Source organism: Hyla sarda, chromosome 5 (genome assembly GCF_029499605.1).
Source record: "Hyla sarda isolate aHylSar1 chromosome 5, aHylSar1.hap1, whole genome shotgun sequence".
Taxonomy (NCBI): domain Eukaryota; kingdom Metazoa; phylum Chordata; class Amphibia; order Anura; family Hylidae; genus Hyla; species Hyla sarda.
In genome coordinates, this window is record NC_079193.1 from 235932137 (window position 1) to 236076315 (window position 144179).

General features: G+C 43.3%; 1 protein-coding gene across 1 annotated transcript; it reads left to right on the top strand.

The window, feature by feature from the left end:
* Positions 1-14678: 14678 nt before the first annotated feature.
* On the top strand, positions 14679-76678 carry SCGN (secretagogin, EF-hand calcium binding protein). Its single transcript, XM_056521330.1, has 11 exons — positions 14679-14829; positions 15339-15406; positions 38106-38198; positions 40921-41010; positions 41571-41627; positions 51092-51169; positions 52679-52734; positions 63067-63112; positions 65026-65085; positions 67563-67631; positions 75881-76678. Exons 1-11 carry the CDS (start codon positions 14763-14765, stop codon positions 76007-76009), a joined length of 813 nt encoding a protein of 270 aa, XP_056377305.1. The 5' UTR covers positions 14679-14762; the 3' UTR covers positions 76010-76678.
* Positions 76679-144179: the final 67501 nt, after the last annotated feature.

The window sequence follows — 144179 nt, forward strand, 5'->3', positions numbered from 1 at the left end:
GACGCGTTCCGGAGCGGCGGGGACAGGTGAGTATAAAATGCACTTTTTACATTGCACGAATCCCTCAACATATGATGGATTCAACAAACGATGGGTCGTTTGGAACAAATTACCATCGTATGTTGAAGGACCACTGTATAGGATTAAGTTAGCTCAACTTGTATATATTTAACTTGTTTCAAAAGGTCAGTTGAGCCATCTTGTTTTTTATTCCCTTGCTCAATTACCTTAATCCAATTATTATGAATATTATTTTACACAAGGTAAATATGCAGGGTAATTTTAGCAGGGAAAGCGGGGGCCCTCACACTATGCGGCCGCTCACTCCGGCATCCAGGCCACACCCCAGGCAGATATAGAGTTTATTTATTCTCAGCACTCAAAAGTGGACAAGCACAGAGAGTCATTGTAGAGACCTTTTTGTTTTCAATGTGAATTTATATTGGTGTAGATTGGAGGTGATAAATGGTAAGATAACTATGTCGTATACATTAGCAACAAATGCTTCTATTATCTCCCCAGGAATTTCACACTGAACAATGTAAGGTAAATGATCTCTCATAATATAGACGAAGCACTGCATTCCTTTTCCACCGCTAATTACAGTTTATTCATCTAACTGCAATCTGCAATTTCTGAATTCTAATTAGTAATGTAATTAAAATTTAGAAAACAACTGTTCTTCAAAACATCCTAATTCTTGTATTACCTAGTTCTGCAATATGCTAGGCAATACAAATTATTTACAGTAGATTGTCATCCAAACTAGTGTTGCTCGCGAATATTCGCAATTCGAATTTTATTCGCGAATATCGCATATTCGCGAATTCGCGAATATTCGCGAATATAGCGCTATATATTCGTAATTACGAATATTTTTTTTTTTCACAGTACACATCACAGTGATCATCCCTCTCTGCTTCCAGCTTATGTGGTGTAAGAAGGCTCTAATACTACTGTGTGAGACTGGTGTGCAAATTTTCGCATATGTGAAAATTTGCATATGATATTTTTCGCATATGCGAAATTTAGCCTATGTTAATTTTTGTATATGCAAATTTTCGCATATGTTAATTTTCGCACGCGCGAATATTCGCATATGCGAAAATAAAACGAGAACATTACGAATATGCGAATATTCGCGAATATGACGAATATTCGTCCATATATTCGCGAATATTCGCGAATTCGAATATGGCCTATGCCGCTCAACACTAATCCAAACCCACTGTGCTGGACATACACATAAGATAACTGCTGGCTGAATGCTTTTCCATAGAAAATGCATGTCACTTAGTGTGCATGCTATGTTTACATCCTAAGGGGACAGGTCACTAAGAGCATTTTGCTCTGGAGGACCTATCATATCTTGTCCACAGTCCTTTTGGTGGTTTTGCAAGAAAACTGAACAATTACAGTGCATTTTCAAAGGTAAAAATACCATTTTCACTGTATTTTTACACTGCAACCTGCAAATGAAATTTGACAAATTTACAAATTGACAAATTAGTCCAAAAAGTGACAGTGGATGAAAAAATCTAGGATCACTAGTAAGCCATACACTCCACAGAATAGGGCTTTATGGAGAAAAAATTAATAAAAGGCAATTAGTTGAAGAAAACCAGAAGAAAACGTGTTTAGATGAATTTAAAATTGGTCTTTTCGGCCATCTTGAGAGTTGCTATGTGTCATACCAATAAAACACCATCACCCCAAGATCACCATTCCCACAATGACCCATGGTGATGGCAGCATCATGTGGTGGGAATACTCTTCATTGACAGGGACTAGAAACCCAGTCTGGATGGAAGGTAATACGGGACAGTTCTTGAGAAAAACCTGTTTTAGTGTGCTAGAGATATGAGACAGGAACGTAGGTTTACTTTCCAGTGACCCTAAACATACTGGTAAACTGGTAAAGCTACACTGAAGTGGTTTTACCCCTTAATTACACATGACGTAAATGTACGTCCTGGTGCGATGGTACTTAATGCACCAGGACATACATTTACGTCCTGTACATGACCGCGAGCAGCAGAGCGATGCTTGGGTCATTCGCGACAGGTCTCGGCTGCTGATAGCAGCTAGGGACCCGCCAGAAATGGCCGACTTCCGCATTCGCTCGGCTGTCCACCATTAAGCCCTCATATGCCGTGATCAATACAGATCACGGCATCTACGGCAGTGGGGTCACTAAAATGGATGATAGAATCCCTGCCGCAGCGCTGTAGGCAATCCAATCATCCATAATGGTGGACGGAGGTCCCCTCACCTGCCTCCGTCCCTCTCCCAGCGTCTTCTGCTCTGGTCTGAGATCGAGCAGACTAGAGCAGTTGATAGCCGATAATACTGATCAGTGCTATGCCCTATGCATAGCTTTGAACAGTGTTAGCAATCATATGAATGCTATAAATAATTAAAATATAAGTGTAAAAATAAAAGTAAATCTCCTCCCCCAATAAAACTGTAAATTGTCAATTTTTCCCCATTTTACCCCGAAAAAGTGTAAAAAAACATAATTTTTTTTATAAATAATTGTTTATTTTCACAATAATGATCCGGTACGGTGAACGTTGTGAACGTAAAAAAAAAATTTGATAAAAAATTGATCAAAAGTTTTACATATGCAAATGTGGTATCAATAAAAAGTACAGATCACAGCGCAAAAAATGAGCCCTCATACCGCCGCTTATACGGAAAAATAAAAAAGTTATAGGTCAGCAAATTAGAGAGATTTTAAATGTACTAATTTGGTTAAAAAGTTTGCGATTTTTTAAAAGCAGCAAATTGCGGTTTTCTTATCAATATCCCCACACAAATAGTATATTTTTGGTTGCTCCATACATTTTATGGTAAAATAAGTGATGTCATTATAAAAAAAACTGGTCGCACAAGCCCTCATACTAGTCAGCGGATGAAAATATAAAAGATGATTTTAGAAGGTGAGGAGGAAAAAACGCAAAGGTAAAAATAAAATTGTCTGAGTCCTTAAGGCCCAAATAGGCTGAGTCCTTAAGGGGTTAAGAAGAAACATGTCTAGGAGTAGCCTAGTCAAAGCCTTGAAATGTAAATCTGTGGAATGACTTGGGGACTGCTGTACACCAAAGCAACCCATCCAAGGATGAGTTCACACTGTATTTATTCAGTATGTCGCTGCAATCCATCAGAATCCTGTGAAAGGAAAAATGACATATACTGTTGCATTCTGAATTGGATCTCATTGAATTCAATGGGCCGAATGTAGTGACTATCTTTGGGCTACTTCTTGGTGGTATACGCTAATTTAATCAGAAACAAAAACTTGCAATGCTGCGAGAAGTGGCCAGAACTTAGTCACTAGGTGACTACGTTGGGGCCAATGAAATAAATGGGGCTCACTGTAGAATGCCACAGTATATGTCAGCATCCCTCTTGGATGTTCATAGATACTAGTGATGCATTGCATAAACCCAGTGATAACCAACCCTTATTTGATGGTGTTGGAGCATATGTTTTCCTAAAAGAATGGGCAAAAATCCCAGTGTCTAGATGTGCTAAGCTAATAAAATATCCTAAGTGACTTACACCTGTAATTGCTGCAAAATATGACTCCACAAATATGACTTCTTCCAAGCAGTAAATGCTTATGCATATAAAAGGCATGTTCTGTTCTGCATAAAGCCACAAAAAGCTGTCAAAATTTAAGATTGCAAAGCAACCAAACACCAAGCGAGTTAACACCTTTACAAGACACTGGATGGCCAGCTTTTCCCACAGATATTAACCCCTTAAGGACCAAGCCCCTTTTAACCTTAAAGGGGTACTCCGCCCCTAGACATCTTATCCCCTATCCTAAGGATAGGGGATAAGATGTCAGATCGCCGGGTTCCCGCTGCTGGGGACCCCCAGGATCTCCGCTGCGGCACTGCGCTATCATTACTGCACAGAGAGAGTTCGCACTGTGCGTAATGACAGGCGATACAGGGGACGGAGCAGCGTGATGTAATGGCTCCGCCCATTGTGACATCATGGCCCGCACCCTTAATGCAAGTCTATGGCAGGGGGCATGGTGACCGGCATGCCCCCTCTCATAGGCTTGTATTGAGGGGGAAGGCCATAATGTCACGAGGGGCGGAGCTGTGGCGTCACAATGCTCCGGCCCCTGTATTGCCCATCATTACACTCAGTGCGAACTCGCTCTGTGCAGTAATAATAGCGGGATGCGGCAGCGGAGATCCCAGGGGGTCCCCAGAAGCAGGACCCCAGCGATCTGACATCTTATCCCCTATCTAGGGGCGGAGTACCCCTTTAAGGACAGGCCAATTTTATTTTTGCTTTTCGTTTTTTCCTCCTTGCCTTCTAAAATCCTTTATATTTCCATCTACAGACCACCATAAGGGCTTGTTTTATGCATGACCAATTGTACTTTGTAATTAAACCTCTCATTTTACCATAAAATTTACGGTGAACCCTAAAAATCTTTTTTTAGGGAGAAAATGTAAATGAAAACCACAATTTTGCACATTTTGGAAGGTTTTGTTTTCACACTGTACACTTTAAGGTAAAAATGACATGTGTTCTTTTTTATGTGGGTCAATACGATTACAATGATACCCATGACTAGATACTTATATATTTTTGTACCGCTTAAATTTTTTTTTTACTTTTTGTACAAAATCAGTAATCTAAAATTGTAATCCTATAACTTTAAAATGTTTCCGTATATAGGGCGGTATGAGGGCTCATTTTTTGTGCCATCATCTGAACTTTTTATCGATACTACATTTGCATATATAAAACTTTTAGATAATTTTTAATTATTTTTTTTTTATTAAATGTGACAAAAAAGCAGCATTTGGGGACTTTTTTTTATTTTTTACGTTTACACCGTTCACCGTACAGGATCATTAACATTATATTTTGATAGTTCGGACATTTACGTATTTGGCGATACCAAATATGTTTTAAAAAAATTACACTTTTTGGGGGTAAAATGGGAAAAACTGACAATTTTTATTTTTATTGGGGGGGAGGGGATTTTTCACTTTTTTTTACTTTTTATTTTACATTTTTCAACTTTTTTTAACACTTTTTATGTCCCCATAGGGGACTATCTTTATCAATCATTTGCTTGCTAATACTGTTCAGTGCTATGCATAGGACATAGCACCAATCAGTATTACCGGCTATCTTCTGCTCTGGTCTGCTCGATCTCAGACCAGAGCAGAAGACCCGAGGAAACGGCCGTAGGCAGGTGAGGGGACCGAACTCCGGGGATGCGGCCTGTCTCGCCCCTTCCCATAGATTGGCATTGAGGGGGCGTGGCCGTGACTTCACGAGCCTCCGACCCTGCACGATCAGACATCTTATCCTCTATCCTTTGGATAAGGGATAAGATGTCTACGGGCGGAGTACCCCTTTAACTAATAGCAAGGGTCTTGGCAAGAGTACATTTTGTGATTTTCCAAGGAACCTTTATTATATTGTTGACATATGTATCTGTGTATTTCAGTAACTTCTTTCAAATATCCACACACAGTATCAATGTCTGCTAGATTGTTTAAGATTTTACTTTAAACATTGTAAAAGTACAAACAGGTCATCGTTATAAACTTCTTGGTGCTGTGGATTGTATGCTGTGATGAAAATAATATTTTCTGGTTTGTCACAAGGTCCAAATGAAGTTATGAACAGATGTTCATTGTTGAATGGCAACTCTGTAATTTCAATAGAAGTATAATATAAATAATGTATGCTTGTGGGATGTTGCTTCAAGCTGATGATGCATTTTTATCATCTTAAATATTTTATAAGAACACACCTACCAATATTTTACTGAAGAAAAAACTGCTGAAAAGTTTGATGCTTACATAACATGCTGTGCAGGTCCGCCTAATGCCACCACATAGATTATTTACACCATCTGGTAGGCAATAAAAGCACCTTTACTGCATACCTTTCGATTTGTGAACTTCTTCTTGTGAACCAAGCAATATGCTTCTCAATATATGTGTCACGGTTCGGCTGGCTGGAGGTGGATCCTCTGTGCCAGAGAGGGATTGGCGTGGACCGTGTTGGTGGACCGGTTCTAAGTTGCTACTGGTATTCACCAGAGCCCGCCGCAAAGCGGGATGGTCTTGCAGCGGCAGTAGCAACCAGGTCGTATCCACCAGCAATGGCTCAACCTCTCTGACTGCTGAAGATAGGCGCGGTACAAGGGAGTAGACAAGAGCAAGGTCGGACGTAGCAGAAGGTCAGGGCAGGCAGCAAGGATCGTAGTCAGGGGCAACGGCAGGAGGTCTGGAACACAGGCTAGGAACACACAAGGAAACGCTTTCACTGGCACAATGGCAACAAGATCCGGCAAGGGAGTGCAGGGGAAGTGATGTATAAATAGGGAGTGCACAGGTGAACACACTAATTAAGCCTGCTGCGCCAATCAGTGGCGCAGTGGCCCTTTAAATTGCAGAGACCCGGCGCGCGCGCGCCCTAAGGAGCGGGGCCGCGCGCGCCGGGACAAGACCAGGTACGGGAGCCGGGATGCGCATCGCGAGCGGGCGCCTCCCGCATCGCGAATCGCATCCCGGCTGAGAGAGACATTGCAGCGCACCCGGTCAGCAGGTCTGACCGGGGCGCTGCAAATGCGAGGAAGTTGCGAGCGCTCCGGGGAGGAGCGGGGACCCGGAGCGCTCGGCGTAACAGTACCCCCCCCCTTGGGTCTCCCCCTCTTCTTGGAGCCTGAGAACCTGAGAATAAAACTTTTGTCTAGGATGTTGTCCTCAGGTTCCCAGGATCTCTGTTCTGGACCACAACCTTCCCAATCCACCAAAAATTTTTTTTTTCCTCTGACCGTCTTGGAGGCCAGAATCTCCTTCACGGAGAAGACGTCAAAAGAACCGGATACAGGAGTGGGGGAAACAAGTTGGGGAGAGAAGCGGTTAATGATGAGTGGTTTAAGGAGAGAGACATGGAAGGCATTGGGAATACGAAGAGAAGGAGGAAGAAGGAGTTTGTAAGAGACAGGGTTGATCTGGCACAAGATTTTGAAAGGACCAAGATAGCGTGGTCCCAGTTTGTAACTGGGGACACGAAAGCGGACATATTTAGCAGAGAGCCATACCTTGTCTCCGGGAGCAAAAATGGGGGGAGTTCTTCTTTTCTTATCGGCAAATCTTTTCATCCGGGATGAAGCCTGTAAAAGAGAATTTTGGGTCTCTTTCCATATGGTGGAAAGATCACGAGTCACTTCATCCACAGCGGGCAAACCAGAGGGCAAGGGAGTAGGGAGGGGGGGAAGAGGGTGACGGCCGTACACCACGAAAAATGGGGACTTAGCAGAAGATTCGGAGACTCTGAAGTTGTATGAGAATTCGGCCCATGGTAGAAGATCTGCCCAGTCATCCTGGCGGGAGGAAACAAAATGCCGTAAATAGTCACCCAGGACCTGATTAATTCTTTCTACTTGCCCATTGGATTGGGGATGATAAGAAGAAGAGAAGTTTAATTTAATCTTGAGCTGTTTACAGAGGGCCCTCCAGAATTTAGACACGAATTGGACGCCTCTATCCGAGACGATATGTGTGGGCAATCCATGAAGGCGAAAAATGTGTACAAAAAATTGCTTTGCCAACTGAGGTGCTGAAGGAAGACCAGGAAGAGGAATAAAATGTGCCATCTTGGAAAATCGATCAATGACCACCCAAACAACTGTGTTGCCACGGGATGAGGGCAAGTCTGTAATAAAGTCCATACCAATCTGTGACCAAGGCTGTTCGGGAACGGGCAGAGGATGAAGGAGGCCAGCAGGCTTCTGGCGAGGAGTCTTATCCCGGGCACAGACAGTACAGGCCCGCACAAAATCAACAACATCCGTCTCCAGAGTCGGCCACCAATAAAAACGAGAGATGAGTTGCAAGGATTTTTTGATGCCCGCATGGCCTGCGAGATGGGAGGAGTGTCCCCATTTGAGAATCCCGAGACGCTGGCGTGGAGAAACGAAGGTCTTCCTTGGAGGAGTTTGCCTGATGGAGGCTGGAGAAGTGGAGATCAGACAGTCTGGAGGAATGATGTGTTGCGGAGAGACCTCTACTTCAGAGACATCAGAAGAACGAGAGAGGGCATCGGCCCTAATGTTCTTGTCAGCAGGGCGAAAATGAATTTCAAAGTTAAAACGGGCAAAGAACAACGACCACCTGGCCTGGCGAGGGTTCAGTCGTTGGGCAGACTGGAGATAGGAGAGATTCTTGTGATCAGTGTATATGATAACTGGAAATTTTGATCCCTCCAGCAGATGCCTCCATTCCTCAAGCGCCAATTTAATGGCCAGTAGTTCTCGATCCCCGATGGAGTAATTTCTCTCCGCTGGAGAGAAGGTCCTAGAAAAAAACCCACAAGTAACAGCATGCCCGGAAGAATTTTTTTGTAGAAGGACAGCTCCAGCTCCCACTGAGGAGGCATCTACCTCCAATAGGAAGGGTTTAGATGGGTCAGGTCTGGAGAGCACGGGAGCAGAAGAGAAGGCAGACTTGAGATGTTTAAATGCGTCTTCCGCTTGTGGAGACCAGGACTTGGGATTGGCATTTTTCTTGGTTAAAGCCACGATAGGAGCCACAATAGTGGAAAAGTGTGGAATAAATTGTCTGTAATAATTGGCAAACCCCAAAAAACGTTGGATAGCACGGAGTCCGGAGGGGCGTGGCCAATCTAAGACGGCAGAGAGTTTATCTGGGTCCATTTGTAGTCCCTGGCCAGAGACCAAGTATCCTAGGAAAGGAAGAGATTGACATTCAAAGAGACATTTCTCCATTTTGGCATAAAGTTGATTGTCCCGAAGTCTCTGAAGAACCATGCGGACATGCTGGCGGTGTTCCTCTAAGTTGGCAGAAAAAAATCAGAATATCGTCCAGATAAACCACAACACAGGAATATAAGAGATCACGAAAAATTTCATTAACAAAGTCTTGGAAGACGGCAGGGGCGTTGCACAGGCCAAAGGGCATGACCAGATACTCAAAGTGTCCATCTCTGGTGTTAAATGCAGTCTTCCATTTGTCCCCCTCCCTGATGCGGATGAGATTATAAGCCCCCCTTAAGTCCAGTTTGGTAAAGATGTGGGCACCTTGTAGGCGATCAAAGAGTTCCGAGATAAGAGGTAAGGGGTAGCGTTTTTTTACCGTGATTTTATTAAGTCCGCGGTAGTCAATGCAAGGGCGTAGGGAGCCATCTTTTTTGGACACAAAAAAAAATCCAGCTCCGGCAGGAGAGGAGGATTTGCGGATAAAGCCCTTTTTTAAATTTTCCTGGATGTACTCTGACATGGCAAGAATCTCTGGAGCAGACAGAGGATAGATTCTGCCCCGGGGTGGAGTAGTACCCGGGAGGAGGTCAATAGGACAGTCATAAGGCCTGTGAGGGGGTAAAGTCTCAGCTTGCTTCTTGCAAAAGACGTCAGCATAGTCCATATAAGCCTTAGGAAGACCGGATACAGGGGGAACCACAGGGTCACGGCAGGGAGTACTGGGAACCGGTTTAAGACAGTCCTTGAGACAAGAAGTACCCCAGTTCTTGATTTCTCCTGTGGACCAATCAAGGGTTGGTGAATGGCGTTGAAGCCACGGTAATCCAAGAAGAATTTCAGAAGTGCAGTTGGAGAGGACCAAAAATTCAATTTTTTCGTGATGAGGTCCAATGCACATTAGGAGAGGTTCCGTGCGGTAACGCACGGTACAGTACAATCTTTCATTGTTAACAGAATTGATGTAGAGGGGTCTGGCGAGACTGGTCACCGGGATGTTGAACCTGTTGATGAGAGAGGCCAAAATAAAATTTCCTGCAGATCCGGAATCCAGGAAGGCCATAGCAGAGAAGGAGAAGGTAGAGGAAGATATCCGCACAGGCACAGTAAGGCGTGGAGAAGCAGAGTTGACATCAAAAACTGTCTCACCTTTGTGCGGAATCAGCGGACGTCTTTCCAGGCGGGGAGGACGGATAGGACAATCCTTCAAGAAGTGTTCGGTACTGGCACAGTACAGGCACAGATTCTCCATGCGGCGTCGTGTCCTCTCTTGAGGTGTCAAGCAAGACCGGTCAACTTGCATAGCCTCCACGGCGGGAGGCACAGGAACGGATTGCAGAGGACCAGAGGAGAGAGGAGCCGGGGAGAGAAACCGCCTCGTGCGAACAAAGTCCATATCCTGGCGGAGCTCCTGACGCCTTTCGGAAAAACGCATGTCAATGCGGGTGGCCAGATGAATAAGTTCATGCAGGTTAGCAGGAATTTCTCGTGCGGCCAGCACATCTTTAATGTTGCTGGATAGGCCTTTTTTAAAGGTCGCGCAGAGGGCCTCATTATTCCAGGATAATTCGGAGGCAAGAGTACGGAATTGGATGGCGTACTCGCCAACAGAAGAATTACCCTGGACCAGGTTCAGCAGGGCAGTCTCAGCAGAAGAGGCTCGGGCAGGTTCCTCAAAGACACTTCGAATCTCCGTGAAGAAGGAGTGTACAGAGGCAGTGACAGGGTCATTGCGGTCCCAGAGCGGTGTGGCCCATGACAGAGCTTTCCCAGACAGAAGGCTGACTACGAAAGCCACCTTAGACCTTTCAGTAGGAAACTGGTCCGACATCATCTCCAAGTGCAGGGAACATTGTGAAAGAAAGCCACGGCAAAACTTAGAGTCCCCATCAAATTTATCCGGCAAGGATAATCGTAGGCCGGAAGCGGCCACTCGCTGCGGAGGAGGTGCAGGAGCTGGCGAAGGAGATTGTTGCTGGAGTTGTGGTAATAGCTGCTGTAGCATCACGGTCAGTTGAGACAGCTGGTGGCCTTGTTGCGCTATCTGTTGCGACTGCTGGGCGACCACCGTGGTGAGGTCGGCGACAACTGGCAGTGGGACTTCAGCGGGATCCATGGCCGGATCTACTGTCACGGTTCGGCTGGCTGGAGGTGGATCCTCTGTGCCAGAGAGGGATTGGCGTGGACCGTGTTGGTGGACCGGTTCTAAGTTGCTACTGGTATTCACCAGAGCCCGCCGCAAAGCGGGATGGTCTTGCAGCGGCGGTAGCAACCAGGTCGTATCCACCAGCAACGGCTCAACCTCTCTAACTGCTGAAGATAGGCGCGGTACAAGGGAGTAGACAAGAGCAAGGTCGGACGTAGCAGAAGGTCAGGGCAGGCAGCAAGGATCGTAGTCAGGGGCAACGGCAGGAGGTCTGGAACACAGGCTAGGAACACACAAGGAAACGCTTTCACTGGCACAATGGCAACAAGATCCGGCAAGGGAGTGCAGGGGAAGTGATGTATAAATAGGGAGTGCACAGGTGAACACACTAATTAAGCCTGCTGCGCCAATCAGTGGCGCAGTGGCCCTTTAAATTGCAGACACCCGGCGCGCGCGCGCCCTAAGGAGCGGGGCCGCGCGCGCCGGGACAAGACCGACGGGGAGCGAGTCAGGTACGGGAGCCGGGATGCGCATCGCGAGCGGGCGCCTCCCGCATCGCGAATCGCATCCCGGCTGAGAGAGACATTGCAGCGCACCCGGTCAGCAGGTCTGACCGGGGCGCTGCAAATGCGAGGAAGTTGTGAGCGCTCCGGGGAGGAGCGGGGACCCAGAGCGCTCGGCGTAACAATATGCAAATGAGCAGAAAGTGCCCACGGGGCGGGAATGATTACCTGAGACTTCCCAGCATATTCAGGCACTGCTTGCTTCCTCCAGAACATGGTTGGTAGCTTCTGTGCTGTAGGGATGGAAATTCTGTTTTATATCACGGAGGTCCAAGTGCTGTTGCCCCCCGCGATTGTCTGTATGGAGCCCCGGCTCTCCCACAGAGTGGCCCATCACAACCCTATGTTTTTCTGTACTGTCGGGCATGTGACTTCTTCTTTAAGTCATGACTAAATTAGGAAGTTTTCAACCAAAAGCCCCAATTCTCCACCATCTGATGTTCAACTTTCTTCAAAGTGGAAGGAACACCTTTATGACTTAAGCTTTCAGTTTTAGATCAACATATTTTTACTCTTTGGTATTTTTCCTGTCAGCTAGTGGATCGTTTAATTTATTAAAAACCCATTTTCAGGGACTGCACTTTTTTACTCCTTCCACTGTCTACTGGGCCCAGTCTACTGACTTTAGGAATGCCCCAAAAAGCTTTAATGGGTGTTTCTGACTTTTACTCCTAAAGCAGTTCCAGACCCTCCTGCTCAGCTGCTGCCTCATCCGTTGCTGTGACGACACCCAAGCCAATCAGGAGGAGTGGTCCACTGCCAAATTTTGTCTTACCTTAGTGTACACACCCTCCTGAGTTGGTCTGTTTAAGGTTGCAGTCTGCTTTCAGTCATTACCCGAGAAAAAGGATTCTTCCTTACCCTGGTTCTCATTTTGAGCTATCCTGTGTATTTATATCTTATCTTTGCTCATTCTCTGACTACTCTTCTGCTTATCGTATTTGTATTGCAATGCACTATTGTGCCTTGATCTTTTTTCAGACTTCTGTATTGTGTTTGCTTCTCTACCTTCGCTATACATTTCATCTTAGTAGCACAAGGACCAACACCATGGTTGAGTCCACCCTATAAGGGAGGTGGGGCCTCAATTTGCCTGGCCACTTTACATTTCTGAAAGGCAACCAAATCATATTGTAACTATCTATCACCCAGAACTAGGGATTCCCCTCAGCCACAAAATTGGCCCTAACTATAGTGCCCCTTGAGTTTAGGCACTCCAACACTTACTGGGCTAGCTTTAATTCCACTGCCTGTGCAGACTCCCCAGAGCTAGATTCTTATAGACTGACAATGCACTCAGACCACATTAGTTTAGTGGCAGCCAGCATGGAACTGCAAGACACCCTTTTCCATGGCTAAATGAACCTAGGCCCAGGATACATAGTCACTTCACTAGCTCTGCTTTAGGACATCCAGGAAAAGTGCTTCTCCTTAAACATCCCCCATCCTACAATCAGCTCTACACAGGCGTGCACCAAAGTCCTCAGCCTCCAGTTCACAAATACCTTAGGAACATCTATCCCCAGGCCTACGTAACGCACATAAGTAAATTTTGGATCCAACTGCACCTCTTCATTCCAATTGCATTCAAAATGCGTTGGTTTATCTGTTACTCCACTGCCTTAATACTTGTTTTGGGAACATGCTTTGTACCACTTCCATAGACTTTTAAAGAAGATACATTAAGGATTTAGAATTTCATGAAGAAATTTTGGGTGCTGGAGTGTCTGTATTAATTTCACTAAGAACCAAATGGTTCCTCCATCTTAATGTGAAGAAACAGCAAATTGCTTTAACATCGCTTTGCCCATTTCAGACCTTTCCAGTGCCTATGCTAAGAACTCTACCTGCCCCTGTGGCTGGCAGCCTAAAGTACCCACATGCCCTGTTTTTTTGCACCATGATCTGAAGTTTTTATCAGTACGATTTTTGTTTTTTTATTGGACTTTTTGATCACATTTTATTCCTTTTCTACGTGTACGCCATTGACCATGTGGTTTAATGATATATTTTTTATAGTTCAGACATTTACGTACGCGGCAATATCACATATGTTTAGATTTATTTTGATTTACACAGTTTTTTTCTATGAGAAAAAGGAGTGATTTAAACTTTTATTAGGAAAGGTGTTAAATCATCCTTATTAACTTTTATTTTTCACTTTTTTTTTGCAATGTTATAGCTCCCATATGGACTATAACATGCATTACACTGATTGCCCACACTGATCAAGGCCATGCCATAGCATAGCATTGATCAGTGTTTTCGGCACTCGGCTGCTTCTACCTGGATCTCAGGCACGCATCAGTCATTCGGCAATCGGACAATGAGGAAGCAGGTAGAGACCCTCCTCGTGTCCGTACAGCTGATCGGGACACCGTAATATGTTCTTCACTGGACAATCCTTTAAGAACTAAATATATATTTTTTTTATATAGAAACGTTAAGTCACGGTAAGTGTATAAACTACTGTTTTATATTGAATAATAGTAAAGTTTTGTGTATATCACCTGGCATTTAATTTAGATATAGGTTTTCCTTTCTAGTTTCAACAAATAAAGACAATTTTTGTACAATGAAAATTTACATATTTTCTCACAGCTTTCTAGAGTTCTCATTGTAGTATATTTAAAAGAACCTTTTATTCTTTACCTCCAGAGCATAAAAAACTGTCCTGGTCAAGTGATGCACAGTCCTGACAGATTTCTATCTCCTTATCTAAAAAATAAAAATAAATGACAGCAAGCAGACACCTTGAAAGTTGTTAGGGAATAGGGATTATGAAATTCTAACTATTATAAGTTATACTATTTTTATATACTATAAAAATATAACTATTAATAAAATGGACTGAATTTTATGTAATAAATAATCGTAAAAGAATTCAGTTTTATGTGATAACTCCAGAATAGCTTAAAGCTGCAGATCTTTCACATATTCAGTGGTCATTGATACAATGTTCTTCTTCTGGCTTTGTTAACTTTCCCCAGAGTACCCGTGATGCTCAATGCACTTGATATGTGCAGCTCATCTATGATATTGGACATATGGCAGTATTGCAGGGCAGTTCCTAAACAATAGGAATACTGATAAGGTTTGTTGGACTTTGCCCTTCAGCATATGCTGCAAATAAAAGGATTCTGCCTCCTGCAAGTTTTAAGGGAGGAGACAGAGAGGGACTATAAATAGAGCTGAGAGCTAAAGCGCAGAGAGACGGTTCAACAACCTCGGTACTGTTTCCATTGACTGATACTTTCAGCACTGAATCTTATTCAGGACCATGGACAGCTTCCTAAAGTTGGATGCAGCAGAATTCCTGGAGATCTGGCAGCGTTTTGACTCCGATGGTAAGACAGCAGGACGTTTACAAATATAATGGAGTACAGGAGGTTAATCTAGACCCACAGACAGGTAGATGTAGATACTATATATTTTCAGAGTAGATATGTAATAGATGAATCAATATAAGATAGAACAAAATAGACAGGTAGATCGATTTCTCTGCGTTTCTTCATTTAGGTGACTTTGACATTTCCTTTAGCAGGCATTAAGGTTATCACATCAGTAACCAGATTATTTCGCCAAAGTCATGTCTGTTCTATTTACAAGGAAATGGCTTTCAGATTAATTTTATCGAGGAAAAGGATTTAGGCTACTGGGAACTATTAGCTAAATGCCAGACCTTGTCTGACCCTGATGTTCTAACTTGTCGTAGTCTTTATACACAAACGAAGCGACAGTTAATAGTTGTATCTTGTAAACGAGGTTTACATGACTTTTTTCTATAATAAAGGATAATTGGATGTTAGCGCTTTACAGATTATGTTATGATGAAATGTATTATCTTTCCATTTAGATAATGGCTACATTGAGGGTAAAGAACTTGATGACTTCTTTTGTCATCTTCTGAAAAAATTGGGCACAGTAAGTAAATATTTTATTATCATCATCATCGTCGTTATCAGTATTATGTAAATCATTTAGTAATTCCTTCAACTTGTAAAAAATATGTATTTTACAATATTACTATATGTTCTTATGCTTTCTGTCTGTCATCAACTGATAATATTCTATCTTGTTCTATGTGCACATGACACATTTATTTTATCTGTATTATGTAGATTCATTTTTCTATGCCTATAAGTGAACCTGAGGTATCATGTACCTACCTAGGGCAGCAAAATATAAGAAATCCAGCAATTTGGTCAAAATCCAGCTTTGCTTGTGGAAATATCTAAACTTCTGGTATCGATCTTGTCATTCTGTCTCGTATAAGCTAAACAAGACTAATATACAATACCAATGTTTGCAGTTTTTTTTTTCTAGGAAGAAAGACAGGCGCACAGTTTTGGTTTCAGCCTTATGTAGCAAAGAATATCAAAATGTGTCCCGGGCAGGATTCAGACTTTACATAAGTTAATAAAACAGAACACTTTCTTCTTGACCTCTATTATATGTTAGACAGTTATAAATGTATTTGTAAAGGAGCATTATAACTGTAATGTATTCAGTTATGTGTCTGTTGATGTATTAGTCCCATATGATACAACTCTATTAACATACTATATGAAAATAAAGGCTGTAAATACAGTAGTGGGGCTAGACATCACTGAGAATATACTATGAATACACAGCACATAAATGACATGCAAATTATGTTGTGTAAGGCCATGGAAATAACTAGCACATTTTGTTAGGAACTCTCCACAATAGGATGCTGAAGTCATATTGTTGTAAACTGTATATAGGGTATATACTCGGTATCACAAGGAATCAGTACTTCCTTAACTCCTTTAGGACTTAGCCCTTTTTCACCTTAAGGACTCGGACGTTTTTTGCACATCTGACCACTGTCACTTTAAACATTAAAAACTCTGGAATGCTTTTAGTTATCATCCTGATTCCGAGATAGTTTTTTCGTGACATATTCTACTTTAACAAAGTGGTAAAATTTTGTGGTAACTTGCATCCTTTCTTGGTGAAAAATCCCAAAATTTGATGAAAAATTAGAAAATTTAGCATTTTTCTAACTTTGAAGCTCTCTGCTTGTAAGGAAAATGGATATTCCAAATATTTTTTTTTATTCACATATACAATGGGGGAGATTTATCAAAGGATTTAGACTGGTTTTTCCTGTCTAAATTTGTCGCACAGAAAGTCGTAGTCTAAATATGTGCGACTTTTCTGCGACTTTTGCTCTAGAGGATTTTTAGAACATGATGCATGCAAGTCTATTTTAGACGGAAATGCATTGGAAAATGCATTGGTGCTGAATTTATCAAGTGCGACTTTTGTGCGACAAGTCACATCTGCCCAAAATACGCTGAAATGTCAGACCATGTTGGAGCAGGTCTAAATGCAGTTTAAGCTGTAGACCCTGAAGTCTGAGCACAGAATTTATCAAGGGCTGTGAGACCTTTGATAAATTAGGAGCACAATAGACAGGAGACTACCACATACGCTGGTCTATAAGCATACCCAGAATAGACTAGATTAGTAAATGTCCCCCAATATGTCTACTTTATGATTGCATCATAAAATTGACAGGTTTTTACTTTTGGAAGACACCAGAGGGCTTCAAAGTTCAGCAGCAATTTTCCAATTTTTCACAAAATTTCCAAACTCACTATTTTTCAGGGACCAGTTCAGGTTTGAAGTGGATTTGAAGGGTGTTCATCTTAGAAATACCCCATAAATGACCCCATTATAAAAACTACACCCCCAAAGTATTCAAAATGACATTCAGTCAGAGTTTTAACCCTTTAGGTGTTTCACAGGAATAGCAGCAAAGTGAAGGAGAAAATTCACAAACTTCCTTTTTTACACTCGCATGTTCTTGTAGACCCAATTTTTGAATTTTTACAAGGGGTAAAAGGAGAAAATGTATACTTATATTTGTAGCCCAATTTCTCTCGAGTTGGGACATACCTCATATGTCTATGTAAAGTGTTCGGCGGGCGCAGTAGAGGGCTCAGAAGCGAAGGAGCGACAAGGGGATTTTTGAGAGTACGTTTTTCTGAAATGGTTTTTGGGGGGCATGTTGCATTTAGGAAGCCCCTTTGGTGCCAGAACAGCAAAAAAAAAAAAAAAAAAACACATGGCATACCATTTTGGAAACTAGACCCCTCGTGGAACGTAACAAGGAATAAAGTGAGCCTTAATACCCCACAGGTGTTTCACGACTTTTGCATATGTAAAAAAATTTATAAAAAATTTTCACAAAAATGTGTTTCCCCCAAATTTCACATTTTTGCAAGGGTTAATAGCAGAAAATTCCCCCCAAAATTTGTAACCCCATCTCTTCTGAGTATGGAGTTACCCCATAAGTTGGCCTGAAGTGCACTACGGGCGAACTACAATGCTCAGAAGAGAAGGGGTCATAGTTGGCTTTTTGAGACCCAATTTTGCTCGGGGGGCATGTCGCATTTAGGAAGCCCCTATGGTGCCAGGACAGCAAAAAAAAACACATGGCATACTATTTTGGAAACTAGACCCCTTGGTGAACGTAACAAGGGGTTAAGTGAACCTTTATACCCCACAGGTATTTCACGACTTTTGCATATGTAAAAAAAAAAATTTTTTTTAACCTAAAATGCTTATTTTCCCAAAAATTTTACATTTTTAAAAAAGGGTAAAAGCAGAAAATACCCCCCAAAATGTGTAACACAATTTCTCCTGAGTACAGCGATACCCCATATGTTGCCTTGAAATACGACAGGGTTCCAAAGTGAGAGCGCCATGCCCATTTGAGGCCCAATTAGGGATTACATAGGGGTATTCTACGCCAGTGATTCCCAAACAGGGTGTCTCCAGCTGTTGTAAAACTCCCAGGATGCTTGGACAGTCAACGGCTGTCCGGCAATACTGGGAGTTGTTGTTTTGCAACAGCTGGAGGCTCCGTTTTGGAAACAGTGGCGTACCAGACGTTTTTCATTTTTATTGGGGAGGGGAGGGGGGCTGTGTAGGGGTATGTGTATATGTAGTGTTTTTTACTTTTTATTTTATTTTGTGTTAGTGTAGTGTAGTGTTTTTAGGGTACACAGTAGTTTCTCGGTGGCAGTTTGAGCTGCGGCAGAAAATTTGCCGCAGCTCAAACTTGCAGCCGGATACTTACTGTAAACCTCCGCCCATGTGAGTGTACCCTGTACATTCACATTGGGGGGGGGGGGGGACATCCAGCTGTTGCAAAACTACAACTCCCAGCATGCGCTGACAGACTGTACATGCTGAGAGTTTTAGTATTGTAACAGCTGTAGGCACACTGGTTATGTATCACTGAGTTTGTGACCTTACTCAGTGTTTCACAACCAGTGTGCCTTCAGCTGTTGCAAAACTACAACTCCCAGCATATACGGTGCATGCTGGGAGTTGTAGTTTGCAACAGCTGGAGGCACACCGGTCGTGAAACACTGACTTAGGTAAAAAAAAAAACTCTGAGTTTCACAACCAGTGTGCCTTCAGCTGTTGCAAAACTACAACTCTCAGCAGTCACCGACAGCCAACAGGCATGCTGGGAGTTGTAGTTATGCAACCAGCAGATGCACCACTACAACTCACAGCATGCAGTTTAGCTGTTTGTGCAAGCTGGGAGTCGTAGTTATACAACAGCTGAAGGTACACTTTTCCATAGAAAAAATGTGCCTCCAGCTGTTGCTAAACTATAAGTTCCAGCATGCCGATAAGGGAATGCTGGGAGTTGTGGTGGTCTGCCTCCTGCTGTTGCACAACTACAGCTCCCAGCATGCCCTTTTTGCATGCTGGGAGCTGTTGCTAAGCAACAGCAGGAGGCTGTCACTCACCTCCTGCTGCTCCGGGCACAGGTCAGTCCCGCCGCCGCCGCTCCTGGGGCCCCGATCCCAACAGGGATGCCGGGGATCGGGGTCCCCAGCTGCCGGGGTCTTCTTCCCGCACCCGCTTACGTCCACCTCACCTCTGACGGCCCCGATCAGCCAGTAATTCCGGGTCACTGGAGACCCGATTGACCCGAAATCGCCGCAGATCACTGGACTGAATTGTCCAGCGATCTGCCCTTGGGCGATATGCCGGGATGCCTGCTGAATGTTTTCAGCAGCCATCCGGCTCCGGTCCCCAATCGGCTAGCGGTGGGGACTGGAATTCCCACGGGCGTATGGATACGCCCTGCGTCCTTAAGGACTCGGAATGCAGGGCGTATCCATACGCCCTGCGTCCTGAAGAGGTTAAAGAAACACTCTGTTTTTTTTTATATTTTTTTGCGCATATCTTGTACTTTATCCATCACTAGTACTGAAGCGCCATTGGCTTTTGTGCAGCGTACATGTTTCCATGTGTTTTGTTACCCTAATTTGGTCATGTGATCACCAGTCTAAGGGTATGTTCACATTACGGAATCTCTGCATTGAATTCCGATCAGGAATTCTGCTTGGAGATTCTGTCTGAGTGGCGGCTGCCAAAATTCTTTAGCTTTAAGACCACCAAAAGAATGAACATGTTCACCATTGGTAGCAATGCTCTATCACCATTCACGGCAATGCAGTCCACGAGTAATTCCACATAAAGAATGAACATGTTCATTCCATCGACGGGTCAATTTCCGCAGAGGAATTTTCAGTAGACAACCCAGTCACACCAATGTTTAGGTTTATGCAATGGAATTTCTGAGCACAATTCTGCATCCATAGTGTCAACATACCCTGACTCTCCAAATCTTCCAGTGTCTAATGGTTTCCACAGAATGTCAGACTCTGTCTTCCTGTTGACTACAGGATGACATCATCACCTACCAAATGCTTCCTATAAGATCACAGACCCCTCCCCACCTCTCCCAGCTCTATAGTATATAGATATATATAGTAGGTATACACCTCCTTTGAGGCTGTGTTCACACATTGAATTTTTTGCTGTTTTTTTTTATTTTTTTTGCTATGATTTTCTCTAAATCATGGCAAAAATGGAGATTGTTCTGCAGTTGTGCATTATATGGTAAAAACATATAATTTTTACCACGGTTCTAGAAAATGGCTGCAAAATTTCAGTAAAAATGTGTGGAAAATGCTGTGAATACAGCCCAAAAGATGTAAAATCTTAATAAAACACCTCAATTGTGATTATAGGGGAAATCACTTTCTCTTCATGGGAATATTTCTTTAACCCCCTAAGGACTCAGGGTTTTTCCGTTTTTGCACTTTCGTTTTTTCCTCCTTACCTTTTAAAAATCATAACCCTTTCAATTTTCCACCTTAAAATCCATATTATGGCTTACTTTTTGCGTCGCCAATTCTACTTTGCAGTGACATTAGTCATTTTACCAAAAACTGCACGGCGAAACGAAAAAAAATCATTGTGCGACAAAATCGAAAAAAAAACACCATTTTGTAACTTTTGGGGGCTTCCGTTTCTACGCAGTGCATATTTCGGTAAAAATTATGCCTTATCATTATTCTGTAGGTCCATACGGTTAAAATGATACCCTACTTATATAGGTTTGATTTTGTCGCACTTCTGGAAAAAATCATAACTACATGCAGGAAAATTTATACGTTTAAAAATGTCATCTTCTGACCCCTATAATTTTTTTATTTTTCCACGTACAGGGCGGTATGAGGACTCATTTTTTGCGCCGTGATTTGAAGTTTTTATCGGTATGATTTTTATTTTAATCAGACTTTTTGATCACTTTTTATACATTTTTTAATGGTATAAAAAGTGACCAAAATACGCTTTTTCGGACTTTGGAATTTTTTTGCGCGTTCGCCATTGACCATATGGTTTAATTAATGATATATTTTTATAGTTCGGACATTTACGCATGCGGCGATACCACATATGTTTATTTTTTATTTTTTTTACACTGTTTTATTTTTTTTATGGGAAAAGGGGGGTGATTCAAACTTTTATTAGGGAAGGGGTTAAATGACCTTTCTTAACACTTTTTTTTACATTTTTTTTGCAGTGTTATAGGTCCCATAGGGACCTATAACACTGCACACACTGATCTCTCATCCTGATCACAGGCGTGTATTAACACGCCTGTGATCAGTGTTATCGGCGCTTGACTGCTCCTGCCTGGATCTCAGGCACGGAGCAGTCATTCGTCGATCGGACACCGAGGAGGCAGGTAAGGGCCCTCCCGGTGTCCGGTCAGCTGTTCGGGACGCCGCGATTTCACCACGGCGGTCCCGAACAGCCCGACTGAGCAGCCGGGTCACTTTCACTTTCACTTTAGAAGCGGTGGTCAGCTTTGACCGCCGCTTCTAAAGGGTTAATACCGCACATCTCCGCGATCGGCGATGTGTGGTATTAGCCGCGGGTCCCGGACGTTGATTAGCGCCAGGACCGACGCGATATAATGCGGGATCGCGGCGCGATCCCGCTTCATATCGCGGGAGCCGGCGCAGGACGGAAATATACGTCCTGCGTCGTTAAGGGGTTAAAGGGGTATTCCAGGAAAAAAACTTTTTTTTAAATATATATCAACTGGCTCCAGAAAGTTAAACAGATTTATAGATTAGAAAGATTCACTAGCGCTGAATGGATTTGGATGTGATCAGTGGCTGGACTGCTGCTTGGCCAATAGATGTGCTCTCCTGATAATGCACACCGATATATAATGGATATGACAAAACAAATTATTGAATTGGCAAGCGCTGTATCAGACACAAATCTATTATGGCTAGGTGGTGGGGACTAACCTGATGCTGCTGTAGGAGGAGGGAAGGATCCTGATGGTATGGAAAAGGCTATAGATGGTGTGAGGAAGTGCTCACCTTTAAATGATCGGTCACGCTGGTGCGAGCGATGGTGGTTGGAATGGCTGATGTGGTAAGCTGAAGGAGTGATATTCCTGTAGAGGGCGCAGGTAGTGGCTGTTGCTCACTGATCCCCTCTCCTCTGTGATTGGGGGGGGGGTCCGGTTCTAATGGTCGCCTCTCCGGTCTCCTCCTCTCTCCGGTCACAGGCCGCGGTGCCTCCACATCGGTTATTGGATTCTCCCCCCTCAGTTCGTATTTGGCGGCCGCCTTCACCAACAGCCAATGAGAAGTCGCCTGGTGCGCCAGGCGACTTCTCATTGGCTGTTGGTGAAGGCGGCCGCCAAATACGAACTGAGGGGGGAGAATCCAATAACCGATGTGGAGGCACCGCGGCCTGTGACCGGAGAGAGGAGGAGACCGGAGAGGCGACCATTAGAACCGGACCCCCCCCCCCCCCAATCACAGAGGAGAGGGGATCAGTGAGCAACAGCCACTACCTGCGCCCTCTACAGGAATATCACTCCTTCAGCTTACCACATCAGCCATTCCAACCACCATCGCTCGCACCAGCGTGACCGATCATTTAAAGGTGAGCACTTCCTCACACCATCTATAGTCTTTTCCATACCATCAGGATCCTTCCCTCCTCCTACAGCAGCATCAGGTTAGTCCCCACCACCTAGCCATAATAGATTTGTGTCTGAAACAGCGCTTGCCAATTCAATAATTAGATTTATAGATTACTTCTTTTAAAAAATCTTAATCCTTTCAGTACTTATGACCTTCTGAGGTTGTTCTTTTCTGTCTAAGTAATCTCTGATGACACCTGTCTCGGGAAACGCCCAGTTTAGAAGAGGTTTGCTATGGGGATTTGCTTCTAAACTGGGCGTTTCCCGAGACAGGTGTCATCAGAGAGGACTTAGACAGAAAAGAACAACCTTAACTTCAGAAGCTCATAAGTACTGAAAGGATTAAGTTTTTTTTATAGAAGTAATTTACAAATCTGTTTTACTTTCTGGAGCCAGTTGATATATAATTTTTTTTTTCCTGGAATACCCCTTTAAATAATGCAATTTGAACAAGAAAATGCATCAGAACTGCACAGTGTGAACTGACACCAACCCCATTATGAGTCTTAAGAGTTCACCTGGGTGACCTCCAGCATTAGCAGCCTATTGAGATGACCAGCTGCAATAATCGAATGTTCAAGCCAAAGCCAGAGTATTCATGGGATATATAGGCTGCATTAACAGAATTCACATCCTTGTGCATTTGTAAAGCAAAATTGAGCCTATCCCATGCATGCCACATCAGCAAAGAGATGTAAGAAAAATACATACACAAAAAGCTCCACATTATTCTGTAATAATAGTCTATGCTGCATTATTGATGCAAAAAATATATATATAATTCCCAAAATACTTCTTTAAAAATGGGAAAACATAAATGTAGACAAGCCCAGAAATGTTTGTTCTTTATCAATATTCAGTGTTTAAACAGACATCAATGATCCCAAATAACAAACATGTTTTCACCTCTAGACACATCTAACCGCACCTACCACTTTCAGGAGCTACCGAAATATAGTGGCTAGAACGATTCTCAAAATACACCAGATATGTTAACAGTGTGTGGAGCCTTGTCAGTGCTTTCCATAATGCGTTTGTCATATCATAGGGATAACTGGGCAATATGACATTTTTTACAGTCCCGCATAATGGTATATAAACAAAATATCTTTTGTGCCAAGAATAATTGTATATAGAGTACAGTGATGTCCGGGCACATACAGATCTATGGTGACATATCCCGTCCTCCTCTTGTCAACAGACTGTGATGCACAAAAGGACAATGAAGCAAACCAAGCATGTCTCCATCCCCTTTACAGCACTTCAAGTCCTATAATTATCTATCTTAGAGGCTTCCAAAAACCCACCAGATAACAGCAGGTGGAAATAGCCCTAGAAAATTGTAAGAAAATAGGAATTCAAACATATAACGTAACGAGACACAGAAAATGACAGTTTACCTAACTAAACAACATTTTATTTATAAAGAAAGTGGATTGCTGGTTAATAAAAAAAATGATAATAATGATAATAAAAATTTTACGTTAAACTTTTTGAAGACTTTTTGTTGATCGGTTTCTATTTTAAAATAATTTTGAAATCTTACAGTATTCATTCTTACCACTAAGTCTAAAATTAAGCTGAAGCTTCCATTCTATATTGTTAAGGAAGAGGCTGCTGGAAAGTGATCTGTACAGCATTACAGCAAACGGTGACAGGAGTAGATAGAAAAGACAATAGGAGCTCAGTCTCTCCTACGGGCCTGAAGAAGACCTCTGCACAGAAGTCACAGAACTCACGTACAAACATGTCTCATACAAAGAATAGGGTCTGAAGATACTCATTGGGGGAGATTTATCAAAGGATTTAGACTGTTTTTTCTCATCTAAATTTGTCGCCCAGAAAGTCGTAGTCTAAATATGTGCGACTTTTTAGAACATGATGCATTCTAGTCTATTTTAGACGGAAAAATGCATTGGTGCTGAATTTATCAAAAGAGACTTTTCGGCAACAAGTCGCATTGGCTGAAAGTACGCTAAAATGTCAGACCATGCTGGAGCAGGTTTAAATACAGTCTAATGCATAGATCACGAAGTATGTGTGCAGAATTTTTCAAGAGTTGTGCGCCTTTTGATAAATTAGGCGCACAATAGACCAGCCTAACCCTCTGTAGTTTGGTCTATATTGATGCGGGACATAGACAGCTTTGATAAATCTCCCCCATTGTGTCCATGCAGCTTTCTGTGCGTTGGTCTCCAAACTGTGGCCCTTCAGATGCTGCAAAACTACAACTCCCTGCCAACAGCTGTCCAGGCAATCAGTGAGTTGGGTTTTTGCAACATCGGAAGGGCCACAGTTTGGAGACCAATGCATTACAGCAAGCCTCATGGACACAATGAACATCTCCAGACCCTATTATTTGTATGCTGTAAGGCATACTACTAAATGCTGTTAAAACAGGGGTCCTCCATTGGAAAAAAAATGTTTTTAAATCAACTGGTGCCAGAAAGTAAGACAGATTTGTATATAACTTCTCTTTAAAAAATGTAATCCTTCCAGTACTTATCAGCTGCTGTATACTACAGAGGAAGTTCTTTTCTTCTTGAATTTGCTTTCTGTCTGACCACAGTGCTCTCTGCTGACACCTCTGTACATGTCAGGAACAATCTAGAGTAGGAGCAAATCCCCATAGCAGACCTCTCCTGCTCTGCACAGTTCTTGACATGGACAGAGGTGTCAGACAGAAAAGAACTTCCTCTGTAGTATACAGCAGCTGATAATTACCGGAAGGTTGAAGATTTTTTAATAGAAGTAATTTGCTAATCTGTTTAACTTTCTGGCACCAGTTGATTTAAAATGAATTGTTTCCCACTGGAGTAGTACCCCTTTAACCCGATAACGACCACCGACGAGTATAGACGTCCAGGTTGGCGGGCGTTCCCGCACCTGGACGTCTATACTTGTCTATTCTTCTCGTGGGTGCTGCCCAGTGCACCCACGAGATCGTGGCAGGGACTCGGCTGTATCACACAGCCGGGACCCTGCTGCACTGTCAGGACCGAAGTAAACTTCGGTCCCGGCAGTTTTAACCCTTACAACCGCGGTCGGAAGTGACCGCGGGCTGTAAGTGTTATGACAGAGGGAGGGGGCTCCCTCTGTCTCCTCTGTAGCACCCCGCATCGCGATCGCGGGGTGCTGTGTGTAATACGCACTGCCGGAAATGAAGTTCACTTCACTCCCGGCAGTTTAACCCTTACAGCCGCGGTCAGAAGTGACCGCGCGCTGTAAGGAGTTCTGACAGAGGGAGGGGGCTCCCTCTGTCTCCTCTGCAGCACCCCGCAGCGCGATCGCGGGGTGCTGCTGCATTCCTGGGCAGCCGGGGGTCCTACAAAGACCCCCAGGTCTGCCCTGGGTATTGCCTGTAGGACGTGCCAGAGGCACGTCCTAATTTGCTGCCTGCTAGTGAAAACTGGCAGGCAGCATATAACTGCAATGCTTTGGAATACTAAGTATTCCAAAGCATTAAAAAGTGTAAAAATAAATAAACAAAATAAAAGTGTAAAAATAAATAAAAATGTAATAAAAGTGTAAAGAAAAAAAAAAAAGATATATATATATATATATATATATATATATATATATATATATATATAAAAAATACATTTATTAAATGAATCTAATTAAAAAAAATGCATAATGTGTAGGATCGCATTGGCGGACATCCGCAGCATGTAATATGCTGCGGATGTCCCCATGTGATCCTACACATTATGCAGCAGTCACGGTAATGAGCTCCCTGCTGCGGCTGGGTAGCTTTGTGTGTCCACTCATAGCGGCGGATTTCCCGCCAGCAGTCATGAGCGGACACACTGAGCTACCCAGCCGCAGCATTGATGGATATATTCGCCATGAGTGGGTGCTTATTCCCACAACATGGCGGATATATCCATCAGGAGCCTTAACTGTCACAGACAGACGCGTTCTACTGCTAGCCGACCAAGGACCAAACAGAGAGGTCCCTGGTCCAGCCAATAACTTGTAGGGGTGCGGTATATAAATGGGGTCACTTGTGGGGGTGGGGGTACTGTTCTGCCCTGAAAGACAAATGGCGCTCCTCTCCTTCTGAGTCCTACCACGCGGCCAAGGAACCATATATGGCCAAAGCGGGGATATTTCCGAACATGGGACAAGCAGCTAAATAAAATATAGGGTGCATTTCTTTCAATATCAGAAGTGATGTACAAAAAATATGCCCCCCAAATGATGCATTTGTGAAAAATTGCAAATTTTGAATTTTTAACACTGACTTTGTAATAATTCCTGCCAAAAAACTATGGTGTTAAAATACTTACTGTACCCCCCAGCGAATACCTTGAGGGGTCTAGTTTTTAAAATGGGGTCATTTGGGGGGGGGGGAGTGTTCCTATGTTCTACTACCTTTTAATTTCTGCAAACCTTGCATAGCACACAAAAGAAGATGTACTTTTCAAATTTTCAAAATTTTCAACATTTCAAGTTAAATTGTTAGGCTTCTAACTAATTTAAAACGTTAATTAAAAACAAAAAAATGACGTCAAAATAAAGTAGACATCTGAAAGTATAAGTTTCATAAACTATTTGGTCAGTATGTATAAATATATGCAACCTATTAGTGCTAAAATAGCAAAAAATCGTAATTTTTTTAAAAAATTTCATGATTTTTTGCATTGTAACAAAAAACTACAAATGATATTGGCTTACTTTTACTATGTACATGAAGGACAACTTGTGACAAAAAAACAATGTCAGAATTATCGTGATTGGCAAAACGTTACCAGAGTTATTCTCTAATAAAGACAGACACCCCCGATTTGAAAAAACAGGCCTGGTCTTTCAGGGGCGTACAGGTTTATTTGTATTGGTCCTTAAGGGGTTAAGCAGGATGGCTGCCCCTATATAAATGTACTAAAAATAAAAACCTATAAAAAAAAATACTATATACTAAAAAAAATTGAATCAGTATCTTTCTCTTATCCGTAAAAAAAAAAATCTAGGCTAAATATTCACTTTAATTATTTTAGCAACCTCAACCCATCCAGCAGCCAATATGCATTCAGCTGCCGATAGACATTTATTTTAAAAATATTGCTTAAAGACTAATAGATAGATAATATTTACAGTCATTGCTGTAAATGTTGGCAGTTGGCACCCCCAAACTTTTTCTAGAAAATGAAGTATTTCTCACAGAGAAGGATTGCAGTAACACATGTTTTTCTATACACATTTATTCCCTTTTATATTGGAACTAAACAAAAAAAGGGAGGAAAAAAAGCAAATTGGACATAATGTCACATACTCCAAAAATGGGCTGGACAAATTATTGGCACCCTTTCAAAATTGTGGAAAAATAAGATTGTTTCAAGCATGTGATGCTCCTTTAAACTCACCTGGGGCAAGTTACAGGTGTGGGCAATATAAAAATCACACCTGAAAGCAGATAAAAAGGAGAGAAGTTCACTTAGTCTTTGCATTGTGCGTCTGTGTGTGCCACACTAAGCATGGACAACAGAAAGAGGAAAAGAGAACTGTCTGAGGACTTGAGAACCAAAAGCTAAGGGTGCCAATAATTTTGTCCAGCCCATTTTTGGAGTTTGGTGTGACATTATGTCCAATTAGCTTTTTTTCCTCCCTTATTTGGTTTAGTTCCAATACACACAAAGGGAATAAACATGAGTTTAGCAGAACATGTGTTTCTGCAATCCTTTTATGTGAGAAATATTTAATTGTCTAGAAAAATTTCAGGGGTGCCAATATTTACGGCCATGACGGTATGTATATACAGTGTAAATATTGCTGTATGGAACTTCACTGTATATGAAAATACATTCAGCAAATGTACTTTAGCTTCTTTTGCATATTCATTATCCATGTTCTAGGTAAATTGTTACTACTGTTAGCAGTCCAAAGATCTAATAATAGCTGTTCCAGGGCCCATACAAATGATAACAAGCTAGACAATTAGACAATTAATATGTAGTACATGATGTTGGACAAATCCCAGTCAAATGCGTTTGTAATTCACAACCATATCACGATCTATAAAAAGGAGATGGGAAGAACAAATATGATGTTGGAAACAACTTTAAGCTGCTTGATCTGATCCACCAACTCTGGTGATTTATTAAGTGAATGCATTCACTAGAGGAAATTTAGCTGACCTGGAATACATTAAGCTATAATAGTAAATAAGCTTCTGAAATGCGTTTATCATTTTACACATTGATCAAATTACAGGAAAATAATGAAAATAGTCAGAAGCCAAATAAAAGTCTTGTGCAGAGATATGTGATTTTTTTGAGTGCAGTTGTTATGGCTACTAACCTTACAAATTTAAAGTAATAAAAAAAAAAATGACATCTGTTAAGTTAACTGTATTTGTTCCTCCATCCCCTTCATACCCCCTATTCAATTCAAGGGGAGGAATGTGGTCTCAGCTTATAGCTTCTGTAGTGATTATGCACGTACATTCTAACAAAAATAAAAATTAACGAAAATTAAGTGATAAAAAGGACACATTGCTTGTAAGTTGTGGTTCAACAGAATCATTTTAAAAAGCAAAATAATGAAACTGGCCTGAACAAAAATCATGGTCCCGTGAAGTTAATATTTTGTTACACAACCTTTTGAGAGAGTCGCTGTGATCTAGGGTTTTCTGTAACTCTCAATGAGACTTCTGGATTTTGGTCATTATCCTGCTAGAGGACCCATGACCTGTGACTGAGACCGAGCTTCCTGACAGTGAAAAGCACTTTTCGCTCCAGAATGCCTTGAAAGTCTTTAGATTTCATTGTACCCTGTACAGATTGAAGACACCCTGTTCCAGATGCAGCATAGCAACCTCAAAACATAACCAAACCTCCTCCATGCTTCATAATAGTTACAGTGTTCTTATCTTTGTATGCTTCATTCAGTTGCGTCTGTGAACATAGAACTGATGTGACTTGTCAAAAAGTTCCTGTCTTGTCTCATCTGTCCAAAGAACTTTCTCCTAGAAGCTTAATGGTTTGATCTTTGAACAGATGAGACAAAACTGAAGCTTTTCGGCAAGTAACATCAGCTCTATATATCCATACATAAAATGAGTCTTACAAAGAACACTCTGCCTACTGTGAAGCATGGAGGAGGCTCTGATATGTTTAAGGGCTACTCTACTGCATCTGGCATATGGTGTTTTTTTTATCTTTAAAGGTTTCAATAAAGTCTCATAACTACCAAATCATTCTGGAGCAAATTGTGCTACCCAGTGTCAGGAACCTGACACTGAGATCATGGGTCCTCCAGCATGATACTTACTCAAAACACTCAGCTAAAGACATCCAACAATGGCTTGGAGCAAAATATTGGACTATTGTGAAGTAGCTGTCATGACCGAGGGTGGACAGGGAGAGTGAGACCTAAGCTGTGTCTAATAACACTCTCTCTGCCTACTTGCCTTTCCGCCCTAAACGGTGGATCGACAACCGCGGTGCAGGTCCCTTCCTGCGCTAAAGTGCAATGGCGTAAAAACAAATAATACTGTACATAGACGGTCACAGGTCAGAAACATAATGGGGAAACAACCAGATAAACAACCAGATAAACCAGACAAGATATAAATATACAACAGCCAAACAACCAGATAAACCAGACAAGATATAAATATACAAACAAAGCAGGATATTGTGTACTAACATACAGTTCAGAAACTGGAATCAAGATAAATGGCAGATATGAATAAATGAACAAGACTAGATATGGAATGAGTATACAGCAGAAACCAGGAGATGCAGGGGAGAAACAGATGAACTGAATGTAAAACACTAAACAGGTAAGGAACATAAAAGGCTGTTCACACTGGACATTAAACACTTAACTCAACTCCCCACTCCAAATATGGAGGGACATCAAATAACGCCAAATAGACTTCTAGCCAGCGGGCACACTCCACTGTGTGATCAAAATACTGGCCTAGTAGGAAACAAAAATATAATACAAGGAACACTAGACTAAGAACAGGATGAGTTTGAACAGACTCCACAATAACCAAACTCCTAAACATGGAGGGATACAGATCAGGATACCAAGCAGGAATAATACAAAACCAAACTCCAAACATGGAGGAATACAGATCAGGATACCAAACAGAGAAAACAGACACAAGCAAGACTCAAACAGTGTGAGTACAGACCAAAATTACAAGGTTAAAGCAGAACGGACATACATAATCCTAAAAACCGACAGATGTACTTCAGACTAAAATCTATCAAAAAACAGGTATGTTAACCATGGCTAAAACATAGATATATCACAAGATAAATACAAGGTTCCAGACAAACCAGATCGGTCAGAATAGCACTAATCACCAACACCCAGTAACACCTGAAGAGGCCTTTTATACCTCCCAGGACTGGAGGGTTAACTCTTCCTAACCCAGGGAGGAATAACATAGAAAACAGTACATCGCAAACCTAAAGTCTGCATAGACACCAAAACAGAAAAATACAAAAACACATAAACGGACATTACAGTAGCCTTCTATGGGCCCTAATCGGAATCCTATTGAAGGTCGGTGGAAGCAGCTGAAACAAGCAGGAGAAGACACCTTCACACCTGAGACAGCTGGAGCAGTATCTTATAAGGAGTGGGACCATATACCTTTAGACAAGTGCAGAAGGCTCATTGAGAGTTACAGAACTCTCTGGACTGCAGTGACTGCCTCAAAATGTTGTGCAGCAAAACATCAAATTCAGATTCTATCATTTTGTCAAGAACAGTATTATTATTATTATTGATAATTATTCTGTTCACCACAAATCAAAAGCAATGTCTGATTTTCATCAGTTACTTTTCAGTAATATATATCCATTATTACTTTTGTCACTTTCACATTATTTCCAGGAGTTTTTCTGTCTTTACCAGAAGGGTAACAACAGTTGTGTCCCTGATTTCTAGCATGAAATGTTCCTATAGAACAATCAAACCCTTTGACTCTGCTCCCATTATTCTACACACAGTGTTATAAGTTGTCTTAGGAACTTTCAAATCTATAGTGGCTTGCCTGAAAAATTGAGAAAGATTATCATTAACATCTCTGAGTAGTGTCAAAGGGGTTTGAGTGCTGTATAGAAACTGTGGTCTGAAGCCACAGACCTTACTAATGAGATATTATGCCACTGGTCTATGAAATGTGACAATATAATTTTGACTGGGTTAAAATAAATAGATGTGGTTTAATTTCAAGAGTTTGTCTACTTTGAACAGTTTTGAGTCAACTTTTATTGCCCCTTCATACTAGATAAGAACTGTATATAAATTTAGATAATAGATAATGGACACTTTTTCCTTCCTAAAACTCTTTTTTGTTTTACCTACAGGGCCATATGGGGCTTGTTTTATGTGGGACAAATTATACTTTGTACTAACATAGCTGATTTTACCACAAAATTCACAAAAAATAAACAATTTGTTGGGCAAAATTATAAAAAAAAAAAAAAGTAATTTTGGGGTTTACGTTTTACTTTACTTTTCTTTTTTTTTTCTTTTTTTTTTTTTTTTTTACTATTTTACCTCTAAAAATGTTAACCTTTTTTAAAAGAAAATAAGTATGCTTAAAATTGCCCTTATTGATCTGTAGTTTTCATTAGTACCAAGTCTAGCGTTTACGCCATTTACTGTGTGGGATCATTAACTTTATATTTTAAATAGTTCCAACATTTCTGCATGCGACGATACTAAATATGTTTTATTACATGCAATCGTTTGATTGCTAACACTGTCTACAAGAGGGAGGGGGCCTGAGCGCTCTGCTCCTTGCTACACCTGGCTCTCATGTCATAGAAGGGAGCAGGCCAGGGAGTGAATATTGAAGAGGCAGGGGAGCAGTACGAGTTGGCTCCCTGCCTCCCCGCCTCCATTGCGTGCTAAAGCGCAATGGTAGCGAGATTGTAACCGACAGAAGCAGAACTCAGGAAATATGTAACCTAAAATGTGAGTAACCCCTCAGTTCACAGCTATTCACCTGCATTATAACGCAGTGCATTGGGTTTAGTGTGAGTGAAATAGTTGTCAGATTCTCTTTAAATGTATCACATAGAATTATGTAATGAAATATTTATCATTTTTACCATGCATCATGTAATCCCTTTTTGTTTAATACAAATAAATATATACACAGTTGATTATTTGCTTACCAAACACTTTAAATACATGTATTTGTATACATCATGCAAGATTTGTATTTGGATACAATTTCACTTTCCAATTAAACCTGTTTTACAAACTGTTACAGTGGTCTAAGCTTTAGAATCTCCAGATATACAGTGGCTGTGGCTATTAGCTTGAGATAATGAATCATACACCCAAGGCTATACTGTGCATTATTAGATGCTGCAATTGAATTGGCATTACTTGTAAGCAAATATTAACCTATTAGTTGCATTTACAGTGGACCATACTTTATAGCTATCATAAACCAAACAATAGTTAATATTTAATAGTTAATAGATGGGCCTGCATCTGACATAAACAGCATGAAGCCACATACCATTGTATCTATAAAAAGGGGCATCCTCTACGTTTAGAGGAAAGAATGTTTCTACACCAGCACAGACGGGGGTTCTTTACTGTAAGAGCAGTGAGACTGTGGAATTCTCTGCCAGAGGAGGTGGTCATGGTGAACTCTGTAAAAGAGTTCGAAAGGGGTCTGGATGCATTTTTGGAGAGTAAGACATTGCTGGTTATGTATACTAGAATTATAGGGACAGAACGTTGATCCAGGGATTTATTCTGACTGCCATATTTGGAGTCAGGAAGGAATTTTTACCTCTAGTATGAAGGTTTTTTGCCTTTCTCTGGATCAACTCAGTAGGGACTCATTAGGGTTAAAGGTTGAACTTGGTGGACTCTTGGTCTTTTTTCAGCCTTACGAACTATGTTACTATGTTACCATGGGTGCACCATTGGTATTCAACAGGCTGGTGGTGGCATGATCTAGAAAGCGTTTTTCTGACATGTTATGAACACCATTGCAGCCTGATAGCTGACTGATCTGCACCAAGGAGGTTTTTCCCAACCACAGTGCCATCTTTCAACAGGACAATACTTTATATCATGAGGAAGTAGTTGGAGAAACATGACAATACATTCTCCACACTGCCTTGGCCCCCAAACTGACTGGACTGTATGCCTACTGAAAATGTTTGGCTGTGAGATCTGCTCCCATTTCTTTGCCCAAAAAGGTGGACCAACCCATAATTGGTTTTGAGTAGGTACTCCTGATGCAGTGATCGTTTAGTCTAAACCACTTTTTTGCTCTTGCAAGAAATAAACTGTGTGATGTCATACACTCTGCCATCGATTGGATTAGTAAATCCACTGTTGGTGGATACTTACAAAGACTACAGGATGAAGGACATGCAAAGCATCTCTTTGATACTACCTTTTGAAAATAGATTTTCCTTTAAGTCAGCTTTTCAATCCTACTTGGAGCCTTAGAATATGACTGGGAATATGTTCCAAGCCAGGTATCTCTCCAGAAGGAAAGACTATTCATCTGTAGACAGCTGTTTCAAAGTTATTTCCCCTTGTCAGTAAAGAGTAGGGTTCTGGCTGCCTGCAGAGAGGTCTACCATAGAGGTCTACCCTTGTGGAACCAACGGATAATGTTTCTACTTTAGGGGAGCATCATATAGACATGTGTAGGCTTATAACCATTCATGCACTGCTGGGAATTCTGAGAAGGATATGCAAAATAGCTCTCTGAGGCCACCTTTTGGAAGCAGCTTTCCTTTCGACTCAGTGTTTCACTCCAGCAAGGAGCCTTAGAATGTGACTGGTGAAAGGTGCCAAATCAGAAATCTCTCCAAAAGGAAAAAAATATCCATCTGTAGACAGCTGTTTCAGGGTTATTGTGCTTTATCAGTACAGAGTGGGGTTCTGGCTGGCTGCAGAAAAGTCTATCATCCTGGGACCAATGGGGGGGTAATGATCTTACATTTAAGTGTCTTTCTCTCCATGTGTGTTAAAATGACTATGAACCAGGAGTTTGTACTACATTTCCAAAAATGGATTGTAATTAGTTATTTTGGAATGCAATTGCCTGAGAGAGTGGAACATTATTTATTTTTAATCTCACTGTTATTATCACTAGATATCAGGTTCCAATATTTAATTAAAGAAAAATAAAACTGATATTTTACTACAGTGTTGGGGAGTTTTAGAATGGGTGATGTTACCCTATGGGCATTAATGATTGGAGATACAGTATTTGAATACAATACGGTAAAATGTTCATAGCTAATATGGAGATCCATAACATACAAATATATCATACTCCATACTATAACAAAGAATAGACAAGTTAAGTGTATGAAATTCATCTCATGTAGAAGTGTTATTTAGGCATGAACTCAGCTCTTACCTTCAGATAGTGATACTTGCTGTTAAGAAAAAACCTAAATAGCTTAGTAGACACAGGGATGTGAAGGAGAGGGGGAGTTAATTTCTTTGCTTTTACTCTGTTTGGAACTGTAGAAAAGTAACTGTATAGAAACTCTGAACAACCTTCTACAATAACCTAAGAAACCAGTGAAACATGACGACTATATACCTCTTCTCAAACTAATAATAGAGATAATTAGAAACCACTGCAGAGCTATAGAGATGCAGCACAATAGCACTTTGTATGGATTCTAATGCATAGAAAATTGAAATATTGGCCATAGCAACGCAATCAGATTCCACCGGATATTTTTCTAGTGTAGAAAGAAAAAGCAACAGTCCAATTGATACTGAAGGTCAGAGCTATCTTTAGATCTGAGAAATGTAACCCAGAGACTGTTTTGAGTTTGGACATCTGTCAGCTATGAGCTTGGGCCTTGAAGATTTATTGCTATACTATAGGATGACAAGCTTCTGTTCTTATCAATGAGCTTGAAAACTTCTCATTGACCTTGGACTCTACGGGGTCTACATCAATCAGTAATTTGTCTAGTAAACACCTACTTAATGTTAAAATTGGTGTATATGGTAAATGTCCTGTCTCATACACATTACATCATTGAGGGCCCGAGTATCTTGTTGAATACTAATAAGGGCTAAGTTGTGGTAATAAATGAAAAGTTAAATTTTTAAGGGTGTACAATACTGAACATTCTGAAGGAACACCACACCCAGAAATATTAATAAAATTAAACAAAAAAGAAAAACTTGCACACACAGTCAGTCTGCCTAGTACTTAGCTAAGAGGCAAGGGTTTAGCATTCCTGCTTTCCTATTTCATACAATGCAGTGGGGGGAAGTTCCTGCTGCAGCCAACTGAGTTACAGCCAGACATGGGATGGTGAGGAGAAAGGCTGCGATACATGCAGAAGTCTTTATATCTATCTTAAAGCCTTGACTGCAGTAGAAGACAGATTAGGACCAAAAGAGAAGACTATATTTTATATGAATAGTTTTTTGCTTGTTATATTCCTTTAGAAATTACAGGGTGGTCTACTTCCCTAATTTATATTTATAAATATTTAGAGATGTAACATTGAAAGAGAAATTGAACTGAAAGCTTGCATGATCGATAACAATGGGAGTAGGAAAAAATTGAACCTCTCTACCACTAAATGCCACTTTGAAGCTACATGAGAAAAAAATGATGAGGAAAAATTTCATAACACCTTGCTACCATTGAATGGAATTGTTAGGTTTGACTTATTAGCAAATACGTGGGTGTATAGCAAATATAGCAATCTAGTTCCCTTATCAACACTTACACCTTTACTATATTCATCTTCATAGAGGAATCACATGAAGACAAACTGTCTTAGATTTTAAAGTAAATATTCCGTTTCTTAGCTGAATGTCTTTGACTTGTTCAGTTAACTGACATTTATTGCTTCTTATTGTAGAATCGGTGCCACTCACAGCAGTGCAAGACAGGACAATAGCTTTGATAATAGGTCTGGTTATTGGAACATATCTTGACAGCCGTGTTGAGCTCAGTAAACTTGTTCTGTCAAATGGACGTAATAGGATGATAACAGCCCTACCTCCTATGTTTTTACTTTTATATTTTCTATAAATGTGTATTTATATGTGTACAGTATGTACGACTTGCTTCAAATAAAAAAATGTAGGGAATTAACAGGCAAGTAGGCAACAAGTTATCTTTCAATCTGTCACTAGGCAAGGATTTGGAGCTATGTTTTTGAAAAACAGGACTACAATCAATTCATATAAAAAAATTATATACACACATATGTTTAGGAAGCACTTCCAGATAGAGTGATATTTTTTTGGCCTATTAGCCACCTCTTTGATGTACAATGTAGTAAAGTTTGTTTCTTTACTGGTGCCTTCATGAGCCAGTTATCAGTTCTGTTCAAGTCCTGGCCTGGATCACATGATCAGCACTGCTAATTACTAAAACTAAAGTTTTAACTACTCTTTTTGCCAAGTATAGGATCCAGGTCAGGACCAGAACAGGCCAATAATTGGCTCATAGATATCGGTAAAGAAACATACAATACCACATTATATACCATAGAAGTGGCTAAAATATTGGGTCCTCTTTTATCATGGTAATTATAGTAAAATAACAGGAAATAAACTGAATACATATTAAAATTGTATTTAATATGTATTTAGTTTATTTAGTATGTTGGAAAATACAAATAACATACACATTTGAATTAAACAATGTAATAACAGTTATAATATAGGGTGATTAAAAATGATAATGGAAAATGATAGCCTAGGCATGAGATGATAACACAAATTTATAGCATGAAAAGACATGTCCAAGTTTTATCTATACACTACAAATGTTTAAAAAGATTTCCATTTGTGACACAATAGATGTCTAGGAAGTATAGATCGTGCAGGTTCAGTTGGTGGGGGTGGGGGGGGGGGGTGCAGCTGAATCTCTGATGTAGCACCACAGAACGCATGGTGTTGGGTTGGTGGGTTTGGTGATCATGGAGGCCAATACAAATTGTTCCGGTAAAGTTTCATTCAGGTACTTTACTTTGGTAAAGTCCCTTATGTACTCGATCAGCACACGTGTAGTACCATACTAGTCAGCCTGGTTTTGCCAATATACATTGCTACTTTATGTATTCCAATGAAGAAAAATATTCTAAAATAATGATCTAGTTTTCATATGTTAGTAGACGGCTTCTCTATCTTCTAGATATTTTACTGACCACAAAAATACATATTTGAAATTATTCATTTAAAACACTTTAAAAAAACTTCATAACGGGAACTAAAAGCTTATAAATCCATTTAGATAATCATGTGTTTCTTGGATTCTAGAATACAATAACCACAGAGAAAGTCCAGAGGGTGAAGGACCGATTCATGTCTGCATATGATGTCACTTCAGATGGACGCCTACAGATTCAAGAGGTAAGTGTATGTGAGAGCTCCGTAACCCTCAAATAATATTACAGTGAAATGATAATTTGTCATTTTACAAGCACATTAAGGACAATAAACCATTATCCATCAGGAAAATATGTAATAAATGGGTTTACATGCATGTATATGTAAAATGAATTTCACTTTATTTCTACCTCCAGACTCCTAGGTTCCCAGTGTCTCATTGTTTAGAAAGTGTCAGTGTCATGGTGTGTCATCTACACTGACAACAGGGCACATGACCACTGACCTTCATTACGACATTTAGTTCTTATCAACTTTATTTAACCCTTAGATATACAGGTAATTTTGGCCGTAAGGTGTTCTTATGTTTCTGTTTTTGCCTTACTGCATTATGAAAGCTATAGCTATATTTTTTCTCTGATGTTGCTGTGTGAGGTCTTGTTTATTGCATTTTATGGGTCATATTTTGATATACGAAATGAAGCATTATTTATATAATTTTGAATAGAATGTGTAAAAACAAATTACTTTTGCAATAATTTTTTTCTGTAATTCTCCAAGACCTTAAAGGGGTTATCCAGCCATAGTCTTGAAAAGCTCTTTGTTTCCAGGACTGGGGGCGTTATGTAACACCACGCCCCCTCGTGATGTCATGCCACACCCCTTCATTCATGTGTAAGGGAGGCGGCGTGACAGCCATCATGCCCCCTCCCATAGATATGAATGGAGGGGGCTTCGTGTGACATCACGAGGGGCATGGCATGACATCACGAGGGGGCATGGGATTACATCCCGTCCCCAGTCCTGAAAACAAAGAGCTTTCCGAGACTGGAGACACAGCCGTGCATAGAATGCGGGTACTGCACGGAGATTGCAGGGGGTCCCAGCAGCAGGCCCCCTGCGATCAGCCATCTTATCCCCTATCCTTTGTATAGGGGATAAGATGTCTTTGGCCGGAGTATCCCTTTAAAGGAGTATCCCTAATAAATTTGTTTTTAAGTTAAATGGCCCCAGAATATCCTAGAGTTCTAGTACTTGTCAGCTATTACATTGCCTGGTGAAAGTGTGTGGTTCCTTTTGTTGACACAGGGTTCCTTGCTGCCATCTCTGTCTGAAATTATCCTGAATAGGAAGATGATGGGGTTTGTCTTTCCTCTGTGTGGTCTGCACCCCTTTTATCTTGCCTGCTATTTGTGCTTCACCTCTTCTTAATGTGGTGTGTGCACAGAAACCAATAACACTCTGTTCTCAAGTCTCCTGGCTCCATGTAGAGCACATGTAATTGCTTCTGTGCATGCGCAAGTCCATGTGCAAGAATATGTTATACAAAAAAAAAAAGATAAAAACTATAACATTTGAGATTACCACAAAAAAAAGTAGTAATAGTAAAATAAAATCACCTCCTTATTGAAACCCCAGCCATAATCCAATAAGCACCTCACAAAGTGGTATAAAAGTCTGTTAAAAGTGCACCTGTCATCAACATAAAAATGTATATAACGTAGGTAATACATCATATTGATTAAAACATGTGTATATTTTTGTCCCTGCAGCTATTGCCTGTGTGTCTCTATGAGGAGTCCAAATACAGGAAGTGAGGGTGGACAAGCAGGGCTCTGTACACTGAGCTTCTATGACACGCCCCCGGCTCATGCATCAGGATGATTGACAAGCAAGGAGCCTGCATAGAGCCCGGCTTGTCCTGTCCTCACTTCCTGTATTTGGACTCCTCACAGGCAATGGCTGCAGGGACAGCATTTTTTCACTCATAAATATACACATTTTTTAACCAATGTATATTACAAATATACATATAATTGTATTATCTACATTATATAAAAAGTTTTTGTTGATGACAGGTACACTTTAAATTAATTCTAATGATATCATATCAAAATATTAAACCATAACTAAAAATTACTATATAAAAAGGAATAAAAATAAACCATGAATATGGAAAATATAAACCCAGATGCACTGGTGGCCCAAAACAAGAAAGCCATACCCCATATAAAGGTATATCAAAACAACAAATATAGGACTAACTTACAATCTCTAAAAAATGGGAACTTGTATGATCACATGACTGAATGTAAATGTGGACATATGTCTTAAGAATTCATGATATTGTGATCATTTTAGCTCATTCTTTTATGCATCATACACTTTTCAGGTACTTTTGTTAATAAAATGCATGTTTTAGTTTGTAACCAATGTTTCACTGCTTCTACTGACTTGATTTACATATTCTCGAAATAAGAAAACCCATTGAGCTGACAAAAAGTGACCAATGCAGAACACCTTTAGCTGAGGATTTGACATGAGACAGCGCACATGCCCCTATCCACCAGACCATTTACAGCAGCTGTATTGAAGCCGCCTTTACTTAGTAGGTGAAATACTCATGAGGACAAACATGCCCAATTCTTGACATAAAACAAACATTAACTTTAGGTGCAGAGAAACATTTTCATGCCTCAGGAGACCTTATGCCTTCTCTTGAATGTCTGAAGACTACAAATATTTTAAAGCAACATGATATTAGTCAGTCTTCAAATACTGTATAGATAGGGTTTTTAGAAAATGAAATGTTGTGTTAGATTTCACTTAGTCCATTATAAGAAAACACATCCCATAATATTCTAAGCAACCAATAATGTTTTCAAATGGGTGACAATATAACCTCATTATTGTTTAATTAAAACCAATATAAGTCAATAATAACATTATTGTTTTCTTGCTCCAGCTTGCAAACATGATATTGCCAGAGGATGAAAACTTTCTGTTACTATTCCGTAGAGAAACCCCCTTGGATAATAGTGTGGAGTTTATGCGGGTAGGTGTGAATAACAACAATATTTCTAAAATGGAATGTTCTTTTTAGTGTGGTTTCTATCTATAAAGAATTCTGAAGTAAGATTTAAGCCCCATTCACACAGTGAAATTTCCACCCAACAGACATTACGCAGGGAGTAGGCTCTGGCAGAACAAACAGTTGCTAGATGACAATGAATTTGCAAATAGATTCCACAGAAAAAATAGTTTATTCTTTCTGCAAAGTCTGGAATTTTAATTTATGCCATAGAAAATGTGCACCATGCAGCAGAATCCCATTGAAAACAATAGGAGTCTGCTACAATGATTTTTTCAGAGCTGAATTCTTCCAACAAATTCCGTTGTGTGAATGGGGCCTTAAAGTAGTGGGTTGTCCAGAATTAGAAATAAGGGTCTGCTATTATTTTCTGAAATGGTACCATTCTTTATTACTTTTGTATAATATTTATGGGAACTGTGACAACAACACAAATAATCTCATGTGATGTAATCTAAAGTAAGATAGTATATGGGTTATTAATGTACAAAACACTGTAAAAAAAACTTTTTTTTTTTCTCCAGATTTGGCGGAAATATGATGAAGACAGCAGTGGATTTATTTCTGCTGTGGAACTCAGGGTAATAATTTTTTCCTTATTCCTGACTCATCATTTTCTAACCATCTGTTCAGTAATGGCTCCCTGCTCCATCATACTTTTATACTGTATCTATGTCCTTAGAGCATAGATACATTTGAACATAGTGTGACTTTCAGGGGAAAATAAATATACTCTTTTTTCTACCCTTTATCCTAAAAAGTATTAGCCTCAGATTCCTAAGATTACTGGCTAGCTTAGAATCCCAGCAGTTTTCAGCCCAAAAAAATATTAGCATTTGACAAATTCCTTAGTGGACCCCTATTGACTCAGCAGAGATGATGACATTATGAGACTTTTGTACAGTATATCAGATAAGAAAAACAATAATCAAGTAAAGAAGTGCCTAACAACTTAATTTTATTAGAATCAATTAAAATCCACCAATGTATTAGTGTGACCCCAAAATGTGCTCCAAAAAAAACAAAAATCACTAAAATAATGATGATCCACCACAATACACTGCAAACTCAGATGACTAATATACAACTCTCATATATCAAATTTGGGAAGAAGGAATACCTTTTGCCTTTTCAAAACCAGGTCTTTGGTTATTAATTTTACCCCTACTTTTTACCCAAGCATACACCCTGATGAGCTCTAGTAAGAGGGAAAGGCATGTAGTTAAAATGTATAAGCTGTGCAAAAAGTACACCAGGGTACACCCACAGCAAAATCTGTTGCACAGCTTATACATTTTAATCGCACATCTTGCCCTTTTATTAGCCCTTATCAGGGTGGTTTAAGAATGGAAGGACTCCAGGGCTGAACAAACAAAATTACGGTATTATTTTCCCTTTCTGGGGGTATTGGGAATAAATGTGGAATTTGGCTCACTTTGGTTGCTTATACTCAAGAGCTAAAGTAATAACATATGTTGCAATTTATATTATTGCCAAAACACTATTAACCTCCTGCTAATTATACACCTGTAATCAAAGGTCCTTTCAATTTGGTTAATGGATCTTTAATTCATAATGTTTATGCTTTAATGTGAATTTTACAATCACATAATCAGAGGTAGTGGCATACATAGGAGAGGGGACCCCATAGCATTGGCAGAATGGTGACTCTCAGGACAGAAAGGCCTGACAATGCAGATACCTGGAGAAAGGAATTCCCTGTGCCTTACCTGTGCTCCTCAGGCTTCCACGAATCTGTGATTGTTGAAGGCTTCCTTAGATAGCCCTTAGCAATTGAGTGCCAATTGCAATAGCATTACAATGATCTATGTGAGCCATCTACTGACGGCCTATAAAAGGTCCCTAAAGGGGGTCAAAATATGTGTTAAAAAATGTTTTTAAAATATAAAAAAAATCCCCCACCCCAATAAAAATGTAATATTACACCCCTTTTTACAAACAAAACAATTAAAAATAATAATAACGATAAACATATTTGGTATCATCGTGTGTGTAATTGTCCAAACTATTCAATTATTGCATTCCTGATCCTGCATGGTTTACGACATAAACTAATAAAAATTCAAAACCAAGCTGATTTTTTGGTCACATCAAATCTCAGAAAATGGAATATAAAAGGCTTTAAAAAACAGAACTACACAAAAGTGTAACAGCTAAAACCTACAGCTCATGGCGCAAAAAAAAAAACCCTAACACAGCTCTGTAGGTAGAAAAATACGCAATAAGTTTTTTTATGCTTTTTCAGGTTTTCAATTTTTTTTCAAGCATAAAACGAAACAAAAATGATCTGACTTTGGCATCATTGGAATCGTAGCAAAGAAATTCTCAAAAAAAACAACTGACTTAAACAAAATATATCTTTATTTAATAAGTTCAGATAAAAATATAATCACATAAAAATGAAGTCACCAGAACATATACTGGAGGTCAAGCATGGTAAGGGTGCACAAACACTGGGGCTCAGGATAGTGAGAGGACAACTAAAGTCAAAAATGATTCTCTAAAATAAATGAAATAGCAGATGAACACTACTGCTGACCTACAATGAGAGAAGAAAGTGGCAAATATACAGAAAATCCCAGGAAATTAACAAGGAATAACTACAAAAACCATGTGTGGTGCCAAGTCCATATCTACCAGCCCCGGCGTACGTTTCGCTATTGGGAACTTCGTCAGGGGGAGGGGGGGGGGAGAGGGGATGGAAGCCACAAATCAAAATTTGCTGGGTCATGAAGGGGTTTATTTAGAAACAGCTATAATTATTAATTAGCTAAAGAAAAATGAGAACTCAATGTCTTATAGTTACTGTTGTTATTTGTTTAGCATTCAATATTAATGTCTGCTTAGTACAAAATATGACATTTTGTTTCTGCAGCACAATCCTCTTGATAGCTCCAGCTAGATAAATATTGTTTTACTGTTGGCCTGATATAAACGAATAGTTCAGTATTGATACGAAATACGTGAGTGTTTAATGATTATAACGGAAAAAGACACATCTGTTCGGCAAGTAAACACATTGCCCAGAGGAAACATTAGCGTCCACTTAGTGTAGGGTTTGCACAAAGCCATTAGTAAATGAAAATAAATGATCTTTTCTAGTGCCGCACACAAGTTTTAGAAGAATACCAGCTCTGACTCAGTACATTGACTACCATATATTTGTTAAGCATTTTCTCTTATCCATATACGTAATCTCAGTTAGCGACTACATTTGCCAGGCTCTGAATAAAACATTAACTGCATCTGCTCTGACCTGACATTTATTAAGCATTGAGAGACGTTATGATAAAATAATCTCACTGTCAGAGGCAATGCCACATCATAATATAATATGTTGTCCAACTGAATTACTCACCATAAGGAACATTTATTATCATTGATAAACAGCGCCAATGGCCACTCTAAGGATTAAGTGCAGATTTGTTTTTAGCACTTCTATGAAAATCTGTGAATGTTAAATACATGACACTTGTGTTGGATCACATCAAGGCCAGGAGGGAAAAAAAGGTTAGAAAGGCTTTTATTATCCTTCTTCACATTCAGCTACAGTGAATAATAAGCAATTGACATTAGCCCGTCTTGAAGTCTTCTTTATGATCTTAAAGGGGTACTCCGCTGCTCAGCGTTTGGAACAAACTGTTCCGAACGCTGGAGCCGGTGCTGGGAGCTTGTGATGGCATAGCTCTGCCCACTCATGATGTCACACCCCGACCCCTCAATGCAAGTCTATGGGAGGGGGCGTGACAGTCGTCACGCCCCCTCCCATAGACTTGCATTGAGGGGGCAGGGTGTGACATCATGAGGGGGCCTGGCTATGATGTCACGAGCTCCCAAGGCGCCGGCTCCAGCATTCGGAACAGTTTGTTCCAAATGCTGAACAGTGGAGTACCCCTTTAAGGCAAATTCCTACACAATGCATGTACGTACAGTAGCATGGTTGCTAGCTATGGTTTAATCTTTAAAGCCATAAATCTGAGTCAAACAGAAAGACATCTATAAGGCTTCTTTTTTTTGCACTTGATACTATGTAGGGTTAGGGTTTGCACAAAGCCATTAGTTAATGAAAATAAATGATATTTTATACTGCCGCACACAAGTTTTAGAAGAATACCAGCTCTGACTCAGTACATTGACTTCCACATATTTGTTAAGCATTCTCTCTTATCCATATACGTAATCTCAGTTAGTGACGACATTTGCCAGGCTCTGAATAAAACATTAACTGCATCTGCTCTGACATGTATTAAGCATTAAGAGACGTTACGATAAAATAATCTCACTGTCAGAGACAAGTTGTATTACATGGTTCCATTCCTTTCATTGGACTAGGTTTGTTTGTGGCCATCTGTATCTTCCTCATAAATTTCCCCTGCTGGTCCAGCAGTGATCAGCTAATTGCTGTGCCAGCTTTATTCTGAAAGAGAATTGTTACGAGAGGAACGCTGGGTCACAGTAAAAAGAATTGTAAACAAATATATCTAAGAACCAATTACACTGATCACAACATTTATTCCATCTGTCCAGTAGTGTGTAGGCTCTGTGCTACCAAAACAGCATGTGTCATCTGACTAAGGCAGCATTCACACCTCGTTTTTTACATACCGGTGCCGGATCCGGCTGGGGGAGGGGAAAACCGTACCCCAGCCAGATCAGCCCTTGACTCCATTTACTTTAATGAGCCGACCGGAGTCAAACGGTGACTCCGGTCGGCTCAGTTTTCACCCGTATCCGGTTTTGGACCAGACCTAAAACCGTAGTATACTACGCTTTTAGGTCCAGTCAGGAAACCGCATACGGGTCAAAACTGAGCCGACCAGAGTCACCGTTTGACGGTCGGCTCATTAAAATAAATGGAGTCACGGATCCGGCACCTGTATGTAAAAAACGAGGTGTGAATGCAGCCTAAGAGAACCATGATAACCATGATACCAGAGTGAATCCTGCTGTGGCTTTAATCTTGTATCCTTCATTCCTCCCCAAATGGCCTCCAAAAGCCACCAGTGTTAATTGGTGCTCAATATAGCAATTTTCTTGCTTAGACAAATGGACCATACTACGCTGTTGCAATGAGGAACTCTAGGCAAAGCTTGTCATAAAGCTGAACCTTCATTTCTTAAAGGGATACTCCGCCCCTAGACATCTTATCCCCTATCCAAAGGATAGGGGATAAGATGTCCGATTGCCGCGGTGCCGCTGCTGGGGAGCCCCAGGAGTTCGCGAGTTCGCTCTGTGCGTAATGACGGGCGATACAGGGGACAGAGCCGCATGACGCCATGGCTCCGCCCCTCGTGAAATCACGACCCGTCCCCTTAATGCAAGTCTATGGCAGGGGGCGTGACGACTGCCGCACCCCCTCCCATAGACTTGTATTGAAAGGGGCGGGCCGTGATGTCACAAGGGGCGGAGCCATGACGTAACAATGCTCCGGCCCCTGTATTGCGCGTCATTACGTGCAGAGCGAACTCGCTCTGTGCTGTAATGATAGCGCAGTGCGCAGCGGGGATCCCGGAGCTCCCCAGCAGCGGCACCGTGGCGATCTGACATCTTATCCCCTATCCTTTGGATAGGGGATAAGATGTCTAGGGGCGGAGTACCCCTTTAACCTTCGGGGTATTCCAGGATTTATTTTTAATTGACTATGCTACATGGGCTTTAAAGTTAGTGTAGTTCATAATAAAGTGTCTGTACCTTATGTGATCTTTGTCTTAATGTTAATTTTTAACAGCATACAAAATTACTGATGTCTCAGGTTTTCCTAGGGTGCAGTACGGCCGGAGACATTACATCACTAGTCAGGTGTTCAGAGGGAGCCAGTCTTTGCGGTGATGGGTGGATTTACCACTGGGTTGGAGGGAGATCATTCTGCAGTGAATTTTAGTTTTGCAAAAGCTGGAGGCACATTGGTTAGAAAACACTGATCTTTTTTTCACTAAGACTCCTAAGTCCTTTTCCATGTCAGTCGTCCCAAGTGTGCTCCCATTTAATCATAATCCCAGCCCGGATTTTTGTTCCCCAAGTGCATTACTTACATTTGTCAGTGTTGAACCTTATCTGCCACTTCCTAGCCCAAACCTTCAACCTATCCAGATCCATTTGTAACAGTGCACTGTCCTCTATAGTGTTTACCGCTTTACAGAGTTTAATATTCTCTGCAAAGATTGCAAATTCACTATTTAAGCCCTCTACAAGGCCATTAATGAATATATTAAATAGAACAGGATCCAAGACTGACCCTTGTGGTGCCCCCCACTAGTAACAGTCACCCAATCAGAATAAGTACCATTTATAACCACCCTCTGTTTCCTATCACTGAGCCAGTTACTTACCCACTTGCACACATTCTCCCACAGCTCAATCACTCTCATTTTATGCACCAATCTTTTATGTGGCACCGTATCAAATGCTTTCGACAAATCCAGATATACGACATTCAGCGATTCCCCCTGGTCCAGTCTGGAGCTCACCTCCTCATAAAAGCTGATCAGGTTAGTTTTACAGGACCGATCCCTCATAAAGCCATGCTGATATGGAGTCATACATTTATTTTTATCAATATACTCCAAAATAGCATCTCTTAGAAAACCCTCAAACAATTTACATACAACAGAGGTTAAACTAACAGGCCTATAATACCCGGGGTCACCTTTTGACCCCTTTTTAAATATTGGCACTACATTTGCCATGCACCAGTCCTGGGAGCAGTCCCTGTTACTATAGAGTCCCTGAATATTAAAAATAGGGGTCTGTCTATTACATTACTTAATTCCTTTAGAACACGAGGGTGAATGCCATCTGGATCTGGCGATTTGTCTATTTAGATTTTTCGTAGGTGGCTTCCTGGGTTAGACAGGTGACCTGTACTGGGGAGTTTACCTTATCTCGCTGTATTTCACCTGGCATTTCATTTTCCTCAGTGAATACAGTGGAGAAGAATTTGTTTAATATATTTGCTTTTTCCTGATCCCTGTTTATAATTTCTTCCTCATCATTTTTTAAAGGGCCAACACTTTCATTTTTGACCTTTTTGCTATTTATATAGTTAAAAAACATTTTGGGGTTAGTTTTACTCTCATTGGCAATAGGTCTGTCTGTCTCTATTTTTGCATATTTTACATTTTTCTCTATAGCTATTTAATGCTTCTTCACTGCCATCCTGTTTTAGTAGTTTAAATGATTTATTTTTGTCATTTATTGCCCCCTTAACATTTTTATTCATCCATATTGGTTTTCTTTTATTTCTGACCCTTTTATTCCCATAAGGTATATACATTTTACAGTGAGAATTTAAGATATTTTTAAGTCTCCCATTTAGTGTCAGTATTCTTGTTTTTGAGGACATTATCCCAATTTATATTGTTAAAGGGGTACTCCGGTGCTTAGACATCTTATCCAAAGGATACAGGATAAGATGCCTGACCGCGGGAGTCCCGCCGCTGGGGACCCCCGTGATCTTGCACGCGGCACCCCATTTGTAATCAGTCCATTGAATTTTAGGAAGGCAAAGTTTGATCAACTCAAGAAGCCCTTAAAGGGGTACTCCGGTGCTTAGACATCTTATCCCCTATCCAAAGGATAGGGGATAAGATGCCTGACCGCGGGAGTCCCGCCGCTGGGGACCCCCGTGATATTGCAAGCGGCACCCCGTTTGTAATCAGTCCCCGGAGCGTGTTCGCTCCGGGTCTGATTACAGGCGATCACAGGGCGGGCGGAGTGTGACGTCACGCCTGCGCCCCCGTGTGACGTCACGCTCTGCCCCTAAATGCAAGCCTATGGGAGGGGGCATGATAGCTGTCATGCCCCCTCCCATAGGCTTGCATTGAGGGGCAGAGCGTGACGTCACACAGGGGCGCAGGCGTGACGTCACACTCCGCCCGCCCTGTGATCGCCTGTAATCAGACCCGGAGCGAACACGCTCCGGGGACTGATTACAAATGGGGTGCCGCGTGCAATATCACGGGGGTCCCCAGCAGCCAGACTCCCGCGGTCAGGCATCTTATCCCCTATCCTTTGGATAGGGGATAAGATGTCTAAGCACCGGAGTACCCCTTTAAGGGCTTCTCTGAGTTGATCAAACTTTGCCTTCCTAAAATTCTATGTTTTTGTGGCCCCTCGAGAGATTCCCTAATTGAAGAACAATTTATAATGTATTATATTATGATCACTATTTCCTAGGTGTCCTTCTACTTGCACATTAGTTACTCTGTCAGGTCTGCTGGTTAATATAAAGTCTAGTAGGGAGCCCCCTCTGGTCGGGCCCTGCACCATTTGGGAAACATAATTGTCTTTAGCTATAGTCAGAAACCTGTTTCCTTTATGAGATTCACAGGTCTCAGTCTCCCAGTTTATATCAGAACAGTTAAAGTCCCCCATTGTTATCACATCATTCTGATTTGCTGCCTTGTTTATTTTCATCTCCATATATTTCTACTCATAATTACTCCACATTATCATTTCCCTCCCATATATCCTTCTGCAGTGCGGCTTTCAGCCTCGATTTCACATAAAGACAAACTCCTCCCCCTTTGTCCGATCCTTCCTGAATAGACTATGTTGACCACCCAGTCACAGCTATCGTCCAACCAAGTCTCTGTTATACCCACTATGTCATAGTTCTCATCAGACATCAACCACTCCAGCTCCTCTGTTTTATTGAACAGACTTCTGGCATTAGTCAACATGCAATTTAAAGGTGTATGTTTTTTCTTCCTATGAAGCCTATTCCTATTAACTATTCTAACCGCTCCCTCCCCTCCAACCCCATGTATATTAATAAGTCCCCCATCTCAATCTACACTATCTTCCCCTCTACATTGTAGATTCCCTTCCCCCCCAGTCCCTAGTTTAAACACTCCTCCACCCTTCTAGCCATCTTCTCCTTAAGCCCAGCTGCACCCTCCCCATTGAGGTGCAGCCCGTCCCTACGGTAGAGCCGGTATCCGACAGCAAAGTCGGCCCAGTTCTCAATTAACCCAAACCCCTCCTTCCTACACCAGCTTCTGAGCCACTTGTTTACCTCCCTAATCTCCCGCAGAGTCTTTAAATTCTGTAAGGGTTAGACTTGTTTTTCAGCACATCCCACAGAGACTTGAATGGGTTAAAACTAAACTAAAACACTTTGACCTGTTTCTCAGACCATTCCTAAGCAATCTGCAGTGTGGCAGGGTGAATATTCTGCTAGAAAAGGGTGCTGCCATTAGGAAATACTGTTTCAATGGGTGTACTTGGTCTTCAGTAATGGTAGGTACATGTGAAAGTAGCATTCATATGAAAGAGAGCACCCAAGGTTTCCCAGGAGCACAGTTCCTAGAGAATCTGTCTCTGCTAGTTTGCCTTCTTCCCATAGTGCATCCTGGTGTTATCTCTTCCCCAGGTACATGATTCAAATGCACCCAACTATCCTCATGATGTAAAATAAAAAGTGATTCATCGGACCAAGACACCTACTTCCATTGCTGTATGTTCCAGTTGTGATGATCATGTGAGCATTGTAGGCATTTGGGAGTAAACAGGGGTCAGCATGTGACAGTAGCTCGTCTATTGGAATGGGCAGACAAGGGTAGTGCTCACTTTCCAAGACAATCAATGAACACTGAGCTTTAGATGCCCATGTCCCTGCCACCAGCTTACCAGTTGCCCTTTCCTGGATACGTTTTGGTAGATACTAACTACTAATTACTGGGGGAGATTTATCAAAACTTGTGTAGAGGAAAAGTTGACCAGTTGCCCATAACAACCAATCAGATTGCCTGTTTAATTTTTAGAACCGGTCAACTTTTCCTCTTCACAGGTTTTGAAAAATTTCCCCCACTGGCCCTAACCCAGAAACCCAGCCATCACAAGTTGCAGAGCTCCGCACTATTTACCATTTCACCTTACTTTAATGTTACAGATGTCAGTGTAGCTCTGAAGTTTTTCTATAGCTTAATATGTAAGCACCTATTGTCATTAAAATATTGTCATTTTTACAATTTAGATTTTAGAACAGTAAAATTCAATCTTATTTTCATGTTTTTTTAACCAGAATTTCCTACAAGATCTCTTCTCACAACATGAAAAACAAATCACTGATGAAAAACTGGATGACTACACTGACACAATGGTAAGTGATGCTTCAATGATTGTAAGAATACTGACAATTTTATGAGCTTTCAATTCATTTTCATTATTATTTCATTATTAAGTTTTACAATATGTTTACATGTTGTGGTCAATCACTTTTTTGAGAATTATGGCAACAGCTGCAATTTATTCATAATGTGGAAACCCATTAAAGGGATACTCCGGCGCTAAGACATCTTATCCCCTATCCAAAGGATAGGGGATAAGATGCCTGATCGCTGGGGTCCTGCCGCTGGGGACCCCCGTGATCTTGCACACAGAACCCCGTTAGAATCAGTCCCCGGAGCACGTTCGCTCCGGGTCTGATTACAGGCGATCACGGGGGCCGGAGCATTGTGACTTCATGGCCCCGCCCCCGTGTGACATCACGCTCCGCCCCCTGAATGTAAGCCTATGTGAGGGGGCATGACAGCCCATAATCTGGTGTCTGACTGTGAGATAACTGGCTTCAGCAGGAGCCTCCCCTCTTCCCTGTCTGCGGTTGGACACTGATATATTAAAACAATGACCATTTGGCAAAGCCTTACAGTTATTCAGTAAAAGACAAATCAGATAAGCAAGAACTTATGCTAATAATCCTGCAGATCAACAAACAGTATGGGAAAATGTATCTCTTGTTTAAGGATTGCCTATATAGGTAGAAAGTGATGCCATATTCTGTAGAAACTAAGCTTTTAATGGTACTCGCACCTTGTACAAAGTAGCCTTTTCCAGTCACAAAGGTACAGTCTCTCCTAGTTGCTGGCCATGCCCAAATTCCACCCACCACAGCTTGAGTGTCATCCCTGAGTGTCTGCACAATTCAACAAATCTCTAGTGCTCAGGGATGTCACTTAAGCTGTGGTAGATGGAACTTGAGGTACAACTGAGAGAGTCTGCTCTTCCATGATATTTACAATACATTCAGTTTCCATGTTACTTTTTATGTTTTTCCCTATTATTCTGAACTTAATACTCTATTGTTAGAATGTAAAATAGAATTTTGGAAATGTTTTCAAATTTATGAAAGTTGAAAAACTATAATTCACATGTACATAAGTATTAGACTTCTCTTGATTCCTACCCTTTGATTGGAGTCACCTGTGGTAAATTCAGTTGATTGGACATGATGTGGAAAGACATAGCCCTGTCTATATAAGATCTCAAGGCTGACGATACTTATCAGAGCAAAAAGCAAGCCATGAAATGGAAAGTGCTGCCAGAAGAGCTTAGAGACAGGATTGTGTGGAGCCACAATTTTGAAGAAGGGTGCAAACATTTATGTTACACTGAATTTTCCAAAGAGGACAGAGTGGCTTTCAAAATTCTTAGATTGAGTAAATTTGTCACAACCAGGACTCTTCCTAAAGCTGCTAGAAGGGCTTTAGTGGACTATATAACTATAGGCTCATCCAAATAGATGTTATATATGGCACAGAGTGACTTCCTTTAGAGATAGTCATTTGTAGAAATACAAGATGCAATGACTAATAGTGTTTACCTGATTTAGATGAAACTCTTTGACAAGAATAAAGATGGTCGTCTGGATCTGAATGACTTGGCAAAGTAAGTGTCTTCTGCTGAAATGTTACTGCGGTTCATTAAAGTGTACCTCCAGAGTTGCTCTCCTGCCTATTCTGCAAAGTTTGACTCGCACACAATGGGCAGTTGGGTTGCCATGGTAATTGCATGCCGCCCAGCAAGTTCCGTGCAGCAGTACTATTAATTAGAAGGAGGCCAGTACACAGAACTAGCTGGGAGTCGTACAGTTGCCTCGCAAACTGACCGACCAGCATGTGCAGCGTCTCTCCATGCTGAACTTTGCAGAACAACATTGACATTGTGCTTTAAAGGGTTTGTCCAGGATTAGAAAAACAGAGCTGATTTCTTCAAAAACACCACCCCACCTGTTCTCAGGTTGTGTGTGGTTTTGCTAATTAGTCACATTAAAGGGAATGGAGCTACATTGTAATACCACACAAAACAGCTCTGTTTTTCTAACCCTGGATAACCTCTTTAAGGGTTAATTTACACTTGGAGGATGGATTTTACCATTGGATTTCTGCAGTCAAAATCCTGAATGAATTACAGTACAAAACATGTGGATAAGGCTTTGATCTAAACAAACTGGATTTTTAAATCTGCATGTGGATTTGGCACAGCTTTACATTGAGATCCACAGCAATAGATTCCCAAAGGATTTACTCTGAGGTCTTGTGGATCTGTTTTATTGCATTTATGCCAATACATGCTCATGTTTTCCTCATATACAACTTTCATTTATGACAACTTTACTTTTCCCCTTCACCTGGATAAGTGTATAGAAAGGTTTACCGAATATTTTCATCAAGTTGTCTTTAATGTATTTTCAAGTGGAATACAACCTCATTTATGTTTGTAATCTATTGCTTGACTGAACATTTCTGTACAATTTCCAACACTTGAACACTTGTACCTCTGTACAACTACTTCTCTTAAAAGGAGTGTTAAATCTATATTTTAATAATAGTATATATACTCCTCAACATTGAAATTGAAACACTAAGGCAATGTTGATAAACTTTATGGATCACTTCACTCCTTTCCTCTGCTCCTGTGCCTGGACTGGCGGTTAGTGTTCCCCTCCACACAACACCACAGTAACAGGTGAAACATCAGGCTTTATTGAAGAATGAATATGTACACAGGCAAAGCGTAGTCCCCTACGTGTTTTGGGCAGTAGTCATGGCTACTAAGTCCATGTTCACATGGTGTAATTTGTGCAAAATGTCCGCACGGAAAACCTGTGTGGACATTCTGCACATTTGAAGAATCCAGCAGGCACTAGGACCGCTCAGAAATGTGCAATCTCATAGACAGCAATGCATTTCCAAGTGAAATCCACAAAAAAGAATAGGCATGTCTATTCTTTTTGCAGATGCTGGAATTGGGATTTCCGTGATTCTGCGGCAGAAATTCCACTGTGTGAATAGTGCAGCAGATTCCCATTGAAATCAATAGGAGTCTGATGCAGTGAAATGTCTGTGTGGAATGTTTTTAATCTCATGCCAATGGAAAACAACAATAATGCTGTGCTGCAAACTTCAAACTAGATTATTAAACAAATACTGCAATAGTAGTGCAATACAATAAGTGTTCTTTTGATACCTAAAACATACACTGCTTCTGGAAAAAATGGCAGACATCCAGTAAATACCACGATACAGCTGGCACCTCTCAAAATGCTCAATAACAAATAGGGACATAAAGACAGTGATCCTTAATAACTAGCACCATGCATAAACTTATGGTTTATTTTCACCCCAGCCCCCTTCCCTTGGAACCCCCCCCCCCCCCCCCGCAGTGTTTCATGTCTAACAACTTCCAAACTTCCACTGCCTCCTTACCCTCCTGCACTTCCTACTTCATAATGCCTATCTCTTCCTATAAAGTGCTTTTACTTTATTTTTTTACTTACTCCTCTCTTTCCTGGGGTTACTAACTTATGCTTACTCCTCATTTCACTGGGCCTCATACCTCCTGCTTACGCCTCCCTATTCTGGGCATCAAACCTCCTGCTTATTCCTCCCTGTCCTGAGTCTCCTACCTTCTGCTGACTTTTGTGCTGTGTTCCACACACCTTCTGCTGTCAGACACTTCAGATCTCATTGACTTGATCAACCTGGTCCATCTCGCTGAAGCCCCAAACTGAGTCATTTGGTTACTCTGTTTGGGCCATTGGAATAAATGGCACCTGCTGCGCTCCACACCACTCAAGAGTGAGCACCCAGTACATAAACAACTCACTCAAACTGAATCAGTCTAACACTGACCATAGATAATCCCACTCAATGCTATCAAAAGCCTTATCAGCGTCTAGAGCAAATAACTCTATGACCTGGATTATCTACAGGCAGCTGTAGATTGAAAAACAGATGTTGTATATTAATAGCCGAGGAACAATTAGGCATGAATCCCAGCTGATCCGTAGTTCCATAATTAAAATGAATTAGTTGCATCAGTGGTGACAGGTTGTCTTAAAATCCAGTGACCCACATGTGATGTCTTTTCTGCTTGTAGACATTTTCTTTTCTTTTCCATAAAGCCCAGACTCTATGATAACTCCTTCTGATGTCAGCAAAGTTTTCTGCTTAGATAACTTTGGCACCTTGCATCCGCAGCACTAATAAATACATTTCAAAGCCAGACTAAACCTCCTAAAAAATAATTCAGACCAAGTCCTTTATTTTATCTGGTGATAAAAAAATATTTTCAGAAAGACCCCTGCATGCTGTCAAACTATAAAGTAAAGCATACTTATCTACCCTGCTCCCCAACTGCTGCAATCCTGCCAACTTCTGGTTAGTGTTGCTCGCGAATATTCGCAATTCGAATATTATTCGCGAATATCGCATATTCGCGAATTCGCGAATTTCGCGAATATAGCGCTATATATTCGTAATTACGAATATTCGTTTTTTTTTTGTTTTTTTTTCCTTCACAGTACACATCACAGTGATCATCCCTCTCTGCTTCCAGCTTGTGTGGTGTAAAGAAGGCTGTAATACTACTGTGTGAGACTGGCGTGCGAAAATTCGCATATGTGAATTTTCGCATATGTTAATTTTCGCATACGTGTATTTTCGCATACGCGAAAATAAAACGAGGATATAACGAATATGCGAATATTCGCGAATATATGACGAATATTCGTCCATATATTCGCGAATATTCGCGAATTCGAATATGGCCTATGCCGCTCAACACTACTTCTGGTCCCCGTTCCTCTTGGTTTCTTCCTGCTTCATGTGACATGGTGATCATGGAACAGTCCAGTCAGTCAATCACTGGACACAGCGGTAACTTGCCTTCAGAGCCCTGGAGCCAGCAGGACTACAGTAGAGTGAGAGCGAGGCAAGTGAATATTCTTTATTTTGTTCATTTTGGCAGCACCTGGGGCTCTTTGTGAAAATATTTTTGTTCCTGGACAACCCCTTTAACTTCAAACCTCAACTCAGTGTAATCCTCTGATCCCTAAATTTAGACCCAGAAGTGATTGGGCAATATTCCATAACATATCTTTAAACATGGTGATTCTGGACATCTTACAGGGTGCTGGCTGGGCCCCTGGGCCCAGCATTAATTGAAATAGGGCAGCTATAATTAGCAATATGTTGGCAAAGGATATAGTACACTTGCAGCTAGGTGGGTTTCTTATGATGCCAGTCAGTTTTCAGCTGTAGCTTGGTAACAGTGACATTTCTTTCCACCAGCTGCCCGCACTGCAAAGTAGATGCATTTCCATTGTAAAGTACAAGTGCTCAACCTTCCAGCAGTACCACAAGTAAAGTGCCGCGCATATATTTCTTACATGGCTGCATAATTCAGTTATGGGTTAGATTCAGTTACATCATCCTATTTGCTTATCTCACGGAGACATCACTACATTTCATGTCATCTCAGTTCAATTACAACCTCTTCCTCCTAACTTCCAGATCTTGCAGCATTAGCAGAACAAAGCCAAGAAAAAGAAAACCATCAACCACCTTCCTGACACAACCGATTCTCACTTTTCATTTTCAAATTTTCTTCCTCACCTCAATGTTATACCTTTTTTTTCCTGTCTGGCCATAATTGTCTTATTTTCTGTCGACGTAGTTGTTTAACCCCTTAAGGACTCAGGGTTTTTCCGTTTTTGCACTTTCCTTTTTTCCTCCTTACCTTTCAAAAATTATAACCCTTTCAATTTTCCACCTAAAAATCCCTATTATGGCTTATTTTTTGCGTCACCAATTCTACTTTGCAGTGACATCAGTCATTTTACCCAATAATTCACGACGAAACGGAAAAAAAATCATTGTGCGACAAAATCGAAGAAAAAACGCAGTGCATATTTCGGTAAAAATGACACCTTATCATTATTCTGTAGGTCCATACGGTTAAAATGATACCCTACTTATATAGGTTTGATTTTGTCTTACTTCTGGGAAAAATCATAACTACATGCAGGAAAATTTATACGTTTAAAAATGTCCTCTTCTGACCCCTATAACTTTTTTATTTTTCCATGTACAGGGCGGTATGATGGCTCATTTTTTGCGCCGTGATCTGAAGTTTTCATCGGTACAATTTTTGTTTTGATCGGACTTTTTGATCACTTTTTATTCATTTTTTAATGGTATAAAAAGTGACCGAAATACACTTTTTTGGACTTTGGAATTGTTTTTGCGTGTACGCCATTGATTGTGCGGTTTAATTAACAATATATTTTTATAGTTCGGACATTTATGCACGCGGCGATACCACATATGTTTATTTTTATTTACACTGTTTTATTTTTTTTATGGGAAAAGGGGGGTGATTCAAACTTTTCTTAGGGAAGGGGTTAAATGACCTTCATTAACACTTTTTTTTTTACTTTTTTTTGCAGTGTTATAGGTCCCATAGGGACCTATAACACTGCACACACTGATCTCTCATCCTGATCACAGGCGTGTATTAACCCGAGGAGGCAGGTAAGGGCCCTCCTGGTGTCCTGCAAGCTGTTCGGGATGCCGCGATTTCACCGCGATTTCTAAAGGGTTAATACCGCACATCGCCGCGATCGCCGATGTGTGGTATTAGCCGCGGGTCCCGGCCGTTGATGAGCACAAGGACCGACGCGATGTGATGCGGGGTCGTAGCGGGAGTAAATATACGTCCTGCGTCGTTAACGGGTTAAGGGTTTTTTGTTTGTTTGTTTTTTGTTATACTATTTAATATACTGCAACAAACAGAAGAGATAGCCAGTGCCGTCGATGAATTCTGTTTATTCGGATCCCATAAAAACCGCATGCAAGCGGGATATCAGCCAGCAAACAACAATCAGTAAGCGTGGACGCGTTTCGGGTATACATCCTTCGTCTTAGCACATTTTACTTTACTGACAATTAGGTATATATGGGGGTTTAAAGGGGAAGGGGTGGAGTCGGGACTTAGTCCAAAAATTTACTCTTTCCACTCCCCAATTAAACCAACCCTTACAAACATATAAGATTGAACCTGATATATTGTAACAAATGCATATACATAAAAATATATATATAGCAAAAGATTAAATGCAACCTCAGTGACAGAACACTGTAGAAAAATAATTTATTTTATAAAAACATAAAAAAATACTTCATTGAAAAAGTCGCAGGAAAAAAACCGTACCATATGAACAGTACAGAAAAAGTAAACGTATCAATTGAAACAAAAAAATGATGTAATTAATAATGCAGAATGAGGTCATTTCTTAAATTCAGACCACCATGCTGAATGGTCTGGAGATTATGTATCCAAAAGACCTCTCTGTTGCGTAACAATCTCATTCGATCACCCCCTCTCAAAGGTCTACGAACACATTCGATGCCGCAAAAAATCAAATTAGAAACATCACCACCGTGGACATCACGATAATGTCTAGAGACTGTGGAGACGTTCACATGGTGCGGATTGATTGCAGCTCGAATGTGTTCTTGGATGCGTTTCTTTAATGGACGTATAGTGCTACCCATGTACATGAGATTTCACGTTGTGCAGCAAATAATATACACCGTAAATGTAGTTTGACAATTTATAAAGGAACGAATGGGAAAAGTGTGATAAGTCTTGTAATTAACAAACTCCTTCGTAACTTGTGCATGTTTGCACACCACACAGCGGGACAGTCCACACCTGTAAAACCCTTTAACCTGCAACCAGATGGGACTAGTCTCGCTGCTAGTGGAAAACATACTAGGAGACAACATATTTCCCAAGGTGGGAGCACGTCTGGAGGAAAATCTACAACCGCCTCTTGTGAACTTGGCCAAAATAGGGTCCTGTGACAGGATGGGTAAATATTTTTTTTACTGTGGTGTCCCGGTACCGTATTGTATACGTTACCTTTATAGAGGTCCCCATAGTCAGAATCCCTAGGACGTCGGGGTCTCTGTTCTGTAGTTATCCCCTTGTCACCCCTCAGTAGTCAATGACTGTATAGAAGTTCTTATCAATATAAATATAAGTATATAAATATGTATATATTTAATTGCCTACCTGTTCAAGCGTAGCAGGACCTGCGGGTCACGTGATTAGGTTAGAACTCTATGGTTTTGCTTTAGGACCTTTGGAGGTTCCCGTGACGTGTTCACCCACAATGCACTGTAACGGTGAGTGACAGTTGTTACAGACCAATCCAAAACGGCCAGCCCCTGCCCATATAAGGGACCTGCGCCATCTTGATCCCTCTCTTAGGTTGCTGACTCTGGAAGAGGTAGGACCTCCGCAGCTTACAAGATGATTTACTAGGCCAAAGCCTTGCGGCCTCGGCCTCTAACATAGCGGATAGACTAAACAATTCCCCCGCTACTCACTGCAAGATCACTGGACCTAAACGCACCCTTAAATCCAGCGGATCTCTGCTATACAATCCTTAAGAAGCTAAATTGAGCTTATCTGATCCCAACCAACTGTCAATCGCTGCTCAAGCTATATGCATAGAGACTCTGTTATCTGGACTGTTACTATTGCTACATGTACAGAAATTCTTCAGTAAAAGTTCCTGCAAGTTTTCAGTTAACAGTGGTTGTGGACAATCCTTTATTTCTGCATCACCTATTGCTCCTGGGAAGGGTGGCAAGGTACCAAGAATTGCAGAATTTAACCCTCACCCTGGCGTCACGAGTGACAAGGGTTAACAGCGCCCTTAACTATCCTGAACAGCAACACACTAGTTACCCTACACCCCCACAAGTCTTGATCCCAATTCCGCCATCACATTACAGTTTTAGTTATTTCATGATATTCTGCACTAAAGGTAGTTACAAATGTTACCCTATCATCCCCTAACCATTTTCGTCCTGTATTTTCTTTTTATTCTTATTAGATGGAGTTAAAAGGTTTTTTTCTGTCCTTGTCCTGAACCTTATTTAACGCCCTATTAATTAAATGTAAAGGGTAACCCCTGTTTAGAATACGTTCACTAACGGCAAAGGATTCACAGCAAAAGAGTTCATCAGAGGAACAATTAAGTTTTGCACAGGTGAATTCACCCACAGGCACAGCAGAAATTGTGTGTCTTGGGTGACAGGATTCTGCTCTCAAAAAAGAGTTGCCTGCACTAGACTTGCGGTACGTGGATGTGTGTACATTGGGCGTCTTTACTGTCAATAATATATCAAGAAAGGGAGTTTGAGTTTTATTCCAAGTGAAAGTGAACCACAAATTGAAGGGATTATTGTTGAGAAAATCAATGAACTGGGCAACCTTAGAATAATCTGACGTCCAAATTATAACCACGTCGTCCACAAAACTGCCAAAATAGGCTATATCATCCTGGAAGGGATTATTCTCACAAAAGATATAATGTGGCTCCCACCAGAAAACAAAAATGTTAGCAATGAAGGGCAAGGCTTTTGCGCCCATAGAGGCGCCCGTCTTTTGAATAAAAAATTCCCCATCAAAGGAAAATAAAGTTATGAGATAACAAATATTGTAAAGCCTCAGTGACAAATTCTTGAAGTTCAGAACTGAAAGTGGAGAACGTGGACATAATGTGGGTTTTGGCCAAAATGGATAGATGGTGTGGTAACGATGAATATAAGGACTCGATGTCCAATGTGAGCCAAGAATAGGAAGAATCCCACTCAACTTGGCTCACTATGGACAACAAGTGCTGAGAGTCCTTGATATAGCTAGGACAAAGGGGAACCAAAGGTTTTAAAACTGAATCCACCCACTGACTAAGGCGCTCATTCAAGGAACCGATCCCCGCCACAATAGGTCTCCTGGGAGGGGGAAATCGGTCCTTATGCACCTTAGGCAGTGAGTGGAAAATAGGGGTGGTGGGGTTAGGGACCAAGATGTAATCGTATTGCTTCTGAGAAATAATACCCAACTCCAGACCGGAATTCAACAATGTCCTCAAATCCTCCCTAAAAAGGGATGTCGGATCAGATGACAGTGTACCATAGGTGTTCCGATCTTCAAGGAGTTTTCTATTTAACAGACTGTACAAACCTGCGTCCAAACACACCACTGCACCGTCCTTATCAGCCGCTCTGACTATTAGATATTTGTTTGTCTTTAATTTGTTTAATGGCCAATTTCTCCTGCTTGGACAAATTTTCACGACCCTCGCATGTACGAGAGTTTTTGAGATCCACTAGATCATGCATGATTAGGTCCTGGAAACTGTTCATAGCAGAAGATCTGGAATGAATAGGATAAAAATCCAAATTGGAAGATTCGACCACACTAAATGATTTTAAAGATTCTATTTCCAAAGATCTCAGATTACACAAAGACATTTGTTAATGAAAGTTAATACAATTCAATTCAGTTGCAGTATCAACCGACACATTAGAAGATAAACCTAAAACAGGTGCTGATGTTACACCTGTGGAAATATCAACTGGTTCATCAGAAAAAGTCATTGATGATTCACTGCGATCTTGTGAGAGTTCAGGAGGCATAAGGGCAAAATATCTTTTAAGAGTCAATGATCTAACAAACCGATTGACATCCAAAATAGTGTCCAACACATCAAAATGAAATGTGGGCAAAAAGCCCAAACCTTTAGATAAGACTTTGATTTGGGGTACTGAAAGAATAACAGAAGAAAGATTAAGCACCTCACCGGACTCAGCTACTTGTTCCTTGGCTTGCTTTCCCGAGGGGAGCGTCTTGCCCCGATGTTTCCTCCCTGCTCTTCTACCCCGTTTTAGGTTCAATCTTATATGTTAATTTTTGGACTAAGTCCTGACTCCACCCCTTCCCCTTTAAACCCCCATAGATACCTGATTGTCAGTAAAGTATAATGTGCTAAGACGAAGGGTGTATACCCGAAACGCGTCCACACTTACTGATTGTTGTTTGCTGGCTGATATCCCACTTGCATGCGGTTTTTATGGGATCCGAATAAACAGAATTCATCGACACCACTGGCTATCTTTTCTGTTTGTTGCCGTATATTGGAGTACACAGCCGTGCTGGGAATCCTGAGAGCTGACCATCCTTGCCTTCTATTTAATACACTATATAATGTATTGAAAAACGTAAAAAAAAAATTATAAAGTAGAAAATTAAAGTAGTAGTCCAATTTTTAAAAAATGTATCCCCTGTACAATCTCTTGTGCTTTGCCTCGGGTTCTCCTACTGCACGGAGCTGTGTTGAGCACTGCATAAAGCTGCGGTCATTATGCACCCTCCATGCAACTCTGTGATGTGATCTGAGAGCCAAAGATACCTGAGTACAACGCTTCGGCTCTCCCACAGAGGTGAATGGAGAGCGCGTGCCCACCCTGCTCTGTGCAGGAGAACTGGGGTGCCAAGCAGGAGATTGCGGAGGGTCCCAGTGGACTCTTATACCCTATCCTTTGGATAGGGGACACATTTTTCTGAGCTGGATAATCTCTTTAAATAATGCAATGTTTTTTGTAGTTTTGTTTATTCGACATTCACTGTGTGGGGAAAATGGCATGGGAAGTTTGTTCTGCAGCTCAGTAAAATAACAGTGACAAGAAACATATTAATTTTGTTATGTCTTATTACTAATTATAGTGGTTGTCTGGAAAAGTTTTATTTATGTTAATATGCCTGCTATACATAAAAAAAGCCTGTATTACCTTCCACGCTCCCCCGAAGTCTCCAGTATCACAGCGCCTGGTCCCAGGGGAAAAAGACAATAAAAACAGGGGGGGATTTAATAAATAACTTGAATTGTGAAAAAGTGGAAAGCCACACCGAGATTTCAGATATAAACTTAAAGTGACATTTGGCGGGGAATATTGTGTGCACCGCCACATACCATGTTATCTTGTAGCCATGTGACGTCACATAAAGCACATATTGTTCACCTCTGCAACAGTGTAACACATTTTATCTCCAACATTTAAAATACATGTTATTTTTCAGGATTCTTGCACTTCAAGAAAATTTCCTTCTGCAGTTTAAAATGGATGTAAGTATTACTGAAGCCACTTTCTTAACATTTGTGCTGTCGTAGTACCAAAACAATCTTGCAAATGACCATTTATCGCCATTTCTGCTGTAAGCTATTAGGTTTTTCCCACATTATTTTAAAACATAAATAATATTTAAATAAATAGAAGAATATTTTGAACACATGTAATAAGAAAAATCATATTATGAAATTCATGGATATATCAGGTCTGCGGTTAGCATCCGCAGAAACTAAGTAGAAGTGAATGGATAGGAAATCTGAGGGTCGGAATGTTACAATTATTATTTCAGATAATGAAGGCAAAAGATAGAACTTTCTAAATACTGAAACTAAAAGTTTCAGTATTTAACTTTGTTGATAAAGTCTGGTAAAAATTGCCAGAAAGCACTTGGTTTGTTCAATAGCATTTATTTTTAGATATTACAAGCTTTATTTTTAACACTGTAATTTTCCCCATATTCCTATTACTAAAGTTGACCAAACCCACTACCACTGGGTTCGGCTAACTCTCTAAGGTGTGTGATGACCTCTCAACTCTCCACCAACAGATGATGTTATGAGAGACAAGGGATAAGTCACACCTAAGCTGTCTGACTGTAGCTTACCCCTCCTCTTCCCATAGACAACATATTAATATTTGACCATGCCAAACATTCATGTGTATAGGGAGAGATAACAGTTGTTCATTCAGTCAATAGATATTAAAAGTGTATGTCCACCAAAGATTAATGCTGCAAAAAAAAGAATGTAAAACACAACAGCAGAATAAGCGGAATATTGTTTTATGTCCTAGCCCCTCCCCTAAAGAAATAAAGTTAAATCAATAATCTATATGAACTGAAGAAAATTTTTATTAAATTGATCTGTGCCACAAACAAGAAGTCCACATATTTTTCACCCCAAAATATAAATATTTTTGACCAATGTAAATTACAAATGGGCTGATTTTTTTTTTTTTTTTTATAACTTAAAGGGGTACTCCGATGCTTACACATCTTATCCCCTATCCAAAGGATAGGGGATAAGATGCCTGATCGCGGGAGTCCCGCAGCTGGGGATGCCCGTGATCATGCACGCGGCACCCAGTTTGTAATCAGTCCCCGGAGCGTGTTCGCTCCGGGTCTGATTACGGTCAACCACAGGGCCGACGGCATGTGACGTCACTCCTCCGCCCTTGTGTGATGTCACGCTACGCCCCTCAATGCAAGGGCGGAGGAGTGACGTCACATGCCGCCCGCCCTGTAGTCACCGGTAATCAGACCCAGAGCGAACACGCTCCGGGGACTGATTACAAACGGGGTGCCGCGTGCAAGATCCCAGGCGTCCCCAGCTGCGGGACTCCCGCGATCAGGCATCTTATCCCCTATCCTTTGGGTAGGGGATAAGATGTGTAAGCACCGGAGTACCCCTTTAAGTTATATTCTTCATAATTGTTCCTGTTGTTGGACCCACCTTAAATGTAGTTTGAAGTTATGATAGTCCAAGAAAGACCACTGGAAGTTAAAAATAACCTGAAGCTAGTGTGACCTACCTTAGATACTGCACGTCTGTGTAATAAAGGTTTCTGGACTGTATTGCAGAGATTTTTAGGTTGGCATGTAAGCCTCAGAGCCCATTACTACATTCAATGTTTACTTGTGTTAAATGAGCTGAGAATTGTGCTTTTAAAGCATGACTTAGGGCCTTTAACACTACATTGACCTTCATCAGGTTGGCACTTAGTAGAAATATTGTTTGCTTTAATGTAAAACAGCCAATATGCTATCTGTAATCCTTTTTTAATACATCGCACATATATTTTGTGGAAGCAATAAAAACAAAATAGTCAAGATTACTTTACCTTAAAGCTATAAAGTAATCTTGACTGACAAAATACTGATGTTCCTTTTTATATCTCTTCTCTTTTTCAGGCAAGTAGTCAAGATGAAAGAAAAAGAGACTTTGAAACCATATTTGCCCATTATGATGTAGTAAGTATGGTTTATTTTTACAATTGGCCATATAAAAAAAAAACATATATCAAGTAGAAATGAAAATGCAGAAAATAATATCAATAAAATAGGTGGAAACCTGGAGTCCTTTATTTAGTCTTAGTTTAATGATATTATAGCCTGGAGTAAGGACCTCTCATAGCTCTATAGAATGGGTTTATTGAATCTTATAAACAAGCTAAAGACAAACCATCACACAGAAAAAATATAAAGTTGAATTAGTAAATACTGGGAATGCATCTACCTTATGTCATTATGAACCTTCCTTTACTTGGTCAATACCATTTTATTCTATTTTTTTGTTTTGCCTGTAGACAATGGTATTGACCAATGACATCCTGTAACCATATTCTGCTTTCATCTTTTTAGGGGCGTCCACACATAACTTTTAGTGCCAGTTTTCAATTTAGATTTTTTTTAACCAAAGCCACAAGTGGATCTAGCAGATGAGTAAACTATATGTCAATACAGGAATATGGGTGCACTACTGTGGTAGATGTATACAATGACATTGGCTATCCCTCAACACTGATGTTAAAATTGAGACATTCGCCAGTGTATCCTTATATGAAGGACACACCAGAGCCCGCACACCAACGCCAAGGTTTCTCAAGATGGTGCGAGACCTACGCTAATCCTACCTGTGCTTGATAAGCAAAAACAGGGGCCAGTGGGCAATTACGGCAGCATTCGGTCGACTCACAACTTCCTCCCAGATACCCTCCAGCGTGACTGAGCACACATGCAATGGGAGGAGGTAGGCAAGCTGCAAGCCCCACCTGAGTTGGCTAATATGGGTGCATGGCCTCACAGGTGCTACCTTAATGCTGCCTTGAAGATATTCAAGGCGCATTAATTTTGGAGTTTACACACCTCCAAGTATAAAATTTAAACAAACAACAAGAAACATGGTCTCAAATGGCTGGAGGAGCTCAACCCCAAATGCGGTTGTGCATTTATACTGGGGGAGCAGATCCTGCCCTTGTAGTCCGTTGCTAAGGGCGATCCCCAGCATAAAAATGCATACAATGGAGGATGCCTGCAGCGGACTACAAGTGCCACAATAGAATCCTACACCAGATAAACGGTGTGGATGTGTAACAATTAGAATACAATACAGGAATATGGGTGCACTACTGTGGTAGATGTATACAATGACATTGGCTATCCCTCAACACTGATGTTAAAATTGAGACATTCGCCAGTGTATCCTTATATGAAAACTATATGTCCTTCCTTTATATTTTACATTCCTTTTTAAATTAATTTAACTAAAAAGACTGAATAAAAAACTGTCACAAATCCCTGTGTGTTAATCTCCCCTTACTGAAGCATTTATCTATATATATAAAACTCAACGTGTGTGTGTATGTGTGTGTATGTATGTATGTTCCAGCATCACGTCCAAACGGCTAAAGATATTAACATGAAACTTGGCACACATGTTACTTATATGTCAACAACAAACATAGGATAGGTAATTTAACCCTTACTCACCCCCATTTGCCAGGGTTTATGTTTAAAGTCTCAGACAAGTCAATGGGAAATATATGTTACTGCATAACTTCCAAACGGCTGGAGATATTTTGATAATACTTGGTCACATGTTACTTATATATCCACTTAAAATATAGGATAGTTAATTTAACCCTTAACTACCCCCATTTGTGAGGGTCGGGTTTTTTTTTTTTTTAAAGTTCCATGCAAATCAATGGGAAATGTATGTTCTCACATAACTTCCGTACGGCTGGAGATATTTCAATACCTGGTACACATATTACGGGTCGGGATAGGAGGTCGACATAGGAGGTTGGGATAGGAGGACTGGGATAGGAGGACCGGGATAGGAGGACCAGGATAGGAGGTCGGGATAGGAGGTCAAGATAGGAGGACGGGATAGGAGGTCGGGATAGGAGGTCAGGATAGGAAGACGGGGTAGGAGGTCGAGATAGGAGGACGGGATAGGAGGACAGGATAGGAGGACGGGATAGGAGGTCGTGATAGGAGGTCGGGATAGGAGGTCGGGATATGACAACAATATATGAGGACGGGATATGAAGTCAAAAGCTTCCTCCTTTGTTTATTTTCCTCCCCAACAAGGATTAGGAAGGAAAAACCGGGCAACGATGGGTACTCAGCTAGTTAATTAATATATATCATAAAATAAAGATTATTTCACACAGTAGCAGTATTTACATAAAACCATGATGCTTTTCAGCATATAGCCTTTCTCAGCTAGCTAGTATAGGTTGTTATAAAAGGCCATCTGCCTCAACACATCCAACTTCTATGTAAATACTGCTGCTATGTCAAATATACTGTTGTTTACATCACAAGAGGAGCTTTTCCACTGATCTTACCATGGGACCACCCCTTCCTGGAGCCCCACGCTTGTGCAGTCCCGCACATTTCAATAATGTCTCAATGACATATATTTGTTTTTGGTTTTTTTCTAGAGCAAAACAGGAGAACTGGAAGGTCCCGAAGTAGATGGATTTGTGAAAGACATGATGGAACTAGTGAAGGTATTTCTAGATACAATAGGTTACAAGTATATGTCGTCTATTGTCTATGTTTTCTGTAATCCACAAAAAGGCTAAAGAGATGTCATTTGACTGTGATGAAGCTTGTAGAGATGATCGAATTTTTGAAAAATTCGATTCGGCCGATTCGCCAAATTTTACCCCAAAATTTGTTTTGGTCCGAATTTATTCATGGCGAATCTCTACTAAAAATGGCTATTTCTGGACTACAGAGAGCCTTAATAGGGGTTTAGAACACTTTGCCTTGCAGTAACACGCATAGGGTGTGTGCTGGGTTAGTGAAATAATACTGTTATTCAGCATGACATGCAGATCAGAGGCATCGCTATTGGAATCACTGTCACAGAGCAGCACAATGACAGAATCTGGAGGTGGCATCAGTATGAGGAGACCATATAGTGGCTGAATGACACAGCGTGGAGGTGGTGGCAGCATGTGGAGAACATATAGTGGCTGCATGACATAGCCTGGAGTTGGCAGCAGCATGAGACCATATAGTGGCTTAATGACACAGCCTAGAGTTGGCTGCAGCATGAGGAGACCATATGGTGGCAGTATGAGACAGCTTGGAGCTGGCATCAGCATGAAGAGAACATATGGTGGCAGAATGAGACAGCCTGGAGGTGGTAGCAGCAGCATCAGGAGTCCTGAAAGTGACCCGGTGACAGAGTGGTGCAATGGGTGGCAATACCAGTATCCGGTGATGAAGGTGGGTGAAAAAAGGAGAACTTGGCATCAGATGTGTGGCAACAGGTGTGTGGCAGGATCAGGATAGTAGCTGAGGCAGGTAGGCAGAAGAGAACGGTCTCTTTTGTAAAAGTGTTAGTATTGAGGATATGCATTACATAAAACATAACTTTTAATAATATCCTTAGAATAAAATATATGGACCCCCAAATTTTTTAGAAAATCAAACAAAAGGTGTGCAAAAAAACACCATGTGCCACCTACACCACCAAGTTTTAATGTGATGCAAAGACCTCTAAAAGGTGGAAGGGAACAACGTATGGTCCATTGTAACCGATGGGGGTAAAAACTTCCCCTATAATGCCCTACTCTTGCATTATTAATTCCCTTCTTGGCAAATGTTACTCGCCCTCAAAAGGGCGGCACCCCACAGAAGAACCTCTCCTTATTTCCACCTACAAACACTGCATTTCCCAGGGTTTTTAGGTGGAAATAGGGATTGGCTCCTGTGTGGGACCGCACTTTTTAAGACGAGTAACACTTTCCTCAAAAAGGTGGAAGGGAACAAGGTATTGTCCATTGTAGCAGGTGGGGGTAAAAACTTCCCCTGTAAGGCCCTACCCTCGCCCTATTAATTCCCTTCTAGGCAATTGTTACTCATCCTAAAAAGGGTTGTCCCACACAGGAAACTCTCTATTTCCGCCTAAAAACCCTGGGAAATGGCAGTGTTTGTAGGCGGAAATATGGAGAGGTCTCTGTGTGGGGCCGCCCTTTTTAGGGCGAGTAACACTTGCCAAGAAGGGAATTAATATGCAAAAGTAGGGCCTTAAAGGGGAAGTTTTTACCCCCACCGGTTACAATGGACCATACGTTGTTCCCTTCCACCTTTTAGAGGCCTTTTCATCACATCAATACTTGGTGGTGTAGGTGTTTTTTTCACACCTTTCCTTTTGTTTGATTAAAAAAAAAATTTTGGTCGATATATTTTATCCTAAGCATATTATTAAAAGTTAAGTTTTATCTAATGCATATCCTCAATACTTACTTGTGGTCTGATGCGGAGGAATGTCTGTAACTGGGGAGCAGCGCCTTAAATATGTTTAGCACTATCCATATTTGTGAAGTGTTGGTGTGGCACCATGGTCAATCTACTCTGATGCATCAGGCATTGGTGGGTGGAAATCCTGGCTGATCCCTGCCTGATTTATGTTCACAAAGGTCAGTCCCTCCACATTTTTCGTGGACAGATGAGTTCTCCTTGGGGTTACTATGGCCCCCGCCACACTAAACACCAACTCTGATGACACACTACTGGCCGGGCAGGACAGCTTTTCAAGGACAAACTCTGCTAGTTGCAGCCACAAATCAAGTTTGGCTGCCCATAAGTCCAGTGGATCTTCAAGGTGTATTGGCATGGTCATGTCAAGGTATGCCACCACCTGCTGGTTCGGATCCTGCTCCAGGTCTAACTGCTGCTGATGAGTTGCTTCACTTTTTTGGGTGAAGAAAGCTACTCATCAGCGACTGTAGACTCAGGCTGCTGCTGATGGAGCTGGTACTGGTCCTGCCACCACACCCCTCCCCTCCCTAGCATCCATGGCAGTGGAAGGTAAGCGCAGAGGGCCCCCCGAGTCAGATCTGCAAGAGGATAGACGATGGCGCAGATAAGCTTCAGACAACTGACTACGTAGGATGTCTCTGTAGTAGGTCATTTTGTCCTCCCTCTCAGTGGGTGTAAAAAAGGTCCCCATTTTGTGCCGCTAGCGAGGGTCCAATAAGGTGGGGAACCAGAAGTCATCCCACTGCCGAATGGTGACAATTCGGTGGTCACTACGCAAGCAAGTGACTATGCATCGTGCCATTTGTGCAAGTGACTCGGAGGGACTCCCTGCCTCCATCTCCACTGCATAATGCCATGGTGTGTCTGGGTCCTCTGTCTCGCCTTCCTCATAACCCTCTAGCTCCTCTAGCTGCTCCTGCTCCTCCTCCTCCCCTGTCAAATGACTAGAAAAACCACCCATCTCGCGAAACCTAAACTGTGCTCCACTGTTCCCCTCCCCCTCCTCCTCCAGTTCAGCCCCCACAGGGCTCATGTGGCCGAGAGATGTAGGCGCCATGTCACCAGTGCCCTGACCAGCCATTGTTTCCAACACGTGTTGTAGTAGATGAAGCAGTGGAATTATGTTATTTATCCCGTAATCCTGATGACTGACGAATAATGTGTCTTCCTCAAAGGGTCTGCGCAAATTGCAGTTGTCTCGTATGATCTGCCACTGGTTGACATTGAAGTTACACAGGGGAGTCCCCCTATCCGCTTGGATCATCATGAAATTGGTGATTGCTTTTCTCTGTTCCTATAGTCAGTCCAACATATGGAGGGTTTCATTCCAACTTGTGGAAACGTTGCAAATCAGACTATGTTGGGGGATGCCCTTCTGACGCTGCAGCTCAAGGAGGCTGTGCTTTGGGGCTCACGAGTGGCCGAAGGGCATGCAAAGTTTCCTTCCCATTGTTAGGATGTCTTGCAGATGGGGGGAACACTTCAGGAACCGCTTGACAACCAGATTGAACACAAGTGCCAAGTAAGGTGCATGGCTCCAGCTTCCTTGTCACAGCGCAGACAAGATGTTCTTCCCGTTGTCGGTCACCATGGTTCCCATTTACAGTTTTTGTGGAGTAAGCCATGATTCGATTTTTTCATGAATGACTTTTAGCAGTTCCTCCTCTGTGTGACTACATTCGCCAAGGCAAACCATGTGAAGAACAGCGTGACACTGCCATGCCCTGCACACATGGTATGCTGGAGAGCCACTGAGACTTGTCCGTGCAGTGGAGGCTGAGGAGACGGTGGAGGATGAGGAGGCGGAGTTGAACACTGACACAGGACCAATGCCCTGAGAGCGTGGAGGTGGAAGCGGCGTGACCTGTTCAAGTTGCTGTTGTGGCAGTGCAGGAACCACATTCACCCAGTGGGCCATAAAGGACATATATTGTCCCTGACCGTAGTTACAGCTCCACACGTCGGTGCTGCCCTGCACTTTAGTACACACCGACAGGCTCAAGGACTGGCCCACCTTCTGTTCCACAAAATTGTGCAGGCTGGTACTGCCTTCTTTGCACAGAAATGACGGGTTGGGACTCTCCACTTCGGCTCGGCACAAGCCATCAGTTCTCTGAAAGGTGCAGAGTCCACCACTTGAAAAGGGAGGGACTGCAGCACCAGCAACTTGGACAAGAGCACATTCAGCTTCTGCACCGTTGGATGAGTGGGGGCATATTGTTGTCTCCTGGACATGGCTTTGCCGATGGATTGCTGGTGGAATGATTGACTCGGAGTAGGAGGAGCAGGAGCATCTTGAGCAACAGAAGACTGGTATGACACACAGCTCCCTTCGGTTGAGGTGGTGGATCCTTGGCTGGCTGAAACAGGGATCGGCGTGCCACTAGGTGATGCAGCAGGCTAGACCACCACATCGGAGCAACGGTTCTCCCAGGCCGCTTTATGGTGATGCTGCATATGTTGATGCAGGGCCATGGTGCCAACATTGGGACCATGGCCATGCTTCACCTTCTGCCGACACATCTTGCATGTGGCCATGTTAACCTCCTCCAGATGCTTGATGAACAACTGCCACACCACCGTGTAGCTGATTTCCCAACCAACAGTCCGCACTGATTGACTGCTACTGCCGCCGACTCCAGGAACCCCTGTTTCACTACCTCCTGGGAAGGTGGGCTACCGCGAAGCAGGTGGTCTACCCCGGGCATGTTTGGCTCCAGACTCTCCACTTCTGCTACCATTCTGACTCCCAACCATGCTACCACCTTGCTGGCTCAGCTGCTGCCTCACAGGCAAACTGCAACCCTCTTCTCCTGATGATGATGAAGCCCCTTCTGCACCCAGCTCTTAAGTGAGATCGGCTTCATTATCGTCAAGTTGTGTCTGCACGTCACTGATGTCCTCCTCAGGTTCCTCAACAGTGTCTGCTTCAGGAGCCTGAACGTTCGCAACACCACCTCCCACGAAACTCTCCTCATCACTACTTGCCCGCCTAGCGAATGAAGCGGCGGATGTCTCCTCCATTTCTTGGCTGGGCAGTAGCTGCTGACTGTCCTCTAGATCGTCCTCACTAAATAGTGGAACTGAACCCACAGCATAAGATACTTCTTTGCTTGAGGGAACAGCATAGGACAGAGGCAAAAGGAGGACATGCCAACTAAGGGTTGTGTCTGACGAACCTACCGACTGTTGACTGGGGGTGTCAGATGTCACTTGTGATAAAGTGCATGACCGTGTTAACCAATCAATGACGGCAGATGGGTTGCTGGTCGAGACACAGCCGCTAGCTAATACCGGGAGCTCAGGCCTCTCGCTGCGATTCCTGCTGCCACTCGCCCATAGTCTGCTGCGACCTCTGCCTGATGAATTTAGGCCTCTGCCACTCCTCTCTGCACGTCCTGGCACTTCTCTGTGCATATATGAGGCGAGTACAATATGCTCCACTACGCCTAAAACAGCATTTGTGTACAACACCAGCCGGTGTGTACTTTTGGCGGGCCTTTCATAGTATCTAGGCCCTTAAGACTTTAACGGGAACAAAATAGTACACCACTTAGATGTACGTATGTGGTATTCACTTATGAGGGGAGGACAATGCGCTACAGTACGCTTAAAACATTATTTGTATACAACATCAGCCGGTGTGTACTTTTGTCTGGCCTTTCACAGTATCTAGGCCCTTAAGACTTTAACAGGAACAAAATAGTACCCCACTTAGATGTACGTATGTGGTATTCACTTATGCGGGGAGGACAATGCGCTACAGTACGCTTATAAAAGTATTTGTGTACAACACCAGCCGTACACACCAGTGCTACAGCACACAGTCGCTGTGTACTACACTTAAAATTACACTTTCTCTCTCAATCTCACTCCCTTCCCTATCAGTGCTTCTAGGCAGGATTTGGGCTTGAGGTGAATCGCTGCTGTTCTGTGCATCACACTGTGCAACACATTGCTCTCTGTCCCTCTCTGTAATAGAACGCTGTAGTGCTTTTCTGTACAACACACACTGCTCTCTGTCCCTCTGTGCAACAGAACGCTGATGTGACTGGGAGGTGAATCACTGCTGGAAAAATGCTTTTCTGTGCAACACACAGCGCTGTCTGTCCCTCTGTATCTCTTGGCAATAAAAGGCTGAACTAACTGGCCGCAAGTTGGCTGCCGATTATATAGGACTTTGACATCACATGGGTGGCTGGCTGCAGATAGGCTGCATACTGCATGTGATTCAGGGTCATCCCACCTATCCTTGTTCCCACCTTCCCAGGATTCCTTGACCCATGTGGATTCACATGTGGATTCGCTCACATGTGGATTCACCATTTTAGATACCCTGGAGCCTGGACCGCACTAAAAGGAGTTTAATGAAGCGATTTGTGCACTTGAATCGCGACGATATTCGCATTCCTGAAATTCGTCATGAATTCGGATTCGTCAGATTCGAATCGCTCATCCCTAATAGCTTAAGGTTTTTCTGTCTATGTTTGATGAGCCTTTTTTTTTTACTTATTAATCACTTTGTGACTAAGCTTAGGAATGACTTGTCACCTATAGATGTGTGAATAAACAAACAATGTGCTGTCTCTTTTCACCTTTTTTGTGGATTGAATCATGGACCTTTGCATCTAGTCTGGTGATGTGCATTTTTCCAATTTATGTACTATTATCCTGTCTCAATGTTTTATATTATGTATCTGATAAAGTATGGTTGAGCCTCATGAAATGCGTTATCCCAATAATACTAGAATTTGCTGTAAGCACAGTGATCATGTCAGGATTCCTCCATTCACATTGGCTATTGCCATTTCCCTGGATATCCCTTTTTTTTTTTTTTAGACAGGCTTCATATACAATTCTTTTATTCACTTTGATTCCCGTTTTTAGTAAGATGGGTGAAAGAAACAAATGGTACAAACTGTTAGGATGTGGTAATATTGGTTATGTGTTTTCCTTCATTTTTTTATTTAATTTTTTTTCCTGCTCTGTGTCTATCAGACCTAGACGGCTGTCCGTCATGGTCACGTGACAGCCAGGAGAGAAGGCGCTAAGTTTGCATTTCTTCCTGCTCATTCTTGTGATCATTCAGGGTCTGGACATTAAGACCCTTACAAATCAAAACTTTTACGATGCCTCTATGACAGTGTCCATTTAAACTGGCTTTAACAAAATGCATATTGCATATAATTCTTGGGGACAACATTTCCACATGCCTGTAATTGTTATATTGTTTTCAAAGCTGATTAGACTACAGTTTAGCCTTTTAGTGGATTATACTGTACATTATTTTCATGGTAATGGTTATGCAACTATGTTCCTCAGTCACACATTTGTAGGATTAATGTTATATGTTTTATAGATTATTTTATTCTAGACATATTTACATTTCTATTAAATCTCCAACTAGTTTCTCAGTTGGCAAAATGAGCGGCAAATACTGTTACTGCAGTAGAATTTGTTTGCACTTCACTTACAACTGAAAAATATATTTATTCTGCAGGTGAATTGGACTTTAGTAATGCCCAACACAGATGCAGTTTTTGAGCAAACATGGGTAGATACATAAGAGAAGAAAAGTTTCAGACTTTCCTTTATATGTTTCCTTTTTAGATCTACTTCTGGCCTTGGCCCAAACATCAGCAAAAAAAGATCCAATTCCAGCCTAAAATAGTTATACTTTACAGTAAGATATCTATATATATTTTAAAGGAAAACAGTCAGCCTGTTCATCCTATTCAGTGAATCTTGTGCAGGGGTGGGGCTTTGCCAGCTTAATTACATATTCATTGTCTGTGACGCCACATACTAGTGAAGTGGAGTCACAGACAATTAATATGTAAATTGAGTGGGCAGAGCCCGCCCCCTGTGCGTGATTCACTAAATTCAGCAGAGGATCTTGGGGGACATGTCTCAGGACCTACCCAGTGTATTGGCTTTAGTGTTGGTGAACAGGCTGACAGTTTTCTTTTAAGTACATCACCTTGAGTTTGCTTTCTTGACCTCACAAAGTGATAATTGTTCTGCACATTAAATTTTCTAGTTCTAATGTGACTGAAGAATTGCCTGGTCATGGTAATATTTATTTATGATACCCAAACAAGGTATCTCACCTTATTGTCTGGGAGCTTCCAGACAATAGCAAAGGATATCCATTCTTCTAAAAAAAGAGACACCACACACAGTTCTTTGGTATGTGTTAGGTCCTTCTTTAGGTCCTACTTCTTTATATTTATATAGTAAAACACAGGCAAGCCGCCTAACATTCTTTTGCCCAATGGAAAGATACCTTGAGGATGTCACTTTCAATCTGAGACACTCTAATTTACACAAAGAAACATCTGGATCCAGTTATTATTTGGATGGACTAGAAAACAAAAGTAGTATTCGGAAAGAAAAGGACACAGGAGTTAAATTTATTCTTAATATTCCTTCTAAATTTATATAACATTAGTGGTAATACTGTATATCTACCTTTTGCTTTCAGCCAAGTATTAGCGGGGTGGATCTCGATAAGTTCCGTAAAATTCTACTGAACCATTGTGATGTCAACAGGGATGGCAAAATCCAGAAGTCGGAGCTGGCACTGTGTCTTGGTCTGAAAGTAAGCCTATGAGCCCCAGAGAACTCAACTCCTTGTGCCTCTTATGCCAGAACATGCTGGTCTGAAATTAACCATGCTCTGCTTCAGAACCTTGTCCCACTGGTCATTGTGGAAGTTAGGAGTATCTGCAGCTAAAATGAATGAGCAGTTCCAACACAAATGAGTGCATGACAGGCTTTTTATGAATCCAAGTTTGTTTCTACTGGAATTATTTTTATTCTATTATTACAAAATAAAAGCTCCTTTAAAATATTGTTCTTGAGGTCAACGATACCCATTGATTTCTGCCATGCCATACTGGCTCTGGACAGTTGCACAACTTTTTCATCTATGAATCAATGGCAAACGATGTAAAAAAAAAAACACAGTTTTTTATTACAGAGCAATGCACACACTGTATGGTGTTACACAAAAGTTGCAGGCAATAGCAGCTTATCTTGCATTAATTATTGCATTTGGCATTTCTATGGTGAGACAGTTGTGCAACAGTGAAAGCTTTGCTTCAGTGGACTTGAAGTTGCAGTGTAGCCCCAGACTAATAATATGTAATTTAGTCATGTCAATGTAAATCTTGTAACATTTGTTGAAAGTATGACATTCAGTTTACAGTAAATGGAAAAAAAATGCATGTATTTGTCATTTAGTGCTGATGTGGAGTAATAAAGTTGTATGTTTTTTTTCAAAATACAACCGTTTTATTTGTTTTTGTTCAAAACAGACATTTCACGGGAAAGATATGTAAGCCATCCATAAAAATAATCTCTATGGGTCAAATTTATGAAGCCAGTACAGCTGGCCTTATGCTTAAAAAAGTCACAAACTCCCAACTTTATTTTTTACTTTATGCAATGCTTGACTGGTGGGAGGAGCTTGGCATAGAATGGGCGAGGAAGGGGTTCTGGCCTCTGGCAAAGCCAAATGTACTAAAATTTATGCTGGAGAGGTAGCATAAATTGTGTCTGAAACCCACATTAGCTCAGAGCTAGTGTAGATTTCTGTCACGTTTCGGCTACAGGTAGTGGATCCTCTGTGTCAGCGAGGGATTGGCGTGGACCGTGCTGGTGGACCGGTTCTAAGAGGCTACTGGTGTTCACCAGAGCCCGCCGCAAAGCGGGATGGTCTTGCTGCGGCAGTAGCAACCAGGTCGTATCCACTAGCAACGGCTTAACCTCGCTGACTGCTGAGAAGGCGTGGGACAGAAGGACTAGGCAGAGGCAAGGTCAGACGTAGCAGAAGGTCGGGGCAGGCGGCAAGGTTCGTAGTCAATATGGATAGCAGGAGATCAGGAAACACAGGCTTGGACAACACTAAACGCTTTCACTGGCACAAGGCAACAAGATCCGGCGAAGGAGTGCAGGGGAAGTGATGTGATATAGCCAGGGAGCAGGTGGAAGCCAATTAAGCTAATTGGGCCAGGCACCAATCATTGGTGCACTGGCCCTTTAAGTCTCAGAGAGCTGGCGCGCGCGCGCCCTAGAGAGCGGAGCCGCGCGTGCCAGCACATGACAGCAGGGGACCGGGACGGGTAAGTGACTTGGGATGCGATTCGCGAGCGGGCGCGTCCCGCTGTGCGAATCGCATCCCCGACGGCCATGTCAGTGCAGCGCTCCCGGTCAGCGGGACTGACCGGGGCGCTGCAGGGAGAGAGACGCCGTGAGCGATCCGGGGAGGAGCAGGGACCCGGAGCGCTCGGCGTAACAATTTCAAAGCATACTGTACAGGCACCCACTGAAGTCCCTGTTTTATTAAGTCACAGATATGCGTCAAGAGTTTTGATCAGTCAGCATCACAGTGCTGTGACCCCCCCACTGCTTAGGAGAACAAGCTTCACAGACCAGATCACAGCAATCTCAATCTTGTGGCCCCATTCGAAGTCTATGGGCCCATCATGACAAGCTGGACACAGATAGCTACAAGCCAGAGAGGAAAATGATTCTCCGTGCTCCTTCTTCTGATTGAGGAGGCTAACTTTACTTCAAAATGTTATGCCACAATTTTAGTGCAATTTTTAGAGTCACATGCAAGCTGCACCTTCTTTCTGCTAAGCAATGCCCTTTGTCAAGCAAGGTGCAAAGGTGTCTAAAAAGCTTTTAAACCTCATAATAAATGTTATGTGAATGATGTAAGTCATTTTCTTTGCACAAATGACACCTTTGCTTCTTTTGCAATAGTAAATGTGCCCCCCAGTATTCTTAGGTATACCACGAAATCTCACTACTTGGTGAACACTACTTGGTGAACAAAAAAAGTGGCTAGGAGGCAATCTTGGCAAAGGTATGAAATATTCCATCTTATCAAACCTAGCAACAACTATCCAAATAGTATCCTACCCACCTGATTTAGGCAACTCAAAAACAATGTCCATGTAAATGTTCACGGCCTCTTGGGAGTAGACAAATGTGTTAAAGGAAAACTGACAGATCGATCAGCCCCACTAACCTAAATATACAGGTGGTTAGCCATTCCCAAGATATAGCACAGTCTTGCAATACGCTGGAGGGGGGTTTGAAGACTATCTGCACCTCTGACTCTGTCCCCTGGGTCCTGTTCATGCCGCCCTGCTCATCAATATTTATCTCTTTCTCCTTGATATATGGGGTAGCATGAACAGGACCCATGGTATCATATCAGAGGGGCAGATAGTCTTCAAACCCGCTACCAGTGGAGTTAACAGTTAATTGGCAGGTTGCATGATTGTGCTCTATCTCAAAATGGTTGAACGGATTGGGATAAGGAATACATTGTTTTACTCAGGATCACCCACATTAACCACCTGTATATTCAGGATAATGGGGTTGATCCATCTGTCAGTTTTCTTTTAACTAACAATAGGGTAAAGTCTCTTACTACAGGCACAGATGTAAAAACTACACATCTCTGGCAACCAAAGTGTGGATAATTCAGGACAAATCCTACACATTTTAGTGATTCCCAATTAACTTGGTATCTTGCTATCATATAACAGATCTAACATTCTCGGTTAAACAGGATTTTCCTGGTGGAGCCTGAGCCCAAAAAGTAAGTCAGAAATGACCTGCAATACTTTTATCAGGAGGAATGATGAGCTTCCCTGTGTTGTTGAAAAAAGAAATCAGGATGCAAGGTAATGATAAAAATCAAACCTAAAAACCAGGTACCATCTATTCTGTCTAGAATTAAGTCTTTTAACAGATTCAATATGCAAGATTTATATTGTCAGTATAGACAATAACTGGCAGCCAGGCTCCTTCCAACCAGTGCTTCTTCATTAGAGTTAAATTCTGCAGCACGAAACATTTGGGAAACAATGAACAAGCATGCAACCTATGGTCCTGAAATTCTTATGCCAATGAACAGCCCATCCTTCAATATCAGAGGTGTCCACTTCAGCAATGGATTGCAACGCAACATCTGGATCCATCAAAATTGGACCAGAAGAAAACAATGCCTCAAGGGTTGAAAAAGCCTTAGGGGTTTCTGGGGATCAAAGTACTTTATTAAGTAAGAACCATAATGGGGGTTATTATAGAGGAAAAAAGATTTAGTACATTTCCCAAAGTAGTTGGGAAATCCTTGAAATCTCTTGAGATTAGTAGACCACTTGCGACTCAGCTGAGCCCATAGAAAATCCTTTAGAGGAAATTATGTACCCCAAAAACGTGACACTTAACCTTGAATTCATTCCTCCATTTTGGAAAAAGATCATTCTCTCCTAACATAAGCATTAGCTCTTTTAAAGGAGATATCGTCAAAAATAAACGTATCCCCTATCCACTGGATAAGGGATAAGTAGCTGATCACGGGGGGTCACAGCGCTTGGACCCCCGTGATCAGCTACTTATCGCCTATCCTGTGATCACCAGGACAGGACCCAGGAATGCATGCTTCAGACAGCACAGGCTCCATACATTTCTATGGGAGTGCCAAAAAGACCTGAGTACAGCACTTGGGAATAATCAGCGCTCTCACAGAAATTAAGAGAGGGCATGCCATGTACCAGTAGACAACACACACTTCTCTCTGCGAGAGTTGGGGTCCTGTCCTGGAGATTTCAGTTCAGTTTCACCGGATTTCTCCTTTAACATGGGAAACATTTTTCTACAATGGCAATTAAAATGGTGTATGCTGTCCTCTGTATGGTACTCAGGAGTTTTGAATAAAGTTCCCATTTTACTTCACCCGTAGAGCTGGATCTCCTCTCTGTATATGTGGACTGAGGTTGGAGAGGCTGTCGACTCTTCTGTGCTCAGGAGTGGCAGGACGTGTGAGCTGTTAATAGGTGTCTTTGTATTCCGTTCATCAAAGTCCAAAATTCTGACAAGATTATAGGCTACTCTTAAGGTAATTTATGAGAGCATCACTGTTTTCTTTAACTGATTAAAACATATACAGATAAGTTTTAGGGGTTAGAGGTTATGCCTTGTGATCTTGTTAAGGCCCCTGAAGTGAATTCAGTTGCAAATGTCACCACCTTTTTGGTTACAGAAAATAATCCAACAACAACTATTCTTGATGCTTACTGATAATAATAATGCAGGGTTCAGCAGAATCTATGTGTCATCCATATTAATGTGAGTATGAACACCATAAATTGGGACATTTAAATTCTGAATCTTGGCAGTCAGATTCTTCATAGAATTGGTGCCATTCATGATACTGCATTAGACATATTGGAGAGATAAGAATGCAACCACTCTAGATGATTGCAAAACAATAGCATTTGGCTTTTCCTAAAGCAGTCACCTTGCCTTGGTCCTAACTCTGGCTTCAAGTAAACTGATATCCTGTGACAGTAGAGTCAAATATAATGACCAGAAGGTAGTTGGAAGAAAAACATACGGTATATGTCACATTGGGCAGGCATAAGTGCAACCCTGAGCTCACCACAGCCATTTTCCCTGTCTACTTGAGTGTCTGCCAGAAGAAACGGATCCTCGCCTGAATGGCAGTCCTTGTTCTCATTAAGTGCAGAGGGGTAACAAAAAAAATAAACAACACACATATCAATAAACAACACACAAAATCACACGTATGAAAAGTTGTATTAATCTATATGAATAGATGTATTGAGTGGTAAGGAATGCATGGTCGTGGCAAGAGAGGCATGGTCCACGGGTGGTCTGTCAAAATCGTCTAGCTCTTAACTGGTACTCATGGACTCCCCATCCCCACGACTATATAAATTGAAAAATGTCCTTGATTTATAAAAAAAAAAAAACTGATTGTTAATAACTAAAGAGCAACAACCTCAAATAGAATAAAAAATGGAAAGAGAAAATAGCAAGATGCCTGCTCTTTATAACACCTGTGAGTGATAGGTTGTCTCCAGAACAGGCTTTACTCCTTTCAGCTTCTGTGTAGAAGGATGGACTTAAATAGGCACTGTCATTTGAACACACTGCAGTGGTGTGCGTCATTGGTGGTGCAGTGGCCAGATCAGCTTCCGGTCAACATATTTAGTATCACTGTTTGCCGAATTGTTCAATCTATTAATATGTAACATTACTGAAACTGCACAGAGAGCAGCGTAAATAAAAAAAATAAACACTAAACATCAGAATCGCTGATTTTGATAACATCTTAAAGGAAAACTGTCACCAAGTTCACCCACACTAAACTCAATACACTGGGTTATAGTGTGAGTGAACAGGAGTCCATACATGGGTCACTTACTATCTTACGTTTTCTTGCCGACGAGTTTTCGTCCGCTAAAATTCCGTAATTTTGCCCTTCACTTGCGCTCTGAAGGCGAGTCCCCCGCCGGCAGCCTTGCTTTGGGTCCCGGAGGAAAGGGCCTTAGCCCGCTCCCCCCTTGTTTGCATATTCATTTTCCCGCTGAGTGCAGCGTGTCGAGAGAGCGCTCTGTGCAGTGTAACTGTGCATGCGCCGGTCCCTCGCTACACCAGGAAGTTCCTCTTTCTGAAGTCTCGCCACTCCCGACTTCCGGGCACCCGCCTTCAGAGCACTTAGCGGACGACAACTCGGCAACAATAAAAAAAGTAAGTGACCCATGTATGGACTTCTGTTCACGCACATTATAACCCAGTGTATTGGTTTTCCTTTAAATCAGAAAAAAAAAATAATAGAATAAAAAGCAATTGAAACAGTTCAATCTACAGCATAAAAACTGAAAAAATTAGTCCTTTTACAGCCTTTTAGTTTAAGTTAAGTAGTGAAATAAAATAAAAGCTATACAAATTGGGTACTATTGTAATTATACTAATCAACAGAATAAAGATAACGTGTCAATTGTATTGCAACTGTTTAAAAAAGAAATAATAAACAGCTAAATTTCAGTCACAGATTTTCAGTCACAGACATGTTTCATTACAAAATACAATTAGTCCTGCAAAAAAAATTAGCCCTCATGTGGCTTTATGGATGGAAAAATTGGAGAGTTATAGCTTTTAGAAGGTAAAAAAAGAGAGAAAACCAAAAAATGTTAATTGATTTTGTTGTAAATGGGTTAGCGCCAGCCCTGTTGATGTATAACAGATGAGGGATCTAGGAGACTGTTGCAATCTCTTGTGTGTTGGCACTATATGAGCACTGAAAGAGATAAAAAAAAAAAAGGATATGGGGGGGGGGGGGGCATAAGTAATGAGAGAATTAGCACCAAAAATGGGTCCCATAAAAGAGACTGTCACGATTCGGCTTCCAGGTAGTGGATCCTCTGTGTCAGCGAGGGATTGGCGTGGACCGTGCTAGTGGACCGGTTCTAAGAGGCTAGTGGTTTTCACCAGAGCCCGCCGCAAAGCGGGATGGTCTTGCTGCGGCAGTAGCAACCAGGTCGTATCCACTAGCAATGGCTCTACCTCGCTGACTGCTGAGAAGGCGTGGGACAGAAGGACTAGGCAGAGGCAAGGTCAGACGTAGCAGAAGGTCGGGGGCAGGCGGCAAGGTTCGTAGTCAGGATGGGTAGCAGAAGTTCAGGTACACAGGCTTTGGACACACTAAACGCTTTCACTGGCACAAGGCAACAAGATCCGGCAAGGGAGTGCATGGGAGGAGATCAGATATAGCCAGGGAGCAGGTGGAAGCCAATTAAGCTAATTGGGCCAGGCACCAATCATTGGTGCACTGGCCCTTTAAGTCTCAGAGAGCTGGCGCGCGCGCGCCCTAGAGAGCGGAGCCGCGCGCGCCAGCACATGACAGCAGGGGACCGGGACGGGTAAGTGACCTGGGATGCGATTCGCGAGCGGGCGCGTCCCGCTGTGCGAATCGCATCCCCAACGGCCAAGACAGTGCAGCGCTCCCGGTCAGCGGGACTGACCGGGGCGATGCAGGGAGAAAGACGCCGTGAGCGCTCCGGGGAGGAGCGGGGACCCGGAGCGCTAGGCGTAACAGTACCCCCCCCCCTTAGGTCTCCCCTTCTCTTTGTCCGGTAACTGCCTCCCCTGGGATGAGGACACCGGGAAAGAATGGAGGGTTTCCTCAACGGCAGGCAGTACAGCAGGAGTGGGAATGGGGAGGGAGGGCAGAGGGCGAGGCCTGGCACGGGGCAGTGTGACACCAGGACGGGGGCCATGGGGAGGCACAGAGGCTTGCCTGACGGGACTGGGAGGGGGGGAGAGGCACTTCCTGTGGCAGGCAGAGTCCCAGTTCCTGATCTCCCCGGTGGTCCAATCAATGGTGGGGGAATGAAGCCGGAGCCAAGGCAGACCGAGGAGGACCTCAGAGGTACAGTTGGGGAGAATGAAGAACTCAATCCTCTCAAGGTGGGGTCCAATAGACATGAGGAGGGGCTCTGTGCGGTAACGCACGGTGCAGTCCAATCTGGCTCCGTTGACCGCGGAAATGTAGAGCGGCTTGACGAGACGGGTCACCGGGATGCTGAATTTATTAACAAACGACTCCAAAATAAAATTTCCAGAGGCACCGGAGTCCAAGCAGGCCACGGCTGAGAGGGAGGAGTTGGCTGAAGAAGAAATCCGCACGGGTACCGTGAGACGTGGAGGAGCAGACTTGGAACCAAGAGACGCCACACCCACGTGAGCTGGGTGCGTGCGTGCGTTTCCCAGGCGTGGAGGACGGATAGGGCAATCCACCAAGAAATGCTCGGTACTGGCACAGTAAAGACAGAGATTTTCTTCCCTACGGCGATTCCTCTCTTCCTGGGTCAGGCGAGACTTATCCACTTGCATGGCCTCCTCGGCGGGAGGCTCAGGCGTAGATTGCAACGGATACTGTGGGAGAGGTGCCCAGAGATCTAAGTCTTTTTCCTGGCGGAGCTCTTGGTGTCGCTCAGAAAAACGCATGTCAATGCGGGTAGCTAGATGGATGAGTTCTTGCAGATTGGCAGGAATCTCTCGTGCGGCCAGCACATCCTTGATGCGACTGGATAGGCCTTTTTTAAAGGTCGCGCAGAGAGCCTCGTTATTCCATGATAACTCGGAAGCAAGAGTACGGAATTGGATGGCGTACTCGCCCACTGAAGAATTACCCTGGACCAGGTTCAACAGGGCAGTCTCGGCAGAAGAAGCTCGGGCTGGCTCCTCGAAGACACTCCGGAGTTCAGTGAAGAAGGCCTGGACTGTGGCTGTGGCAGGATCATTGCGGTCCCAGAGCGGTGTGGCCCAAGACAAGGCCTTTCCTGAAAGAAGGCTTACTACGAACGCCACCTTAGACCGTTCTGAAGGAAACAAGTCCGACAACATCTCCATATGCAGGGAACACTGAGACAAAAATCCACGGCAGAGTTTAGAGTCCCCATCAAATTTGTCCGGCAGGGACAAGCGGAGGTTAGGAGCGGCCACTCGCTGCGGAGGAGGTGCAGGAGCTGGCGGAGGAGATGGTTGCTGCTGTAGCAGAGGCAGAAGTTGCTGTAACATGGCGGTCAACTGCGACAGCTGCTGTCCTTGTTGGGCAATCTGCTGCGATTGCTGAGCGACCACCGTGGGAAGATCAGCGAGACTTGGCAGCGGCACCTCAGCGGGATCCATGGCCGGATCTACTGTCACGATTCGGCTTCCAGGTAGTGGATCCTCTGTGTCAGCGAGGGATTGGCGTGGACCGTGCTAGTGGACCGGTTCTAAGAGGCTAGTGGTTTTCACCAGAGCCCGCCGCAAAGCGGGATGGTCTTGCTGCGGCAGTAGCAACCAGGTCGTATCCACTAGCAACGGCTCTACCTCGCTGACTGCTGAGAAGGCGTGGGACAGAAGGACTAGGCAGAGGCAAGGTCAGACGTAGCAGAAGGTCGGGGGCAGGCGGCAAGGTTCGTAGTCAGGATGGGTAGCAGAAGTTCAGGTACACAGGCTTTGGACACACTAAACGCTTTCACTGGCACAAGGCAACAAGATCCGGCAAGGGAGTGCATGGGAGGAGATCAGATATAGCCAGGGAGCAGGTGGAAGCCAATTAAGCTAATTGGGCCAGGCACCAATCATTGGTGCACTGGCCCTTTAAGTCTCAGAGAGCTGGCGCGCGCGCGCCCTAGAGAGCGGAGCCGCGCGCGCCAGCACATGACAGCAGGGGACCGGGACGGGTAAGTGACCTGGGATGCGATTCGCGAGCGGGCGCGTCCCGCTGTGCGAATCGCATCCCCAACGGCCAAGACAGTGCAGCGCTCCCGGTCAGCGGGACTGACCGGGGCGCTGCAGGGAGAAAGACGCCGTGAGCGCTCCGGGGAGGAGCGGGGACCCGGAGCGCTAGGCGTAACAGAGACTTGGCCTAGGTAGGAGGTGATGTGCTTCAAGTAAAGGGGGCCTTAAACTCGATGCACCAAAATTTTGGTGCACAGTTCTTGTTTAAAGTAATTGTCTAAGCTTAAAGTGGTACTCCGGCGGAAAACTTAAATTTTTTTTTAAATCAACTGGTGCCAGAAAGTTAAACAGATTTGTAAATTACTTCTATTAAAAATTCTTAATCCTTCCACTACTTATTAGTGGCTGTATACTACAGAGGAAATTATTTTCTTTTTGGGTTTCTGTTCTGTCACGACCACGGTGCTCTCTGCTGATACCTCTGTCCATTTTAGGAAATGTCCAGAGCAGTATATGTTTGCTATGGGGATTTTCTCCTGCTCTGGACAGTTCCTGACATGGACAGAGGTTTCAGCAGAGAGCACTGTGGTCGTGATAGAAAAGAAATCCCAAAAAAATAAGAATTTTCTCTGTAGTATACAGCTGCTTATAAGTGCTGGAAGGATTAAGAATTTTTAATAGAAGTAATTTACAATCTTAACTTTCTGGCATCAGTTGATATAAAATAAAAGTTTTCCACCGGAGTACCCTTTTAAACTAGATGGCCTTCAGATACACCAGATTTATCAATCAGCTTGATAGACTTTGATAGTTCTAGTGCATTTGAAGACTGTCCATCTCAATTTGCACTGTCTAAGAATTAGACATTTTTAGTAAATCTCACTATACTCGGATGACACACTTGCTGTGTTTAGTGGTGCATAGTTAACTCTTCATTGCCATGTAAAAGATCAAAGTCCATTTGTTACCTAGATTTTTTTATTTACTGATTAAAGGGGAACTCTGGTGGATTTTTTTTTTTTAAATAAACCGGTGGCAGAAAGTTAAAAAGATCTGTAAATTACTTCCTTTTAAAAATCTTAACCCTTCCAGTACTTATCAGCTGCTGTATACTACAGATATACTACAGAGAAATTTGTGAAGTTCTTTTCAGTCTGACCACAGTGCTCTCTCCTGACACCTCTGTCTGTGTCAGTAACTGTCCAGAGCAGGTGATGTTTTCTATGTGGATTTGCTTCTAATCTGGACTCTGTCAGCAGAGAGCACTGTTGTCAGACTGAAAAGAACTACACAATTTTCTCTGTAGAATACAGCAGTTGATAAGTCCTGGAAGATTTTGATATAGAAGTATTTTACAAATGTGTTCAACTTTGTGGCACCAGTTGATATGAAAACATTTGTTTTCTACTTGTTTCCACCGGAGTTCTCCTTTAACCTCTTAAGGACCCATGACGTACCGGTACGTCATGAGTCCGCTCCCAATCTAAAACGCAGGGCCACGGCATGGCCCCGCATCATAGAGGGTCGGGCCGGGACCCATGGCTAATAGCGCGCAGCACTGATCGTGGTGCCGCGCTATTAACCCTTTAGACACGGCATTCAAAGTTGATCGCCGCGTCTAAAGTGAAAGTAAAACCATGCCGGTTAGCTCAGGGAGCTACATTACAGCTGGAGAATCCCTACCTGCCTCCATGCTGTCCAATCACAGAATGACTGCTCAGTGCTTGAAATCCAGGCATGAGCAGTCAAGCGGCAGAATCATCGATCAGTGGTTTCTTATGAGAAACCACTGATCAATGTAAAAGATCAGTGTATGCAGTGTTATAGCCCCATATGGGAGCTATAACATTGCAAAAAAAAGTGAAAAAAAAGTAAAGATCATATAACCCTTTCCCTAATAAAAGTTTGAATCAACCCCCCCCCCTCCTTTTCCCATAAAAAAAAACCAGTGTAAATAAAAATAAACCTAAGTGGTGTCGCCATGTGCGGATATGTCCGAATTATAAAAATATTTAGTTAATTAAACCGCACAGTCAATGGCGTACGCGCAAAAAAATTGATAGGATCAATAGGTCCTATCAATGCAAAAATGGTACCACTAAAAACTTCAGATCACGGCGCAAAAAATGAGCCCACATACCGCCCCATACGCCTCATAACTCTTTAAATTTTGCACCTAAAAATCCATATGAGGGCTTATTTTTTGCGCCACCAATTCTACTTTGTAATGACATCAGTCATTTTGCCCAAAAATCTACGGTGAAACGGCAAAAAAATAATTGTGCGACAAAATTGAAAAAAAAAACGCTGTTTTGTAACTTTTGGGGGCTTCCGTTTCTACGTAGTACATTTTTCCGTAAAAATGACACCTTATCTTTATTCTGTAGGTCCATACGATTAAAATGATACCCTATTAAATAGGTTTGATTTTGTCGTACTTCTGGAACAAATCCTAACTACATGCAGGAAATGTAATACGTTCAAAATTGTCATCTTCTGACTCCTATAACTTTTTAATTTTTCCGCGTATGGGGCGGTATGAGGGCTAATTTTTTACGCCGTGATCTAAAGTTTTTAACTTATTGATCGCTTTTTATTCATGTTTTCATTATATAAAAAGTGACCAAAAATGCACTATTTTGGACTTTGGAATTTTTTTGCACGTACACCATTGACCGTGCGGTTTAATTAACAATATATTTTTATAATTCAGACATTTCCGCAGGCGGTGATACCATATATGTTTATTTTTATTTACACTGTGTTTTTTTTTATGGGAAAAGGGGAGTGATTCAAACTTTTAATGGGGGAGGGGTTAAATGATCATTTATTCACTTTTTTTCCTATAACACTGCAAGCACTGATTTTTCACATTGATCACTGGTTTCTCATAGGAAACCAGTGATCTATGATTCTGCCGCTTGACTGCTCATGCCTGGATCTCAGGCACTGAGCAGTCATTCGGTGATCGGACAGCGAGGAGGCAGGTAGGGACCCTCCGGCTGTCCTGCAAGCTGTTCGGGATGCTGCGATTTCGCCGCGGCTATCCCGAACAGCCCACTGAGCTAACCAGCAGTTTTTACTTTCACTTTTAGCCACGTGGCTCAGCTTTGAGCGTGCGGCTAAAGGGTTAATAGCGCGCGGCACCGCGATAAGTGCCGCGAGCTATTAGCGGCCGGATCCCGGCTTCACTATGACGCAGGGTCACCGTGGGACCCCGCGTTATATCACGGGAGCGGGACCAAGGACGTACTCATACGTCCTTGGTCCTTAAGGGGTTAAAGGATATTGAAATATGTTCGTTCTTTCTTTCTAATCTGTTTCTTTCTTTTCTTTTTTTTTTATTGTAACTTTCTTATTTTATTTTAAGTTCATTATTATCATCTTTCCTGATATGTTTTAACAGGATTTAGAGATTTGCTTTACAGCAAGCTCTATAAACATTAACACAATTGTCCCCAAGACCTTATTAGGACTTGTTCACATGGCTGAAAATGTGCAGAATGTCCACCGGAAAATATGTGCATACATTTTGCACATGTACTTGATGTGGTGGCACTAGGACCGCATGGAAGTGTGACGTCTTCATAGACACCAATGCATTTTTCAGTGGAATCCACAGAAACATTGAACAGGTTCCGGACTCCAGAATCAGGAGACCCAGGGACGTGCACACATAGGCTCAAAAGGGGCATCTGCCCTTCTAATGCCCTCACAAAAAGAGCTGCAGACTCAAGGTGACAGGTGCAGTAAAAGGATACATTGATGGGGATTTGTATGTGGATTTAATGCAGGGTGAGTGCCCTCTAGCAGGAAGGGGTGCCACTTACCATGTCATTATCTGCTATTTCTCTGCTTCTCTCCACACGGAGGAGACAGGAGCAGAGAAGGCAGAGAGAAGCTCCACCTATAGTCTATCCCGGCCTGAAACTCCAGCCTGTATAGAGAGGGATGGGCCCTTACTGTAAGTAATTATGTATATATGTTAGTGAATGTGTGTCAGTGTGTCTGTATGATGTGCCTATATATATATATATGTGTGTGTGTGTGTGTGTGTGTGTGTGTGTGTACTTGTATGTACTTGTATGTACAGTCATGGCTGTAAATGTTGGCACCCCTGAAATTTTTCAAGAAAATGAAGTATTTCTCACAGGAAAGGATTGCAGTAACACATGTTTTGCTATACACATGTTTATTTTCTTTGTGTGTATTGGAACTAAACCAAAAAAGGAGGGGGAAAAAAAGCAAATTGGACATAATGTCACACCAAACTCCAAAAATGGGCTGGACAAAATTATTGGCACCCTTAACTTAATATTTGGTTGCACACCCTTTGGAAAAAATAACTGAAATCAGTCACTTCCTATAACCATCAATAAGCTTCTTACACCTCTCAGCCGGATTGTTGGAGCACTCTTCCTTTGCAAACTGCTCCAGGTCTCTCTTATTGGAAGGGTGCCTTTCTCTCCACAGGTGTTCAATGGGATTTAGATCTGGACTCATTGCTGCCACTTCAGAACTCTCCAGCGCTTTGTTGACATCAATTTATGGGTGCTTTTTGACGTATGTTTGGGGTCATTGTCCTGCTGAAAGACCCAAGATCTTGGATCCAAACCCAGGTTTCTGACACTAGGCTGTACAGTGCGACCCAAAATTTGTTGGAAATCCTCAGATTTCATGTTGCCTTTCACACATTCAAGGCACCATGTGCCAGAGGCAGCAAAACAACCCCAAAACATTATTGAACCTCCACCATATTTCACTGTAGGTACTGTGCTCTTTTCTTTTCAGGCTTCATTCCATTTTCGGTAAACAGTAGAATGATGTGCTTTACCAAAAAGCTCTATCTTGGTCTCATCTGTCCACAAGACGTTTTCCCAGAAGTATTTTGGCTTTTCATTTTGTCAAAATGTTGTCTTGCTTTTTTATGCCTCTGTGTCAGCAGTGGGGTCCTCCTGGGTCTCCTGCCATAGCATTTCATTTCATTTAAATGTCGATGGATAGTTTGCGCTGACACTGATGCTCGCTGAGCCTACAGGACAGTTTACATGTCTTTGGAACTTGTTTGGGGTTGCTTATCCACCATCAGGGCTATCCTGCATTGACAACTTTCATCAATTTTTCTCTTCTGTCCATGCCCAGGGAGATTAGCTACAGTGCCATGGGTTGCAAACTTCTTGATAATGTTGCGTACTGTGGACAAAGGCAAATGGACTTGTAACCTTGAGATTGTTGATATTTTTCCACAATTTTGGTTCTCAAGTCCTCAGACAGTTCTCTTCTCCTCTTTTTGTTGTCCATGCTTAGTGTCTCTCCTTTTTATCTGCTTTCAGGTGTGATTTTTATATTGCCCACACCTGTTACTTGCCCCAATTGAGTTTAAAGGAGAATCACATGCTTGAAACAATCTTATTTTTTCACAATTTTGAAAGGGTGCCATTAATTTTGTCCAGACCATTTTTGGAGTTTGGTGTGACATTATGTGTTCCAAAACACACAAAGGGAATAAACATGTTTATAGCAAAACATGTGTTACTGCAATATTTTTTTGTGAGAAATACTTAATTTTCTTGAAAAATTTCAGGGGTGCCAACAATTACGGCCATGAGTGTAACTCTACCACATCTTTACCCTCTGAATAAAACCCAGCTAGAGTTATGTTCAGAAGGTACTGTGTGTGTCAGTATTATATTCAGAAGAAATAGTGTCTGCCAGGATTATATTGAAGGGTACAATGTATGGCATAGCTATATTCAAAGGGTACAATATGTGTCACCATTAGATTCCGAAGGCATAATGTGTGGCAGTTTAAAATTAAGGGGGTACATGGTATGGCTGGGTTATATTCAGTGGTTGCAGCCAGTGGTGTTGCTAGGGGGGATGCGGACGGATGCGGACCGCACCGGGTGACACCCTCTGGTGGGGTTACACCCTGACCCAGGTTATGTGCATCTGACCGTCTGTGTCATTTGCTGTTTCTGTGAGCTCAATCTGCAGTGTGACTACACTGCAGATGAAGCTCACAGAAACAATGTCATCAATGAAAAGTTAAATAATACCCTTCTACCCACCAGATCGTACCCGCACTGCCCCGCTGTAGACAACTGGACTAAGAGGGGTTAATTTGCTGGTGCATCTGTGCTGCATCTGTCACTGGTACATGATCTGACATTGTTATGAGGGGAGGAGGGGTTGGTGATGAGGCTGATATGAATCATTACCACCCAACCCCCACATTGCTGTGCCTGCATCTTCACCCGCAGCCCCCACATTACTGTGCATCACGTCATGATGCCCAGGATTGTTGGGGTTGGGGGTAATAATGCAGACAAGAAGCACAGTAATGTAACGGTTGGGGCGGGGGTTAAGGATGCTTGGGATGCTGACATTAGGCACAATAGATATAAAAAGGGGGTGGGGAGGGTGCATGAGGGGGCACAGTATATAATATATGTGGGCACTAGTGTATAAATAATGTATTTATGGGGCACAGTTTGTTTTGTATTTCAGAGGTATATTGTATATTGTAAGGAATTTCTGGGGTGGTACGGTTTTTATGGGCTACATTATGTTGTGGTAGTATTATATTCAGGAGAGCAGTGTGTGGTAGTATTATATATATAGAGGGTGCAGTGTGTGGTAGTATTATGTACCGAGGGTGCAGTGTGTGGTAGTATTATATTCAGAGGGTGCAGTGTGTGGTAAACAAAAGTTCAGCAAACAAAAAAATGTAGCTTAAAGAAGTCAAAAGACAGCAAAGAAGGAAAGACAGCAAAGAAGGAAAGACAGCAAAGAAGACATCAAAAACTGTGAGTCACTTATAACATTGTCCCATCAGTGCTTTTAGTCACTTGTAAGCTCTGCAGTGATGGCAGGGGAAACAACACTTCCCAGCATACCCTTACCACTACTTAGGTCATACTGGGAGCTGTAGTTTTTTACATGTTAAAAACTTATTTAGCACTGCCCACTTATTTGGCAATCAGTATATTTGATAATTGTACTGGAAATAATTTTCTCTGACAATCTACACTGTGGGTGCCCATCACAGCAGGCTAAAAAGTTACTTCAGGGCAGTGAGGTGACACCACTTTCTACCGCAACGGGTGACACCAACTCTAGCAATGCCACTGGTTACATAGTGCATCAGGGGGCATTGTGTGTTGCAGTATTATATGGAAGGGTACAGTGTATAGCAAAGTTATATTTAGAGGGTACAGCATCTGGCAGGGTTATATTCAGAGGATACAGAATGTGTCAGGGTTATATTCAGAGGGTACAGTTTTTGTCAGAATTAAATTCAGAGGGCATAATGCGTGGCAGTATTATATTGAGAAGTACAGTGTGTGGCACGGTTATATTCAGGTGGTACCGTGTCTGGCTTGGTAATATTCAGGAGTATAGTATGTGTAAGTATAATATTTAAAGGGCATGGTGTGTGGCAGTATTATATTGAGGGGTACAGTGTATGGCAGAGTTATATTGAATTCAGAGGGTACAATGTCTGGCAGGGTTATATTCAGAGGGTACAGTATATGACAGTGTTGTATTTAGGGGTTACAGTGTTCGGCATGGTTAGATTCAGGGCGTACAGTATGTGGCAGGGTTATATTTGGAGGAAAGAATTTATGGCAATGTTAGATTAATTATTATAATGTACAAGTGTGGGAGCTCTACGTAAAATATAAGAGACCTAAACCGAGGATACTGCGTTGCACATACCTATGTGCCAAATATATACTGGTTTAAAAAATGGAAGAATAGCAGTCCTACTAGGCTAGGAATAAAACTTAGAACAAGGCAGAATAAATAGAGATAAATAAGAAAGAAAGGAAGTGTCTGATAATAAGATATAAAATATAATTACATTTATTGAATAATACTGTGAGGTCTGGGGCAGGGCCCTTGCCGCAGACAGCTCACTAAAATAGAATGGTAAAAGTTAGTTATAAACATTTAAAACATGATGTTAGAATAGTATTGTACTTAGACGGTGGGACAATGGTGGAGGTTTATAGTCCAATGTGTGTAATAGGACATGTCCAATAAACAGTTTTTGCAGCGCTGTAGGCTCGCAGTTACGAGCCCACTGAGTATACTTGTATGCAAAGTAGCGCTAAAGATCTATCCTCTATACCCCGACGGCACGTGGACAAAGTGCAAGAGGAAAAATAGATCAAAGTCAGGCACTTAGTGCCTCTTACCGGCAGTCATATGCGCATAGCAGCGCTTAACGGTGATCCGGATTGATGCCTCTCAGCCCCAGCAGCACGGGAAAGGTGTAGGAGAGGTGAAGATGTCCGCTACAGATGGTGATTGCGTAGTTCGCTGGAAAAGGTAATGTTAGTTTGTAGCGTATGGCAGCACTGGAGGTCTTTTGTGAGGGATCCCTCTCTACGCCGACGGCGCGGGGAGAAGCTGAGAGGGCAGTAAAAGACCAATTGTGGTGGACTAATAATCCAAATAGTCCCGACTTCTTGTGCAAAGGCAGTCTTGGACCAGACGCGTTTCGGGGAGCAGCTTCCCTTTTCAATGGTGGATATGCAAAGACAGTCTTCACCATTGAAAAAGGGGATGCTGCTCCCCGAAACGCGTCTGGTCCAAGACTGCCTTTGCACAAGAAGTCGGGACTATTTGGATTATTTGTCCACCACTATTGGTCTTGTGGTGTCCCGGTACCGTAATGCATCCAGTACCTAGTATAGAGGTCCCCAAAGTCAGAGTAACTACGTTCAGGTAGGGTTCCTCAGGTGGGACAGCTCCTTGTCGCCTCTCCTTAAGTTTAACTTGTATATTAGTAAATGTATATATTAGTAATTCTATTTATATTATATAGGAATATATAGTACTTACCTTGTTCAGTGTCGCAGGATCTTCGGTCATGTGACCAAGCTAGTAACCTCTATGGTATGTTGCAGGACCTTAGGAGGTCCTTGGGTCACATGATACACAGCATTCTCTGTAATGGGGATTGACATCCGTATTGACCAATTAGCTTTAGTCCAGCCCCTGCCCATATAAGGGAGCTGCGTCCAATTATCGCTCTCTTGGATTGCTGCTCTCGTGGATGCCGGACTAACAGGTCGATGTGCTACGCAACTTTCAACGACTCGCTAGACCTCAAAACCTACGGCCTCAGCAGAACCAAAAATCGTGAGTCTTATACTAATTCCTGCTAATACTAGCCTGACTACTGGACCGCAACTAATTCCCTAAATCCAGTGGAGCAGCGCAATAGTCTAGAGACTCTTAAAGCTAAAGTCCCAACCATTGTCAATCTCCAAAAGGAAGCTGTATTGATGAGAGACTGTTACGTTGTTGAAGTGTACAGAAAATCTTCAGTAAAGTTAACAGTGTTTACAGAAGCTTTCCAGTTGTGGACAATCCATTATTACTATCTACTTAAACTCAGTATCATCTACCTCCCTATCGTTCCTGGGAAGGGCGGCGGTAGGAAAAGCTTTGTTGAGGAGCCCTCACCCTGGCATCACGAAACAAACACCCTTTATTACCTGCACAGCTACACTCCCCATACCCTACACCCCCCAAGCTACCACAGTCTTTTACTGCCCTCTCAGCTTCTCCCCGCACTGTGGATCCCAAAACAGAGTAAGCCAGTCACTCTGCAAAAGAATATGTCCGGCCACCTCTTCCAAATGATTAGACAACATTTTTGCACATGGTTTCCTACATTAGTATTTAAAGTCAGAATTACACATATGTTATGCATATGTACAAGAAGAAATACTTTTGCTGCACCCCACTGTTTTGTACAAATAATCCACAGAAAACATCAGGCATCTGCAGAAGGTCATTTGAAGTTCTTGAAAACTGATAAGAAACCTCCCGTAGTTTTTGTATGTATGTACTTCATTTGATAGTATGCTGTATGCATTGTTCTTTCTGACAGCTCTTATTCACAGCATAAGAACAGCCTTGTTAATTATCTGGTTAAACTGGGGAGCCACAAAGCGAGGAGCTCAGTTACAGCAGAGAAAACAAGTTCCTGGCTAATCACAATGTAAAGTAACATCATTATCTGCACGAAAAAAAGCATAGATTACTGTAATTGAATTTGCCACTGTACGTTACACACTTCTGACATAAAATGGTATTTAGCGCATACATCAAAAACAGATTTACTCTGTAATACACTTAAACAGCAGCCATATATAGAAGCAGTAAAACATCTTGTAACTTGAAGCTCTGAAACCACAAGGCAAAATGTAACATGGCCACATATCGACTGTATGGCAGATCTATTTCCCTTTCTTGCATGCAATAGTATTACAACCTACAGGTAATAGTTTACTGCAGATAGTTTACATACTTTAGGTCCGATATTTGTTTCCCTTCCTCTTCTGGATCAACCCTGTAGGATAATAGACTGAACTAAATGGTCTTATGTCCTGTTATTAGCAATAAGCTGGGTTCACACACAATGCCGTTTGTCACAGGTATCTGTTGCCATCTCGCCAAGAATGGGATGCTGATGTATACTGTGGCAAACAACAGTGGGCCCCATTCATTTCAATGGTCTGAATGTTGGGCCCCATTCATTTCAATGGTCTGAATGTTGTCACCTAGTGACTACGTTAAATGACACTGGCAGATATAACATTTTTTATATGTTGTACATCTTGGCAAAACATTAACCTTTCTAATATACATAATAGGAACATTTTATTTCCTTTTTATAGATATCATGGCTATAAAATCAGGGCTTTGTCTAAGCTGAAGCACAGGCATGGACAAAGTCCAGTAAGTCAGGGTGGGCTAGCACTCCTCTGTGCTGTCTGACAGGACAGGAGAGAGCACAGAAGAGTGCTAACAGACAGGAGAGAGCACAGAGGAGTACTATCAGACAGGAGAGAGCACAGAGGAGTACTATCAGACAGGAGAGAGCACAGAGGAGTCCTATCAGACAGGGGAGAGCACAGAGGAGTACTATCAGACAGGAGAGAGCACAGAGGAGTCCTATCAGACAGGAGAGACCACGGAAGAGTCCTATCAGACAGGAGAGAGCACAGAGGAGTCCTATTTGACAGGAGAGAGCACAGATGAGTGCTATCAGACAGGAGAGAGCACAGAGGAGTCCTATCAGACAGGAGAGAGCACAGAGGAGTCCTATCAGACAGGAGAGAGCACAGAGGAGTACTATCAGATAGGGGAGAGCACAGAGGAGTCCTATCAGACACGAGAGAGCACAGAGGAGTCCTAGCAGAGAGGACATAGCACAGAGGAGCGCTATCAGACAGAAGAGAGCACAGAGGAGTCCTATCAGATAGGAGAGATCACAGAGGAGTCCTATCAGACAGGAGAGAGCACAGAAGAGTCCTATCAGACAGGAGAGAGCACAGATGAGTCTTACCAGACAGAAGAGAGCACAGAGGAGTGCTATCAGACAGAAGAAAGCACATAGGAGTACTATCATATAGGAGAGAGCGCAGAGGAGTCCTATCAGTAGGAGAGAGCACAGAGGAGTCCTGTCAGACAGGAGAGAGCACAGAGGAGTCCTTTCAGACAGGAGAGAGCACAGAGGAGTGCTAGCCCATCCTCACTGTACTTTGTTCGTGCCTGTGTTGCAGCTTGGACAAAGCCATGATTTTAAAAGCCATGAATCCTATACAAAGGAAATAAAATTTTCCTATAATGTATAATAGAGATGTTAATGTTTTGCCAAGATGTACAAAATATAAAAAGTTTTTGTACCTGACAGTGGCCACTTAAGGCCATTTTCCACTGGTATATGTTAATTTAACTCAAAAGGATGATCTGTTCTCAGAGAGAATCAAAGGAACACCATTGGGCACCATAACAAGTATGTCATATCAATATCTACGAAATAATATATATATATATATATATATATATATGATCTCACTGGAGTAATGGTATGGGACCATATAAATTCTAGTTGCCAAAGTTAACCGATGCCTACTGCTTCCAAGACAGAATATAGACTCATATAAATGGTAATGCATGTTCTGATAACTGATTTAGGCAAAATTTGTAAAGAAATGTATATTATAAAAAACGTCCAATATACCAAAAGCTACTTTTCAGTAAATCATATGCAGTAATAGAATTAATTTTAGAAGCTCAATAATGAGAACCAGTCTTATGCCAAAAAGTTCTTCTCTTTCTCTTGGCACGGAGAATGGTTTGTGAACGTTTTTTTTCTAGTTCATTTGTCTAGCACTTAAAAGTCCGTCTATTCCCTAGCGCGCCAGTCTTCTTATTTCCTCATGCTCTCAGATTTCCTGGAAAACCGGTGTAAGATGATACAAGTGTTTAATGATTCCATGAAGGAGCTTTAGAAAATAAAGTTCAAGCTTTTCTTTTACATATAACCTTTATACAAATATTTTAATACTGATTACTGATTAATTTTTGGTGAATTTAAGAGTTTTTATGATTTGCTGAACATTTTCGTAACATTCAAAAGCTTTTTAATAGCTATATTGGATATGTGATATTTCAATGAACACTTTGTTCCGAACTCTGGGTGCAGGCTGAAGGGGTCGTGAAGCCACGGCCACGCCCCTTCAAAGCAAGTCTATGCATTGAGAGGGTGTTGCATGACATCACGAGGGGCGTTGTCGTGACATCACCACCGCCGCAGCCCGCACCCAGCATTTGGAAAAAAAATGATCCGAACGCTAAGGCAGTGGAGTGTGTTATGCACTTAAATTTTAATGGAAATGTTCTGCTTTGATGCACAAAATCTTTTAATGTGATATGGAACTTGTCTGGCCATTTGCCATACACTGAGCAGTGCAGTATTTGTCACTTAATGATGTACCTATGGTTGTCTTTTTTTATGATTTTTTATTTTATTTTTTTTTGACAATTTTTTTCCTTACTTATAGAAGGGGAAGCTTTGGGAAATTCTATTAGGTAGCAATATTTTTTTGTATTCAGCAAGAATCCCACATATCATTGAAGAAAATCTCTAGCAGCCATACAACATTTTTTCTCATTCACCCTAACCTAATATATATATATATATATATATATATATATATATATATATACACAGTGGGTCAAAAAAGTATTTAGTCAGCCACCAACTGTGCAAGTTCTCCCACTTAAAAAGATACGAGGCCTGTAATTTTCATCATAGGTATACCTCAACTATGAGAGACGTAATGAGAAAAAAAAATCCATAAAATCACATTGTCTGATTTTTTAAGAATTTATTTGCAAATTATGGTGGAAAATAAGTATTTGGTCACCTACAAACAAGCAAGATTTCTGGCTCTCAAAGACCTGTAACTTCTTCTTTTAGAGTCTTCTCTATCCTCCACTCGTTACCTGTATTAATGGCACCTGTTTGAACTTGTTATCGGTATAAAAGACACCTGTCCACAACCTCAAACAGTCACAATCCAAACTCCACTATGGCCAAGTTCAAAGAGCTGTCGAGGGACACTAGAAACAAAATTGTAGACCTGCTCCAGGCTGGGAAGACTAAATCTGCAATAGGCAAGCAGCTTGGTGTGAAGAAATCAACTGTGGGAGCAATTATTAGAAAATGTAAGACATGCAAGACCACTGATAATCTCCCTCGATCTGGAGCTCCATGCAAGATCTCACCCCGTGGTGTCAAAATGATCACAAGCACGATGAGCAAAAATCCCAGAACCACACGGGAGGACCTAGTGAATGACCTGCAGAGAGCTGGGACCAAAGTAACAAAGGCTACCATAAGGGACTCAAATCATGCAGTGCTCGACGTGTCCCCTGCTTAAGCCAGTACATGTCCGGGCCTGTCTGAAGTTTGCTAGAGAGCATTTGGATGTTCCAGAAGAATATTGGGAGAATATGGTCAGATTAAACCAAATTAGTACTTTTTGGTAAAAACTCAACTCGTCGTGTTTGGAGGAGAAAGAATGCTGAGTTGCATCCAAAGAACACCATACCTACTGTGAAGCATGGGGGTGGAAACATCATGTTTTTTGGGCTGTTTTTCTGCTAAGGGACTAGGATGACTGATCCGTGTAAAGGAAAGAATAAATGGGGTAATGTATCATGATATCTTGAGTTAAAACCTCCTTCCATCAGCAAGGTCATTGAAGATGAAATGTGGCTGGGTCTTTCAGGATGACAATGATCACAAATACACCGCCCAGGCAACGAAGGAGTGGCTTCGTAAGAAGCATTTCAAGGTCCTTGAATGGCCTAGCCAGTCTCCAGATCTCAACCCCATAGAAAACCTTTGGAATGAGTTTAAAGTCTGTGTTGCCCAGCGACAGCCCCAAAACATCACTGCTTTGGAGGAGATCTGCATGGAGGAATGGGCCAAAATACCAGCAACAGTGTGTGAAAACCTTCTGAAGACTTAAAGAAAACGTTTGACCTTTGTCATTGCCAATAATGGGTACATAACAAAGTATTGAGATGAACTTTTGTTATTGACCAAATACTTATTTCCACGATAATTTGCAAATAAATTCTTTAAAAATCAGACAATGTGATTTTATGGATTTTGGGGTATACCAATGATTTGAAGTATACCTATGATGAAAATTACAGGCCATCTTTTCAAGTGGGAGAACTTGCACAATTGGTGGCTGACTAAATACTTTTTTGCCCCACTGTGTATATACATATATATCTACATATATATATATATATATATATATATACATATATATATATATTGTGGTAAAGTGTATGAGAAAGTCGTGGATTGGGGTGTATATCTCACCTGTTTCCTCAGCCAGACACAAAGGAAATCCAGAAGGTTATGCTACTTTAGCAGAGCATAGTCTGCTAGGGCTCTTTTGTTTAAGTGACATGGGCTGGATTTCCTGGACTGGAGGACAGATTGGAAGTGTGAGTGCTCCAGTCCACACCCCTTGTCCACTATAGGTTTTTCCTTCTCCAAGGTGTTCTCAGGTGATGCTTCCTGTGTTCATTGCTGGGGAGGAAGCCTTAAAGGGGTACTCTGGAGGATTTTTTTTTTTTTTTTAAATCAACTGATGCCAGAAAGTTAAACAGATTTGTAAATTACTTCTATTAAAAAATCTTAATCCTTCCAGTCTATTAGCGGCTGTATACTACAGAGGAAATTCTTTTCTTTTTTTATTTCTTTTCTGCCTGACACCTCTTTCCATTTTAGGAACTGCCCAGAGCAGGAGAAAATCCCCATAGCAAACATATGTTGCTCCAAACAGTTCATAAAATGTACAGAGTTGTCAGCAGAGAGCACTGTGGTCGTGACAGAAAAGAAATCCAAAAAGAAAAGAATTTCCTCTGTAGTATACAGCCGCTAATAAGTACTGGAAGGATTAAGATTTTTTAATAGAAGTAATTCACAAATCTGTTTAACTTTTATCAGTTGATTTAAAAAAAAAGTTTTCCACTGGAGTACCCCTTTAAAACAAAGGACTGTTGGGGTTTGAGTGCTGGAGGAGAGACTGAGATGAGAAGCCACAGTCAGCACTGCAGCTCAAACCTACCAGTTCTGAACCTTCCTTTTATCCTACTGCTTGGGGACAGACATTAGGCTTGCAGTAGGATAGTGAGGTATCCTGATGCCTAACCCCTTAAGGACTCAGCGTTTTTCCGTTTTTGCATTTTCTTTTTTTTCTCATTGCCTTCTAAAAATCATAACGCTTTAAATTTTGCACATAAAATTCCATATGATGGCTTATTTTTTGCGCAACCAATTCTATTTTGCAGTGACATTAGTAATTTCACCAAAAAATCCACGGCGAAACGGGAAAAAAAATAATTGTGTGACAAAATTGAAGAAAAAATTTAATTTTGTAACTTTTGGGGGCTTCCGTTGTACACAGTGCATTTTTTGGTAAAAATGACACCTTATCTTTATTCTGTAGGTTTTTATCATATAAAAAGTGACCAAAAATATGCTATTTTGGACTTTGGAATTTTTTTGCGCGTACGCCATTGACCGTGCGGTTTATTTAAGGATATATTTTTATAGTTCGGACATTTATGCATGTGGCGATACCACATATGTTTATTTTTATTTACACAGTTTGTTTGTTTTTTTTATGGGAAAAGGGGGGTGTTTCAAACTTTTATTAGGGAAGGGGTTAAATGACCTTTATTAACTTTTTTTTTTCCACTTTTTTTTTAGGAAGCTATAACACTGCACACACTGATCTTTTACCCTGATCCCTGCAAAGCCATAGCTTTGCATGGATCAGCGTAATAGGGGGTTGATTGCTCAAGCCTGCAGCTCAGGCTTGGAGCAATGAAACGCAGATCGGACGCGACGGAGCAAGGTAAGGGGGCCTCCGCTCGCGTCCTAGCTGATTGGGACATCGCAATTTTATCGCAATATTCCCGATCAGCCCGACTGAGCTGCCGGGAAGCTTTTACTTCTGTTTTTGACGTGGCGATCAACTTTGATCGCCGCGTCTGAAGGGTTAATAGCGTGCTGCACAATGATCTGTGCCACGCGCTATTAGCCCAGGGTCCTGGCTATCATTAGCAGCCGGGACTGACCTGGTGTGATGCAGGGTCATGGCGAGGCCCCATTTTAAACACCAGGACCAGGCGCAGGGCATACAGGTACGCCCTGCATCCTTAAGAGGTTAATTAGAGCCGGACAGGCTTAGGTTTTGTTGTTTTGTTTGCATTGTGCTTTGTGTCTAAAATCATTTAAATAAAAATCCTCTTGGACGTTTTAAACCTGCTGCCTGCATGAATACTGTCATTGTCGACCCCACCATGTGAGCTGTTCCCTACAATATATGTATATATATATGTTGTGTGTGTGTGTGTGCGTGTGTATATCCAGTATTTTCGCTAATGTGACTTCTAATGTTCTTGACAATGCACTTGCAGCTAAATAGACAGATGTGACCAGATGACATCTAGACGAAACATACTGTATGGTTATATACATTATACCATTTTGTGAGTAGAATAGTAGAGAGCCACTGATGCATAACAAGACGAGGCTATTCCTTGTCATAACAAGCATACAAGTCAAAAATAGTTTGCAGCCAGGGTTGTTGGTTTACAATGGATGGGTTTAAAAAGATAACAGGATATTTTCTTAGATACTTTTTTAATACGAATGTAGAAACCTGATTTAAGCCAAAATGTGTTGCACAATGTACAGGTAAAATTCATGCATTATTATTTTTAATCCTTTCATGACGTTTTATGACACTAAACTAACTGGTAAAAATAAATTACAATCAGTGTAGACAATACTAAATAGTAAATTAGTAAACTCATAACAAAGAAATGTATGGCTCTGTGTTTTATTCTGTGTTCAATGTTTTTAAGAGGTAAAATTGACTGGTTAGAAAAACTAAGCAACAACAGATACTACTAAAAAGTGATAATGAATTCTGCTGCATATCTGACCTGTCCTAGATATTCCACTAAACTTGTACTTGTTCTAAAAACAAAACACAAAAACAAAAGAAACATCGATCAGAAACAATGGGGGGCTATGTAGTAATTGTTGAATAACTTGTCACTATGTGTCCATATATATTCCCAATCACCTTGGGAACTACATGGTTAAAAATGCCAAAGGGCTTTCTGGTGATAGATTGATGTCTTTTTATTCTTTCTTTGACATCTTTGGACTCTGGAAGTCAATTTCCCCATTATATGTGACAAATGAATGTTGCCTGTGAATTAAATAAAAAGAACCCAAGTGGGGAAGAAAAAAACTGGTAACACACTGTGTTCTGAAATAATGCCTTACAATATATAGTGTACACAAGGTTATAGTGCATATTGCAGTAACAATTGCATGGAGAACATGTTACCCAAACAGCATATACAAATATAAAAGTATAAATCAACTTATTAGGCTTTTCACACAGGCTCCAGGACAGAGAGGGGCACCACCCCAACATGGCATTTAGGGGGAAAAAAAAGTGTGTTGCACAAGTGGTGGAGATAGAATGTCGGAAAATAGGGATGATCGGAGCTGTCAGGGACAGCCCTGATCATCGTGAGGGATAGGAGCGAGGTTGCAGTGCTGCCAGGGCCGGTTCTGCCCACTCCTGGATGTTGAGGGGAACGTGGGGAGAATATGGAGGCCGGTACCTGGAGGAGAAGATGCCTGGGGACCCCGTATCATCGCTGGGGACTGCTGTATCCTGGCTCAGGTAGGGAAACGACGGTGGGGGGTCAATGAAAGTGAAAGTAAAGTGATCTTTACTGTGGCAACCACTAGGAAGGCCATACTGCAACTCCCAGCATGCCCAGACAACCAAAGGCTGTCTGGGCATGCTGGGAGTTGTAGTTTTTCATCTGGAGGGTCACAGTTTGGAGACCACTGTTACAGGGGTGCCCAAACGGTAGTTCTCCAGATGTTGCCAAACTACAACTCTCAGCATGCCTCGACTGCCCAGGCATGCTGGGAGTTATAGTTCTGTAACATCTGTCCCTTCAGATTTTGCAATTTTCATGACATTTTTGAAAATTGCTGCTCTACTTTGAAGCCCTCTAATTTTTTCAAAAAGCAAAAATATGTCCATTTCATGATGCCAACATAAAGTGGACATATTGTATTTGTGAATAAAAATAAAATTTATTTGGAATATCCATTTTCCTTACAAGTAAAGAGCTTCAAAGTTAGAAAAATTCTAAATTTTCAAAAGTTTCATGAAATTTTGGGATTTTTCACCAAAAAAGGATGTAAGTAATGCCGAAAATTTACCACCAAAATGAAGAAGAATATGTCTCCAAAAAACAATCTCAGAATCAGAATATTCGGTAAAAGCGTTTTCGAGTTATTAATTCGTAAAGCGACGGTGGTCGGAATTGCGAAAAAGGGCTCAGTCCTTAAGGTGAAAAAGGGCTGTGTCCTTAAGGGGTTAAAATCACTTTAAAACTACTTGGATACATTCCTAGGTGACCCTTGCAGTGTTATACAGGGCTTTAGAGATCTAAGGCAGTGTTATACCTATGTATACATGTGGTATCCCAGTACAGGATATGGCCCTGTCAGGTAAATGCTGCCTCAGGTGCTTCACAAAATGCCTGTTCTGGGTCCCACTGCTCCAAGTGTTGTATTGTTTACTGTGTAACGATTTCTAATGTATAATGTTATGTTGTCATTTATAAATGTGTGTATGCCTTTAACCTCTTAAATGGGTACTCCAGTGGAAAACTTTTTTTTTTTCAATCAACTCGTTCCAGAAAGTTAGACAGATTAGTAAATTACTTCTATTAAAAAATCTTAATCCTTCCAGTACTTATCAGCTGCTGTATGCTCCAGACAGGGGCATACCTAGAACATTTGGCACCCGGGGCGGACCCTTTGTTTGGCACCCGCCCCACCCGCACCTCCCCCTCTAATTACACCCCCTCCCTTCCCCCCCTCTAATTACACCACCTCCCTCCCCCCAATTACACCCCCCTTAATTACACCCCCTCCCTCCCCCCTTAATTACACCCCCTCCCTCCCCCTACTTAATTACACCCCCCCCCCCCCCCCTTGGTACACCACTGGCTCCAGAGGAAGTTGTATTTCTACCTGGAGTTCTTTTCAGTCTGACCACAGTGCTCTCTACTGACACCTCTGTCCTTGTCAAGAACTGTCCAGAGCAGGATAGGTTTGCTATGGGGATTTGCTCCTGCTCTGGACAGTTCCTGACATGGACAGAGGTGGCAGCAGAGAGTACTGTGGTTAGACAGAAAAGAAATTCCAAAAGAAAAGAACCTCCTCTGTAGTATACTGGAAGGATTAAGTTTTTTTTTAATAGAAGTAATTTACTAATCTGTTTTACTTTTTGGCACCAGTTGTGTAATGTCCATTTATCTGTATTTTGTATTTTCTGCTTTGGGTCCTGTTCAGACATTGTTTATGTCTGAACAGTTTCTGTGTTAATTCTCCCTGGTATGGGAAGAGTTAACCTTCCTGACTTCAGCACTGGGAGGATATACACTGCTCAAAAAAATAAAGGGAACACTTAGATGATACATCCTAGATCTGAATGAACTAATCGTATTAAATACTTTCGTCTTTACATAGTTGAATGTGCTGACAACAAAATCACACAAAAATTATCAATGGAAATCAAATTTATCAACCCATGGAGGTCTGGATATGGAGTTACACTCAAAATCAAAGTGGGAAACCACACTACAGGCTGATCCAACTTTGATGTAATGTCCTTAAAACAAGTCAAAATGAGGCTCAGCAGTGTGTGTGGCCTCCAGGTGCCCGTATGACCTCCCTACAACGCTTGGGCATGCTCCTGATGAGGTGGTGGATGGTCTCCTGAGGGATGTCCTTCCAGACCTGGACTAAAGCATCCGCCAACTCCTGGACAGTCTGTGGTGCAATGTGGCGTTGGTGGATGGAGCGAGACATGATGTCCCAGATGTGCTCAATCGGATTCAGGTCTGGGGAATGGGCGAGCCAGTCCATAGCATCAATGTTTTCCTCTTACAGGAACTGCTGACACACTCCAGCCACATGAGGTCTAGCATTGTCTTGCATTAGGAGGAACCCAGGGCCAACCGCACCAGCATATGGTCTCAAAAGGGGTCTGAGGATCTCATCTCTGTACCTAATGGAAGTCAGGCTACCTCTGGCAAGCACATGGATGGCTGTGCGGCCCCCCAAAGAAATGCCACCCCACACCATTACTGCCTCCCCCAAACCTGTGACGTCTGTCACATGTGCTCAGTGTGAATCTGCTTTCATCTGTGAAGAGCACAGGGCGCCAGTGGCGAATTTGTCAATCTTGGTGTTCTCTGGCAAATGCCAAACGTCCTGCACGGTGTTGGACTGTAAGCACAACCCCCATCTGTGGACGTCGGGCCCTCATGCCACCCTCATGGAGTCTGTTTCTGACCGTTTGAGTGGACACATGCACATTTGTGGCCTGCTGGAGGTCATTTTGCCGGGCTCTGGCAGTGTTCCTCCTGCTCTTCCTTGTACTGGCCTGTCTCCTGGTAGCGCCTCCATGCTCTGGACACTATGCTGACAGACACAGCAAACCTTCTTGCCACAGCTCACATTGATGTTTCATCCTTGATGAGCTGCACTACCTGAGCCACTTGTGTGGGTTGTAGACTCCATCTCATTCTACCACTAGACTGAAAGCACTGCCAGCATTAAAAAGTGACCAACACATCAGCCAGGAAGCATAGGAATTGAGAAGTGGTCACCCCCTGCAGAACCGCTCCTTTATTGGGGGTGTCTTGCTAATTGCCTATAATTTCCACCTGTTGCACAACAGCATGTGACATTGATTGTCAATCAGTGTTGCTTCCTGAGTGGACAGTGTGATTTCACAGAAATGTCATTGACTTGGAGTTACATTGTGTTGTTTAAGTGTTTCCTATATGTTTTTTGAGCAGTGTATAACACCCCTTCAGGTGCTTTTCCGGGCTGGTTATTAGATCTGTACTCTGACAATATTGGCATTATGTTCACTGTGTCTGTCTGTGCACTTATCCTGGGTTTTAACCATAGTTATCTGTCCTGTTTGATATCTGGATTTTAGCCTGCTTTGTTTTAGTACATTTGTCGGGTTTTCGTATTCTGGCAGAGCTGTAGCCCCGGCTATAACTCAGGATCAATACAGGATAACTAAAGTAATAGCTCACCAGCAGAATAGTGACTACAGCTCTGGGGTATAATACAGGATATACAGTGGGGATCAAAAGTTTGGGCACCCCAGGTAAAAATTTCTACTAATGTGCATAAAGAAGCCAAGGAAAGATGGAAAAATCTCCAAAAGGCATCAAATTACAGATTAGACATTCTTATAATACGTCAACAAAAGTTAAATTTTATTCCCATCATTTACACTTTCAAAATAACAGAAAACAAAAAAACTGGTGTCTGCAAAATTTGGGCACCTGGAGAATTTATAGCATGCACTGCCCCCTTTGCAAAGCTCAGACCTGCCAGTGTCATGGATTGTTCTCAATCATCATCTGGGAAGACCAGGTGATGTCAATCTCAAAGGTTTTAAATGCCCAGACTCATCTGACCTTGCCCCAACAATCAGCACCATGGGTTCTTCTAAACAGTTGTCTAGAAATCTGAAACTGAAAATAGTTAAGAAGATAGCAAAACGTTTTCAGATGTCAATATCCTCTGTTCGGAATGTAATTAAGAAATGGCAATCATCAGGAACAGTGGAAGTTAAAGCAAGATCTGGAAGACCAAGAAAAATATCAGACAGAACAGCTCGCAGGATTGTGAGAAAAACTATTCAAAACCCACGTTTGACTGCGCAATCCCTCCAGAAAGATCTGGCAGAGACTGGAGTTGTGGTACACTATTCCACTATAAAGAGATACTTGTACAAATATGGTTTTCATGGATGAGTCATCAGAAGAAAAACCTTTCTATGTCCTCACCACAAACATCAGCGTTTGAACTTTGCAAATGAACATATAGACAAGCCTAATGCATTTTGGAAACAATTTCTGTGGACCGATGAGGTTAAAATTGAACTTTTTGGCCGGAATGAGCAAAGGTACGTTTGGAGAAGAAGGGGAACAGAATTTAATGAAAAAAACCTCTGGCCAACTGTTAAGCATGGGGGTGGATCAATCATGCTTTGGGGTTGTATTGCAGCCAGTGGCACAGGGAACATCTCACAGGTAAAAGGAAAAATGGATTCAATAACATTTCAGCAAATTTTGGATGCTAACTTGATGCCATCTGTGAAAAAGCTGAAGTTAAAGAGAGGATGGCTTCTACAAATGGATAATGATCCTAAACACACCTCAAAATCTACGATGGATTACATCAAGAGGCGTAAACTGAAGGTTTTGCCATGGTCTTCACAATCTCCTGACCTCAACATAATTGAAAATCTATGGATAGACCTTAAAAGAGCAGTGCGTGATAGACAGCCCAGAAATCTCAAAGAACTGGAAGACTTCTGTAAGGAAGAATGGGCAAAGATACCTCAAACAAGAATTGAAAGACTCTTGGCTGGCTACAAAAAGCATTTACAAACTGTGATACTTGCCAAAGGGGGCAGTACAAGATATTAACTCTGCAAGGTGCCCAAACTTTTGCAGATGGCATTTTTTTTGTTTTCTGTTATTTTGAAAGTGTAAATGATGAAAATAAAATCTAACTTTTGATGACATATTATAAGAATGTCTAATCTGTAATTTGATGCCTTTTGGAGATTTTTCCATCTTTCCTTGGCTTCTTTATGCACATTAATACAAATTTTTACCTGGGGTGCCCAAACTTTTGATCCCCACTGTAACTTAGGATCAGTACAGGATAAGTAATGTAATGTATGTAGACAGGCACCTCACCAGCAGACTAGTTTGTACAGCTCTGGAGTGCTGACCAATTAGTGGTGGGTGTGGTCGTGCTTCAGTTCAGCTGTGTCTGCTGTGCCTCCTGAGCTCCAGGGATTTCCATCTGTTCCACCTGGAGCCTGCTTCCTTCTCTCCAGGGAGGGAATGGGTTTTCCAGGGATGAGTGAGGGAGGCAAGTCCCAGGCTTCTGCTCCCCGGAGTAGGCCCCAAGGGAGTGGGAGAGGCCAGCAAGCGGCCTGTACATCGGAGGATGTGGGGGTGAGGCGTTTCACCCGGAGTCGCAGCAATGTTGCTCCAATTTGCCCCACAGAGGATAGAAGCCGAAAGGTTTCTGGAAATGAAGATCCCAACTCAGGAAAGCTGGGTGCTGCCAGCAGAAATCCAAGTGCATCTGGAGGAAGGCAGAGTACTCATGGATGTGAAGCCGACCTCAGCGAGGAAGGCTGGGGAGTGCGGAGGACCCGGGAGGCTATTTCCAAATATGGCACCCGGGTAATAAGTCCCCTCCATGAGTATGAAGACACCAGCAAAGCTGCCAGGAGGCTTCAGGAGGAACTAAGGTGCCAGGGCTGATGATACTCCGAAGAAGTGGAAGCCAGAAATTCAGGCACAGATAAAAAGACTTATGGCTGAAATCGATGCCTTGCAGGAGAGGAAAGCAGTGTTAAGGGAGATGAGGGGCCCATTTAAAGAGAAAATGGAAAAAAATGACCGCTTCAGGGAAATGGCTGAAAACAAAGAGAGAAGGTTGATGGGGCTGCAACCTGAGAGCCAGGTGGATGATACAGCAAGACCAGCAGGCTCCGTACAGTGGGCCCCCTGCAAAGCAGCCTGCAGAGCCACCTGCCAACTCAGGGGAGGACAGTGACAGCAGCAGCCAGCTAGGGGCACCGATGGCCCAGATCAGAATGCTGGAATCCCTAGTGTGTCATCAGAACCTGGTATTCGGAAATGAACTTCCAGATGAGGCACCTGGGGTTAAGAAGAAGAAAAAGAAGATAAAGCCAAAGCAGGGTCAGCTCATTGTGCAAGCACCGTTACCCAGCCCAGCCCGTGTTCTGTGGTGGACTCAGTGCAAAGGTGCGGGGAGAGTACAGGTACTAAAAGGGCGCAGAGCTCCATGCCTGTTTGCAGTAACAGGGATGGAGCAGAGTAGGCATCGTCTGAAAGGCCGGACAGTAAGGGAAAAATATTGTTTTGCATTGGTGCAGCTGATCCCACTGATCAGAGGCGCCCTGATAGGATTGGATAAATTGTTGATGAGGTGGAGTGCACTAATAAGAACAGGGCTGGGGCCTCCTCTAGACTGGGTAACTCTGCCTGGTCCCTTAAAGGGCCAGCGGAGTTTGTCCCAGCCCTAGTGCCCCGTGATGCCAAGGCAAAACGGACTGAAAATTCATCATTATCATTATCTGCTGCTGCCAGTTTATCTGCTTCTGGTCCAGCCAGTGTAAATGAAAAGGTAAATGGGGGTGCGGGGTGTATGACTAGGGAGAGAATGGAAGTTAATGTTACCAGGGAAAGGGTTTTTGGGGGAGGTGGTGGTGTTGCTCTTGTTGGGGAAGGTGGTGATGGGGCTAAAAAAATGTTGTTGGGGACCATGTTATTGGGGTTGGTGCTGATGTTGTTGTTGGGGGTGGTGGGGATGTTGTCATTGAGGGTGGTGATATTCTTAGATTATAATGTAATGTTATTGGGGATGGTGGTAATGTGATTGGGTATGACTGTATTGGTTAAAATTGTGGTTTAGGGTCTGGTCCGGTTCCCCCCCCCCCCCAGTAGTGACAGACCCTAGTCACTGCTGGGTGTAGTAGGATACTTTTCTCGTCTCCTGACTCTAGGGATGGTTTATTGCAACAACGTCTCCTGGAAACTCTGAAAAAGGGGAAAAGGTTGATCAATGTAGAGGGTAGAGCAGTTGATTTGTCATTCTGGATAGAGAGGCATGGTTTCTCTGCCTTCCGAGAGGAAAGAGGGGGGGATACTGTGTGGTCCCTCCCAACAGCTGGGCCAGGTAGTAACCGTAGGAATGTGGTTCATCTTCGGTGGCAGGGCAAAGATATGTGTCCATCAAGGACCAAAGCGGTTGAGCTCTTGCTAAAGATAGGCTTCAAGGCAGTTGATATCTACTCCTTGATACATCCCTATGGTTCTCCTGAATTTGATATTAGTTTTGTTCTGCCGGAGGGGCTTGAGCTTTTCTGGTGCAACTATTGGTTAAGAATGAGCCTGGCTGGCGAGACTTTGCTGTGCAGGCATTGTCTCGTCAAAATGAAATCAAGAGAGTGACTGTTTTGCCCGTAATGAATCACTCTCTTGTTTAGACATCATCACCCAGTTAGGAAGGTATGGCGAGGTCATGGGAGTTCCCCAGAAGAACAGGGATGAGTTTGGTATCTGGTCAGGAGCCTGGACGTTTTTGGTAAAACGTAAGCGTTCAGGAAATACAGTTACCCATATTTCATCCTCTGCCTTTCTCAGTAGGGAACGTATCCAGATTTTCTACCGGGGTCAGCCAAAGCTCTGTCACAGGTGTGGTGACCCCACACACTTCAGTGCAAACTGTACGGTAGAGAAATGGGGGTGTAGGCCATCTTGACGCATCTTGTGCAGAGATTAGGTGTTACCTGTGTGGGGACTTAGGTCACCCATTCAGTCGTTGTCCTCGTTCTTTCGCTAATGCGGTCTTGGCCCCAGCGGATGAAGATCACAAGCCGGAATCTGCTGGGGAGGGGACTAGCAGAGGTGAGGGAACTGAGGGATCAGTGAGGAAAAGCAAGAAAAAGACACCAGCCCAACTAAGACGTCTTGATAAACGCCAAAGGGTGATAGGGAAACCCGGGTTACAGGGATGACCTCTAATCCTGTCCCAGAGGATGCTGCTGCTGAGACCCTGAGGAATGACGAGCTGGATAAGGAGGTCAGGAGGATCCAGAATGAGGAAGGTGCCATCTCCTCAGATAGCGTGCAGGAGGATGAGGAGGGATGGCAGAAGGAGACACGAAAGCGGAGACACGAAAGTAGAAAAAGGGGAGATTTAAGATCTTTTCCCACCAAGGTTCAGGTGCCAAAGGAAGGCAAAACTGACTCCCCTCTGATTGGCCTTTCCAATCGATTCCAACCCCTCAAGGACATTTCTTCCTCTTCTTCGGAAGGGGAGACTGAGGTTCTGAAGGTGACGGTGGGGCTTCCAGGGGGCGCCGAGTCCTCTTCTCCTGAGGAGGTTATGTCCTCGGGGGAAGGGACTGGCCTGGAGTCCAGAGACGAGGAAAGTAAAAATGTGTTTGGTGTGATGAATACTTCAGTATCTCTCAAGAGGGTGAAGAGTTCTTCTGATGTGGAGGGTGAGAAGGGAAGTAGGAAAAAGAAAGCTGTCTAACTTTATCACCCTCGATGGCGCCACCCTCTCTGTTGACGCTGGTGTGCATTTCTATTGCCAGCATTAAGTCAGATACGGCTCGATTTGCTGCCTTTGATTTTTTTATCCGTATGAATGCCGACATTTTATTTTTCAGGAGACCAGGTTAACAGATATGTCATCTATATTTAAAGCCAGTAGGGAGTGGAGGCATGGGCCCTCCTTCTGGTCTCTTGTGGCAGAGCCATATAGCGGAGTGGCGGTCCTTTTTACCGCAGCGGTAGAATGCCGACGGGTTATCGAGTTAGAAATTGGGAGGTGCCTGATTTTAGATGTCCTCATGAATGGACAAGAACTTTGCCAGCTCTCAGGCCTCAGAAGCCTACACAGGTACCGCTTGTACCAGGGACTGAGGAAGAATCTTGACCACTTTGTCTCGACTGGAGGTAGCCAGGTAGATGGCTCCTCCGTGGGTATCCTCCTGTAGGGGATGGTTTTGGCCTTTTTTCCAGGAATGAGAGACAGGAGGGCAAGTGAAGGATCTTTTCACACCACACGGGCATCTCCCGGCTTATGCTACCCCGGTTCTGAAGGTTATTCGTCGGTGGGGTCTGGGGATGTGGGAGATTAGGACTCTGTCGAGGAAATTAATTGACAAAAGGATCCTGTCTTCTCATTTCTGGAGGCCATTGGCGCTCAAGGATTGCCCAAGTCAGGATCTGGAGGTTGGTTTAGGGCTTTTGAATTCTATCAGGATCCCCTTGAAGTTTTGGGACTTGACTTGGCGCTGCTTCCATGGGAAACTGTGTGTGAGGGACAATCTGAAGTGCAGGAGCTCTGAGGACCGGGAATATCCCGGCGAAGAGTGTGGAGGCATTCTGGAAAGCATGCAGCATTTTCTGCTTCATTGTCCCTTTAACACAGAGGTTTACAACAGGGTGGGCGCTTCCATTGGTTGGCCTAGGCTGGCCAGTCTCTCCTATGCAGAATGGGCCTATGGGGCATTCAGAAACCTTGGAGGCTGGGACCGGTGCACTTTATTCTTAGTTAGCTCAGTGGTCAGGTACTAGATTTGGAACACACGGTGTTTAGTGTCGATGCAGCGTAAAATCCTCCCTGTGGGTGAGGTGGTTAGGAACATACTCGGTGACCTGATGAAGGTGCGTTCTCTGGAGTACGAGAGGCTGGTTGCTGGCAGGGCTTCTCGTCTGTGGAGGGGCTCTGCCTTTAAAGTGCCTTAGCCTGTTGTCTCCCCCTGGTGCCGGGCTGATGTTGACACATTAGTCTTTTTGTTTTGTGCTGTAGGTATATGGTAATATAGGGCTTGCAGGCGCTGAACTTGGGCTTTGTGTGGCTGGAAAGCCTCACTGTTGTTTGTTTTTTGATTTGGACAGTTTGTACTATTTTTGTATACATTTCTGTTTGTGTATTTATATATTTTTAGTGTTTATATATTTAATGTTTGTATATATTAGCATATTATTTTTTTCTAGGGGTTGGTTCATCACATTGTGTTGGGGTTTAGTTTAGGTTGGGTGGTGGGAAAAAGGGGGGAGGTGGGTTTCTATGGGACTCTATATATACAAAAAATCCTGGACTGGTTCATGGACGTCTGTTATCATGTACTGTATCATGTATTTATTTATTTTGGCCCTGAGCTGGCTCAGGGCCAAACTAAATATATAAATAAAAAAAATAAAAAAAAATGTTTTCCGTTTGTGGTGTTTTGGTGGTTTGTGACACAAATTCCTTATTTATTATTTATTTATTTTGGGTGAGAAAAATGCAACCGGGCCAGGAGTTTTTAGTGTAATTATTAGTATTAAGGCATGGGTGTGGGAATCCTATCGCCCGACGCCCGGGACAAGTAGTATTGGGCGCCGGGCAGGTGAATTTTATCGGGCTAGCAGGGCCGGACCGACTTCAGAAATCTCACCTCACACCGGCGCTCAGGGTGTATGGAGGGGCGGCGGCCCTCAGCTGATTTCAGTAGCCGGGGACCGCTGCTCAGAGAACCCACCCCGTGCCCCAGTCTGTCCTCCTTGAAACAGAAATCCTCCCCATGCAGTGCAGTCTGTCCTCCTCACACACAGAAATGCTCCCCGTGCAGTGCAGTCTGTCCTCCTCACACACATAAATCCTCCCCAGCCCTGTGCAGTCTGTCCTCACACACAGCAACAGCAGTCATTATGGAGGTCAGTAGATGTGCACAGACGTCCTCTCTCTCCCCCCCTCCGCTCTGTGTTTTCCCTGTGCAAACTTGCAGCCTCTCCGTGGTAGATGAGGTCCTGTGGAGACAGATCAGGGGGAGGGGGATGGAGCAGTGGCGGGGGAGGGGAGGGGCTGTGTACCGAGCTGTGTTCGTCCTCGTTCTCCCCCTGCTTCTTGTGTAATGTAGAAGCAAGTGAGTGTGAAGCTCAGGTGAGGAGGCCGAGCATGCAGGCGGCGGGAAGGGTGGTTGTATATGTATGTAATGTATAATTAGGGGGGTGTATCAGCGGTGTGTGTATGTATGATGTGTGCATATGTATGGTGTATGGTGTATGTGTATGTTGTATATGTATGGTTTGAGTGTATGTGTGATGTGTGTATGATGTCTGTGTATGTATGATGTGTGTATGATGTCTGTGTATGTGTGTATGTAATGTATGATGGGGAAGCAGCGGCGGGTGTATGTATGATGTATGTATGTAATGTATAATATAGGGGGCAGTGGCCGGTGTATGTATATGTATGATGTGTCTATATATGATGTGTGTGTTATGTATAATATAGGGGCAGTGGCCGGTGTATGTATGTATGTATGTATGATGTGCCTATGTATGTATATACTGTATAATATAGGGGGCAGTGGCCGGTGTATGTATGATGTGTCCATGTATGATGTATGTATATACTGTATAATATAGGGGGCAGTGGCTGGTGTTTGTATGTATGTATGATGTGTCTATGTATGATGTATGTATATACTGTATAATATAGGGGGCAGTGGCCGGTGTATGTATGTATGATGTGTCTATGTATGATGTATGTATATACTGTATAATATAGGGGCAGTGGCCAGTGTATGTATGTATGATGTGTCTATGTATGATGTATGTATATACTGTATAATATAGGGGCAGTGGCCAGTGTATGTATGTATGATGTGTCTATGTATGATGTATGTATATACTGTATAATATAGGGGCAGTGGCCAGTGTATGTATGTATGATGTGTATGATGTATGTATATACTGTATAATATAGGGGGCAGTGGCCGGTGTATGTATGATGTGTCCATGTATGATGTATGTATATACAGTATAATATAGGGGGCAGTGGCTGGTGTTTGTATGTATGTATGATGTGTCTATGTATGATGTATGTATATACTGTATAATATAGGGGGCAGTGGCTGGTGTTTGTATGTATGTATGATGTGTCTATGTATGATGTATGTATATACTGTATAATATAGGGGGCAGTGGCCGGTGTATGTATGTATGATGTGTCTATGTATGATGTATGTATATACTGTATAATATAGGGGGCAGTGGCCGGTGTATGTATGTATGATGTGTCTATGTATGATGTGTGTATATACTGTATAATATAGGGGCAGTGGCCAGTGTATGTATGTATGATGTGTCTATGTATGATGTATGTATATACTGTATAATATAGGGGGCAGTGGCCGGTGTATGTATGATGTGTCTATGTATGATGTATGTATATACTGTATAATATAGGGGCAGTGGCCAGTGTATGTATGTATGATGTGTCTATGTATGATGTATGTATATACTGTATAATATAGGGGCAGTGGCCGGTGTATGAATGTTTTGTACAGGGGCGGACTGACAAGTGCAGCTACCAGTTGTGCTATCTAATTTTTTATTTTTAGTGGCTTCTGGCCACCCACACTAAATTGCACCCCCAGAATCCCGCCCCCTTCATACTCACCCACTGACCAAGAGCCCCACGGATGCACGCAAACACGCCCAAACCAAAACTACCACTTCCAGCATGTTGCACCATAACCTAAACTGTAGAACTATAATGTGTAACATGCTGGAAGTTGTGGTTTTGGTTCGGGTCAGCTGCAGAGCCATAGGCTGAATCAGGGCATGCTGGGTGTTGTAGTTACTAACTGTAATTCCCAGTATTCCTTGACACAGACTATGGCTCTGCAGCTGACACGAAGCAAAACTACAACTCCCAGCATGTTACACAATAACCTTAACTGTACTACTATACAGTGCAACACCCACAGAACCATAGGCTGTATCAGGGCATGCTGAGTGTTGTAGTTATCTACTAACTAAATGCAACTTCCAGCATTTTCTGACACATAAATTAGAGTAAATAAAATGCACCACACAAACTAGAGAAGCAGACCCCCCTCCCCCCCCCCCCCCCCCGCCCCGTAACACAGCGGCGTTCACTGTTATCCAATCAAAAGACTCCGTGTATAAGTCCCTATGAGGACTGAAAAATAGTGATTAAAATATTTTAGAAAGTGCATATATATGTGAATAAGCCCCTTTCCTAATAAAACTTCTGATAATAAATGGTTCCGATAAAAACGACAGATCACGGCACATACGATTACCCTCATACATCCCTGTATATGGAGAAATTGGCATTGTAGGGGTCAGATGGGGGGGGGGTTGGGGCTTGCATCGGGCGTAAAAAGAGCTACAGCTCTCCCGCCGCTAATAGCCTGGCATGCTGCGATCACCATGGCCAGCTATTAAACCATTAGATCACCGCTGTCTAAGTTGACAGCAGTGTCTAAAGGGATCTTATACCCATCCCTGGTGGTCTAGTGGGGGAGATCAGACTATTTCGGTTGAAATTATTTCATCTACCAGGACAAGTGAATTGAAGGACAAGTAGATTGTGTTACGCTTTAGTCCCATGGACAAGTAGCTTTTTTTCAAATTTCCACACCCCTGTTAAGGTTATAATTATTATGATTATTATTTGTTATAATTATTATTATTAATAAGCAGTGTTTAGTAGTTTACATTTGTGGGGTTGTTAATATAGTGGTGTGTTTGGTGAGAATGTGGCTGGACTAGGAAATACGTTGATAGACGTTTAAGGACTTCTACGGACTCATTACTTGTATATTGTATGTTGTTTGTATTATTGTTATGGTGTCGTTTATATTTATTGTAATGTTTTATATTTTTTAAATAAAAGAGCTACAGGATATAACTCAGGATCAGTACAGGATAAGTAATGTTATGTATGTACAACAGTGCCTTTGGCTGTCCAGGCATGCTGGGAAGTTTTGCAACACTTGGAGGAACCCTGGTTGGGAAACACTGTTGTACAGAGTGACCCAACCATTAGAATAGTGAGTGCAGCTCGGGAGCTCACATGTATGTACTGTATATCAGTGTCTTCCAACCAGGGTGCCTCCAGCATACTGGGAGTTGTAGCTATGCAACAGCTGTAGGCACCCTGGTTAGGAAACGCTGCTGCATACAGTGGCACAGTGTGTACAGTAGCACAAAAGCAGATTGCAGGAAGACCTCACCAGGTACACTCTACTCTCCTGGCTGTTCCAGGATCTTTAGCTCCGCCCCCACAAGTCACATGATCGTGACATCACCACAGCTCCTCAAAGACATCACTCCTTCCAGCATTCTCAAGGTACAGAGCAGGTCCTGGTCGGGCAGTCACTTCCATTATGTTGTGTGTGGAGATCCCTGTTTTTTAGTGACTGCCGACCAGGACCTCTATGATGCAGGGGGATATTTAAGGTTAAAAAAGATGGCAGGTGCGGGCCCCCACTCACCGGGCAGCACAGGATTCGGCGATGAGGCAAACTGAGGAGGGCACATGTGCATCTCCCGTGCACTCCTCTCTGCCAGCTTGCTGGGACCACGTTGCATGTCATCGCTGACCTGACGTCCCGCTCTCCCCCCAGGCAGCCACTGCAGTACTTTTAAAGTGATGAGCACTGCAGGCTGCCTGGGATGTAAGAAAGCAATAAGGGGAGCACGTCTGTGACTCCTTTACAGAGGCGCAGTTGCGCCTGCTAAGGCGACACCCACACTCCAGCGGCTGCCCGGAACATAAGAAAAAAAAGGGGGGAGCACATCTGTGCCCCCTTTACAGAGGCTGCAATTGCGCCTGAGGCTCTGTATTCTGTATTTGCTTTGTGTTGCCTTAGTCTGTATTCATACTGTACATTTTGTCAGTCCTGTTTTGACCTTGTTTGATCCTGCAACTCTGAGGATAGAATCTTGTTCTGAGCCTTGGGCTAATCCGTCCATCTAGGAGTGAGTCTTTTGTCTCTACCCATGTTTGCTTGCATTTAGGATTTTGTTTCCTCCTAGGCCAGTATCCTGATCACTCGGTTGAGAGTTCCCGCTGGCTAGGAGCCTATTTAGCTTTAGTATTGATGTCCCTCCATGCTTGGAGTAGGGTGTCTAGTGTGTTCCTTGTTCAGTCCCGATCAGCTAAGAGGATGATGACGGCAGGCCCCTTACCTGACTCCTGGCAGTCCGTTCATTGTCTTGATGCTCCAGGAAGCCTCAGCAGCCTGGAGCGATCGAGCACCAATAACACTGATCAATGTTATGCTATGGGGACTGAAAAATGGTGTAAAAAAGTAAAAAAAAGTTAATAAATGTGAATTAACCCCTTCGCTAATAAAAGTTTGAATCACCCCCCTTTTCCCATAAAAAAAAATGTAAACAAAAATAAACATTAACATATGCGGTATTGCCGCGTGCGTAATTGTCCAAACTATAAAAATATAATGTTTATTAAACCGCACGGTCAATGGCGTATATGTAAAAAAAAATTGCATAGTTTTGGTAATTTTGTATACCCTAGAAAAATGTATAAAAAGCGATCAAAAAGTCCCATCAAAACAAGAGTAGTACCGATAAAAACTACAGATTATGGCACAAAAAATTTGCCCTCACACATCCCCATATACAGAAAAATATTAAAGTTATTTATAGAAATTTTAAATTTACAAATTTTCCTGCACAAAGTTATAAAAAAGTAAAACAAAATCAAACCTATACAAGTTCGGTATAATTTTAATCGTGTGGATTAAGATATGACTTTTACCGAAAAGTGCTCTGTGTAGAAATGGAAGATGCTAAAAATGACAAAATGGCTTTTTTTTTTTTCAATTTTGTCCCACAAAATTTTTGGGGGGGTTTCCCCGTAGATATTGTGATGAAATGACTAATGTCTTTACAAAGCAAAATTGGTAACACATAAAACAAGCCTCATATAGGTCTGTTGGTGGAAAACTGAAAGCGTTATGATTTTTAGAAGGTGAGGAGGAAAAAACACAGTTGCCAGTGTGCGAAGAACTTGTGCACCACAAATCAATGTTTTTCAAAAAATTCACCAAAACCCCTTTTAAAAAGTTTGCTTAAAGGACAACTGTAGTGGAACAATTTTATATATTCCCGTGCCCTGGCCTCAAAAATAAACAAAATAAACTTATACATACCTTCCTACGAGCCCCCGTTGGTCCGGCATAGGGCTCACGGTCTGGCAGTGCTGACCTCATTCCACTTCCTGGGGACGGGGACGCCGCAGAGCCATCGGTGTATAACCGGCCGCAGGGATGTCCCGCCCCGGCCTGTGATAGGCTGAGCCCACTGTCATGTAAGGAGCTCTGGCCAGCTTCTTACATGACAGTGGACTCAGCCTATCACAGGCCGGGGCGGGACATCGCTGCAGCCGGTGATACGCCGACGGCGTCCCCATCCCCAGGAAGTGTAATGTGGTCAGCACTGCCGGACCGTGAGGCCTGTGGCGGACCAACGGGGGCTCGTAGGAAGGTATGTATAAGTTTATTTTGTTTATTTTTGAGGCCCGGGCACAGGAATATATAAAAGTGTTCCAATCCACTACAGTTGTCCTTTAACTCTAGAGCAGTGATTCCCAACCGCGGTGCCCCGGCACACATGTGTGCCGTTTTGCACTGCTTGTTTATTAATTTTTTTTTTTTTTAATGTCCCGCCCTGGCCTGCGGGCTTATACTGACCGTGCATGGGTGGAAGGAAAGCCTTCGTGTGCACTGTGCACGCAGCGTCCCCCTCCCCCCTGCGTCCCCTGCATCTGCTGCTTCCCCTGCGTCGGCTGCGAGCCGAAAATGGTGCCCTGGGGTGGAACGAGCTGCATCTGCGCCGGATTCCCGTGCCTGCCGTGGAACTGCAAGCTGCGCGGGCCGGCTTGCTTAAGGTACTGTACCCTTTCCACACCTCTGTTACCCCTTCTCAACTTTGTCCAAACCCCCCCTGTCACCCATGTCCACCCCCCTGCTCCCGTCACCCATGTCCCCCCCGTCACCCATGTCCACCCCCTCTGTCACCCCTGTCACCCATGTCCACTGCTCCCCCTACCGTCACCCATGTCCACCCCCCTGTCACCCATGTCCACCCCCTCTATCACCCATGTCCGCCTTGTCCACCCCCCTGTCACTCATGTCCACCCCCTTGTGACCCATGTCCACCCACTTTGTCACCCCTGTCACCCATGTCTGCCTTGTCCACTCCCCCTGTCACCCATGTCCACCCCTGTGTCACCCCTGTCCACCCCCGTCACCCCTGTCCACCTCCCTGTCACCCCTGTCCCCCCCCGTCACCCCTGTCCACCCCCCCTCTATCACCCCTTTCCACCCCCCCCCTCTGTCACCCCTGTCCACCCCCCCCCTCTGTCACCCCTGTCCACCCCCCCGTCATCCCTTTCCACCCCGTCACCCCCCCCCACCCTGTCACCCCTGTCCACCCCCCCGTCACCCCTGTCCACCCCCCCCCGTCACCCCTGTCCATCCCCCCTGTCACCCCCCTGTCACCCTGTCCACCGCCCTGTCATCCATGTCCGCCTTGTCCACTCCCCTGTCCATCCCCGTCACCCATGTCCACCCTCCTGTTCACCCATCTGTCCCTTTGTCACCCCAGTTCACCCCTCTGTCACTCCTGTCCCTCTTTTACCCCCTTGTCACCCTTGTCCAATCCTCTGACCCCCTTTCTCCCATGTCCACCCTCCTGTCATCCATGTCCACCCCCCATCCAACCCTCTGTCACCCATGTTCACCCTCCATTGTCCACCCCTCTGACCACATGCTTGTCACCCATGTCCACCCCCTATGCCCCCATCAACCATGTTCACTCTTCTAAACCCATCTGTCACCCTTGTACACCTCCCTAAACCCCACTGTACACTCCTCTACACCCACCTATCACCCATGTACACTCCTCTACACCCCTCTGTCACCCATGTACACTCCTCTACACCCCTCTGTCACCCATGTACACTCCTCTATACACCTCTGCCACCCATGTACACCCCTCTGTCACCCATGTACACTCCTCTATACCCCTCTGTTACCCATGTACACTCCTCTATACCCCTCTGTCACCTATGTACACTCCTCTATACCCCTCTGTCACCCATGTACACTCCTCTATACCCCTCTGTCACCCATGTAAACTCCGCTATACCCCTCTGTCTCCCATGTACACTCCTCTATACCCCTCTGTCACCCATGTACACTCCTCTACACCCCTCTGTCACCCATGTACACTCCTCTACACCCATCTGTCACCCATGTACACTCCTCTAGACCCATCTGTCACCCATGTACACTCCTCTACACCCATCTGTCACCCATGTACACTGCTCTCTACACCTCTCTGTACACTCCTACACCCCTGTCACCCATGTACACTCCTTTACATCCCTCTGTATACTCCTTTACACCCCTTTGTACACTCCTCTACACCCCTATGTACACTCCTCTAAACCCCTCTGTACACTCCTTTACACCCCTCTGTACACTCCTCTACACCCCTGTCACCCATGTACACTCCTCTACACCCCTCTGTACACCCCTCTACACCCCTGTCACCCATGTACACTCCTCTACACCCCTCCATACACCCCTCTACACCCCTGTCACCCATGTACACTCCTCTACACCCCTCTGTCACCCATGTACACTCCTCTACACCCCTCTGTCACCCATGTTCACTCCTCTACACCCTTCTGTCACCCATGTACACTCCTCTACACCCATCTGTCACCCATGTACACTCCTCTACACTCCTCTGTACACTCCTACACCCCTGTCACCCATGTACACTCCTCTACATCCCTCTGTACACTCCTCTACACCCCTTTGTACACTCCTCTACACCCCTATGTACACTCCTCTAAACCCCTCTGTACACTCCTTTACACCCCTCTGTACACTCCTCTACACCCCTGTCACCCATGTACACTCCTCTACACCCCTCTGTACACCCCTCTACACCCCTGTCACCCATGTACACTCCTCTACACCCCTCCGTACACCCCTCTACACCCCTGTCACCCATGTACACTCCTCTACACCCCTCTGTCACCCATGTACACTCCTCTACACCCCTCTATCACCCATGTGCACTCCTCTACACCCCTCTGTCACCCATGTACACTCCTCTACACCCCTCTGTCACCCATGTACACTCCTCTACACCCATCTGTCACCCATGTACACTCCTCTACACCCCTCTGTACACTCCTACACCCCTGTCACCCATGTACACTCCTCTACATCCCTCTGTACACTCCTCTACACCCCTCTGTACACTCCTCTACACCCCTCTGTACACTCCTCTAAATCCCTCTGTACACTCCTTTACACCCCTGTCAGCCATTTACACTCCTCTACACCCATCTGTACACCCCTCTACACCCCTGTCACCCATGTACACTCCTCTCCACCCCTCTATCACCCATGTACACTCCTCTACACCCCTCTGTCACCCATATACAGCCCTCTACACCCCTCTGTAACCCATTTACACTCCTCTACACCCCTCTGTCACCCATGTACACTCCTCTTCACCCCTCTGTACACCCCTCTACACCCCTGTCACCCATGTACACTCCTTTACACCCCTCTGTACACCCCTCTACACCCCTGTCACCCATGTACACTCCTCTACACCCCTCTGCCACCCATGTACACTCCTCTACACCCCTCTGTCACCCATGTACACTCCTCTACAACCCTCTGTATACTCCTCTACACCCCTCTGTACACTCCTCTACACCCCTCTGTCACCCATGTACACTCCAGATGGAGAAGAGAAGACAATGAAAGCAAATTAGAGAAGATGTCATTGGTGAGTTGCTGTATAAAGCAGCACTTTAAACTACATACCCACTGATAAATAGATATAGTGCAGTGCATTTATTTTTACCAGCATACAAAATGACTGTTGTCTCAGATTTTTCCCAGCTTGCAATGCGGCCGAGACCTGACTCACTAGTCAGCTGATGACAGGGAGCCTGTCTGCTTCAATGAGTGGAGGGATCAATCTGCAGCTAATGCAACAGCTGTAGGCACCCTGATTGAAAACTACAGGTTTTTTATTTCAATGGGTGGGGTGGCTGATGTGTGAGAGGGAGGAAAATGGCATTGTGGGATTTGTAGTCAAAAAACATAAGTCAAACAGGAAATACAAGTTCACAAAAAGCTAGCCACAGTGTTATGGTAATCTCATGACATAGCCATTTAGCCCCAAGACAAGCACAGATCCTTCCTAAGCATGTGTCACGATGCCGGCTGGCAGGAGGTGGATCCTCTGTGCCAGAGAGGGATAGCGAGGACCGTGCTAGTGGACCGGTTCTAAGACACTACAGGTTTTCACCAGAGCCCGCCGCAAAGCGGGATGGTCTTGCTGCGGCGGTAGTGACCAGGTCGTATCCACTAGCAACGGCTCACCTCTCTGGCTGCTGAAGATAGGCGAGGTACAAGGGAGTAGGCAGAAGCAAAGTCGGACGTAGCAGAAGGTCGGGGGCAGGCGGCAAGGTTCGTAGTCAGGGGAGATAGCAAAGTTCTGGTACACAGGGTATAAACACACAAAAACGCTTTCACTAGGCTCTAGGGCAACAAGATCCGGCAAGGAAGTGCAAGGGAGGAGACTAGATATAGCCAGGAAACAGATGGGAACCAATTAAGCTAATTGGGCCAGGCACCAATCATTGGTGCACTGGCCCTTTAAGTCTCAGGGAGCTGGCGCGCGCGCGCCCTAGAGAGCGGAGCCGCGCGCGCCAGCACATGACCGCAGGAGACGGGAACGGGTAAGTGACCTGGGATGCGATTCGCGAGCGGGCGCGTCCCGCTGTGCGAATCGCATCCCCAACGGCCATGACAGGACAGCGCTCCCGGTCAGCGCTGACCGGGGAGCTGCAGGGAGAAAGGCGCCGTGAGCGCTCCGGGGAGGAGCGGGGACCCGGAGCGCTAGGCGTAACAGTACCCCCCCCCTTAGGTCTCCCCTTCTCTTTATCGGGTAACTGCCTCCCCTGGGATGAGGACACCGGGAAAGGAAGGAGGGATTCCTCAACGGCAGGCAGAACCGCAGGAGTAGGAATGGGGAGAGAGGGCAGAGGGCGAGACCTGGCACGGGGCAGTGTGACACCAGGACGGGGGCCATGGGGTGGCACAGAGGCTTGCCTGACGGGACTGGGAGGGGGGGAGGGGCATTTCCTGTGGCAGGCAGAGTCCTTAATGACCTTAGGGGGACCGGAAACAGGAGGAACCACAGGGTCACGGCAGGGAGTACTGGGAACCGGTTTTAGACAGTTCTTGGAACAAGAGGACCCCCAACTCCTGATCTCCCCAGTGGACCAATCCAGGGTAGGGGAATGAAGTTGAAGCCAGGGAAGTCCAAGGAGAATTTCCGAGGTGCAATTGGGGAGGACCAAAAGTTCAATCCTCTCATGATGAGATCCGATGCTCATAAGAAGGGGCTCCGTGCGGAAACGTATGGTGCAATCCAACTTGGCTCCGTTGACCGCGGAAACGTGGAGTGGCTTGACAAGACGGGTCACCGGAATGCGAAATTTATTCACTAGGGACTCTCGAATAAAATTTCCAGAAGCTCCAGAGTCCAGGCAGGCCACGGCTGAGAGAGAAGAGCTGGCTGAAGCAGAAATCCGCACGGGTACCGTGAGACGTGGAGGAGCAGACTTGGAACCAAGAGACGCCACACCCACGTGAGCTGGGTGCGTGCGTGCGTTTCCCAGGCGTGGAGGACGGATAGGGCAATCCACCAAGAAATGCTCGGTACTGGCACAGTAAAGACAGAGATTTTCTTCCCTGCGGCGATTCCTCTCTTCCTGGGTCAGGCGAGACTTATCCACTTGCATGGCCTCCTCGGCGGGAGGCCCAGGCGTAGATTGCAACGGATACTGTGGGAGAGGTGCCCAGAGATCTAAGTCTTTTTCCTGGCGGAGCTCTTGGTGTCGCTCAGAAAAACGCATGTCAATGCGGGTAGCTAGATGGATGAGTTCTTGCAGATTGGCAGGAATCTCTCGTGCGGCCAGCACATCCTTGATGCGACTGGATAGGCCTTTTTTGAAGGTCGCGCAGAGTGCCTCATTATTCCAGGATAATTCTGAAGCAAGGGTACGGAACTGTACGGCATACTCGCCAACGGAAGAATTACCCTGGACCAGGTTCAACAGGGCAGTCTCAGCAGAAGAGGCTCGGGCAGGTTCCTCAAAGACACTTCGGATTTCCGAGAAGAAGGAGTGTACGGAGGCAGTGACGGGGTCATTGCGGTCCCAGAGCGGTGTGGCCCAAGACAGAGCTTTTCCAGACAGAAGGCTGACTACGAAAGCCACCTTAGACCTTTCAGTGGGAAACAGGTCCGACATCATCTCCAGGTGCAATGAACATTGCGAAAGAAAGCCACGGCAAAACTTAGAGTCCCCATTAAATTTGTCCGGCAAGGACAGGTGGAGGCTAGGAGTGGCCACTCGCAGCGGAGGAGGTGCAGGAGCTGGCGAAGGAGATGATTGCTGAAGAAGTTGCGAATGTTGGCGCACAATGGTGGACACTTCCGACAGCTGGTGGGTTAGATGGGCGATCTGTCGGGCGATATCAGAGACAACTGGCAGGGGAACCTCAGCGGGATCCATGGCCGGATCTACTGTCACGATGCCGGCTGGCAGGAGGTGGATCCTCTGTGCCAGAGAGGGATAGCGAGGACCGTGCTAGTGGACCGGTTCTAAGACACTACAGGTTTTCACCAGAGCCCGCCGCAAAGCGGGATGGTCTTGCTGCGGCGGTAGTGACCAGGTCGTATCCACTAGCAACGGCTCACCTCTCTGGCTGCTGAAGATAGGCGAGGTACAAGGGAGTAGGCAGAAGCAAAGTCGGACGTAGCAGAAGGTCGGGGGCAGGCGGCAAGGTTCGTAGTCAGGGGAGATAGCAAAGTTCTGGTACACAGGGTATAAACACACAAAAACGCTTTCACTAGGCTCTAGGGCAACAAGATCCGGCAAGGAAGTGCAAGGGAGGAGACTAGATATAGCCAGGAAACAGATGGGAACCAATTAAGCTAATTGGGCCAGGCACCAATCATTGGTGCACTGGCCCTTTAAGTCTCAGGGAGCTGGCGCGCGCGCGCCCTAGAGAGCGGAGCCGCGCGCGCCAGCACATGACCGCAGGAGACGGGAACGGGTAAGTGACCTGGGATGCGATTCGCGAGCGGGCGCGTCCCGCTGTGCGAATCGCATCCCCAACGGCCATGACAGGACAGCGCTCCCGGTCAGCGCTGACCGGGGAGCTGCAGGGAGAAAGGCGCCGTGAGCGCTCCGGGGAGGAGCGGGGACCCGGAGCGCTAGGCGTAACAGCATGTCCATTACTGTCTGCCAGGTACATACTAAAATCACCTTATGGTGGATAACCCCTTTAAAATGTGTCACTTATGTTTTTGCATGCCTTGTAAAATGTACTTTATTATGGAATAAACATCCGACATTTCCCAGCATGATACTGTGCTGTACTTTCTTCAATTCGTTAATCTTGGTTTTGGCCAAAATATGCTCAATAAGTACGACCAATTATTGATCACAGTGCTATGTGGTAACCCAACCTAACTAGAAAACAATATCCAACAAAATGGCCACCCTGACAGTGTAGATAAAAGGATGCAGCCTATAGTCAGCCCCTTACTTCTTGAAGGAGCACTCCGCCCCGGACATCTTATCCCCTTTCCAAAGGATAGTGGATAAGATGTCTAAACATGGGGGTCCGGCTGCTGTAACCCTGTGCAATCTCTGGGTCAGCACCGCGGCGTTCTGAACATGGAGCTTGGGGCTTCCATGTTCGTGATGTTGCGCCACACCCCCACCATTCATGTCTATGGGAGGGGGTGTGATGGTTAGTACCATGGCCGGCCAAAGACAATGTGCTGCCTGGGTCCAAGAGTGAAATCCTGCGTCCCCCATAGGAAAAAAAAGCATAAGGTAGGCAGCAGTTCCCCCACATTAGGTAGGCAGCATAGTTTCCCCACATTAGGTAGCAGTTTCCCCACATTAGGTAGCATAGTTTCCCCACATTAGGCAGCATAATTTCTCCACATTAGGTAGCATAGTTTCCTCACATTAGGTAGCATAGTTTCCCCACATTAGGTAGCATAGATTACCCACGTTAGGTAGCAGTTTCACCAACTGAGGTAACATAAATTCCCCACATTAGGTAGCAGTTTCCCCACATTAGGTAACATCCCCCCCCCCAACACACACACATCAGGTAGCATAGTTTCCCACATTAGGTAGCATAGTTTCCCCACATTAGGTAGCATAGTTTCCCCACATTAGGTAGCATACATTACCCACATTAAGTAGCAGTTTCCCCACGATAGGTAACATAGATTCCCCACATTAGGTAGCAGTTTCCCCACATCCCCCCCCCCCGACACACAGACACACAGACACACATAGACACACACACACACAGACACACTCAACTGTGTGTGATGGCTCGTACTATGGCCGGCCAAAGACAATGTGCTGCCTGGGTCCAAGAGTGAAATGCTGCCTCCCCCCCCCCCCCCCCAATGGAAAAAAAAGCATTAGGTAGGCAGCAGTTCCCGCACATTAGGTAGGCAGCATAGTTTCCCAGAATTAGGTAGCATAGTTTCCCCACATTAAGTAGCATAGTTTCCCTACATTAGATAGCATAGTTTCCCCACATTAGGTAGCATAGTTTCTCCACATTAGGTAGCATTGTTTCCCCACGTTAGGTAGCATAGTTTCCCCACATTAGGTAGCATAGATTACCCACATTAGGTAGCAGTTTCCCCACATTAGGTAACATAGATTCCTCACATTAGGTAGCAGTTTCCCCACATCCCCCCCCCCCGACACAAACATATTAGATAGCATAGCTGTCCCACATTAGGTAGCATAGTTTTCCCACATAGTTTTCATCCACCTGAACCTGAATACACGATTTAATATATACCATCATGTAACATGCAAATCAGACTATGTCATGTATGTACTGGTTTGTCCATGTCCATAAAAATATGTGGGTGAGACTACAGAATGCCGAATTAGACTGAACAATCGCAAATCCTCTATTCGCACTGGCAAAGTAGAATTACTTTATTATGGAATAAACATCCGACATTTCCCAGCATGATACTGTGCTGTACTTTCTTCAATTCGTTAATCTTGGTTTTGGCCAAAATATGCTCAAAAAGTACGACCAATTATTGATCAAAGTGCTATATGGTAACCCAACCTAACTAGAAAACAATATCCAACAAAATGGCCACCCTGACAGTGTAGATAAAAGGATGCAGCCTATAGTCAGTCCCTTCCTTCTTGAAGGAGCACTCCGCCCCTGACATCTTATCCCCTTTCCAAAGGATAGTTGATAAGATGTCTAAACATGGGGGTCCGGCTGCTGTAACCCTGTGCAATCTCTGGGCCAGCACCGCGGCGTTCTGAACATGGAGCTTGGGGCTTCCATGTTCGTGATGTTGCGCCACACCCCCACCATTCATGTCTATGGGAGGGGGTGTGATGGTTAGTACCATGGCCGGCCAAAGACAATGTGCTGCCTGGGTCCAAGAGTGAAATCCTGCGTCCCCCATAGGAAAAAAAAAGCAAAAGGTAGGCAGCAGTTCCCCCACATTAGGTAGGCAGCATAGTTTCCCCACATTAGGTAGCAGTTTCCCCACATTAGGTAGCATAGTTTCCCCACATTAGGCAGCATAATTTCTCCACATTAGGTAGCATAGATTACCCATGTTAGGTAGCAGTTTCACCAACTGAGGTAACATAGATTCCCCACATTAGGTAGCAGTTTCCCCACATTAGGTAACATTCCGCCCCCCCCCCCCCCCCCCGACACACACACATCAGGTAGCATAGTTTCCCACATTAGGTAGCATAGTTTCCCCACATTAGGTAGCATAGTTTCCCCACATTAGGTAGCATAGATTACCCACATTAAGTAGCAGTTTCCCCACATTAGGTAACATAGATTCCCCACATTAGGTAGCAGTTTCCCCACATCCCCCCCCCCGACACACAGACACACACACACACAGACACACATAGACACACACACACACAGACACACTCAACTGTGTGTGATGGCTGGTACTATGGCCAGCCAAAGACAATGTGCTGCCTGGGTCCAAGAGTTAAATGCTGCCTCCCCCCCCCCCATGAAGAAAAAAAGGATTAGGTAGGCAGCAGTTCCCGCACATTAGGTAGGCAGCATAGTTTCCCAGAATTAGGTAGCATAGTTTCCCCACATTAAGTAGCATAGTTTCCCTACATTAGATAGCAGTTTCCCCACATTAGGTAGCATAGTTTCCCCACATTAGGTAGCATAGATTACCCACATTAGGTAGCAGTTTCCCCACATTAGGTAACATAGATTCCTCACATTAGGTAGCAGTTTCCCCACATTCCCCCCCCCCCGACAGAAACATATTAGATAGCATAGCTTTCCCACATTAGGTAGCATAGTTTTCCCACATAGTTTTCATCCACCTGAACCTGAATACACGATTTAATATATACCATCATGTAACATGCAAATCAGACTATGTCATGTATGTACTGGTTTGTCCATGTCCATAAAAATATGTGGGTGAGACTACAGAATGCCGAATTAGACTGAACAATCGCAAATCCTCTATTCGCACTGGCAAAGTAGAATTACTTTATTATGGAATAAACATCCGACATTTCCCAGCATGATACTGTGCTGTACTTTCTTCAATTCGTTAATCTTGGTTTTGGCCAAAATATGCTCAAAAAGTACGACCAATTATTGATCAAAGTGCTATATGGTAACCCAACCTAACTAGAAAACAATATCCAACAAAATGGCCACCCTGACAGTGTAGATAAAAGGATGCAGCCTATAGTCAGTCCCTTCCTTCTTGAAGGAGCACTCCGCCCCTGACATCTTATCCCCTTTCCAAAGGATAGTTGATAAGATGTCTAAACATGGGGGTCCGGCTGCTGTAACCCTGTGCAATCTCTGGGCCAGCACCGCGGCGTTCTGAACATGGAGCTTGGGGCTTCCATGTTCGTGATGTTGCGCCACACCCCCACCATTCATGTCTATGGGAGGGGGTGTGATGGTTAGTACCATGGCCGGCCAAAGACAATGTGCTGCCTGGGTCCAAGAGTGAAATCCTGCGTCCCCCATAGGAAAAAAAAAGCAAAAGGTAGGCAGCAGTTCCCCCACATTAGGTAGGCAGCATAGTTTCCCCACATTAGGTAGCAGTTTCCCCACATTAGGTAGCATAGTTTCCCCACATTAGGCAGCATAATTTCTCCACATTAGGTAGCATAGATTACCCATGTTAGGTAGCAGTTTCACCAACTGAGGTAACATAGATTCCCCACATTAGGTAGCAGTTTCCCCACATTAGGTAACATTCCGCCCCCCCCCCCCCCCCCCGACACACACACATCAGGTAGCATAGTTTCCCACATTAGGTAGCATAGTTTCCCCACATTAGGTAGCATAGTTTCCCCACATTAGGTAGCATAGATTACCCACATTAAGTAGCAGTTTCCCCACATTAGGTAACATAGATTCCCCACATTAGGTAGCAGTTTCCCCACATCCCCCCCCCCGACACACAGACACACACACACACAGACACACATAGACACACACACACACAGACACACTCAACTGTGTGTGATGGCTGGTACTATGGCCAGCCAAAGACAATGTGCTGCCTGGGTCCAAGAGTTAAATGCTGCCTCCCCCCCCCCCATGAAGAAAAAAAGGATTAGGTAGGCAGCAGTTCCCGCACATTAGGTAGGCAGCATAGTTTCCCAGAATTAGGTAGCATAGTTTCCCCACATTAAGTAGCATAGTTTCCCTACATTAGATAGCAGTTTCCCCACATTAGGTAGCATAGTTTCCCCACATTAGGTAGCATAGATTACCCACATTAGGTAGCAGTTTCCCCACATTAGGTAACATAGATTCCTCACATTAGGTAGCAGTTTCCCCACATTCCCCCCCCCCCCCCGACAGAAACATATTAGATAGCATAGCTTTCCCACATTAGGTAGCATAGTTTTCCCACATAGTTTTCATCCACCTGAACCTGAATACACGATTTAATATATACCATCATGTAACATGCAAATCAGACTATGTCATGTATGTACTGGTTTGTCCATGTCCATAAAAATATGTGGGTGAGACTACAGAATGCCGAATTAGACTGAACAATCGCAAATCCTCTATTCGCACTGGCAAAGTAGAATTACTTTATTATGGAATAAACATCCGACATTTCCCAGCATGATACTGTGCTGTACTTTCTTCAATTCGTTAATCTTGGTTTTGGCCAAAATATGCTCAAAAAGTACGACCAATTATTGATCAAAGTGCTATATGGTAACCCAACCTAACTAGAAAACAATATCCAACAAAATGGCCACCCTGACAGTGTAGATAAAAGGATGCAGCCTATAGTCAGTCCCTTCCTTCTTGAAGGAGCACTCCGCCCCTGACATCTTATCCCCTTTCCAAAGGATAGTTGATAAGATGTCTAAACATGGGGGTCCGGCTGCTGTTACCCTGTGCAATCTCTGGGCCAGCACCGCGGCGTTCTGAACATGGAGCTTGGGGCTTCCATGTTCGTGATGTTGCGCCACACCCCCACCATTCATGTCTATGGGAGGGGGTGTGATGGTTAGTACCATGGCCGGCCAAAGACAATGTGCTGCCTGGGTCCAAGAGTGAAATCCTGCGTCCCCCATAGGAAAAAAAAAGCAAAAGGTAGGCAGCAGTTCCCCCACATTAGGTAGGCAGCATAGTTTCCCCACATTAGGTAGCAGTTTCCCCACATTAGGTAGCATAGTTTCCCCACATTAGGCAGCATAATTTCTCCACATTAGGTAGCATAGATTACCCATGTTAGGTAGCAGTTTCACCAACTGAGGTAACATAGATTCCCCACATTAGGTAGCAGTTTCCCCACATTAGGTAGGCAGCATAGTTTCCCAGAATTAGGTAGCATAGTTTCCCCACATTAAGTAGCATAGTTTCCCTACATTAGATAGCAGTTTCCCCACATTAGGTAGCATAGTTTCCCCACATTAGGTAGCATAGATTACCCACATTAGGTAACATAGATTCCTCACATTAGGTAGCAGTTTCCCCACATTCCCCCCCCCGACAGAAACATATTAGATAGCATAGCTTTCCCACATTAGGTAGCATAGTTTTCCCACATAGTTTTCATCCACCTGAACCTGAATACACGATTTAATATATACCATCATGTAACATGCAAATCAGACTATGTCATGTATGTACTGGTTTGTCCATGTCCATAAAAATATGTGGGTGAGACTACAGAATGCCGAATTAGACTGAACAATCGCAAATCCTCTATTCGCACTGGCAAAGTAGAATTACCGGTCCCTAGACACTTCAGTGAAATGAACCATTCTGTTGAGCAATTAAAATTCATGATCGTTGATCATGTCCCTGTGATGCGGAAAGGAGGTGATAGAATTAACATATTGAAGAGGAGAGAACTAGTTTGGATTGATAGACTAGGGTCTTTATATCCCATGGGTCTGAATATGGATTTTTCCTTAAAACCTCTATTGTCATGATCCTCTAATAATGGGGACATCCCCCTCTGCTTCCACTCAATTATCTGTCTATGTTAGCTAATCAATACATGGTTTTGTTACTACATGAGTTTAATTATGCATATGTCTTGTTTGTTTGTTTTTAGTGCACATTGGGTTCACTTTGGGCATCTTGTGATACCTGAGATCGCGACTTCATTCATCACATTGCGAGAAGACATGAATATGAAGATTTCATGAACGTCCGGACCTTATGAATGATGAAGTATTTATGCTACTGAGATGAAAGGGTCCCGTGTCACATGGTTGGAGGCCCAATAAATTTCCCATTGCCCATTATAATAGTGCTTGTGTGTCTATGCAATTGGAGGTGGGGATAGACTGACCATGATTGGGATCCTGTTGGCTGATGGGACTGATCGGAGCAACCTAATTTGGTTGGGTGACTGCACAATGTTGGGTTTGTTTGATATATTGACATATTTGATATATTAACATATTTTGGGTACACTCAATTCATCCTTTTTGGATGAGCGAGGAATATGTGTGGGATACTCAAGAGTGGTGAAGCCCTGAGGGAGCTCTGTACACTCAGGTAATATGTCTAGACTTATGACTGGACGAACCTTAGAAGTGAATACTCCATGTGAGTGTTCGGACATTCATCCAGGGACACACAGTTTCAGGCTGTATACGATTATATATATCGTGTACTGACGATGACACCCGTTTGAACAGTGCATGATTATATATTATACACTGTTGACGAATTAGGCACTGTGGGTAAAAATGTTATGTATGAGTAAGAGTCCTAATTCGATAGGTACCCATCTTTGTCATAAATTTGCCCATATTAATGGGTCTGCTCAATCCTAAGGTGATGCTCTGATCATCGCAGTGACCTCTATAGTTCCCTATTGGTCAGCAAGATTCCCACCTAGCATTACTTAAGGCACATGTGTGGTACATATAGGGACTAAGGGGATGTTGTTGGGACCAAGACCAGAATTAATTTCAGGTATCTGGACTACTTAATAAACACCATGTGGGCATGCTTCCCTTGATTAAGATGGCTGTGAGACGTTTACATCCTGGGATTGCTCATGCTCACTGGTGTTCTCCTTTGCACTGAGACAACATGGTGTAGTTTGTACCTCTCAGCGTATGCGCATGCGCTGGGAGCTCAGAGGTCCGTACATACAGTGATGTCAGTCCGAGATGCACGCACTATGCGTGCAGCTCACTTCCGGACTTCCGCATCACTGTTGTTTACAAACGCGATTTGGGAGAGTGAAGTGGAGAATCAGGAGCAAGACACATGGCCACAGAGGTGAGTGACCACCCATTTTTATGACGCACCGAGATGTTTATATGTATGATTTATGATGTTATAAGATATAAGGTGAAGATCGGCAATGAAGGGTGAAGTCTATATGAAAGAAGCACTTTTACTGATGTTTGACAAATGCATTTTTGTATATATTTGTAAACTTTTTTGACATGTTTATACTTAATTAATTGTGATGATGTCACTATGGATCACCATATAAAAGGAAGTGATGTAACACTGATGTATTGCTTGAGAAAGGCCTCATGGTGAGGCTGAAACGTTGCGTTTATCATGATGGGTGAATAAAGACACCAATTTCTACTTTCTACTAAAAGTGAAGGACAAAAAAACAATCTGATTTGGTCACATCTATTCCCAAAAAATCTAGCTCCAACCAGCCTTATAATCCTTTTAGATATAATTTTGTCACAAATTTCAATATTGAGGCATCTAATATTAGAAAAATATTAACTAAGAATTGGCCCATTATTCAAAATGACAACATTTTTAATCAAATAATTCCCCCAGTCCCAAATGTCAAATATAGACGCTCCAAAAATCTTAGTAATTTGTTAGCCCCGAGTAGATTTTCTGAATATCCGATACCACAGAATATTCGTACCTCTAAACCACTTTGTTTCCCCTGTAAAAAAAAGCCGCTGCCTCTGTTGCGAATGGATTATCCAAACTGACACTTTTTCCTCCTATTCCACACAACAAACATTTAAAATAAAAGATTCATTAAATTGTGACACCACTTTTGCTATTTATCTATTAACTTGCGGTTGCGACCGCCAATATGTCGGCCGCACTACACAAACTGTACGCTCCAGGATGAACAAGCACAGATGGAACATAAAACATGGTTTTATGTTGCACAGCCTGTCCCGACACTTCACTCTTCACCATCAAAAAAATACTGAAACATTGAAATTAATCATTTTAGAAACTATCCCCATTCATTTACCTAACAGAATACAAAGATTAAATAATCGTGAATCGTTTTGGATCCATAAATTACACACTTTGCACCCTCAAGGTTTCAATGAATGAATCGATACAGTTAAATAATTTGATAGATTAGGGTCCATAATATCATATTTTTTAATAGATTAATCTCTACAATATCACATTAATACCCGTTTTGTGTTGTTCCCTCTTTGCTTTTCATCTTGGAGCGTCCTACTCAGGATATTGTCTTCTTGTCTCTCACTTGTCCACTGAAATTGGTTTATATGTATGCCTTTTGTTGCGTTTTACACTTATTATTTTGGCTTCTTCTTTTTTACAAGTGTCTATTTATTATTATTTATGCTTTAGTATTCAGGTTTTATTTCTTTTTTGTATGCAGGAACCTCCGTATGTTTATTATAGTTTGCTGTATGCAAAGTTTGATTCTATATGATGTTGTCATTATTCTAAGAGCATTCACACCTCGCGTTTTGGCCAGGTGCTGTATTTAATACCGCACTTGTCATTTTATTCTATTTTTCCTTCTTTTTCGGCTATTCTAAGAAGTATTCACACTTCGCGTTCGGGCCAGGTGCGGTATTCAATTCAATATACTGTTTATTTTATTTTCTTCTGTTTTTGTAATATCCTTTTGTATCGTTTTCGTTACTGCCCATGTGGATAGTGCAGCCATATATAATTCACCTTTTAAATTTTGCTTTTTGAATTAATGCATATAGTACCTTCAAGGTCCATATGCTTTTTTTCTATACTATACACTTTGAAAAAAACATCCAAAGTGCGGTGTTGAATGCCGCACCTGCGACCAAGTGGTGTGACTTCTTGAGTCGCATGTGATGTGTATTCACACCACATGCGATATTTATATGTTTAATGTGGTTTTATTGCATGTCTACATTATTGTTTTATTTTTGTGATTGTTGTTTGTCCATTCATATCTATTGCTTGTTTTTTACATATTTTCATATTTATATGTATACATGTAATTTTATGCAACAATTTTTTCAAAAAGCACTCTAATGGTTAATTTCTGGGGGTATATATACCTGTTACCAGCCTTCTCTTGTTATGCCTGATGAAGCTGCGCATGCGCAGCGAAACGCGTTGCATTTAATAAATCCATTGATTTTATCTGGCTCCCCGATGGTTCCTCTCTGCGCCGGACTAACTCCTGAACTCACGGTCATTCTGTTTTGATTTTACCAATTTCTACTTGGAACTGGAGTGCCGCTTCCCTTCTTTTGTTTATTGTTGGATGAAGGTTCTGGAGTTTGGACCTATTGAAGCCGAGCACCCACCTGTGACTAGAAGTCATTTATACATTGTCGGTTCCCTCCCCTCTCTTTCTGGTCTGTTTTCCCACATTAGGTAACATAGTTTCCCCCGGTTAGGTAGCTTAGTTTCCGCACATTAGGTAGCATAGATTGCCCACATTAAGTAGCAGTTTCCCCACATTAGGTAACATAGATTCCCCACATTAGGTAGCAGTTTCCCCACATACCCCCCCCCCCCCCCGACACACACACACACACACACAGACACACATAGAAACACACACAGACACACTCACTTGGCCTGCGCAGCGCTTCTTCTCTCTGGCGGTAGCCTGACGAGTGACGTCACTGACGTCCTCCTGCGTGGGTCTGTTGAAGAACATCCCTTGCGTGACGTCCCTCGTCAGACCCGGGCTGGCTGCCCACAGGCTTACTGTGTTAAAGTGGCTGCTGCGCCAGCTGCGCTAGCACCACGGTCACTTTAGAACAGTGAGCAGCGGCACAGCAGCACACCACCCATGGACCTAGGTGGCACAAAAAAAAAGGGGGCAGCAGTGCCGCCCCTGAAAAGTGCCTGGCAGGGCCTGGCTAGTACACAGCTGTATGGGATAAAATGTGTAGGGGCGGATAGGTGTTAAGATGTCTAGCGGCATAGTACCCCTTTAACTTTCTATCTCATAAGCATTACCATTAAAAGGAAAAGGGAGGGGGAGAAAACATGGTTGTCTGAAAAGAGACATACCGTATTTATCGGCGTATAAGATGCACTTTTTAGGCTAAAATTTTTAGCCAAAGTCTACCTGCGTGTTAAAGCGGGCACTTTAAATCAATGAACTGCAGCGGCTTTGCAGGTGCAGAGACCTGCCGTCGCTGCCGGCTTCTCTGCCCCTGCCTGTCCTGGGGTCTAGAGCCCTGCTGCCGGCCCTTCTCTCCCCCTGGCTATCGGTACCGCTGCCCGTACTCTCCCCCTGGCTATCGGTGCTATCGGAAAGGCAGGGGGAGAGAGGCCGTCGCTGCCCGCTTCTCTCCCCCTGCCTTTCCTGGGGTCTAGAGCCCTGTTGCCGCTGCTTCTCTCCCGCTGGCTATCTGTGCCTCTGCCCGTTCTCTCCCCTGACTATTGGTGCCGATAGCCATGGGGAGAGAAGCGGCGCCGGCAATGGGGCAGCGGCGCCGACAGACAGGGGAAGAGAAGGGGCAGCGGCACCCATTGCCGGCGCCGCTGCCCCGTTGCCTCCCCCATCCCCGGTTGTATAATTACCTGTTGCCGGGGTCGGGTCCGCGCTGCTTCAGGCCTCCGGTGTGCATCCCCTGCGTCGTTGAAATGCGCTGCGAGACGCAATGACGTCACTTGTCATTGTGCCGCACCGTGCAGTGCATAGCAACGACGCAGGGGACGCACACCGGAGGCCTGAAGCAGCACGGACCCGACCACGGCAACAGGTAATTATACAACCGGGGATGGAGGAGGCAACAGGGCAGCGGCGGCGGGAATGGGTGCCGCTGCCCCTTCTCTCCCGCTGGCTATCGGCGCCGCTGCCCCATTGCCGGCGCCGCTTCTCTCCCCCTTGCTATCGGCCCCGGAAATGGGGTGCCGGCACCAATAGTCAGGGGGAGAGAACGGGCAGAGGCGCAGATAGCCAGCGGGAGAAAAGCAGCGGCAACAGGGCTCTAGACCCCAGGAAAGGCAGGGGAGAGAAGCGGGCAGCGACGGCCTCTCTCCCCCTGCCTTTCCTGGGGGCTTCTGCGGGGTCAGAAACAGTGTATCGGGATATGCGCATGCCTACACAAGCACCCTCATTTTACCAAGGATATTTGGGTACAAAACTTTTTTTACCCAAATATCCTTGGTAAAATAAAGGTGCGTGTTATAGGCCGGTGCCTGGTATACCCCGATAAATACAGTATATGCCAATTTTCTATTTAATTATTCATTTTGCATTTATTATACACTGCAGAAGGAAAAAAAGCAAAAAATTATAATAATAATATAAAATATAGGTGGGAATATAATGAGAAATTCTATGGAATGAAATGAAATAGTATTATTGTGCTTAGTGTGATTATTACAATGTAGTAAAATATAGGACATTTTTAAATTCTCTGTTAGACTTAATGCCATAGCCCTAAAATTTTAATCTTTCATGGTGTTAGACTCTTTTTTTGCATACATTAATTAGCTGCCACAAGCGTAAGATAGTTTTCTCTTACACCCCTAAATTTGCACTGCCTATAGTTTTTCATTGCGCTAAAATAACAAACTTTTTTTTCTGTCGTAGAAAATAATATATCTGCAGCAATTACATGGTACCGACACATACAGGGTCGTGGGAAGATATTTCTTCTATTGTGCTATTTCCGTGCCCTGTGCCTTTAATTGTTAAATCTACTATGTGCACAAAAGAGGTTATGTCCCTTGCTGAGACTTATAATACTACATGAAAATTTAGAAAAAGCAGGTGCAGTGGAAGACTTAAAAAATTATAGTGCTTGACTATAAGTTGGCACAATCTATGTAAAATGTCTTTTTATAGCTGAACTTTTATAAAACGTGTAATTACATAGCGCAATCCCATTCAATGCATATGGAAGAGGCCTATCTTGGCTACTTGCGGACTGAGATCAGTGGAGCACAACAAGTTGTTAATGAATCTTGAATCATTTTTTGTTTGCACCAAAGAAAACAGTTCTTATTGTGGCAGATGGTACACTAATATTTGCATTATCATGAATAATGTTGGCAGCAAAAACAGCTGTAATTAAAACATTGTGGCCCCTGTAGAATGTATGACTCTTGCCAGGAATACCCGGGCTGGACGAAGTTGTGGTAAAGGGTGTGTTGCAAAGGGCAGATGGAATTACCCTAGGGGCAGATGGCATTAACCCCTTGTATTTGTGATGCCAGGGCGTGATTTATCCTCATAGTAACATAGTTAATAAGGTTTAAAAAAGACCAGAGTCCATCAAGTTAAACCTATATCCCTAATGAGTCCCTACTGAGTTGATCCAGGGGAAGGCAAAAAAAAACTAATTCTAGAGGTAAAAATTCCTCCCCGACTCCAAATATGGCAGTCAGAATAAATCCCTGAATCAACGTTCTGTCCCAATAAATCTAGTAAACATAACCAGCGATGTTATTATTCTCCAAAAATGCATCAAAACACCTTTTGAATTATTTTACAGAGTTCCCCATGGCCACATCTGTTACGCCGAGCGCTCCGGGTCCCTGCTCCTCCCCGGAGCGCTCGCGGCGTTCCTCTCTCTGCAGCGCTCCGGTCAGACCCGCTGACCGGGAGCGCTGCTCTGACACTGCCTGCGGGGATGCGATTCGCATAGCGGGACGCGCCCGCTCGCGAATCGCATCCCAAGTCACTCACCTGTCCCGGTCCCCGGCTGTCACGTCCTGGCGCGCGCGGCTCCGCTCCTTAGGGCCCGCGCGCCAGCTCTCTGAGATTTAAAGGGCCAGTGCACCAATGATTGGTGCCTGGCCCAATCAGTCTAATTTGCTTCCACCTGTGCACTTCCCTATATAACCTCACTTCCCCTTCCATGCTTTGCAGGATCTTGTTGCCCTTGTGCCTAGAGAAAGCGTTTACAGTGTTTGCCTTACCAGTGTTCCTGACCTCTTGCTATCTCCATTGACTACGAACCTTGCCGCCTGCCCCGACCTTCTGCTACGTCTGACCTTGCCTCTGTCTAGTCCTTCTGTCCCACGCCTTCTCAGCAGTCATCGAGGTTGAGCCATTGCCGGTGGATACGGCCTGGTTGCTACCGCCGCAGTAAGACCATCCCGCTTTGCGGGCGGGCTCTAGTGAATACCAGTAGCAACCTAGAACCGGTCCACCGACACGGTACACGCCAATCCCTCGCTGACACAGAGGATCCACATCCAGCCTGCCGAATCCTAACAGTAGATCCGGCCATGGATCCTGCTGAGGTCCCGCTGCCAGTTGTCGCTGACCTTACCACGGTGGTCGCCCAGCAGTCTCAACAGATTGAGCAACTAGGACAACAGTTCGCCCAACAAGGACAGCAGCTGTCGCAGTTGACCGCCATGATACAGCAACTTCTGCCACAGCTACAGCAGCAACCATCTTCTCCACCAGCTCCTGCACCTCCTCCGCACCGAGTGCCCGCTCCTGGCCTCAGCTTGTCCCTGCCGGAAAAATTTGATGGGGACTCTAGACTCTGCCGTGGTTTCCTGTCTCAATGTTCCCTATATTTGGAGATGTTGTCGGACCAATTTCCTACAGAACGGTCGAAGGTGGCTTTCGTGGTTAGTCTCCTGTCTGGGAAGGCCCTGTCATGGGCCACACCGCTCTGGGACCGCAATGATCCTGTCACTGCCACTGTACAGTCCTTCTTCGCTGAGGTTCGTAGTGTCTTCGAGGAACCAGCCCGAGCTTCTTCTGCCGAAACTGCCTTGCTGAACCTGGTCCAGGGAAATTCTTCTGTAGGCGAATACGCCATCCAATTTCGTACCCTCGCCTCTGAATTATCTTGGAACAACGAGGCCCTCTGCGTGACCTTTAAAAAAGGCCTATCCAGTAACATCAAGGATGTGCTGGCCGCACGAGAAATTCCTGCCAACCTGCATGAACTTATCCATTTGGCCACCCGCATTGATATGCGTTTTTCTGAAAGACACCAGGAACTCCGCCAGGAAAAAGACCTTGATCTCTGGGCACCTCTCTCACAGTATCCTTTGCAATCTACCCCTGTGCCTCCCGCCGAGGAGGCTATGCAAGTGGATCGGTCTCGCCTGACCCATGCAGAGAGGACTCGCTGCAGAGATAAAAATTTATGTCTGTACTGCGCTAGTACCGAACATTTCTTGGTGGATTGCCCTATTCGTCCTCCACGTCTGGGAAACGCATGCACGCACCCAGCTCACGTGGGTGTGGCGTCTCTTGGTATGAAGTCTGCTTCTCTACGTCTCACTGTGCCCGTGCAGATTTCTCCTTCTGCCAACTCCTCCTTCTCAGCTGTGGCCTTCTTGGACTCTGGTTCTGCGGGAAATTTCATTTTGGCCTCTTTTGTTAATAAGTTCAACATCCCTGTGACCCGTCTCATCAAGCCGCTCTACATTTCCTCGGTCAACGGAGTAAAATTGGACTGCACTGTGCGTTACCGCACAGAACTCCTGCTCATGAGCATTGGACTGCATCATGAAAAAATTAAATTTTTTGTTTTGCCCAACTGCACCTCTGAAGTCCTCCTTGGTCTGCCATGGCTCCAACGCCACTCTTCTACCCTTGACTGGACCACCGGGGAGATCAAGAGCTGGGGTGCTTCTTGCCACAAAAAATGCCTCACGTCTGCTCCCAGTCCCGTCAGTCAAACCTCAGTGTCTCCTCCTATACCTGGTTTCCCCAAGGCCTATCAGGACTATGCCGAGGTTTTTTGCAATAAACGAGCAGAGATTTTGCCTCCTCATAGCCCCCGTCCTGGTAACACTCTGCCCCGTGCCCCCCCGGCAACAAGGGGTGGATATTTACAGTTCCACTTTGGCATCGATACAGCAACATGATTTCCGCGGCCAGGGCTGGGATGCTGTCCAGTGCGGGACATTTTTGTGCGCTTCTCTGGCACATCTTTAACCCTTGCAGGTACAGGCAATTTCTCCTGCGGTGTTGCTATCAGTGTGTGAAGAGTGGGAGAAGAGGGTTGCATTGACAATCCAACACAATGGGCAGCACATTGAACACATTTTATAAGTGGTCAGAAACTTGTAAATAACTCATGAAAGAATAAAGTTACGTTAAAAACCAAGCACATCATTGTTTTTCTTGTGAAATTCCCAATAAGTTTGATGTGTCACATGACCCTCTTCCAATTGAAAAAACAAAAGTTGGATTCAAAATGTCCGACTTCAAAATGGCCACCATGGTCACCACCCATCTTGGAAAGTTTCCCCCTCACATATACTAATGTGCCACAAACAGGAAGTTAATATCACCAACCATTCCCATTTTATTAAGGTGTATCCATATAAATGGCCCACCCTTTATACTGTGTTTTGATAAATTCCCCAGATACTGTGCCTCCATTCCTCTATTAATTCCCTATATACTGCATCTCTATTAATTCCCTACATACACACACACACACACACACACACACATATATATATATATATATATATATATATATATATATATATACACACATACATACAGGTACCTACATACACATAGGCAAATACATACAGGCACATGTAAATAAAGGCAAATAATGTTATGTATAGTGTTTTAAATACAGTGCATAATGTTATGTATAGTGTTGTAAATATAGTGCATAATGTTCTGTATAGTGTTGTAAATATAGTGCAAAATGGTATGTATAGGTATATAAAGTATTAATGCCCTTTAAGGACCTTTGGAGGTATCACCTGTTATGTTAACATGATGTGTTATGTTACCCAGAGAGCACCTGATGGCCACCTGACCTGCAGCTTGACCTATGAGCTTCTTGCTCAGCCCCCCTTTATAAGAGGGGGAGCCATTTCAATCTCTCTCTTAGGTCTTACACCATCCCTTCTGCTGAGGAATAGCAAAGCACAGACATCACAGATCCTGTGTCCAGTACACCTGGAGGCCATAAAGCCTGCACACCAGCCACATTGTCAGTAAGTCATCTCATCTATGTCACTAGTCAAGTCAATTATAGTCAGAGTGGCTGTATTGAAGTCTGAATCTTAGGGATCATAGACTTATATTGATAGCTATATATATACCCACTAATGCACTAGATATACAGTATTTATATATCCAGGCATTGCCAACATGGAGGAGCAAAAGAGAATGGGAGGCTTTGCCCTCCACACTCTCTGTATGTATGTAGAGCTGGGCTGCCTGCCTTTGCAGTGGCTGGTTCAGTGACAGGGTGGAGGGGAGATAGTGGTAAGGAGCAGCTCTCCCAAGACTATGACTTTGACAGGACTTTGACAGGACTATGATAGGGCACAGATCGAGCACTGTGCTTTCTGAGCACTTTACCTAATCATTAAAGGGGTTATGCAGTGGGAAGTGTTTTTATTTTTAATAAAGATTCCTAGGCTATCTGCTTTAAAAAAAACAAAGCTGTACATGCCTTGCATGCTCCCTCACTGCCTCCAGGAACGCTATTCACGAACTTGTCTCTTCCAGGTGCTGGGGCCCAATATGTCCATTGCCAAGGTGTCCCGCGTCAGCGGGTGATGGGCTGAGCGGCAATTGACTTATTGGGCCCAGCCCCAGTCTTAGCCGTGTTCCTCCTCCTGATTCTGGAGTCCAGTATGTACCATTGCCAACCAATCACTGGCCGGACACTTCTGCGGCCAGTGATTGACTGAGCAACAATTGACGTATTGGGACCCAGCACCTGGAAGAAGAGAGCACCGGGAGCGATGTTACCAGAGGCAGCAGGGGAGCATAAAAGGTATGTACAGCTTTGTTTATTGTTTTTTAAGCAGACAGCCTGGGCAGCTTTATTTAAAAAAAAAAAAAAAACACTTTCCACTGGCTAATTAGGTGGTGCTCAATAACTGTGGCAAGAAATTGAGCAAGTGAGTATAAGTTCTTTTAAATTTTTAAGCCAGCTTGAGCCCATACCGAAAACTTTAGTGGTGCCAGACAAT

What these genes read in the sequence shown, in the direction of transcription:
- SCGN (XM_056521330.1), top strand. Translation starts at nt 14,763, where the DNA reads ATGGACAGCTTCCTAAAGTTGGATGCAGCAGAATTCCTGGAGATCTGG. An exon ending in TATTTGCCCATTATGATGTA is followed by an intron (nt 65,086 to 67,562) that starts GTAAGTATGGTT and finishes GTTTTTTTCTAG; the next exon opens with AGCAAAACAGGAGAACTGGA. An exon ending in ACATGATGGAACTAGTGAAG is followed by an intron (nt 67,632 to 75,880) that starts GTATTTCTAGAT and finishes TTTTGCTTTCAG; the next exon opens with CCAAGTATTAGCGGGGTGGA.